A 112,520-nucleotide genomic window follows, 5' to 3' on the forward strand; every position below is an offset into this window, starting at 1 on the left:
GTCTTGTTTAGGTCTTCTGCAAAGAACGTAGCAAAATTATTTTTTAACAACTTTTTCGTTCCAAATAAGTGGCAGGGAATCTGTATGTTTTCGCAAATGAAGCACAAATGGAAAATTCCTGTGAGATTGACCAGTTAATAGAGGATACATACAGGGACTTGTATTTTCACCAACTTTATTGTAACCTTCAAAATCGTAAGCATGAAGTTCTTCCCGTAGAAACTTGCAAGACTTTGGGAGATTTCGTATAGCATGCGAACGTGAAACAGAATCCATTCCAACTATGATCACACTGAGCTTACTTTCGCTTTCATCTTCAACATCGTCTGCCATTTTAGCATCATTGTTCCAGACAGGATTAAAGTGTAAATAATCGTAAAATTCATTTTCATTCACATCGACGCAGCGCACGCGAAACACGTGACCTTTTATAAAAATCGGAGCAACAAATTTAACCTCATTTTCAAATATAACGTCTTTATCTCCACCATTTCTTTTTAAGTTACTGTAAAAACATTTCACAAATCTTGTGTCTATCTGATATTCTTTAACCACCGTCTCATTAAATTGTAGTAATCCATTGTGAACAAACATTAACTGCTTTCGTTTTGAACAAGCAATCGGTGGCTCATGTTTTAAATATATCCCAAGAGACTTATCAAATGGGTTCAGCGTCACTAATTTACACGGTTTAAGTTCGATTTCAGATACACTTTGTATAAATATGTATTCATTAAAATACACCAAAAAACTCACTACACAAACGACCAGAAAAAGTCCAAAACACGTTCTTTTTTTTGAAAGCGTTTGTAAACTTAAAATCATACTTATTTTCCTCTTCACAAATAACGTACACAGCCGAAATTATTCTATCTTTGATACATTGGACGGAAATTTGATATAGTTCATTTAACTCTACGCTTAAATCGTATACATTACACCCTGTACTGTATACAGCACGAGATCTATTTCCATTATGCTTTTGTAACATAACCAGCGATTGGCTGAAAAAGCTCTGGCTCGATCAAGCGCTGTTTTAATTGGTAAATTGGAAAATTAAACCAGAGCACCCGAACACTGTGATGGGCTCTGTGAGATATTCTTGTAGTATCCAGTATGTCGAGTTTTAACTGCAGTAACACTCGAAATATTATCACCACACATAATATAATGGCGGGTTTAAATGACAAATGAGCCAATCGGTGCCTAGGAGAATTGAAATCCAACTTGAACTTTCAGGTAAGGTCAACAAAGAAGGGCGGCATTCAATGCAGCCCACCAACACAGACCACAGGCAAGGAGCTAAGCAGGACACAAAACAGGATAAAACATGCCCAAACACAGGCTAATCACGGACAGGATGCCATTATAAGTTATTTTAAACAGGAATTCACAGAAACTGACAAGTTAATTAAAGAAGACAATTAGAAATTAGTTGAAATGCTACAAAAGATAAGGGTGTAGGGGAATGGGGGAGGGGTATAAATAATAAGGGAGACAGGCGTGATACTTACCCTAAAGAAAATTAAAGAAAAAAATATGAATCTGTTGAATATAATTATAATGAAAGTACATTATTTCTTAAAAAATTTCTTCTCTGCTCCTGGGTATTTAGTAAACAAAGCAAATGCATAGTTATGACGAGAGAGGATGTCTTTTCCAAAATTGAGAATTTCATGGCCCCAGGGTCATGGGTTCTGTTTTTTGTATTTTGGGGGTGGGGTTATAGGGGTGTTGCTCTAATGATAATGAAGTGTAAATGCATAACTAGAGTTTGAAATGAGATATTGTTATCAAACCTGGTATATAGCAACCGTATGTGAATCCCTGGATGGTATAGCTTTAGGGCTCCTGGGATCAAGGTCAAGGTCACTGTTACCTAAAAAAATGTTTCTGGACAATAACTAGAGTTAGGAATGAGATATTGTAATCAAACTTGCGATATAGCAAGCTAATATTAAGACTCGGGTTTGTATTGCATTTTGACCCCCTGAGGATAAGGTAAGGGTCAGTGTTACTTAAAGTAGAAACAATTGTCTCAGGACAATAACTAGAGTTAGGAATGAGACATTTTAATCGAACTTGCTTTATAGCAAGCATATATGAAGACTCAGGTTTTGTATTGCATTTCATTTAGACAACCTGGGGACAAGATAAAGGTCATCGTTACTAAAAATAGAAATATGGTTTTCCAGCAAATAACTTGAGTTAGGATTAGATATTGTTATCAAACTTGGCAGAAAGCAAGCTTGTTCAAGCTTGAATTCCGACCCCCTTGAATAAAGGTAAAGGTCACTGTTACTTAAAATAGAAAAATGGTTTTCGAACAATAACTAGAGTGAATTAATGTAATAAAACTTAGTAAAAAGCAAGCTTATATAAAGGTCCTGGTTGGGATTGCATTCGGACCCCCTTTGGTCCAGGTCCTAAAACAGTAAAATGGTTTTCAGACAATTAATAGAGTTAGAAATGAGAGATTATTATCAAAATTGGTACATGTATATAGTAAGTTTATAATATAATTATGATGAAAAGGTGTTGAATTGAATTTTTTAAATCTAGTGTACAAACATTTAATCAGCCTCGGCCAGTCGGGGAGAATTTCTTGACACTGTAGACTAGGTGGATTTTGGTAATTGTTTTAACCCCAAATGGATTATTTTGCGGCGTCTTTGATGTGCAGCATCAACAATTAAATTGTTTCTTACTTATATTTTCAACATTTATGAAGCTATGATTGTTTTCTACGTTGTTAGTTTTGTTTAAATATGATTTGCGCTTATTACAGTAAAGTCTATACTCCTATCAAAATACATGATTGAAGAATTAATATTTAAAATTCATTCGGATTAAAATCAATAAATGCCATTTTAATGCCGTAAAACACAATGCAAATCGAGACAAAACAGTGTTTCTTAGTTGCTTTATATTCGTGTAGACAATTATGTAAACAATAGGCAATTTCCATGAAAATATAATGCAAAAATACGCAAGAGAGCCATGATGGCCCTGAATCGCTCAAGTCCAGCTCAACTTCAGCTTGCCCCTCTGGTTATATAGTTTCCCGACACCAATTCGGTTTTTCTTTCTCCATAATCAAAAATGGAACCTTTCCCAGATGGCCCAGGTTCATCGTAAATGGCCATCTGGCAAGTAAAGCATGTCAACTCATGCTTTCTAATGTCTTTTTCATACTGGAGCCTTTTTAAATTCTTATTTGTGTGGTTTAATTAATATTTAATCAGAATAACAGTTTGGCTATTACAACACTCAAAAAGCAAAAAAAAACTACAGAAAAGAAGGAGAAGGGAATGGATATTTTCTTTCGTAAAAAATGAGCTTGCTTGGTGGAATAGTAAATTTTGTGACTAACTAGCAAAGCTAATTTTCAACTTTGCCGTGCTAGTGGGAAATGGTTTATTTTCAGACTTTTTTTTCTGTTAAGTACAATCATTTACTTTTATATTAGTAAGATGTATTTGCGTACTGTATGAAGTAAGCAATTACACTATTTTTTAAGGAGGGAAACATCCATGATAGGAAACAATTATTGTACGAGTATATGATGTTTGTTTAGGGCATTTCAACAACGAATTTGGTGATTGCTTGGTAAAGGCTTGTTTTTTTGTTTTTTTGTTTTTTTTTGTTTTTTTTTTTTTTTTTTTTTTTTTTGGGGGGGGGGGGTTAATTTGTTCATACTGACATCATTTTAATTGTTTTAATGCCATTTTCTTCATTAAGATTTATTCAGTTTGTATTTCCCTTTCTTGTTCGAGCTGGTAACATGCTTACGAATAGTACTGAAAAACAAATGGTATGGTTGCTATTCAATGACCTCGCCAACATTTACCAAGAAAACCAACAAACAAACTTTAGGTTCAGAAGATTTTGCTAGGTATGGTAGGGTTACCCCAACCACAACCTATTTCTAGGTCTAATAATATGTTCAGATAGAGTCGGCACGGCACCAGAGTAGGACCACTTACATTATGTATGCTAGTTAGATGGCTAGAATACAAAAGACCAAGAGTATTCGAAACTACAGTGGTGAGGGAAAAGTGGTTTGAAGTCAACGATTTTAACATGGTGCTCACGATAGCCTCTATAATAATATGTCTTATTTCATGCTTTTCAACACGGTCTTATAATATACACTCCAAATAACACGAAATAATTTTAATTTATGTATACCATTTTATTCCAAAATAAATTCCGCATTTAATGGTAGATCTATAACTTTTGCGCAAATGCTATGTTTGCCCAAAACGCGGGAATGTTTTAAAAAAGCTCATTTTACTGGAATTTTCATATGAGTCGTCATTTTCATATGAATACATATAATTGTGTTTTATTTTTTCTGGTATATAGTTTATAAATAAAAAAAGCCACCAGACGTTAAAAGTTATTTGATTTAGTGCAGTTTCATAAAGTGATCAAGATTACATGTACATGTATACAATGTATAGTACTTTTAACATTCACATAATAAATTATTGAAATATACGACTTTCCTTGTCTGTTCATCTGTTCTAAATTACATTGATCTCAACGCGTTCACTATGTGATTTTGTTACTGTTTATGTTTCAAAAGTTCACGAAAGATCATCATTCTTAATAAAACAACCGTGTGTGCTAGATAATTTATGCTACCTTTTAGTGATACCTGTTTCAAAACATTGAATGTTGCAACAATGCACTATTCCTAAAATATGATTCTCTGATACAGTAGTTTTCCACTTTTCTATGAATTCTGGCAGCCGACGAGCCTAACACACTTACTTAATATTGTTTAACATTTTCGCCTTTTGTTGAACTGACGGCTCGATCTGAACTGCTTGTTTAATAGTAAAATGGGTCTAACCATTCACGTCTGATTAATAACTTCATGTATTCTACACGGAACTGCCTAACAATTGTTAACGATTTAACGATTACGCGTTGCCAGGGACCTGTAAATTAAAAAAATGCAAATTAAAATTAGATAAATGAATAATTTATCAGGACCGACGTAGACAACTATGTAAATGATAGTTTGTGCAGATTTAGAATCAATAATGTTAAATCTGAGACTGGATGGCGCGGTTAAAGGGAGATTATTCATTAACACGTATGTTCCTAAGCAAAAATAATTTAGATGGTATTTTGCCCTTAAATAAGGTTTTTCTGGTGTGAATAAGGTATTAAATATCAACCAACACAATGCATTTTGAACAAGTTGGTTAAAGCATCGACAATGTTTAAGTGTTTGAAAGGTTTCAAAGTCATAATTGATACACTATTTGTATAATTATAATCAATGTAAATATTATTTGGATTTGTTCTTCCTTTTGGCATGGTTGCCAAGCAAACGATCAGGACTCAACCTTTATTTGTTTAATTATTTATTTTTTAAGAAACTGCACTGAATTCAAAAGGGCTAAAAAACATAAAATTTGATTTTCTTGCATTAATCAACTGGTTTACTTAAAACCGAACGATATCACAAGAAATATATTCAAAATGAAATGAAAATTTTTGTTTTATTGTTAGTCCTATTTGAGTGATAAACGTTGCAAAAGATTTTCAATTTGGGGTTATTTTTTAACAATCAGAATACATGTACCGTATTTATTCTGGAAAAGAAAAAAATCGGAGTAAGCGAATAATCTGAAAATTTGCACACACGTTAAATTAGATTAAACGGAACAGTAATCACGAAAATTACCGGCATCTCCGGCAATAAATCCGTTGCCGGCAACAAATCCTAGTCGAGTAAAAGGGTAAAGGAGTAATTTGCTTTAGCTGTTATGTTTTTTTATTTGCTTGGTAAGATCTTGATTAATGTTATCTTTTGGTACTGTGCTTCTACTAAATATTATGAAGAATGTAACGGAATATATCTGGCGGTTTTCTAGTTATTATGAGAACTTCATGTGAAGATTTCATGGTCCAATCTTTTTCTCATAATGATAGTAATTGTAAAATTGTAAAATATGTATTTGTAAATAGGCAATATGAAGCGATGTTGATATAGGCTAAGAATCTTGTTAACCATAAAAGGACATAATGTTTGACAGTTAAGATGCCTTTCATTTTCTTGGATGTCAATAATACCTGGGCATTCTTTTACACTTTAGCAATTAATGCGTGTTTCCAGTCACTTGGGACAAAACCTGTTAAATTTAAGGGAGATTTTAAAAGATGTTAATATTGGAGAGACTACGTGATTAGAGGCTACTTGATAGCTACTTGTCAGCTCGAAACTAGATGCTTCATATTGGTTTAAACCTATAGAGTTTATATACCATCTTCAAATATTACTAGTAAGACGTTTAGCCTGTTTGAGTTATCACTTTGGATGAGATTTGAACTGTTAAAAGGTCTGGCATAGGTTAAGGGAATCAGTGTGGTGTGTTTCACAGTTAACTTTAACCTTTCTATATTTGGTTTTCATAACTTTAACTTTAGATTTCCATCTTTTGTTTAGGCGAATGCCCCATGCTTATTTTAATTTTATGAAATCATGTCGTGATCTGTGGAGGCTAATGGAAGAAGGAAGGAAATACTATTTGTAAATGGGACGGGATGAAAGTGAGAAGCAAATCAAGGATACTAGTGTTGAGCCTGGTTGGGAAAAAAATCATTCGCTGAAAGTATGGATATGTAATTCGTAACTTGCAGTTTCCAGTCTAAGATTCAGTTGACCATTGATGCTTACTAAGTTAGTATAATGAAGTCAGCAAACATCCAGACATTGCTATTTTATGGATTTCCGTAATCGATGACCAGAGTTTGGCACTACTGTGTCACGTTGAAGGTTACATGATAACCGCCGTATGAACACATCTGCGGATGTTCTTATTTCAAAATTTTACCATTTTCGTGTATAAATGTTGAATTATGCTTAAGCCGGTGCTAGGGGGGGGGGGGCGTGGACGGTAACTTGTAATTTTTAGTACCTTAAAAGTGACATGTAAGTGCCAATCCATGAAAAGCGTCATACGGTCCCCAAGTAAAAAATGCGTGTGTCCCTTACAAGAAAACAATGAATTAAATAGAATTTTTAGATCAGAGGTTATGAAGCCCTTTACCCAAAGAACAATATTGGTTGAAAAGGACTTGTGGTTTCTAACGCCGCAGTAAAAGCACTACTTACCAGTTAAAACCGGTTAATGGCAACCCAACCATGCATACTTCACTCTTTGTCGTATCACCATACTCCAGTTAAAATAAAAAGAATACACATCGAGCGAAGAACATATAGAAATAATTTACATGCAATTCTAGAATTAGTTGTCCCAAAGGACATCACAGATGTTCGTTCCTGGGTTTGGTATTGCAAGCCAGGTCTTACTAGCTTTTGCCGTATTTCACTTCAGTGTTGTCATATTTTTCTGGTCCTTCGGGATCATTGATGCCAGCACTATTAAGTGTTGAGAATTGAGTACCGCTCAAGCCGGTGCTAGAGGGCGTGAGGGATGTTGCACTTATTCATTATCCCTCATGTACAGACTCATTCAAACCGAGTCTGCAATTTTCAAGAATAATGCTGCCGAGGGATCACTTTGTTTACAGATTTCAGTGTGGCAGATAGGATACAGCCCTTTCGACAGCTGCTGAAGTTAGACACATCATTCATATGGGATTCTTCCCTACAGGCAATGTTAGATGAGTCCATGCATGCTATTGCAAGTAAAACATGATGTTGGGATATGTGATGGCTCTCTTAAGGACCTTTCAAATACTATTCTTTGAAATAATCTAAAGATACAAGTTCGAGATTTTTCATGTTTCTAGCTATGATGATATCCTTACCTAATATGAAAGCTTACCATGACTCAATGTGTTATATTGAAGGTTCCATGATAACCGCCGTATGAACACATCTGCGGATGCTTTTTACAATTTCATGTTAAATGTTGAATACTGCTTAAGCCGGTGCTAGGGGCATGGACGGTAACTTGCACTTTCCATTACCGTCCATGAATAGGCTCAATCAATCCGACCCTGCGACATTTTCAATTTTGTCGTTTTGTGCGTTCTTTACGGATTCTTTATCATCTCTATTTTGCGACTCCCAACATTGTGTACAATGTATTAAAATCCATGCTGAGACTATTGAATTCCTTTACTTCAGTGCTTAACAGCATTGATACAGGGGCGTATGAGGTTCTTTCGCGCTCCCTTTCCTTTTGCTTAAATGCCCTATCTTTTAATATTTCCTTGGTGTCGTCTTTGGAATTCGACTCTTGAGCATGGCATTCAAAGGATTTTTTATGAACTTCCGTTACCAAACATTTTATTTATGTAGGACAAATTATACAATATGTATGTTTTATATCAGTGTACTATAAATTACATTGTATACATATGTATTACACTTTCTTGCAAATATAATACACATTAACTTCCATTACCCCGACTCTTCCTTTAGTGATTCCTATTTTCTCTATTCTATTGTATATTTGAGATTTACATGCATTTATGTTACAAAAATGCAATTAAAATTATAATCATTTATACTTATGTATGTAGTTATAAAAAAAGATATCGTGTTTAACACATATTTCTATATTTTTGAGATCTTACGTACAATATAATTTTTTTTTAAATAATCCGTTACAAAACTCTTACATCTCCAAAACGCATGTAGATCTAAGACAATACATCATTTTCATCTAAAAAAAAATAACACATTTTAAAGCAAAATCTTATTTTCAAGAAGGCCTTCAATAACATAAAAAAGACATATTACAAGCAAATTTTTATAAAAATAAAAACATTCCGTACATCTTAACAGACATAATATTATATATAGTAGAGGTATATTCCTATGATTCATCTATTGATATCAATAAATGTGTGATTTAAAAATTTAAACAATTTAGTAAGACTCGTAGATTTTCTTATTTCTATAGGATTATGTTCCACAGCTCCATGCAGGATCCCCCCAGTTCCTATCATTGTGTCACATTTAAAGTTCTATGATAACCGCCGTGTGAACTTATCTGTACGTGGGTCTTTCAAAATTCCAAATCTCACTGCTAGGGTGCGGTGACTTGCATTTCCTGTAACCGGCACTCAACGGTTGCAGACTAATGATACAACATTATACTTATTATTTGCATGTTGTAATCGGTACAAGTCAACCCGGCCCTAAGTCAATACGGCCTCAATTGAATCCGGTCCCAAATTAGTCAATCCGGCCCCAATTCAATTTGATATCTGATCAACCCTGCCTTATTTTTATTATTAAGTATTTGCCACTATTTTTTCTTCATTAACTTTTTCTGCTCAAGAAATAATGTGAATAGTTATTATTGCAAGATAATAAAAAAGAATTATGATATCTAGAATCACATTAGCCGTTGTCATCAAAACAAGTTAACTTATGTACGTCCTTTATTGTTTAATTAACAACTTATTTAAAGAAAAGGTGATGATTTCAAAACAAATCTTTGAATACATTCTCTTGTGCTGTTTATCTTGATAATTATACAGATTATGTCCTGAATAGAATAAAGATAGAAAGATAATAACAAAAAGTGAAAAAAGAAGTGCTATATTAATAATATTAAAACTGTAGACACAGTTTTGATAACGGCTGAGTGTTGCGGACAGCTCTTTGTAGAGGTACATGTGGGAAAAGAAAACACATAGAGTAAACACGGATGTAATATTTTCAAAGTTAGTTATTAAAAAGAATTGTTTCATTATTTTTTCTCTTGATTTACTAGTATAGTAACGGTATCAAATAAGACATCATGAGTTAAAGCATTTTCATATTTAGGAAAATATATTTTCGAATTTACATCAAAACTTTGTTACATTGTTCATAATCTTCATTTGATAAAGTTTTATTTATTTGTAAAAATGAAATTATTTATACATTTTTTTAAAATCTTTTTTAATGTGTGTAATAAATATATCTTAAATAGACAAAAGGGAAAATGAAAGAAGCAAAATAACGTCTAAAACTTGATAATTTAATTTAATAAAATATTCTCCAAAAATCAATTTTGGGGCCGGATTGACCGATTTCTGCGCCGCATTGACATAATAAAAATAATGTCGGCCGGATTGACCAATTTTGGGGCCGGGTTGACTTATTTTGGGGCCGGATTGACTTGAGGCCGGGTTAACTTGGGGCCGGATGGACTGTAATTCGTTGTAATTATTTCTTTACAAAATAAAGCTAGGCTTTTTTTAGATGTGACTTGTTTTATTACTATTTATAAGATCTTCAAATTTCAATGCATTAGGATATCTATAATAATACGGTTTACTACAGATAGCAGAATGTGCTTTTCAAGAAAACTTTGTCTTTGGGATACTTTATTTTCTACACCAGTCTATTTCGATTTGGTTCCAGGCGTTCATTGGTTTGACAGAAGCCAAATAGGAATCCAGTAGTGTCAAGGACGCATTGCTGCGGAAGGTCGTTGTGGATGCAGATTAAACAATTAATGTTTCTTCTTCCAATGAGATTTAGTGTTTAATTAGTGCAATTATCCAAACATGGCTAGTCCACAACAAATGCGGCGTGGAGATTTAGGCAGAAAGTATAGCGTAATGGCTACACCAGGACGAGAGGGGCAACAAATCCAAGCCGGCATCTATGCTGGTCGAGCTATAGGGGTATTTACCAGCGGAGGCGACTCTCAAGGTATATATTATATAGAATTTTACATATACTGGGTTTCTCTGAATATGTAGCATGCGAGAAAAGCAAAAATTGTTATATAGGTCAGTAGGTCAACTGGTCATTCATACTCAGCACGAAAAAGTGATTTTTTTCCCTGTATTTTACAGTTGAATAAAGGCTGTTTCCCCTAGTTCTGGCTTCCATAACTTTATATGTCCCTTTTATTTTGACGTGCGACAGTAAAGTTATGGGTCAACCCTATTTGCAAAGGTTACCAGAATTTTGGCAGTTCTTTGCCTTATATAAAAACCTATTAAAATCACTCTTATTCATTAAATTCGGGTCAAATAAAAATACCATTTGATAAACAAATCAATTTTGAATCAATTCATGTTTTGTTTTTAAATGAAACTTCAATGACATTGTGTACCCGCAATCCGGTCAACTCGTCCCCTAGTCAACTCGTCCTCTGGTCAACTCGTCACCTTTTTGGTCAACTCGTCCCCTACTTTTGGTCAACTCGTCCTCAAAGAGTCAACTTGTCCCTAATATGGTCAACTCGTCCCCTACGTTCGATCTATTCGTCACTATTATGTTGTAAATCAATGTCTTTAAATAGTACTTTTTATGTAAAATTTATAATGAATTTGATTGATATCGAAATATTAATAAAATAACGTCTTTTTTACGTTAAATTTTAATGATCTTTATCTAACCCACGTGCATAGCTTTGATGTAAAATTACAAAGACAGGTAAGTTTGCAAACATTCAATTAATGTTTAATTAATCGGAGTTTTAATGATAATTAAAACTAAAATTAGGTCCAACTCTTTGATTTTTACCTCCTCCCTGAATGGATTAAAGACTAACGACAGATTAACAGAAATTGGAAGTGCTAAAAACTTTATGTCGGTGCGTATTGATCTCATTATAGAAGGATCGTGTCAATTAAAAACATGATAATTGTTTGTTGTGAAATTGTCAATTGTTTCTGATTTTTTTAAAATTGAATTTCATTGTAATATTATGGTCCATTATCATAGGAGTTGAATAAACATACATGCCTTTTGAAAGAGTTAGTATTTTTTTTTTTTCATTATTTTTTTTTAAATAAAAAATCCGTACAATGATATTTGCCGTGGATATTAACTAATTGAAAACATAAAGTAATTACTAAATATTCAATTGCCATCTAATAATAAGTAAAGATTAATATTAAATTTCCATAAATAAATCTTTAAATTGATCTCAAAGAGGGGCTGTATAAAACTGAGTTCCAGAATTTCTTGTATAATACAAGTCAACATATTGAATGTATTAATTGTATTTAATTCAACATTTTCACATATTTGACCATACACCATCCATACATGTGAACTTTTTTTGATGAACAAGTGGGAGATTTTTCTTCAAAAAGAGGGAGATTTTAGAATTTGCAATAAACAAAGAAGGAAGTTCTGACATTAGAAATAGGGAGATTTCTTTAATTTGTGAAAATACCCCTTATTTTAAGAAAAATCTTAGAAAATATGTCTGCAGAAAGTGGGAGAGGTCACATGTATGACCATCAAAAACAAAGTCGACATTTGGAAAATAAAATTTTATAACAACCTTTGGCACGATTTTCACGCGATTTGTATAATTTCTAATTAAAGACACGCGTTCTTTTAATATGTATATACGTATCCAACCACAGAGGCAAATGTGTCTTTAATCCTGTTATCAAATTACTATGTGTTTACTTTAATAACCAAAGGCACGTGTCATGATATATTTAATTAACAACAAAAAAAACTCCAAATATTCGCATACAAAAAGCGTCAAAATATGTCAAATTCAGTAATTTTATAATGTATTATTTTAACAGTCTATGATAATTTATTGGGGGGGGGACGAGTTGGGGACGAGTTGACCAGGGGACGAGTTGTCCAAGGGACGAGTTGACCAAAAAGGGGACGAGTTGACCAGAGGACAAGTTGACCAGGGGACGAGTTGACTCTGAATCGTGTACCCAACTATTTGTTAGGGAAATATGTAGAAAATGTTTACCAATATGGAGTCTGCTTTCAAATGAAATCTCACGGGACTTCATGTTCTGGGAATACTAGCATCTATTGTAAGTAACGGACCATACACTATTTTTAGTATGTGTACGATTTTGAATAAAAACAAACAAATAATTCATGAATCAACACTCGAAACATTATAAATCTAACTTGTTTTGGTACAATGTCTGTTAATGAATAAATACACCGTTATTGATTAATTGCAAAGCAATGTTTTCAATTAAAAATAGCATTTGGGTCATGGGTCACCAAATGTCATGCAAAGGTATCCAAACCTAAATTCTCGCTAGTCACGTGATAATTAGGGCAGCTATGGTGGCGAATTTAATGAAATGTGAACCAACTGATAAACTTTGAGGCATTATTTCATCAATCTAACGTTCTGTGTTCAAAAATATAGACTGAAGTGTCCCAAATATATCTTACTACCTGTATTAAAATTAGGGATTAAACGATGATCGAGTATAATCGAAAATTGATCGTTTATAGAACCGATCGGCGATGATCGATTACAAAGTTTAATAATCGATTATCGGTAATTCATTTTCTTGCTGTTACTTAAGTGACTCACTGTATTATAACAACACTCTAATTTAAAGCCAGTTTTGGTTGAAACAATAATTTTCATTTAATTGAATACGAAAGCATACTGGTGACCATGGAGTTAATAGTTGACAGTGAGGCATGCTAGTTTAAAGATATACTAACTATGTTCAAATTTTGACATTAGAAAATATTTAAAATTGCTAGACAGTATATGTTTAAATATAAAATAAACATGTTTTGACTTCACACAAAGAAGATATGTTTAATATGTATAATATGTAATATTATATACATAATATGTATAAAACTATTCTACACACAAAAGGTGGTTGCAGATATAGTGTCATTATAAAAAACTGGCAGTTTTGTTAAGAAAGGACCAACTTAACTTGTTCCCAAACATAGTTTATTCATTCCTTTTTTGGAAGTGAGACATAATAATTTCATAGATTTTAATGAATTTACTTGATTAAAATATTTTACTCAAGGATGAGCATAGTATATTTTTAAACTAATTTATTTCAGTTGATAAAGTCGTGGTTACATGGAAATGGAATTCTTATAAATATTAAAGCATGATATGTACATTGTACATATTTACTATGTTATTGTAAATGTTTCGATTATATAATCGATGATTGATCGAAAAGGGTTGTTTGATTATTTTCGATGATCGATTATGATTTTTGTCCGATTGAGAAACCCTAATTAAAATAGCTTTTGTCCAGATCACCCAAATTTTTTGAATTACAGCATGACATTAATATGTCACGGTTCTGGTTGGCTTTCCATACGTGATTGGCTTCAGCGAACAGGTCTAGCAGTACTGTAAACCTGTTCGCTGAAGTCTCTTTAGCTAGTTTCCCCTAGCTCAAAATAGGTATATTTTCCCCTAAAAAAGCTAATATTTTGCCCTGCAATGCCCTGTGCACATCTTCACCAGAACCATTACTTAACAGCATCTGACTTAAAAATTATATCAGATAGAAGACAGAAAGCTGTCCCTATAGCCTCTGCTATGTACCATGCATGTTAAATTGAATTGAAATTGAAAATTTTATAAAATGTGTTGGTAAATTCAATTCTCAGTTGTTGGAATTTGATTTTCCCCTTTTCTGATTTATCATGCTGTATTTCCCCTTCAGAAAGCCACAGGTTGTTTTGAGAATTGGTCCTTATTGGAAAAATAAATCACTGCGAAAAAAACTTGTGTAGATTCTATATGGTCTTAAAATATCATGTAACCCAAACCAATTTTAACTTGCCTGTAAATTCAAACAAAAGTTGTTTAATTCATTTAAATCTGGAGAAATTGGTGGAAAGTGATATCATTCTATCAACATTTACATCTGGTATTCTCTTGGTTAGAGACCACCAAACCTGACAACCACAAAACCTGGAGGGCCATGAAAATGCCTGATTTACTTTTTTCTTTGTTCAGTGGTTGTTGATCTATTGTTGATTTATCAACAATAAATGCATGTTTCTCCTATAATTAAGTAATTAAATTTATTTCAATTATTGTAAACGATAATATTTTAATATCTATTTCAAGAACATTGACAATGAAAAACTTGGACGTCAACAGTGCAATACCTGACCTCTTATACTATCTAATATTTTTGTTGAGTAAATAATAGAATATCCAAAACTTCAGCATTTGCTGCTGAAATACCTTATATCATGTTAAAAATAAAAAAAATTAAATACCCAGCCTTTATTGAATTAAATCAGCATCATGGACACATCTGTCCAGACACATGGTAGGCCTACTGAAGTTTGGACAATTTAGGTAATTTTGATACCATCCTTCACATGCCTCAGATGTGTCAACATAATCAGAAATAAATAAACTTGTTTGTTAGTTAGGAGAAGAACTTAGCTGTACTGTGCCAAATCTTCAGATCTCTAGCTTTAAAATTATGAAATCTGTATGGAAAAATGTTCAAAAAGTGACCGGTTGATGGTCCCTCCTGACCAGTGCAGAGAAAAGAAACTTTTTGACCAGTTAGTTCCATATACGCTCATATTGTTTGTCAGTGTTTTGTTATTTAATTTATTTTCTGGGCTTTGTGCCAGGTATTCATTTTAACATGTAAAGATGTTTGCCATGTTGATGACAGCAGTTTAGCAACAGATTATTCTCACAAATACATACATGTACAGTATTACTTTTATTCTCTTTTAATGAGGGTGTTGCAGTATATATAGATAGACAGATAGATATATAATAACATATCTGAATAATTTCATTTAGCTCACCCAGTAGGTGTCATTTTGGAAAATCCTGTGTTCTTACCCATGTGATATCTAAAAGAATCAACAAGTGTCTAACAAGAAAAAAAACAACAGCTGCCTTAATCGTAGAGAAACAAAAAAAGAATGACCATTAGCTCAAACATATGTTCAGATTTAATAAGCACCTATGAAAGGCTTATAGTAAGACTTTACACAGGAAAATCTGTTCATACCCATCATTAACTCTTATTTACTTTCGTTAAAACATATAGCCAATTTTTTTTGATATGGGCAAGTAAAGTTAAGCTGCAGACAAGTTAAAACTTCTGCTCAACTTGTCCATAGGCAAATCACTTCTGCAAAAGTACTTGTCGGACTGGACAACAAAATGTTTAAGTTAATGTCAAGGCCTGGTTTGGCACTAGAAATACATAAAGTAGTTGAAAGAAATCAAAATATTCTCTTTAAAATGTATGTTTGTTGACATTTTTACTTCAAATCAGATCTCAAGCAAAATGAATCTTTGGATTTTCCAGACCACAATACTGTGTAGCACACTTAATTATGTTGAATGTTGGATTTATTATCTATATAGAGTACTTAAAGAAAAAACATATAATTTACAGACAATTTTGTTAACTTTCTTGCTTGAACAAGACATCAGTAATAATAAACTTACACATTAAAGTTAATTAAAGCAGTATTTACCGTTCACTTTAGCTTACTTAATGTTTTATTTTCATCTTTTAAATTTAATCATTTAAAGACATACAATGTATTACTTTGATGTTAAATTTTTATTTTGAATATTTTTAGGGATGAACTCTGCTGTGAGAGCTGTTGTCAGAATGGGTTCGTACTTGGGCTGTAAAACATACTATATCAAAGAGGTAAATCTTAATTAATTCAGCTTTTTTTCTCTACTTTGGGAATAGTGCCGGTACCAGACTGATTGGGAAAAAATATGTTATTTTGACATAAATTGGGAATTTTTATTATGAATTTTTTCAGCTACAAATAAGAATAGTCGTCAGGAATAAAGACTGCTAATATCTTCCACTGGCCAGTGGTGATTTATATGAATATGTTTCAGAGAAATCTCTTAGCCTTGTGGGAATTTTGAACAGCCATTTTGGGAATTTAAACATTAGATATTGGGAATTTTAATGTCTATTTTCTATTGGGAATACTACCTTTTTAGGGTAGTAGTTATATAAAGAAAACAAACCACTATCATAAATTCTGAGTGTAACAAATCTGTTATCCCATAGAAAACATTGCAGACTTTAAATCATCTCCTGCCATTCACTTATGAATATTTCACATGAAGAGGTTATCTAACTAAAATTTTTAGAAAAAAACAGCAGGCATCTTAGGCCATCTCCAACAGTTAAGCTGGAAAGTTGCCATTTGACTTCTGCTTTGAACCCTTTGCCTGCTGATGGCATCACAGTCTACTCATGCAACCAGGTCAGACCATGATCAGCCAGCACATCTGTACCATCTGATCATGGTCTGCTCTCTTTATTATTGAGGCAGTACTAATCATAAAATTTCCTCTAAAAAAAGTAATAATTTTGTCCAGATTGAAAGATGGACAAGTTTATTTAGGGTTGTTTAAGTATGGTTAAACCCAACCAGTAAAAGTTACAATTAGTTTTGATGTAACATTTGTTTAATATTTATTACGCTTTTTATTTAATTTAAAATTTTGCTTCTGAACTTACCATTGTTATCATGAGGATTTTAGCCTTTTACCTTGCTGCTGGGACCAAAAGTGACTGGCCTTTGCTACTACTTGTGTAGTATAAAGAAAGGGGACTAATCACCAAACAGAATAAAGCTAGATTAGACTGAATGTACAAGCTTGCCTGGGTCTATACTTGTAACATAATATGCATTATAAGCACTCAGGCAGCCAACTTGAAAAAACTAGAAAGACAAGTCTGTCCCTACAAGTTGTGAAGGTGTCTGCCTTTTAACCAAGACATCTTGGGTTCAAACTCTTCTTAGAGTCACAACCAATATGATTGTGTCCTAATACGACACCAGTACAACATGTTGTTGATTTATCCAGGAAGTTGCTGTCAAACTGATTAACATTAGTGGCATAAAACCTGTTACAATAGCTTAAATTTAGATATTTTTTGAAAATATAAATCTTTCTTTTTTCAGGGTTATCAAGGTATGGTAGATGGTGGAGACTATATTGTAGAAGCTACCTGGGCGAGCTCATCTGGCATTATGCAACTGGTATTGAAATAGCTTTTACTAGAAATTAAAATATTTTATAACATCCAATGGAAAATATAGTTTATTTCATTAATACTATAATTGAGAATCCAAATATTTCTGACAATCACAATCAATTAAAGAATGCCCATTGTCAATCAATTAAAATCAAGTCAACACAATCAATTAAAATCAAATCAACACAATCAATTAAAATCAAATCAACACAGGTACTCAGTTTCTTAAAACATAATAGTTAGTTTTTAAATAATGTACTTTTTACTGACATTATCTATAAATTTACTTTATATAAGTGGACTTGTACACAATATAATGAAATAAGCTAAGTATAAAAATTCCACCATTGACAGGCTATTATGTTTCTTCATTTCCTTCTTGAATGTCATGATTTTGCACTGTTTCGTGATATTTTTTTTCCAGATCATTTATAGAACTTTTTGCCTCATTTTCATCCAAAACCCTGAGTGATAAAGTACTGAAAGGAAATAAACCTGTGTTATAATACCTAGCAAACTCATGTTACACTTTAGGTTTTAATAATTACAAAGTTCAGTGCAAATTAAAATAAAATTTCAACCTACCTACCTTTGTGTTTGGTCAGTGACCATAAACAGAACTATTTATTCTTTGCCTAAATATATAGAGGATATTCAAGTTTTTTCTATAAATACATGATTTATTTTCATCGAGTGGTATGAAAATGAATATTTCATGAGTGGCGGTAGCCACGAGTGAAATATGGTAATTTTCATGCCACAAGATGAAATAAATCATGTATTTATAGAAAAAACTTGAATTTTCTGTTTATTATATACATTTTTCTCTTTTTTTGCGATAAAAATGAAAGACTTTCCCTTAAATTTTGTGTACTGGCAGAATTTAAAAGAAAGTAGTCCGGCAAGACATCAGTGAAAATACGGAAAATATGTTTCACTGCAGTGAAAAATAAATTTTTACAGTGAAAATACGGAAAATGAAAATACGCATTTTATTTCATCAATATTTCTCAATATTTCATTTATAAGTATATAATAAATAAAACAATACCTTGTTGTTAAAATGAACATTTTATTACAGATATGGCATTTGAACAAGAATTTTGAATGTTTATTATTTTTTGCATCTAAGGGAGGTACAGTTATTGGCAGTGCAAGGTGTAAAGATTTTCGGGAAATCGAGGGAAGACTGAAGGCTGCACAGAATCTAATTGAAAGAAAAATTTTGAGTCTCGTTGTAATAGGAGGAGATGGGAGCTTGACTGGTGCTAATATATTTAGACAAGAATGGCCCACTCTGCTCCAAAAACTTTTTGAAGCAGGTGAATAGAATAATTATTAATAATCATAAATTTTGATACTTTTCTAATAAATAGTTATTGTTACTTTTGTAATTTATTACTTGTCTATATACATATATATATGTTTAGTTTAGTTTATGCAAATTTGTTTTAGTTGGAAACTATTAGCTTATTGAAACATTCATGAATCTGTTCCTAGAACCAGCCAGTACTGAGCGATGAGTATAAAGATTCAAGGAAACAACAGCCTGCCCATTACATCAAATATAATATATATACATACATATATACATATATATAAACTCAATTAGCACAAAGAAAACACAATGGTCACTGTGGTATAGTGGTTAGCATACTGGACAGGCAATTCAGAGACCCATGGTTTGAGTCCTGGCTCTTATTTGTTATTTCTATGTACCTAAGGTGGATTGTCTGCTGAGATTTGACCAAAAATTGTGTTAAAATCGGTGTTAAAATCAGGAAAAACAAGTAAACATAGCATACAGATATAGTAGAAATTAGTACTAGAATGGTTGAATGATTTTAGAGCTCTCAGATTGTTAAAATGTTCAAGTAAATTTGCCCGAAAGCCATTTTTGGGACTGTTCTTGGTAAAAGTAGGAAAGAAACTTTCGTTAGAACAACCTCATCTGGTGAATATTTGGAAAAATTTTGTCTTGAGACTGTGGCAATGTTATAAATGCACTTTTGATAACTGGTACATTGTACTTTATTTGTTATGTTCATTTATATTTAAATAAACAAAGATTGATGAAATGGTTTCAGGGAGGATAACAAATGAGCAGTTTCAAGAATGTGGTCACCTGAACATTGTTGGTATGGTAGGTTCTATAGACAATGATTTCTGTGGTACAGATATGACTATAGGCACAGACACCGCCCTTCATAGAATCATGGAATCCGTGGATACAATCTCTACCACAGCTTCTAGGTATATATTAAACAGCAAAATTGATCAATTCTCTATGTAAAGGCTAAAGTGGCAATCAAAAATGATACAGTTATAAGCAGTAAAGTACTCTTTAGAGATTTCAATAAATAAAACAATGGTTTAAACAGGTGAGGAACACACATTCAACCATCATCGGAACCCACGGTACACATTCCGTATATACTACATTTAATATAATATAGGTATTATGGTAAATAGCCTGGGTTACCAAGGATGAGGTACGACACCAGGTCGAGTTTAATGATTTTAATCTAGTTTAATATACCTTGCAAAAGTAGGCTGGAGGAAATTTTGAAGTTGTTAGTGACTTTACCGACATCTGTTGCTTGCAGAGTGTGTCTAAGGCTATTCATTATTATAGATATCATAGTATTATTATTGTTACTGTGAAAAGACTGCTCAGTTATTTTAGTTGGCCAGTCTGAGAATCGAATCCACTATGTGGAGATCACATGCCTTGCATTCTAACCAAATGAGCTATGTGGGGGCTGCCCTATACAAGCGTCATAGGCAGGTTATAATCACCACAAGGATAAAAGATTAGAAAAGGTTAAATCTCATTCAAGCCACAAAATCACTTGTATTTGCTTGCTGTGGATTTGTTGCCCATTCTCAATTTGACTGTAGAAATTCTGTAAGAAATTTACTTTACGTAATTTATTCTATTTCAGTCATCAGAGAGCTTTTGTACTGGAAGTAATGGGAAGACATTGTGGGTAAGATCAACATAAAAAAATATATTTCATATTAAATGGACTTGTCCAGTTTCTAATTTTGGTACTGCCCATTATTATTTTTGGGATGTGAAGGTGAAAAATTAAATTTGTCATTTGACAGTATAGAAGTTTTTTTTCACATTCCAATTATTACCTTCCCTGGTTGCCATGTTGGGTTGGGGGGGGGGATTCCCAATATATCATATGCTAAAGAACTGGTAAAAATCTCTCATAATGCATCATCATCAAAACTGATGAAATTCTTTAACATATAGGCGCTATATATAATATTTTTCTGCACATGTGACAGTATTATACATTTAATAATATATAATCATAAAGGCACAAGTGTAATAAACATACAAGTGTAGGATTTTTGAAAAATGTGCTATGAGAATAACCATTTTGGGAAGGATATAAAGTAAAACAGATAGAAAGAGGAAGAAAAGGGGTGGGGATAGGAGGTGGGTTTTTGAGCTGTTCGACTTTACTGTAAAGTAATTTTAATGGTAAACACATGCATGTTTACATGTCATTCATTAACAATGAGCTTAATATAGATGTGCTACAGGTTCTACGCAAAAGATGGAATGAGATGTCTATTATATACCAGTTTAAAATAGATATATTTCACACCAATACACTTTTAGGGTTTTCACCATATGATGTTCCAACAGAAATCATTATTGGATCCAATCTTATTAATATAGCCTGTTTTTCATTTTCAGAATCCAAAACATTCATATCTAAGGCATATTGTACCCCCATATAGCCTTGTTTTTTGGGAGTTTTTTTGGATACCAAAAGATCAATATCAAATGCATATCATTCTTTCTGGACTCATTTTCATTTTTGATTCAAAATTACATATCAAATTTTTATTGAAGTAAACAAAAGTTCTTTCAAAATGTTAAAATATAGTGGTATATGAAACAAATAGGTTGTTATACATTGTTGAGAACAATAATGATTCTATTGGACTCATAGACATCTGCAAAACCTATATCAGACAGAGCTAGTACCCTGTCCAATATATAATCATTTTTGACAGATGTGCACTAATCCAATAGAAATCAGTATTGTATTCAATAATGTTTAATAACATTCTATGTATAATACAAATTAAATTATATATGAGCTGCGTCACGACAAAACCAACATAATGGGTTTGCGACCAGCATGGAGCTGTTAGACTTTACTGTAAAGTAATTTTAATGGTAAACACATGCATGTTTACATGTCATTCAATAACAATGAGCTTAATATATGTGCTACATGTTCTACGCAAAAGATGGAATGAGATGTCTAATAGATAACAGCATCCGCGCAGTCTGATCAGGATCCATGCTGTTGGCTTACAGACCCTATAACAAGTAGAGAAACTGATAGCGAACAGCATGGATCCTGATCAGACTGTGAGGATGCACAGGCTGGTCTGGATCCATGCTGGTCGCAAACCCATTATGTTGGTTTTGTCGTGACGCGGCTCATATAATATTTTTAATTCAGATACTTGGCTTTGGTTGGAGCCTTGGCAACAGAAGCAGATTGGGTGTTTATACCAGAGTGGCCACCAGAGGATGGTTGGGAGGATACACTTTGTAATAAGTTATCTGCGGTAAGTACTCTAAAATATATCAAATATTAGTATATCATATAAGCCTTGTGCTTCCAGTGCTGCCAGAACTTTACCTGCTCACTCACTTAGCAAAGTAAGTAGAGCATCAGATTTGTTATCCAGGCCCCGGTTTCACTAAGAAAAGATCAGGATCAAGTGATCCTGATTTTATTTTTATTCTTTTATTTAACTAAAATTGATCGTATTTTGCTAGAATTAAATGGTACTTATTCAAAATGTAAAAAATTGCAGATTAGCAAAGAAACAAAACTATTTTAGGATAAAATCAACGAATAACAAAACAAATTAAGAAATAATTGGATCAAAATAACTATCATTAGTAATTGCTCTGATGAGTTTGATTGGTCAGGTGAGCAATCTAGGGCCATCTTAGCCCTTTTGTTTACAGTTCTGTCATAAATTTTAAGATTTACATTCTCCCACTTCAGGAAAGGGCTACAGGACAAAGATTAAATGTTATTTTAGTGGCAGAGGGTTCGATTGACAGACATGGAAAACCTATTACAGCCAATCAAATCAAAGACGTAAGTAAACTGATTCACACACTTGTTTCTTACTTTATCTGACATTGGGTTTATAGTGTACTGTGTAAGTGGTCAATGTAAAAATTTATTTGTTTTGTTATATAGGTTCATTGTGATAGAAGTTATGCATTTTCAATATTTAATGATATATTTATTATATGACCCAAAAGTTGGATATCCCTGTCTTTGACAATAAACATTGTTAGATTCTTTTTCTTCCATGTTATTTCAAATTAATGATTTTTCGAAAATAAATAACAAAAACTAAAATTTTCATTTAGCAATTTTTCCTTATACTTTGTAGTAGCGTATGAATTCATAACTTTATTCATAACGGAACAGTGATGCTAAGACTGAAGGCAATTCATTGATTAAAGGCGTTTGGGAATAACATCATTTAAATCATGCGACTTGTCTAAATGGGGGATGTAAAACAGGGTTTTCTTGCCTGGTGTAATCAGTGGATCATCATGTCTGATATGCAAGAAATATATATACAGTCATACATGTATTAAGCGACCGCGCAAGGGAAACTCCCAAAATGGTCGCTTAATGAAACGGTCATGACAACAAAGTCAAAATTTATAACTGACATCTTTTTTTGCGTTTGGAATGTTTTTCAACTTCATTTAAATATTAATGTATAATAATTAGAACACTCCGATAATCTAAATGGATGCTAATGTAAAAATAACTTTCTGATATTTATTGACAAAACAGTTTTGATCCATTATGAACATGTTTGACATTTTTCCAGAATTTTTAAAATTCTCCCTTTTTTTGCCTTGTCTTCCACACGAAAACCCTTATAAGTGAAGATGTTTTCTGTTGTGCATTTTAATTTGAAACATACATCTAATTGTAATGATTAATTTAATTGGTGATCAAGTTCAAGGTCAATTCAATGCAGTCTAAATATCAACAGCGAAGCGATTACACCATCTGAGTAGGGGTGGAGGTTTGCAGTGTTTTATCGATATTGGGTAATACAATCGCACATATACTTAACTTCATTTGCATACGCTGAAACGGTTTTGGAAATAGTTTTTCACAAAATTAAAGTGGGCGTATTAGACAAAAGTCGCTTAATACTTGTGGTCGCATAGGCAAGTTAGACTGTATATATAATCTTAAAACTAGGTCAAGAATCAGATTATAATTTCAGTAATTTTAAGGGCAGTTCTTAGAAAGTCTGCATTTTTAATGGTTTTCACTTAAGGTTTAAACATTACAGTTTTTGTGCTGGCACTACATATAAGTTTTAAATGCTTTGGTCATGTGAATAATACAAGTTTTTGTGAAGATTCATGACAATAACAGAGATCTGCCAAGAATTTGAAAGTACTGGGCCCTGGGCCAACTTGGTCTGAAAATGATGGGCCATTTTTACCAAAGTATGGGCCTTGGGAAAATAAGTAAACATTGACCAAAATAACTGTTAAAAAGTTTGTACATAATTGAATTTCCCCGGTATTAAAACTTAAATCATATTTTATGACAAGTGGTTCACTTATAATTCTGTACTTTACCAATAATTAAAAATTATGCCTACATGGTAACTTTCTGACTAATATTAATTGCAGGCAAAAATGAAAATATTTTTTAAATGGCTGCTCAAAAATTTGATATGCAAATTTATTCACATAATTGCTGGTTCTTACTTGTAATGTCTTATATTGTGCATTATCCATTTAATTGTTCCTACTTTGCACCAAATGTCCCTTACCACTGTATATTGACGAATTTTATTGCCCCTTGTATGCCTCTGTGTAGACAGCATACATCAAAGACATTTGCCGACAGACCTTTTGATCATGAAAAAAGTCATGCACAATGTTTCTCTGATTGGTTAATCACCCTGTCAAACATTCTGATGACGAAATATACATCTTTTTTTTACACTTCATCAGCCAAAACTTACGTGAACTTGAGTGACCTTAGGGTTGATCAAGTTGACACCTGTCAGATTATACTGTAACTTACAGCATTTCTTAAAATAGCAACACTTTTTTTTCAGTTACCGATAATCATTTTAAATATGACGTAGTTGTATAATTTGTTTGTTTGTTTTATTGGATTAAATTTACGGTAGTAGAAATGAGTATCTGTGTGGAAAAGGGATTATGAGAAGTGCGGTAAGTAAGATAACATGGACAAAAGCTATAGGGGAATGGATAAACTCAAGAATATGCGTAATTACAGGGGAATGGGTAACATGTTGCTGTTGGTACCAGTTTTGTCTGGATGACTAAATAACCCAGCAGACAGTTTTGTTTTCTTATAAGTCTGGCACAGATTTTAGATGCGCCCATGGCCCTTTGCTGCCGATTTTCCTGCGCCATTCTCATTTTTTTAGCGCCAATGGCGCAAAATCGCGTCCTCGGCAGATCTCTGCAATAAATAGAGATCCTGTTTTTGTCTTTACATAAAATGACAAAATATTGATCTATCTTTTTTTTTTATAAAAAGCCCGCCAAAAACCAACTTTGTAAGCAATGCATCTACCAAACTTCTCATTGAACAAAAATGTATGTGTACTCATTGATGATCAATCTCATTCCTTTGTGCAATATTGGATTAATTTGTTTTGTATTACCTGCTTTACAGCTATTAACAGACAGATTGAAGTATGATACAAGAGTTACTGTTCTTGGTCATGTACAGAGAGGTGGCAGTCCAACAGCTTTTGACAGAATTTTGGTAGGCCTTGTATTTCTAGCATTGTAAATATAAACCTGTATCTTTATTCTCTTATAAAAATATAGCTTGGATGAAAGGGAGAAAAAATGTTTTTTCTCATCATATAAATTAGTCATTAAGAATGCAAGGAGTAGTACCTGAGATCTTAATCTGTCAGTTGTCATCTGATTTAAACATAAGATAAGATAAGTACCTTGTGAAAATTGAAAGCTTTATTTTTATCTTGTCTGTTTCAAAGAAAAGTTGAGCAATTGTGATCCCTGTGTCATCACCATTGTTGACATTCTGCAAGAACCTTAATGTAGCTCTTATCAATATAAAACTTTTATTACTTGCTTATCATGACAAAAGGCAGTTGTTAGATAAGGTACATTATGTGTGGGAACACCATGACCAATTGGTTGGTGTATCTAACTTTAAAACACCCCTTGGTGTATTATGTTTGAATCTGGCCTATGACTTTGAATTCTTTTATGTACCAAAGCTATGCTGCTAGCTTATGGAAAGTTGATGGTTCTACTTAAGTATCACTGTCTACTTATACCTGAAATAATGCAGAGTGGCTGGAAAATCTCCATTTTATCATAATAGTTTTAGTGTGCACCCTACCGCATGAATGAAAATTTCAATATACATTTTAATCTATACAACACAAAGAACAAGGCAAAAGTACTACATGTATTTAACAGGACTTCACTGAGGTCTTTTGGCTTGTTGGGAAATATTTTTCTGAGACTTGCATACCAAGATATATGTAAAATTTTTATGTTTTATGCTTTTTTATTTTTCACCTAAATGGAACTAATGTACGCTGAAATGATTTTTATTTATAATGTCATTTGTATATATTTTTGAAGGGAGCACGTATGGGTGCGGAATCAGTGCTTGCATTAATGGATGCCACGCCTGATACTCCGGCTTGTGTCATATCTCTTGATGGTAATGAAGCTGTCAGGGTACCTTTAATGCAGTGTGTAGAAAGGGTAAGTTGAATACAGCAGTAGCCAGGCTTTGTTCCATTCCTTAATTTGTTAAAAAAAATATTGTTGAAAAAAAAAAAATTGTTGAAAAAAAATCATGGGAGTTTATTGCTAGTATGTCATAACTGGTAAAATTTAAAGATCCATGAAAGACTTAGATGCCTTAGTTTAACATTGGAATATAAGAATTAACTAATTATACATTTTACAATTGACGGTTGTTAATTGTAACAGCAGAGCTAATCTGTGTAGTCACTTGGGAAGCAGATCAGTCTTCTGACTCCATAACGAGTACATACTAATTCAGTACCTTTACAATCTAATAAATTACATTTTTATAAATCCAAACCCCAAACACTATATATGCAAACCATGTTAAATTTATTTGAACAAGTTTGGATAAAAAATCTTATATAAGGCATGTTAGACATCCATGGCTATGCGGTTAACGTCGTTGAATCAGAACCACTGTTGGTTCAAACCCTATCCGAATCTTTCATGTGAGGAAGCTATCTAGTGTTACGGAATGTCTGTGATTCTTCACAGTGCCCCCTTGTGTTTTAAATAATTCACACAACTGCACCTGAGGTCTTCCTCCACCAATAAAGTAATAACATGGCAAAGTGTTATTTTGACTTAAAATCCAACAGAACAAACAAATATATAAAAGTGTTAATCATTTGTTTATAATAAGTTTTAGAAAAGGAATTGAAAGGACATTTAAGCATCTTTTTACTTTGTAGACTAAAAATGTACAGAATGCCATGAATGAGGGGAATTTTGAGGAGGCAGTCAGACTTAGGGGAAAGTAAGTTGTTGTTGTTGTTTATTTATGCTTATTATGTGAGGTCATGGATATGCAACAGGGGTTTACAGTAAGTGAAGCAACAATTTCATTATGTCTGATAGAAGCTGGGTCATCAAGAAAGGTACCAGTCTGCCCACTTAAGTGAATAAGGAGAGAGGTGGATTTTGTAATTGAGGGGTCACTTGTACAATCCTAAAGAAGAGGCAAAACTTCCCTGAAACAATTGATCTTTGGCATTAAATATGATAAACAAGATCAACAAGGAAAGGCGGCGTTCAATGAACGCAACCCCCACATGACCCAGCAACAAGAACCAATGGCAAGGAGCCCAGGGGGACCCCAAACAAAAACAGGACAGGGCAAAGACAGAGCACGGACAGGTTAATCATTAAATGATAATTAATTTGATTAACTGATTAGGAATTCAAAGAAAATAAAAATAGGCCCACAAAGGGGAAGGGGACAGGAGACCGGGGGGAGGGGGTGGGGAGTAATCAAAGAAATAAAAACTAGAGGCAATGGGGAAGATACTTACCGTAGACGAGAAAACAACAAGGGACACAAGCAAAAGTGTCACCAAAACATTAAGTCTTATTATGGTCATTAAGGCCCCCACGATTACACGTTTAAACGGATTTGTTTCGTTTTTCATTCATAAACGTTTACGATATTGTTTACCGTTTAATCGAAATGACTATATTGTCTTACAAAATTTCCTAATCATTGCCTGTAATCATGTATTTTATCAATTCTAGTGGTTTATTCCAAAGTAAACAAACGGAAAATGGGTGTTTACAATGCAAAAAATGTGTGCTGACTCAATCGTGATGAGCCCTTTCACATTCTTTATTTGTACATGTACACTTCAGCCTCATTAAAACGCTCATGTTGGGGTCCAATGTCTCAACACCGCGTTCTAACGAGGCTCTAATTAGAACGCTCATTGCGAAATTACCGCATTACCCCACCCACTGCATATATATTTAACGCTGATTTTTTTACTTACTGTTCAATGAATATCGACATTATCTTTTTCTAAAACCATTCAATGATGTAAACATATATAATATTCACAAATAATACTAATTATATTTAAAAGAAAGGAAAAACTTTCGAAAGAAAATTATAAATCATGAATGTAGTGTAAAACAGGTAGCCATTACTGTAATGACGTTTTATTAACTAGGGGACACAACTAAAGCTGGACTGTAAATGACACTGTAATTTACAGTCCAGCTTTAGTTGTGTCCCCTAGTAAATCAAACGCCAATTACCACCTGTCATGGCCGCTCTATTTACAGTGCAGGATTTTAAATTGATTTTGGGCTTGTGGGTTATTTAATTCAGCGAGGTTTACATGTCAAATATATGTGTGTGAATTTTAGTTTATTTATACTCACCACCGAATGCCAATGTAACAGTTATGATATGAATTTGAGATTTTGGAAACAATTTGATGCATGACTGATGGACAGGTAAAACAACAAAAGAGCGGATAAACGCTTACCTGGGCATGTTTTTCACACCTTTGGCGATCTTAAATGTCCTAATAACAATTGTTTATTGTACTTGGCTATCAAATTGAGCAAGCGTTATAGCGCGCTATAAATCAAAGTCTACTTAAAAAAAAAATTTTTTTTTTTTTTTTTGGGAAGTTTTTTTTTTTTGGGAGCCAAGGTCTATGAGCGCTCTACTGAGATTAGCGTTATAGTGAAGAGCGAGTTATCGAGGCTACAGTGTATTAAAAATAGAAAGAAAGTCATCATTTGGCGACTCAAATACATGGTGTGTATAGTACATAGAGGTACCACCGTTTAAACGGTATCGTTTCGGTTCTTAGCAATCGTGTAAACGTTTACAAAAAATTGTAAATGTGGGAGCCTTAATGGTCATTAGACTCTAACATCTGATTCAGAAACCATCAGTTGACAGTCACTTAAAGAAAAAATGGCTATAACTGGCTAGTTATCCAGAAAACTGTTAAAAATGGACTGACTGTCAAGATATGACCAAAAATGTGTTAAAATTACCTACCAGGAAAGAGTGTGAATAACTTAATTAACTAGGTGAATTTAAGTTAATTATTCACAAAAGCTAAAGAAAATTAAAAAATGCTAATGTTTATCATCTTAATTGATGTTGGTAGATAAATGTCTTTGTGTACAGCTGATTAATTGCCTGTTAAGTTTTAAATAACTAGAAACATTTTCCTAAAATATGAATACATTTCAGGAGTTTCCAGAACAACTTAGCAACATACAGACTTCTAAGTAAATTGCAACCTCCAAAGAAAACTGCTGATGAAAGTTCTGTAAGTATTTCTGCTTATTTTTTTAATATAAATTTTGAGGACAGAGTAAAAACTTTAAAAAAATTTTATAACAAATGTTGGTGATTAAAAGTGAATCTCTGAGGTTCAGAGTGGGCAGGATATAAGCTTACTTTAATGTTTGTTATTTGTTTTGGGCAAAAAAAGAGGACATTTATTTGGTACAACGAACAATGGGTATCAGCAAATTTTGTTCATTCCGACTATATTATTGTGAAATTTTTGGGTATATTTGACATGCATCTTAAATGTTCTGCATCTATTATTACAACATTATATTGCCTTTCAACAGAAAGAAAAATTTAATTTATGACTTGCCTTTAAGATTTTTATTTCCTACTTTTCCTGGTAGTTTGCCAGTATCCAAGTAGTATACATTGCTTAACCCTTTCACTGCCATAAGGACGGCATATGCCGTCCCTATCATTTTCGGCGTATTTGCCATATGGACGGCTTTTGCCGTTTCTATAATAATAAAGAAATAATAATAATAAATATATAGATAATTATACCATCGACAATAATTATTAGTATACTTGCAGATTTGGAAATGTATATAATTATTATAATACTAATAACAAATAATAATAATTATATTAATATTATAATATAGTAATTTCTTAGAAAACCCTCTGGCAAATAGGTGATTAATAAATCAATAACCCTCTGGAAGCGAAAGGGTTAACATTGTTAGTATTGACTTGCACATAAGGGAGTGGTGACCTAGTAATTAAGGTGTCTGCCTTTCAACCGTTCAAGTCCTGCTTTGGTCTTGATCATGTTTCCTCAAATGATTTTAGCACTGCATAGTTTAAGGAAACAGACTAAAAATTGATGTATATAAGTTGGAAGAGCTTTTACAATCAAGCTTAAATAAATCAGTTTTTAAAACTAAATCACCAGCTTAAAGGGGCTACACTGAGGTCTGACGGGTAATTTGGTGTCCAAAAAAAATGTATACAAATTTCCCCACAAATCACAATATTATGACTAAAATAACAATAACTTACACTTAAACCAACCCTCTAACAACAATTATGCTAGAAAATGCATATTCACATTAGCTTTTGATGCAAAAATGAAAGTTGGTTTACCCAGACATGTACGGAAGTTACCCACAATTCATCGGGTATAACTAAAATACGCAACGGACATTTTGGAACAACAGAGTAAACGGGGTAAAAAAGTCTATGATTTTTTCTCAACTCTCTAACCTATCATGTGTTTATATAACTTGAGTATAACGAAGAAAAACTGTATAAAAGATAATCAAGGTAGCAATTTCGTAGTCTTGAAAAATCAAACGCCAGCGAAGCGGTCATTTTCTAGACAAAACGGAAAAGATATTATATACATGTAACAATTATTTTCATTGACATTTCAGTTTCAATTTCAAATATTCTTAGGCAAACATAATGCATCGGTGATATTTATTGCTAAAACGAGCACAGTGTAATCACACTAATAAAAGTATTTAACGCTATCTATAACGTATTTAAATCAAATACAGTTAATGACATGTCTCATTTGATTTGATTGTTTGTATTTGGATGGAGTGGGGGTTACGTCACACAAAACTGTGTAGGTCATTTTTTGCGACTCTTCAGTTTTACTGGTGGAGAAAGAACTCAGGTGCCCCCTTTGCAAAATTTGTTTCTGGCACAAACGGGCATCTGTGTATGTAATGAGTGACGTTTCGTAGGCTATCTTGATAGGATCGTACATACACGTTCCACACACAATTACATCATATTCATACCATAAGAAAAATTAATGCACGTTTCCTATTGTAACAATATGAAACCCCAGAAAAAAACCTATGAACTAGCTTCTGAATGTGGCATTTCTATCGTTATTCCATAAAAGCACCCCCCCCCCCCCCCCACCCCCCCCCCCCCCCCGCCCCCCCCCCCCCCCCCCCCCCCCCCCCCCCCCCCCAAAAAAAAAAAAAGAATGAATACATCAATGGGCATGCTCTGGAGTGTTGGTATTTATTACATTTGTATTACCTGCACTCCAGTTACGCACTGTGCATGTATATGAATTCGATTTAACTCTGACACGTTTTCAACAAAAAGTCTTCAAACTATGATACAATAAATGTTTATGATTCTATTAGAAACTTGTTTAGAATTTAATGATTTTTTGGTGAAAACGATATAGTTTACTTGTACTACAGATAAGATCAAAGTGCTGAAGGCACTGAAGAAAAAACGGATAAACTATCACATTTTCACTCCAGTTTCACAGGTAAATTAATTTTATATGTCGCGGTTTACATCTAAATATCAGCTAACCTTTGCTTTTTGAGACTTTTGTTTTTTGAAAATAATCTAAACGAGTAAAATAAATCCTCTTTTATAGGCAAATAATTTAATAAGTAGCATCCCCCGATTTCTCTTTCATAAATTGGCTTTAGCAATTCTTTTCTATTCAAATATTAAGAACATTCTGTCAGTGACGTGTCCTCTACTTTGAAATCTTCCTGGTGTGTTTTTTTCGGTAACAGGAAGAAAATGACAGTCTGTTCGTATCATTCGGTAACAGGAAAGAAAATGACAGTCTGTTCATTTGATCTTGACTGTGAAAAATCATGTTTTGTGAACCAATTTATCCTGCCGATAAAGATTTTGCAAGCAATCTGGTGGTTTATGTTCTAGTGCTTACACTTAATTTTTAATTCCAAAGAACATTTCTTAGGAGACCTTTAACGTTCGATTACGGTATAATCACTATAATCGAAATACTTAGGAATTAATTTTAATTCCTGTTACTGTGAAAATTTTTCGTTTCACGTGTTTTAAAAAATACTTAAGTAGCTCTAAAATTTTTCAAAACGATATCCAGTATTTCCGAAACAATTTACAAAGGCTTTTAATACACAATTCTTTATGAATCTTAAAGTATTACGAGAACCACCCATTTAATCTCCAGAAATACATACGAAAAACAAGATAAATCAAAAAGGCTGCAAGCTCTGTGGTAATTTTCTGATCTTTGCAATATAAATCGCACTGTTACAACTGTATTATTTTCCTGTATAAGTTTATTTTTATGTACTATAATTCTTCTTGCTTGGTACCAGAGTTTGAAACATTTTGCATGACTAGAGTTGCATCAAAAATCATTTATGCTCATTTTTATGACAGCCACACTTTATCCTTGCATATCGTGGCTATTTCCTTTAACAAAGAAACTTTATAAAAATAATTGCTTGAATTGGGATTTGAACCCCAGACACACTAAACGAGGCGCGTTACCTTGCACCACGGAGAAGATATACGAACAATGCCTGAATAAAATCAAGTAATACTAAATTTAGATTTTTACTGCATTTCGGGTTAATTTCGAGGTTTTTTGTTTCAAAGATAAACCTGTTCTTTAACATTGATGTAAATAATTTAACAAAAATATTCTCGGCCCAAAACAGTCCGACATGTATATATTCCACTACTCGACAGTCAGATTTATTTGTGAAATAAGCTCTCGACATCGCTTAAAATAGCATTTTCATTGATTAAAATGATATTCATCCGCGTAATTTGTGAATGTGCATTCATTGACAATTCTATAAGCCAAAGCTACTTTTTAACTTTGAATGCGTTGTAATTTGTTGGATACTTATAACAAAATGAAAATATTTCTTTCTTTTAAATAGGTAGTTTTCAGGTGTTTTAAGAACTGTTTGATGTTAGATTTGTCGTGAAACCGCTGTGTCAGAGATTGAATGTTAGCTTTGTATTTCTGATCGAAGATGGTAACATTCAATGAATACAACACCCACACGACCAAGCAAAACAGGACCACAGCTAAATTATCAATGAAAACATTAATTTCAGGCTTTCAAGTGGTAAATAAAAAGAATAAACAACAAAAATGAAAAACAGGAAGAAAGAAGAGACAAAAGTAGAGAAAAGTAAAGGTTTTCGTGCTATAAAGAAAGAAAAGCAGCGTTCTCTCCGTAACTTATTTTATGCAATGAAATGCATCCGATCAATATTTAGCCATTGTAGTTTTTTGAAACCAGTCACTCGTGTTTTCAAAATAGTCGGGGGAAATGAAACCCGACTTTTTTTATCAAAACATTTACAAAACTATTAACAATGAGTATGCCATGATAAACAGGCTATAAGGAGTAAAAACAATGGTTTTATATATGCATTGCCCTTTACCGTCTAGGAGTTGGAAGTATTATAAAACATAGTTTAAGCAATGGTTTTGTATGAGGTGAGGTTAATAATATCTTACTGAAATCTTAAAGTTACTTTTACTTACCTGCCCTTCACATTTTGTCTTGCTGTATCATGATTTTGTTTGTTTCGTTTAATTTGAAAGAAAGTTAGGGTTTTAAAAAAACAACAACTATATAATCAGTTTTTAAGTTTATTTCACTAGTCACGGCAATAACCCTGCTGTGGAAGCTTGACTATGTCGGGGGCTGCGTCATGTGAACGTTGCCGTCGCCTTGATTGTCTTTATTCCAGTTTTCCTTTTTTACTCTTATAACGCTCTCAATTTCTTTTCCACGGGAAGCTTTTCAATATATTGGTAACATTAAAGCACAGCTCAATTGACCCATCACTAGTACGGAGGCCTTCCAATAAGAAAAAAATTTATCAGGATATCTGCTAAATCAATAATGATAATAATAATATTAATAGAGCCAGATTGTAACTCTTTTTCCGACCTTCTTGATAATGTTTACCATGTGCATGAAAAACAGGTATCAATTACCTATAGTTCTGAATGTCTAGATCAAAACATAGTAATCTTTTCATCAACAAAGTTTACATCCAATGCGGATAAATATGCAAGTATGTATGTAAAATGATAAATATTAAATTTCAGATCTATCTAGCAAAGGAGATCGATTTTTTTCTTAAAGAATTTTAATTATGTGCACTAGACATACATTAGAAATATTATCTAATAAAGTTGAAGCCTAAATGTCCTATAATGAGGCCGGATTCATTCTCTATTTAGCCAGTGCTTTCAGTGCTTTGATCAGAGTTAAAGAGAAAATTCTGGAATAACATTCTGTGTGTGCATGTTGATTTTTTATGCTTACAATACTCAAATTCATGTTCGTTGTATAAAAGGTATTACGAAGTTTTTTTTCCTGAAAGGGTGTCAGATAAACCAAAGTGACCTTTGAAATAGGACCCATTACACTGATTGACAAAGTAAATTTTCTTAGCCTAGATATCATGATATTTTAACCATTACAAAGTTAATACATAATATTTAATAATTACACGAAAGCTCTCAAATTAACATAGAATATTTGTAAAATTTGTGTTTGTCAGTTTCGAACTCCGTACGTTTAGCTAAATTCATCATTGTAATGGAGAAAAAAACATGATTACAACAATGTAATGCTTTAAATATATTGAAATTGCTTTTGAAAGATTTTTCTCACAAGAACATATGTGAACAACAAGAAATTTAACAAACAAACCCATTATTTGCTTTTAAATTTATGGATTGTTGGTATATTCCGGTTTCGCACTTTCGTTGCTGCCGATACACAAAAAATTCTCCGTTTCGCTTTTTAGTCATCCCGAGAATCATCACGTGACCGTTGTTTTTATTCAGATTTGCAAACTGAAAGGTGTTTAAACGCTTTTCCCACAAAATTGGAGAAAATATGTATTTCAAACGACTTGCCAATCCAAAGAACACATATCAATGTATCACTGATTCTGTTTGAATGTCCCTAACTCGCAGGTAACAAAAAAATATCGGTTCGTGAAATTTTACTTTTTTTTGTGACATTCGGCCGTACCTCAGTGGAGTACCTTTAAATGACTACAGATATTTCAAAGCATGCATTGAGATGTTTCCTATGATTGTATTATCATTATTTTTTTCAGAAAGGAAAACGTTTTGCAATTATGAACATTGGGGCACCTGCCTGCGGAATGAATGCTGTTGTGCGTTCATTTGTGAGACTTTCACTTGCCCAAGGATACACTGTTCTAGGTATACATGACAGCTTTGACGGACTACTTTATGGAAGGGTACGTTTAATTTCAGAAGTTATTTGATTTTGTAGACTTTATAGAAATGTTATGAGATGCATTGTAGTGTTGTCACTTTTAAAAAGATTCAAACAGGTGAAATTTAGTTTTCAGTTTTCAAGCTATTATGTTTTTAATAAAGTTATATCTGTTAATGAAAAATTAATCATTATACTTTCATACCATCAATTCAATTAAGAAAATAACTTCATTTTAAATCTTTTGAATGTTGATGGCGGTAGTGATTTGCCTATGCCACCAGTTTAGATATGGGCTAGCCTGCACATCTGTGGTGTTAGAACAGATTCTATACTGTTGTCTGCTCAGTTTGATACTGACATCCCTTAAACTAACAATGGACTGTTCCAAATTCAAAGCAGGATTATACCATTATGTGAAATCGGGGTAGAAAGGGTCAATATTACATACATGTTTAAATAGATCATAAAAAAACGGTCATCATCAAAATCTATGAAGTTGTTGCATTTCAGAAGAATCCCTGAAAGTTTTTAAAAGTGACATCACAAAAATATTTGACCATTTTCCAAATGAACTAGAGTAGGGTTTGTTTTTTTGTATGAAGAAATTTCAGAATTTGAAATGTTATGTTCAAGGATGGCTTTTCTGATCAAGGTTATTTATTGCAGCAATTAACTTACACAAGACACCAGTGTAGAGCCGTGCCTTTCTGCAGTTTGAACAGGTTTTATACTGTCGCTTGATAAACAAAGTTTATTTTGACACAGAAATTCCTTCAACGGCTAATGGACTGTTCCATAGTCAAGGCAGGGCAAGTCCATTGTAAAAATATAGCCTGGTTTAGGTTTCGAAAACATATTTATGACTTTCATCAGAATGGCCATCTTGTTTTAAACTTTAATGCATTTTAATTTTGTAAAGGACATGGTTAGTACTGTATACCCTCTAATTAAAAATCCTTATAAGGTCCTGTCTTTGCCTAGTTGGTATTGGCCTTTGCCTTAAAATTGTATTGACTATCGTTTTACCAAGGGACATTGAATAAAAAATGTGTGAAAAAAATATCTGTCTAGCTTTCAGAAGACCTTTGGCCATCTTCTGGGTGAAATAACACACAAAACGGAACCTGACAGGTCTTTCTCCACCAGTCTAACTTACAAAGTTGCCATTTGTGTCACTTGAATCTTAAACATTTAATTTTTATACGCCCGTTTGAAAAACGGGACGTATTATGGGAACGCCCCTGGCGGGCGGGCGGGCGGGCGGCGTCCAATTTTGTCCGGAGCATATCTCCTACATGTATGGAGGGATTTTAATGAAACTTCATAGAAATGTTCACCACTATGAGGAGCAGTGTCGCGCACATGAACCAGGTCTCTAGGTCAAAGGTCAAGGTCACACTTAGAGGTCATTGAAAAATGCTTGTCCGGAGCAAAACTTCCACATGTATAGAGGGATTTCAATATTACTTGGCACAAATGTTCACCATTGTAAGGCGGAGTGTCGCGTGCAAGATTCAGGTCCTTGCGGCCAAGGTCAAGGTCACACATAGAGGTCAAAGTTCAGATAAAAATATGAAGATGTGTATATGGACCATTAGTCATCATTTATTGAGGGATTGTAACACAAATGGTCATTATCAAGACTACGGCTGTGATACATATAATTTAGGTCAATATATACAAGGTCAAGGTCACTAAAGATGATGAAATATCCAGATTTTGTAAATAGAATTTAATCAAAGGGCGACAACAAAGTTATTACTTTGTTCATAAATGACTTACACAATTACTCCCCTTGATCTACTTTCACTTTCAATTCTAAAAATAGAATTTAATCAAAGGGCATGAAATAATCCTCTTTCTTGGACTTGAGTATGTTCTAAAGAATGTAACATTTATTTACACATGTTTCATTCATTGGTCAAGATTCTTAACTGTGATAACTATGGTGTTCTGTAGACTTGGTATTTGTTCATAAAGATCATACAGTAATTACCTTATCAAATGTAAATACTTTCTCATAGAAATTTAATTATATTTTAATTTTCAAGTAAATATCAGTTCAGCTCATTCAAAGATTAAGAATTGTAATGAAATGTATTTCCCTAGAATAAAATCTTAAATCAGAATTTTTTAGTTATTAAATTACAATTACATGTACTTTTTATCTTCCCTACTGATTTGTTTTAAGGTGCATTTAACAACACAGTGCCAAGGATAAAAACTTGCTTGCTAGATAACACTTATCCATAATACCCCCATCTCCATCTAAAGCTTTCGTAAACGGGCGTATTTTGTGACTATGGCACCCTTGTTTTGTTTATGCAAATGCGATTTTATTTAAAACATGAAATGTTACAGAATGGACATAATATTAATGTAGGGACTATTTGTTTCCTATAAGTGGAAACAAAATGTATACAGACAAGTTAGGCAACTTAAACCTGGAGTTAAAAAAAAAAAACAAAAAAAAAACTTGGTTGAAAAGGAATTTGTTAGGGGATATACAGTAACACTTAAAAGTAGAAATTGTTTTGAATGAATGAGCATGACAATTTGATAGTCATAGAATTTATTGGATTTGTATTTTTTCGTGACAATATATACACATGTACTTAATTATAGAGTTTTAATTTATTATTTTAATATTGACCTAGTCAAATTATTGCTGATATCATTTTAGCAATACATGTGGTATAAGTTTAATATAAAATATATACATTTATAACCTGAAATGGATTAAAGCTTTTTTCTATATCTATTGGCTGTTTGTTAATTAGACAAAGTGTGTTTTAAGATATTCAGCTGAATTCTTATTACCTTTTTTCTGGAAGTAAAATGAATTATTCATTAGAATAACATGCCAAGTACCTTAATGCTCTTTACAAAAGATCTTAGATTTATGCAGGTAATTAAAGAAAGTAAGCAGTCAGTTTGTTTGGCAATTGAGATCTCCCTCAAACTCAGTAAAGCTGAATAGTTGCCATTATGATCTTTACAGTGTTGGTGCAACTTAAAATCCAACCAAAATACCTTACTTTATACTTGAAAATGCTTTTGCATGATTTAATTTGAAGCTTCTGCTCAGAATCTATTTGTCAGGGTTATACAACAAATATTGTGGACCAGTCTATATACACAGGTCTTTCATTGGTTGCTTTCAAATTTGTTTTACAAAGCAACCAATCAGACTGTAGAGTTTGAAATAGACTAGTACCCGGTTTTAAAGTTTTATAACCTTGTGCTCAGCTGTGAATATTGAAGTTTCATTGCATTAATGAGTGTGTGTTTCTTTACTGTGAAGAATGCAGAGGCAAAGAGTGAAGGGCCGAAAAATTACGTAGAAATATTTCAGGAGGTGATTCTTGCTGTGTGCACAAATGTGTGATAACTCTTGTTAAAATCATGCAGAGTTACTGCCCCTTAATATCTTTTTAATTTTGGCTTTATAAAGAATTGTTTTTTTTTTTATAAAAACGACTTAGAATGTGAGAAAATGTTTATGCCCCCAAAAATTTCTTAATTTTGGCTTAATAAAGAACTGTTTAAGAAAAAAATAAACAAGAATCTCACAAAAAAGACTTGTTTTTTTTAAAAAAAAAAATCAGTGTTAAAGTGCTGAAGTCTGTGATAATTTAGTTGTTTCAAAAAATGACTGAATATTTTAAACAATGTACTTTTTTTGAGTTGTGACAACTGAAAGACATCTGAAATAAAAATTTATGCAAAGTTATGCAGTAATGTGGCAAGTCTATATTAAGTAACAAATAATTCTGTGTAAGGCCATGGCTTGACTTGATTGGTTTCTGTGTGAGTTTAAGTTTTGAATTTGATTTAGCTTTAAATTTAGTTTGGTGTTGTTTTTTTTCGTATGCATGTGTGTGAGTGTGTTTTGGCATAAGATTTGTTTCTGTTGTCTTATGAAACAATTATATTACTTTAACCAAATGTCTATGTGACTTTACTCCTGTCAACCTCTTCTGTTATTTAAACATTTTATTAAATCAATTCAATAAAAAATAATTAAGAAAAATAAATTTGAAAATTATAATAGAAGAAAAATAAAGGCTTCAGAAGGAATAAATTAATAAAAGTATGTATGTAACTTGATGAAAAAATGATTTGTTTATACCACCAGTTAGCAATTGCTATAGAGCAAACAACATACTTTTGATGTGAGAGGTCTGAAGTTTCATTCACAGGTACTGTAGGACTGAAAGATTATCAGTCTTTAACAATAAATGCCAGAGATTTTTTGAGCCGTGTCACGACAAAACCAACATAGTGCGTTTGCGACCAGCATGGATCCAGACCAGCCTGCGCATCCGCGCAGTCTGATCAGGATCCATGCTATTTGCTTGCAAACCCTATAACAAGTACAGAAACTGATAGCTAACAGCATGGATCCTGATCAGACTGTTGCGCAGGCTGGTCTGGATCTATGCTGGTCGCAAATGCACTATGTTGGTTTTATCGTGACGCGGCTCATTTTTTTTTATTTAACAGACATGTGAGGATTTCAATGGCTGTTTGTTGTTTCTGTTATAAGTATAACATTACAAAAACTAAACATATTCTATAGTTAGATGTATATCATTGTGGAATGATACATTTTGACCATTTATCTTATGTTTTTCACAGTCTACGGAGCTAATTAACCCGGTAAGATGTATTTATTAACCAAGTTACCTACACTATATGCTTTATATTTCATCTGCAGAATCCTGGTGTTGTCATAATTATATCAACATTGTATTTTTCATGTTCTATGAACTTTGGTTGATCATGACAGTTGATAATAGTTAATATTTTGTCTTTTAGTCTTTCCATATTACATACTGACATAGCACCTTAAATTTGTTGTCTGATATCCAAGGACTTCAGTATCAAATGGTTGTGTTGGAATGTTCCATGGAATCTCATGCATCATGTTTAATGAATTGGTATGTTCCATGGAACATCAACCGTCATATGTTTGGTGTGTTGGTATGTTCCATGGAACATCAACCGTCATATGTTTGGTGTGTTGGTATGTTCCATGGAACTTCAACTGTCATATGGGATTTCCTGGTTGACTTGATGAAGGTCATTAAGGTAAAAAATAGATTTTTCTACATGTAGTGATGAGACAAGATAAATTTTTAGTTTTGTCAAAGTCACATTAGAGAGCGTCAACCAGTGTTAAATAATATTCTTGATTTTTTTTTCTTCAAATAAAAGCAAGAATTTTTTACTTTGAAATTTTTTGTATCATTCCTCCATTTCTACAGTATAAAAATTTGGAATTTCACATTTTTAGTTTGTTTCAATCATTCAACCATCACAAAATGGTGGAATGATCACTTTTTCATAATTTTGTTTATGTATTTAACATCAATATTTTAATCTTAAATGTATTTTAAACTTTTGGTTGATGATAATTATTTGGTTAAGTAACCTTTTTCTAACAGTATAGGAGATTTTTTTTTCTATCATTTTTTGTTAATTTTGTTCACATGTGCATGTATGTATATATCTACAATTAACAAACAAGCAACACAAACAGGAATGTATAGTAATTATTTATTATAAACATTTCTGTACACATGCAATATTACTTCTCTGTATGCATGTTCACTTAAACACCTTTAAACACAATCATAAAATTTTGTGATTATAATTACTTTCCTGCTAATAAAGGATTAGATTTTTATGCTCCCCTAAGGGAAAGCATATAGTCGTCGCTTTGTCTGTCCGTCTGTCTGTATGTCTGCACTTACAGGACAGTAATTATGTGGCTAGAGGGACAATAGGTAACTGTTCTTTCTCTTTGATGTCATTCATTCCGTAATGCTTTTATGTGGCTATTTTCTTTTGTGTGTATAAGAGGGAACAATACAGTAGTCACATTATTACTCTCCTGTTAGAACGTCCGTCCGCTTTTCTTGTCCGGGACATAACTTTGAAACAACAAGAGATGTCAACGTGAAACTATGTAGGTACAATGTAGATAGATCTCATTGAGTAAGTGTGCAGTTCACAAGAACCATAACTGCCGTGCCGCACAAGAACCGAAAAACTCTGCCGTGCCTTATTTTTGAATTATTGCCTTTTGTTTATTTTTACACTTTGAACTTTGTCCGGGACATAACTCTAAAAGTATAAGAGATATAAACATGAAACTTTGTAGGTAGATAGATCTCATTGAGTAGAAGTGCATTGTTAAAGAACCATAACTCTGTCTTGCCTAATTTTGGAGTTATTGCCCTTTGTATATTTTGACACTTTGAACTTTGTCCGGAACATTACTCTAGAATTATAAGAGGTATCAACATGAAACTTTGTAGGTAGATAGTTCTCATTGGGTAGAAGTGCAGTGTAAAGAACCATAACTCTGCCTTGCCTTTTTTTGAAGTTATAGCCCTTTGTTTATTTTTACTTTTTGACTTTTGTCTGGGACTTAACTCTAAAACTATTAGAGATATCAACATGAAACTTTGTAAGTAGATAGATCTCATTGGATAGAACTGCAATGCTAAAGAACCTAAACACAGTCTTGTCTAAATTTTTTTGAGTTATTGCCCTTTGTTCATTTTTACACTTTGAATTTTACCCGTGACATAACTCTGAAACTATAAGAGATATCATCACATAACTTTATAGATAGATAGATCTCATTGAATAGAAGTGCGGTGCAAAAAAACCATTACTCTGTTTTGCCTAATTTTGGAGTTTATGCCCTTTGTTCATTTTTTTATACTTTCCTGTGTCCAAAACCTTCTCAGGGAGCATCACCCGGTTCAACTGGTTCTTGTTTTGTGAGATACTATTCTTTATGCAGTATAATACTGTTTATTATTTATTGTACAATAATATTTCAATAGTGCAATAGTTTCTATATTAGAGAAAATGTATTTTTTTTTTCCCAAAAGACATGTGAAAATTGTAAGAACTGCCTTTAAAAGAATACATGTTTAGGGTAATTGCAGACATCGAAAAATATTTTCTCAGTCACTCGTCTTGCATGGAGGACGAGAAACTTGTAAATGCAATGTGCATGCAATTTTTTTTTACTCATCCTGCATCGAGCTCTTAAAATCTACTTGTAATTACGAGTGGGTGAATGGAATTTTTCGATGTCTGAACTGACAAATCTCTTTGTGTACTTTGCTGATCTTGATTAGTTTTTGTACTGTATGTATAAATGCTATACTTGTGTATCATTTTTCAACTTTCTCAATGTATGTGAATATTCTGATTAATTTTATTTTGATAATTTGAAATAACAATTATCTTTGTTATGAAATGGTTTGAGTCTTTGACTGCATTGATGTAACATATTTAACAAATCTCTTAGAATGGTTAATTTGTAGGGATTCCAGTCTAGAATGGTTCCTGTCTTAACAATCAAGCATTTCTCTCAACCAAAGCCAAAGTACTTCCAATTCCAAGCTTATAAATCTGTCATGAGATACACCTTAGGATTAAGAATTGATTAAGCACTTTATTCATTGGATAATTTGAATCTGTGATAAACCAATCAAATACTCCTGAAGAAGACCAGTCTCTTTGTGATCTCATTCATTGGTCAATTTAAAATATGTGCTAAACCAATCAGATGATAGAGCATAATCTCTTTCATTGGCCATTGGATCAAACAACCATACAGTAGAGGAGAGAATTAACCTCCTTGTCTCAGATTTATAAACTTTGAACTGGCATTACTTTTTGTCAACAATAAATGACTACATTTTTGTATACACAGTGATAGTTAATAAATGTTTGGTGTATATAAATGCAGGCATCACATCATGAAGACTTTGCTTATGTAAGCTTTCTTTTTTTCATCTTCACCTAAATATAATCATCATTGTAATCAGAATAGACAAAATGATTCCTACAAGAACATCAAATATAATACATATTATATATTACACCTTTGTAAAAATCATTCAAGTATTGGCAACAACAATAGTAGACCCATTTCACAGGCTAGAAAGCAAGTTAAGGGAGTTCTTTAATGCACATTGCTCCGTTTTAGAGATTCAATATTTAAACTGCTTCAAATAACACAAGCTCAAAGTTCAAGACAGGCATGGTATGTAATTTTAGCACAAATAATATACATATGAATTATAGTTTTATCAACAAGGTGTAATAAATATGTTTATGATTGATGTTCTGGTTTGTATAGAGTTGTAACAATTATAATAGGATAGATGGTGGTGGTGGTCTCCCTTTATGGTGTTAACAGAAATCTAATTTCAGATTGTAACTTCATTAGATTTTTCAGGCATTGCTAAAGTTTTGTAAAGTTTTTAGTCCATTTGAAGAAATGGTCAGAAGACAAGATTTTTTATATGTTTTTTTTTTCAAAAGATTTTTTTCTCTATTTTTAAAAATTATCACTTTTTCAATATAAGTTATTGTATAACAAGAGTGATTGCCCCTGATTGTGTCAAAAGTTATCTGCAATAGTATTAGATTGGAGTAATCTGTCAGAATGTCAGTAGTAATTTTGACTTGAAAGTCTGAAACCAGTCTTCACTTAATTGAAGTCTGACCCCTTTTCAAAAGTTTTAGAATTTTGATACCATTGACAAATTCTTTCAGATTAGCAATGAATATTGCCTAATTCAAAGACAAAGATGTTCATAAAGAATATTGTAACACCTCATGTTGTGCTCTTGTTTTAATCAGAAATATTTATATGGATAATAGTATTCTAGAATATTTAACAAGAGCTTACTTGTATATAGAAATAGTGTATTATGGTAATGTGAAATGCCCTATTTGAAAAAGCTTGACAAGGAAAGAGTGATAAATCCACTATCCTTGACAGTGTAAGATCTTTCTCGAGTTTTAAGCTTGTTGCTAAGTGGTTCAGGTAAAAGCAATCATGCCTATTATTAGATTGAGTTTGAATTTAGCAAAAAAGAAGTTACCCTTAGTAAGTGATTGAGCTATCCTGTAATCCAGAAAAAGATAAAAAATTTATTATACTAAACTGATTTATGATTTATATGGTAAAGATTTGTCCCTAATCTATGTATTATGTAAATCCAGACATGACATTTATTTTTATTTATTTAATTCACCAGTTATGCACATTTTGTTATCCCCCGCCGAAAAATTTCGGCGGAGGATATAGAAATAGTCTCCGTCCGTCCGACCTTCCGTCCGTCCTTCCGTCCGACATTTTTGTCCGGAGCATATCTCTAAAAGTATTTGAGTTATCAACTTGAAACTTCATAGGTGGATAGACCTCATTGAGGAGGAGTGCAGTGCACAAGAATGATAACTCTACCTTGCATAATTTTTGAGTTATTGCCCTTTGTTATTTTTCAAAATTGATTTTTGTCCAGAGCATAACTCCAAAAGCCTATGAGATATTAACATGAAACTTCATAGGTGCATAGATCTCACTCAGGGGGTGTGCAGTGCACAAGAATGATAACTCTACCTTTCATAATTTTTGAGTTATTGCCCTTTGTTATTTTTCATACCTAATTTTTCACCTGAGTGGAGCATAACTCAAAAAGTGTTTGAGATATCAACATGAAATGTCATAGGTGGATAGATCTTATTGAGGAGGAATGTTGTACGCAAGAATGATAACTCTTCCCTATACAATTTTTGAGTTATTGCCCTTTGTTTTTTTTTATGCTATTTTGTCCAGAGCTAATCTCAAAAAGTATTTGAGGTATCATCTTCAAACTTCAAAGGTGGATGGATCTCATTGAGGAGGAGTGCAGTGCTTAAGAAAGATAACTCTACCCTGCATTATTTTTGAGTTATTGCCCTTTGTTATTTTTCAAAATTAATTTTTGTCCAGAGCATAACTCAAAAAGCCTTTGAGATATCAAAATGAAACTTCATAGGTGCATAGATCTCACTCAGGAGGTGTGCACTGCACAAGAATGATAACTCTACCTTTTATAATTTTTGAGTTATTGCCCTTTGTTCTTTTTCATACTTAATTTTTCAATTCAATTTTTTTCTCAAAAAGTATTTGAGGTATCAACTTGAAACTTCATAGGTGGATAGATTTTACTGAGGAGGGATGCAGCACACAAGAATGATAACCTACCCTGCATTATTTTTCAGTAATTGCCCTTTGTTATTTTCAGCCATCAGTATTCACATAGGTTTCAAATCTGTAATCACTATAGCCATCAGTTTTCATTACCAAAAGACCTCTTAAAATGGAATTATTCCGCTCTACTACATATACATTCTTCCAATGAGCAAACACATTCGGCGGGGGATGGCCATGTTGACATGGCTCTTGTTATATATAATTTTGCACAATGAATTATTTTAAACCTTGTTCATTGCATTTGAAATTTTAACAAGAGTATAAAAATCTTATTTTCAGATAACATTTAACAGTTCTTTTATCAGGCAATTTATAAATTTATATGTTAGTTACTATCACACCTGTGTACCCCTTTGAAACAATCAGTATGGGATAAAGCAGGGTGGGGGGGGGGGGGGGGCAAGGATGTCGGGACTATGCTTGCTTATCTGTGCCATCTTACAAAGCTTTGTGCTGTTATGACAACTTAGGTAGCACATTTTTGTTCAAATTTTAATACTAAATTCCTGTAAACCACAAGTGGATTGTTCCAAGTTTATTGCAGGGTAAGTCTATTAATACAAATCAAGGAGGGCAAGGGTTAACTTATAGTGCTTATACTAATAACATATTGTTGTTCTTATCATTGTTGTAAACTTGGAGGTTAAAGAATTAAACAAACTATATAATTATATAACATAACCATAGATTTTTATGTTGTCATTATTATAATGCTTGGTATAGGTAGAAATCTTGCTTGGTCTGTTTTGTATTGGTAGAAATATACTTATTCTGCTTGGTATTGGTAGAAATATACTTATTCTGCTTGGTATTGGTAGAAATATACTTATTCTGCTTGGTAATGGTAGAACTCTTCCTTGTTTCAAATATAGTAAAAAGTTTTTGTAATTAACATTCTAGTGGCATTTAATTATTCTAGCTTTCATTGTACCTCAATTTTTAAACATAATATTGCACAGTTTAAAGTTCCCTTGATTGATGTGTTTTCACAAGATTTTGCATATTCTGTTAATATTTAGACATTCAGTAATTTATCTTGTATATAAAATGGTATTTTAGGTAAAACCAATGAGCTGGACTGAAGTACAAGGATGGTCTGGTAGAGGTGGCTCTCTTCTAGGGACAAGAAAGTAAGATTGTTTTGCCTTTATATGATATATGTTTTGAGAATCATGACCACAGAGTCATGAATATTAGATGAAAAACAGAATAAAATGTTTTGAACAAGATATTCCCCTTCTGTTTCTGTGGGTTTTGCAATGATTTCACAGATTTCCAACTGCAGCTTTCATTAAAATGTACTGACAAACTACTTTCATGCTAGGTATTCTTTAATCATTTTATTCACAAAAATTTTACAATACACTGACAGCAAATACATGTATATAATTGAGCCGTGTCACGAGAAAACCAACATAATGGGTTTGCGACCAGCATGGATCCAGACCAGCCTGCGCATCCGCGCAGTCTGATCAGGATCCATGCTGTTCGCTTACAAACCCTATTACAAGCAGAGAAACTGATAGCGAACAGCATGGATCCTGATCAGACTGCGCTGATGCGCAGGCTGGTCTGGATCCATGCTGGTCGCAAACCCATTATGTTGGTTTTCTCGTGACACGGCTCATATAGCTTTAAACACTTTAAAATTATTTCAGGGTGTTGGCCAGCAAATATGGCATTGACAAGATTGCTGAGAAGATGAAGGAATATGACATTAGTGGACTGGTTATTGTTGGAGGATTTGAGGTAAGATCAGCTGAAGTTAATAAATTTGTGTATGCATACCAGTCTTAAATTCTTGAATCTGATTGGCCAAACTCAAATTTGAAAAGAGCCAATCAGTGAAAACCATTCAGAGACTGGTCTACAAACTTATGCTATTAATCCTCTGAACTATTTAATGTAATATTATAGGATTTTTATGACAGAACAGGTGGATCTTGCTAAACCTAAAATTAAAAAGACCTTTTGGCTTTAATCGTTTATCATGTGGATATCGAAAATCAGAATACAAATTGAGTTTGACAATTATATGATTTGCTTCTACATCATTCATGATATAAATGTAATTGATTTAGGAAACACATGTTCTGTTTGTTAGTATTTTAATAAACTGTTTTGAACATTAATATTTTAATTAAATGGTACAAGGGAGGTAACTGGGTTTGTTTATCAAACGTTGCTGTTTCTAGGTAATAAGCTTACATGTTTGTAAACATTGTACAGACTGTTCATATATAATGATTGTGTGATACAGGTAAGCTGGGAAATGAGGTAAAATACTAGAGTACATATACCTGAGTAACATGACATGAGTATTTGATCAATATATATATATATAGCAACTGGTGCACAATATATATATACATGTATATATCAGACATTAGTCTTTAGTATAATATGTAACTGTGATAGACAGGGCAGATTATATAATAGAAGATAAGAGAAATTCTGGCAATATGTCAAGCAGGAAGTGTTTTACCTGCAGGTTATTGATGTTTTAAAAAGTGTGTTAAAATATAACCTAGTTAAAGGTATGGGGTTAAGAAATTGTGTCATGGAGAAAAGTTCACTAGTATGAATTGATACAGAATTGTCCCAGTTTTCATTTCATTTATTTTGCCATCATGATGTAATAACAGTTTAGTGGAATATTAAGATATTGTGGGATTATTCATATTCAACTAAGCAGAGCAGTATGAAATTTGACTAAAAACAAATAGTTATGAAACTGACTAAGTTTTGAAAATTGAATTTAATTTAATGGAAGTGATGGCCTATTGCCTCAAAGCTAAGGATCTGTTGGGTTGGAGCCTATGTTAGTCTCTACAATGTTTCCTTATCATTTGACACCAATTGCTATGTTTCACAATTGGCCTGTCTTGCAAACACTTGTTTCACAATCTGTCTAAAGTAAAATTATACTAAATATTATTAAACTAAATGAGAATGTTAAGTCTCATGTTTGATGTGCCTGCATCTGAACTATCCAAACCTTATTTGAATCATGACTAAATACCAGAATACCAAATCAGATGAATAGATCTCCCCACCTACGGGAATCAGATTCTAAAATGATCAATATAAGTTGCAATGACTTGTTTTATAATCAAACTTCATGGAAAAGAAAATTAAGCAGTGGTTGTGTACTTTAAGTAATAAAAACAGAAATAGTAAAAGTGTGGCCTTTTGTTAATTTTAACCATTTTTTTGAAAAAAATTTTTTAAGAATTGCCTTATTTTGTCCCAATTGTGTAGTAACAGGTCTACTCCTTACATAATTTGATAGGAGTTAATCCATTACTTCACTAAGGAGACAATTTATCGTAATAAGTTCTCTGGCAAATGCTTTACAGGTGTGATTGTAATGATCAAACAAGAATAATTTTATTTTTCAGGCATATCACAGTGCACTACAGTTGACCGAGGCTAGGAAAGATCACGATGCTTTCTGTATACCTATATTGGTGATACCATGTACTATTAGTAATAACGTACCGGGCTCGGACTTTAGTCTCGGTGCTGACACAGCATTAAATGAAATAACAGATGTAAGTAGTTGAGAAAATTTTAAGAAATGTTAAGGTGATTGTAATATAAGGTTGTATATGTTATTTCTTAATCATATCTAACTTAACCCAGAAATGCTTTTATTTTCATTTCTCAGAAGCTTTTTATATGCCTGAAAAAAAAATTGGAGTAAAATGTTATGCACCTGGTTGTCTGTCCGTCTGTTAGCAGGTTTTGTGTCCAGTCCAGTGGAAGGATATTGAAACTACGTGGCAGAAATGTTAAGCAAAATGAGATGATGTGCAAAGTGGAAGGTTTGACCTTCCTCAGATCAAGGTCACACATAGTTACTATAGTTTTGTATAAGAAAACACTTTTAAGTCTTATTATGGTGAAAGCAGATACTACAATGCCTGGAGTGAAGAAATTTGACCTGTAGCATTGCCTTGTTGGCCTGTATAAAACTTGTTTTGAATCATGCCCCTAGGGTCAATATTTGTCCGCCTCTGGGGTCACTTAGCTTATATAGTCTTGTATGAGAAATCACAATTCAGTCATATTTTGTGAAACTTCACTGCCAACAGCTTAGAAAGTTGTATTAATCATGACCCTCGGGTCAAAAATTGCCCACAGCCCCAGGATTCACTTGCCTTATTTAGACTTAGGTAGAGGAAAACATATCTTATCTTTTTGTTAGTAAATACTATGCCTCTATATTTTGCATATATCATTGCCAAGTAGACCTCTATAAAAGTTTTATAATTATGCACCTAGGGTAAAAAATGCCTCCACCTTGGAGGTCATACAGTCCATAGTATCATAAGGATAATTAAGATAAAACATTTTTCAAACAAGTTTCTTGATTTGGTCTCTACCCTTATTGAAGGATTAGTTTTGATTACTCAAACAAATTTACATTCAGGCGTATCTTGCACCACGCGAGAATGACCATGTCATTTTAAGCATGCAACTTGTCTTGCACAAATATGTAAGACAGGTTATTATAGCATCGGTGTAATCCTGTCAGATATGCAAGAAATTTTTGTCTTTTTATATGATATGCCATATCACAAAGTGAGAATGAAGATTAACCGTACAGTCAAACAATTGTAATATTTCAGATATGTGATAGAATTAAACAGAGTGCTACAGGCACAAAACGTCGTGTATTTGTTGTCGAGACTATGGGCGGATACTGTGGTTACCTAGCAACAATGAGTGGATTAGCTGGAGGAGCAGACGCAGCTTACGTGTTTGAGGACAAGTTCTCAATTACTGATCTAAGAGTAAGTCATTCCTGTTAGAAACTGTTGATTCTTTAAAGAGTACTAAGCTATATCTTTTCAAAGATATTTTTATAAAAATTACACAACTGTATAAAATTGGTATATTCGTAATCTTGGGGTTGATTCTCGAAAGAGTTGTAACATACATGTAGAATGCCTCTGTTATTTAAGAGAAGAGAATAAAATTTTCCTGAATAAAATCTGCTGCTTTTTCAAGAAGGTTTTTATTAAATGTTAAAGTGACATTATGCTCATATTTTCATAGTCAAGTTGAGCTGAATTGACTTTATATTTCAAAAGATTGACTGTCAAAAATTAGATGGTGTTTGACCAACAGTTGATATTGGAAAATGTTCAGGATAAAATTATAATTCTGCCTAAAATATAAAAAGACTGTCCCACTCTTTAAATTATAAACTAAGCGTTATAGGTAAATTCTAATGGATCCTTATAGAAATTTCATTTGGATCTGTGTGTTATTTATTGTTTATGCGAACTTAATTATCAAATTGAAAGGAATTATGGCAAAATGAAAACTTATTTTGATCTTCACCCATTCACTCACTATATACCCTTGGATGGGCATAATGTCACTTTAAGCAATGACTTTGTGCATAAACCAAATGTTCATAAGGAAATGTACAAACATATTTCTACCATACAAAGTATTTGTCATTAATTCAAATATGACAAAAACAATTTTGCAAACTACAGGCAGCAGAAATATAGCTTTATACACTTAAATGTAAGGGAACTATCTAGCTAGCTTATAGAGGAAGGTTCTTCTCAAGTTCCAGCTTATATTATTAATGTGTTATGTGGTACATTAGGTTTTCCTTCATATGGATAGTTGGAAAAGTGTCATTTGACCTTTACAACATTAGTATGACTCTAAAGCTAACGTCTAAAGGAACATTAATTGTTTGTGGAGATAAATATTTTTGTACTTGTATGGTGCAAAGGAATGCTCATTGGAACTGTAGCAACTAGCTGTTACATTATACATGTAATTAATAAATAGTGGGGGAAAAATGAACAAAACAAACATAGATGATTGTCTTCAAAATCGTAATTTTTAACTCTTGCATGGATTTCCTTTACACCTAAAATTTCTACATTTTCCAGGCTTATGTTTAACTATCAAGCACTAAGAATTTTAGAGCACACTGTCCATTTTACAGGCAACTGTTTATGTTTTTGAAATCATTATGTTACTGTTTTATGGCTGTTGTTTTTTCTGCAGGATGATGTCTTTCATTTAAAGAATAAAATACTCAATGCTGGTGTGCAAAGAGGCTTAGTTTTGAGGTATGTAAGCATTTTACCTTTTACACATAATGCATCAGTGTAAGAAACCCTAGCTAACCCTCCGTTTCTGTATCGAAATAATGAATTTAAGCATCAAACAGTACATAGTGGTGGTGTTGGTAGTTTTCACTCCAGATCACGGCAGTTAGCCACATTGAATTTACCAGAGCAAAGGTCAGCCACCTTACATTTCTGGGCATGCTGTCAAGAAGAACTGATAACTTCTGTGCATGCCAGACAAGAGGTATTGTGTGAAAAACCATAGAAAAGATTTCATGATCAATCACAATGAAAGTGACCTGCTCTGTCACAGAATCGAACGCTGACCGGGCGATTCACAGTCCAACGCTCTACGTATTAACTAACCAAATGGTGCCTATGGTACACAGTAGGCCCATGTCAACAATTTATATGTATTGCAAGCTTGTGTCAACAGTAACAAATTGCTCCAAATTTGAAACAGGACAAAGCTATTATAAATAGTATGGGTTAAGGAATCAATCAAATTTCAGAAGACATTTATAGAGAACAGGGATGCCAATTTTCCGCGGATTTCGAGGTACTCGAACCACTTTTGAGAACGATGTAAATCCGAGGAGAAAATTTGGTGGGTGGGGGTCTCTTTCGCCGAGTTTGCTACCGTGTATTGTCCGCCGATTGTAAATGTTTAGACCATACCTTAAATATTTAGACCATACCGCTTTTGGGTATGTTCAGTTATTGTCGCTATTATAGTAAGCCAATGAACGATAGCGTTAAATATACCGACCAATCGTAGCGTCTTTCTGTAGTTGAAGAAATCAAGACAAAATGTCGGCCGATTAGCCAATTAACTCCAACAACGCCTCGAAGATCAAAGACTTGACAAAAATGTTAAAAAATAAGTTTAATTTGAAATGCTTAGAGAACACAGTAAATGTGAATATCGGATCAACGAGACAAGCGTCCGCATTGATGATGATTTCGTCAAAATAAATATCAGTAAATATCAATATCAGTTGATGAAAATATGTGATAAAGCACTAAAAGGAAATGAATTTTAGACCATCTGAAAAGGATGAAAACCCTGGAGCTTAGTATGATGATTGGTCATGACCAGCTGATGACCCTTATTGATTTTGGGGTCAATGGGTCAAAGGTCAAGGTCACATTGACCTTGTAAGTAAAAACAGTTTCTGATCAATAACTAAAGAATGCTTAGGCCTAGGAACTTCAAACTTGGTATGATGATTGTTCATGACCAGCAGATGACCCCTATTGAATTTGGGGTCAAGGTGACATTGACCTTGTAGTTAAAAGCGGTTTCCGATCAATAACTTAAGAACGCTTTGGCCTAAGAACTTCAAACTTGGTATGATGAGGTTCATGACCAGCAGATGAACCCTATTGATTTTGGGGTCAAGGGGTCAAAGGTCAAGGTCACATTTACCTTGTAGATAAAATCAGTTTCCGATCAAAACCTTAAGAACGCGATTTTGGGATAAAGGGGTCAAAGGTCAAGGTCATATTTATCTTGTGTTGGTAAAAACGGTTGATGATCAAAACTTAACATCCCATGAGCTGTTGGCCCTCAAACTTCGTAGGTGCATTTGACTTGACAGTTAGATGACCCCTATTGATTTTTGGGGGTCAAAGGTCAATGTCATATTAACCTTGTAGGTGAAAACGGTTTCCGATCAATAACTTGACAAGCCCATAGCTGCTGGCCTTCAATCTTTGTAGGTGCATTAGTCTTGGCCAGTAGATGACCCCTATTAAATTTTGGGGTCAGGGGGTCAATGTCATATTGACCTTGTACTTAAAGACAGCTTCTGACCAATAACTCAACAACTCATGTTGCCTTGGTTGATATTTTTATATTAAACTAAAAATGCTTTTCATATACACATTTGAAGGTCTTATGTAATATAACAACTTGGCTGACATTAATGAGGCCTATATGATTCATTAATTTATGCATATATTATTTGGTAAGATTTGTAATAACTTTGTGCACAACCTATGCAGTCACAATAATCATTACCTAGTGACTAGTCGTGACCAGTAGATTACCCGTATTGATTTTTTGTTCACTAGGTCAAAAGTTAGTCATAATAACCTGATCACATGACTAATTGGCTGCCGATAGGGGGCATACATGTTTTACAAACATATCTTGTTCTAGTTAAATGTTTTAATTGTAGAGTCTTACAATGTATATACATGTGTATTTTGTAAACTGGAATTATTTAGAGCTTTTCATCTCAAAAGGCAATATTTTGAACATTAATATAACACTGTACTAACAATGTATTTCAGAAATGAGCTTGCAAATGCCCATTACACAACAGACTTTATAGAACAGTTGTTTAGTGAAGAAGGTAAAGGAGTTTTTACATGCCGCAAGAATGTCCTTGGTCACATGCAACAGGGCGGAGTACCAAGTGTGTTTGATCGAAACTACGGTACGAAGCTAGCAGCTAAAGCAGTGCCATGGATGGCACAGCAAGTGAAAGAATACACACAAGAAAATGGTATGTGCTTATACAATGAATTATTCCCTTAATTCTGTTATACTTTATACTGGTGCATTTTTAACCCGTCCAGTTCAAAGAAAAGGTCAAACCTGAAGTCTTCCACCACTAGTAGCCAAATGACCTTTACAAAGTCTGTGTGACGTAAAATCCAACCAAGTGATGAAAGTAACAAGAGGAAATCTCCTTTAAAAATGGAAAGAATTGAAGGGGCTTCTGTAATCAAATGGTTAATAATTTGCGCTTCATTGTCTTTGGTTAGAAGCCCTACAGGGATTTTCTATAGGGAATTTTTTTCCCTGTGAGGAACATTAGCTAGCTTACAGATGGTTAGGGGTTCTACTTGTATGCCAATTTATGCCTTTTAAAAATACAGAGTTTGTTTGAAGGAACAGCTTTAAAGCTGCATGCCTCTAGATGAGCCAAAAAATATTTCAAGAAAATAAAACTAGAGAAAATGCCCTAAGATTTAAAGAAAAGTAAAAAGATCCAAGTAATAATTTTACATGTTTTTTGTGATGAATTATTTATTTGCCAGTATTAATCACCATATTTCTATGTAAACAGTAAGGTTGGGGATTTTTTTTTTGCATATTTTGACCTCTTTTCAGTGATTTTGTGGCTTGTAAGTGCTTTTTGCAATGTGTTAATTACTTTTTTTGTTCACTTCACAATGTTTTACTTTTAAATAAATTTTTCAACTATTTCATGAAAATTAGCACTTTTTTAGGAAATAAAAATCAGAAATTTTCATCTTTCCTTTGTTTTTATGAACATCTTTGAGATTGAGTCATTTGTATTAATTGAGACATCTTGTTTCGGGTTTTTTTGTAGGTAAAGTTTTCACAAACACACCAACAACTGCATCTTTACTTGGTATGAGAAAGCGACACATGGAGTTTTCACCACTTCAAGAGCTGGCAAAAGGAACTGATTTTGAGTATGACATTTAGACCTAACTCTTACAATATTAGTGTTTAATTTTAAACATTTTTTTGGGCCACTATTGAGTTTGTTTGCTGGAATGGACCTGTACTGGTGTCATATGGTTGTGACTGTAGCAGGTCTCAGTGTCTATTCTAGGATTTGAAAAACAGGGGGGACTTATATCGAAAAGTAATAATTTATTACATTTGTTGATTTTTTTTCCTTCTTTCTCTATGTAAAATTTTCCCCCTGCCTCTGAAAAAATAGGGGGGAATTCTCAAAAATATGGGTGAATCCCCCCATCCCCCCTCCTAGAATAGACACTGAGGTCTTAGACATATCTTAGCCCTAGCTTGAGATATAGACACTGTAACTACTTTGCATCTGCTTCCATTGTTCATGTTTGACCATTCCCATGCTAAATAGCTATATACTGTTATTTAAATGGACTAGTCCATCCTTTTATTGTAGGCAAAATTAAAGGGGGGAAATTTTTCAAATTAGTACTGACTGAATATAGTGAACTGTGCTTTATCGAGATCAAATGGCATTGATGTGCCTGCTGAACTTGGTCTGCACTGGTTGCATGAGAAGATTCAGTTGTGGCAATCAAGCTAAGAGTTAATCAAGCCATGTAACAAATGTCATAATTTATGTTTATTCAGCCTATTATTCTGATCTTTATCTACTGCAAGCAAAGACCATGTAATTTAACTTCCCACTTTGCAGGACAAAATTCCTAAATTTCCCAATCCATAGGATATTGACAAAATTAACAGTTTGGTAAAACCTGAAAAAATACATGTAGTTTCTTCAAAGATTTTTAATTAAAGTAAGTAAAGTTACCGTAAGTAGAATGTTAAATCTTGATTTAAACTCTTTGTAAATGAATCCTATCCTGATGATGTCAAGAAAATTTTATTTTATTTTTTTCCAGACATCGTCTGCCGGAGGATCAATGGTGGTTGAAGCTCCGCCCTCTTCTTAGAATTCTCGCAAAACATACAGAGACTGGCTATGTGTCTGAGACAATACCCGAAGGTGTAGTTGATCTGGAGGAATTAGATGAATACTAAATGCTGATTGGAGGATTTGAAAAAAATGGACTGATCTGATTGGTGGATTTGAAAAATTCAAAAAATAATCCATCAATCTGATTGGACAATGGACACTTTTCTCAATTATAGTGTTTTGAACTATTAGTTTTCCCTGACAACTTGACCGTCACAATTTTTTTAGTTAAATAAGTGAAACTTTATTGTTTAAAACATTTGCATTAATTAGAACTGTGTATTTTTTGTAAATGAACAGAAGTATATTCTTTGGAGTTGATAAATTAACCTTTAATGAAGGGTTAAACATTAAGGCTTTCAAGTGCTTTTTCATTGTTTTGTTTTTTACTCCTTATGCATTTGATTTATCTGTTTAAGGAAATAGTGCTCATGTGTACTGTAAGCTGTAGGAAACAGAAATTGTTTGAATCAGTGTATTGATTAACAATTGTGAAACATGCTTGTGTTGTTTCCAGCCAAGATTTAAAATAGTTACATGTATAGGATATTTTAAAGCTGAAAGTTTATTAAGGTTTTACATTATCCTGGTACTAAGATTGATTTGATTCAAAATGGGAAACAAGAGGTTTCTGTGTTGGTGCCCACTTGTGCCTGAAATAATGCCAGGAGGTGTACCCGTGTCTTCCTTCACTTTTAAATCTGGAAAGTTGCCATTTGACCTTAAGAGTGTTGCAATAATAATGATAAAAGTTTGCATGTGGAACAAGTGAAATATTATATTTTTAGCCAAATGATACTACCTGGTGCTGCAGGAAAGACATTTCATCATGGCGTTGATATGTATAAGCTTGGCAATTATTGTGAACACCTGTTGCCACAATCTTGTTACATATATTTAAGCTAGGGAATTAATATATGTGATAAATTTTTATTCATAAAACAAATTTATACTAGATCTGTATTAGAGTGACCTCCCAGTTTACAAAACCATTTATTAATTGACATATCTTGTCAAGAATATTTATATAGTATTATATATATATGTAAACTTATTTGTCCAGTGTATTTGTGTTTGATTTAATTGACCTTATGTCAGGTTAAAAAATAAGAATGAGCATATGCTTCTTTTTTTATTTTTTATTAAACTTGTTTTGAACCTTTTAGTTGGTTATATTACCAATTTGTTTATAGTTTGTCCTGTATACTGGATCTTTCTGTGTAAAGGTTTATGCTTGGATATTATTATTCAAGCCTTAAATCTAACTGGCTGTTATTCCTGTCTCAAATTTAAATTTTAGCCAATCACAATGCTTTTCTCATAACAGTGCTTAATTATTGGTCTATTTTAAAAACTGTGTCATAGAATAAGCCAATTACAGAGAATTCAGTATATGAATATTATTTGGTATGCTATATATATCATTTAAAGATTGTTTTATAAGTTTTAAACATTTGTAAAAAAAAATTTTGCACTTAGATACAAGAAAAGAAAATTGTTTATAAAGTGAAACATGAAGGTCACCTACATTGATGATAATGAGGTGCTACAAGCACTAAGGTAGCTTGTATTGTAAAACCTTCAGTGTGTTTAGTATTATTTTGTAATTTGTGCTGTTATGCTGTTGAACCTGTTGTTTGTACTTTATAGTTATGATGGTTATAAAAATCATTAACGAAATTGAGAAATTTTTTAATTCTTTTTATTACAGTTCATAAAAGAGAATTTTAACTGCATTATTTAAGTGTTTGACTCTAATCGTCTTTGGATTTTACATGTGAGAAAGCTATCCAGCTAGCATACGGAACGTCGGTGGTTCTACTGAAGTGCTGCTGAGGTCTTCCTTCACCAGTAGAGCTGGAAAGCCGCCATATGATAATCTACACTGTATTGGTGAGATGATAAACCCAACCAAAAAAAAATGAAAATAAAAAAACAACTTAAATCCTGCGATTGTACGATTATGGCATATTTGCAGGGGATTTTTTTTTTACCATGAAAACAGTAAGGGTGCTTAATATGGCACTTTCTTCATACAAAATCTGTTTTGTGCAGACATTTTACAATTTATAAAAATAACCCTATTTTAGTTTTATTATTTGGAATATCTTTAGATTGTTTATAAGTCTTCTAGTATTTGTGCCATTTTTTGTTTATTGTATATTTACAACATAATTATCTTGTAAAGAATGTTGAGATTGAGTTAGAATACAGTATTATATGTGGTTATAATGGTAAAAAAATGATCTTCCTCTAATGTTTAGTTTATGCAGAATTTATTTAAGTTTGAATGGAAAGGAAGCTATAAGCATATTGACAATTCTGTTGACAGCTTATGTTGAATATTTTAAATGTCCTTGGAACTAGTTAGATAAATACTTTTATTTCCTCCAGAATAAATATAGAAACTGGTTCAATAAACAGTGATTACACTTAACACCATATCAAAGGAGACTTTTTGCAGATTTTAAATTTAAATATATGTGAAGTTATACAAATACATAATGATTGTGTTTTTATTTCAAAAAAGAAGAAAAACCTATAAGATACTGCCAATTTATTTAAAACAGATTTTCAAAAAGTAGGAGAAAACATCAAAATTATTGTCTAAAACAATTTTATCCTTAGTGGGGGTAATTTACTGCTAATTGTAAGTCTTAATCAATAGTAAAGAGCCTAGACTTACTTACCAATTTAAATGTTTTCCCCTACTTAAGATTATATTTACTCACACTGACCAGTAAGGTTTGTTGGAGTTTTAAAGCAACCAATGAACTTATCTTGTTATAAAGGAGCATATCTTTTAAGCGAAATGCTCATTGCAAGCCCAAGCAGCTGGCATAATGACAGACTACTAAAAACATAAATTTTGAAAAAACATGATAATTTTAGAAACAAAAGTCTCCAAAGAGTGCTATTGGCTACTTTAAAATTAATTGATAGCACTTCAGTGAAAAATAAACACAAGTGTAAATATACATGTATATCCTCATAATGAAAAACAAAATTACATGTAATATCCTCTGTACATTAATGTTTGTGTTTTATATTCTTTTAGAATGATACCACTACCTTATTGTTTGTAAAAGACACAATGTCCTTTATCTTGCTTAGTAAGGGTATATTTATTTTTTGTTTTACTTTTTTGTCATTCAGTTTTTTTCCATTATTGTTTATTTTTAAAGCATTACTGAAATAAAACCTTGCAAAACATCACAAGTGTTGTAAAAATGATTTCAACAGTTCTTATCTCTAATTTCAGCTGTTTTAGCTGACCTTGTCAAATGCTTAGTGGCGCGTTTGTGTGACGTCATAATGTTAGTCCCCTGTTGTTATCCATAATTTCAGTAATATTATCATCTCTTGTACCACTTCTACATTTGGTAGAATTCTGCTAACTTGACAAGAATGAGCTAAGATATTTGATATGTAGAATGAACTTGTGGTTCTCTACATATCTTAAATCAGACATGCCTGTTGGCTCGATTTGACCCTGCCCTTGGAGTGACATAGTTAACATAGACTTGAACATGATAGCACATTTAGGATGGTCTGGAGCTTAAATATTTGGCATGTTGCATTGTCATGTGAATCTCTTCTTAAGCTACACAAATCATGGCCCTGTCCCAATGTAAACTGATGCCATATGTCTGCATTGAATAAATATAACATTTTCTAGCACCCAATCTGAATTAAATGATGTAGGACCATCGTTGCTTTAAAAAGTAAATTAAACCAGTGTATCTTGCATATTTATATGACATGCTATTAAAAACCCCGATGTACATATCCTGCTGATGAGACATTACGCGTGGACGTCCTGGCCGAGGCCATTCTTTGTTGGTTCCAAACTGTTGCTTTCATATTTGTGAAAGGCGTCTTCAGTTTTTGGGTGCACACCAAATTATTGTTCAGTGTCAATCATGCCTGCGGCAAGGAGTTTGTCGGTTTTGTTCAACCTAATTGGCATGGCATATCAAAAAAGTTGACTGGTTGAGTCTTACTAGTATCAACACTATGTTTTTTTTTTTCAAAATTATGTTATTTTCTATCTTATTATATCAATTCATTTCAATATATGGTTTAAACCGAGACTTTGGCCAAAGAGACATATTAAGTCATGACCAGTGTAAATGACTAAAAGGGATTCATGAAACATGTGTCTGTAATATTTCAAGATTGATAAAATTTGAGCGATACATGATAGTACATTATTCAAATGCCAGAGGAGATATTTACTTGCAGGATATTTTTAACGACGTGCAAGACGAATGATTTAAGATATACTAAAGTAAATTGATTTCTCTTTGTCTTAACAATGTTTTCTCCTGTTGGTGGAAAATCCTCCCGGGAAACGCAAGTATAGTGTCGTCCTAATTAATATAACATTTACTGTTGTCTTGCATTTGACCGTTTGATTCCTGTGATAGACCAAGCAATTCCTCTAAGAATTTCGATTTTGATCAGATTGAAATGTGTGTGCCATGCAATCGCTACAATTTAATTATCGACACAATGCTGGTTCATGGGTAAAGCTTAAATGGTTTGTTATCTAATGTTTTATTACACACAATATTTAAATACAAACACACTTATATATCTTACTTTAAGGCATTCTATGAAACAAATAATTGAATATAAAAATGATTTATTGCAAATAACAACGAACTGTTATATATAACAAATTAAAATAAATTATTGTTGGTATTATTGGCATTACCTACAAGATATAACTTTTAAATATCACTAAAATTCATTTTCATCGATTTACTTTTTATGACCCGAAAGTGCAGTCATTTGTCAGATGTCAGAAAATGCAAGGTTCAGACCCTAAAGATATTTTGCACAAGACATTGTCTGATAGACCTCTACCAAGATAGTTCAAATTATAGCCCTGGGTCAAAATTGGCCCCATCCTGGAAGTCTGTTAAAAATCTTCTTGCCTGAAGGTAGCTTTGATAGTTGGTATATGATTTCCAGGATATTTATATCGAAATAGTAGCCACTAGTGTTGGCCTTGCTACCAGAGAGGGGGGGGGGGGGGGGGGGGGGTAGTACCCGGGGGTCATAGACTTTCATTATGTACAGATAGTAAGAACAGAAACTAAAACAAATGTTTTCTGAATAGGAGAAAGCTACAGCTTAGATATTTTACATGAGACATTGTCTGGTGAACCTGTATCAAGATTGTTTGAATTAAACCCTTGGGTCAAAAGTTTTCCCTGCCCAAGGGGACAGTGACTTTCTTTCTTGTCCTTTGATGTACAGCCATGAAATTTGGACCATGTGCACAGTTTGAGATGTAAAATTGAATTTTAATATCAGCTGACCTAGATTTTGACATATCACCTACTTTCTTGTCCTTTGATGTACAGCTATGAAATTTGAACCATATGTTCACAAAGTAAGATGAAAATTGATATCAGCTAACCTAGATTTTGACAAAGTGACTTAGTTTCTTGTCCTTTGATGTACAATCATGAAATTTAGGCCATGTGAAATATGACCTTGACCACCAAATTCAACTAGACTTAACTGCATTATGGCAAAGTTCAATTGTATAGAAACAATCAAAGGGCTGCAAGCTCTGTGGTATTTTCTGATCTTTGCAATCTAAATCATACTGACTATCTGTATGTATTTTTCTATATAAGTTTATTTTTATATACTATTATTCATCTTACGCAGCGACTGCGTTAAGATTTATTTTCTATAACAGTTTGAGAGTGATACATATGGAATTTTGCATGACTAGAGTTGCATCAAAAATCATTTTTTATGACAGCCACACTTTATCCTTGCATATCGTGGCTACTTCCTTAAAAAAGACACTTAAAAAAAAAAGGTTGCCTTGACTAGGATTTGAACCTTAGGCCTCTCACACCCTAAACGAGCGCGATACGAGTGCGATACCACTGCACCACGGTGAAGTAATACGTAATATGTAGCCTGAATAAAAACAAATACATTGTAATTCTAAATTGAGAATTTCCATGTCGTGTTTGTAATCCTTATCAATTTCGAGGTATTTTGTTCACGATAAACCTGTTTAACACTGATAAAAATAATTTAGCGAAAATCTTCTCGCCAAAACAGTCCGACATGTATATATTCCACTACTCGGCAGTCGGATTTATTTGTGTACTACGCCCTGGAGTATTCAGTAATCGACATAGCTAAAATTAGCATTTTCATTGATTAAAATGATATTCATCCGCGAAATTTTTGATTGTAACCTCATATTTCTATTGACTAATCTGAACTTTCAATGCACTGTAATTCGTTAAATGCCTACATTAAAAATTATTCTGTCTTTTAAATTGCTGGTTTTTAAGCAGTTTTGAGTGAAACTACTATACGTTGTTAGGTCTGTTAGGAAATTTTGTGTTAGACCGTGGATGTTAGCTATGTATTTACTGATCTTGCGATCAGAAAATACAAAAAATAAATCTTCTGTTCTTATACTACTAGTAAGGGTTGTATTAATGCAATGGCATAGCATTTTTCACAAATGCAATCTTGTTCAACTTTGAGAACTCGAAATATTCCTTAGAAATATCGATGTAATTCATACCTGTAGAATGTTGCAGACAAAATATATTTCCGGCCAGGCTTTCCCTGATTCAATTAGAGGTACAATACTTTCCACAGTAACCATTACATATATATGGTATTTTTATATGCCCTAAAAGGGCATATTATGTTATACCCCCTGGCGTCCGTCTGTCTGTCCGTCCGTCCGTCCGTCTGTCCGAGCCAACATTTGATTATTATGAGCTTCATTCCGTAGTTAAATAAAGAACATAAACTCATAAAATTTAAAATTAAGAGTTTTTTTTTGTTTTTATGAGCTTATTTTGCTTATGGACGTTGGTCCAGGTGGTGTTTATGAGCTCATTTGCCTCATAAACATCAAATTTTGGTCCGTCCGTCCGTACGTCCGTCCGTCCGTTAGCAATTTGGTTTCCGGAGCATAACTTAAGTTCCATTTGGCCCACAATGTTCAAACTTCATAGGATGATTGTCCATATTGGGTAGAAGACCCCTATTGATTTTGGGGTCAAAAGGTCAAAGGTCAAGGTCACTATTACCTTAAAACTGAAAACGGTTTCCGGAGCATAACTTAAGTTCCATTCGACCCACAATGTTCAAACTTCATAGGATAATTGTCCATATTGGGAAGAAGACCCCTATTGATTTTGGGGTCATAAGGTCAAAGGTCAAGGTCACTATGACCTTGATACTGAAAACAGTTTCCGGAGCATAACTTAAGTTCCAATTGGCCCACAATGTTCAAACTTCATAGGATGATTGTCCATATTGGGTAGAAGACCCCTATTGATTTTGGGGTCAAAAGGTCAAAGGTCAAGGTCACTATTACCTTAAAACTGAAAACGGTTTCCGGAGCATAACTTAAGTTCCATTCGACCCACAATGTTCAAACTTCATAGGATGATTGTCCATATTGGGAAGAAGACCCCTATTGATTTTGGGGTCACAAGGTCAAGTCAAGGTCACTATGACCTTGATACTGAAAACAGTTTCCGGAGCATAACTTAAGTTCCAATTGGCCCACAATGTTCAAACTTCATAGGATGATTGTCCATATTGGGTAGAAGACCCATATTGATTTTGGGGTCAAAAGGTCAAAGGTCAAGGTCACTATTACCTTATAACTGAAAACAGTTTCCAGAGCATAACTTAAGTTCCATTCGACCCACAATGTTCAAACTTCATAGGATGATTGTCCATATTGGGAAGAAGACCCCTATTGATTTTGGGGTCACAAGGTCAAAGGTCAAGGTCACTATGACCTTGATACTGAAAACAGTTTCTGGAGCATAACTTAAGTTCCAATTGGCCCACAATGTTCAAACTACATAGGATGATTGTTCATATTGGGTAGAAGACCCCTATTGATTTTGGGGTCAAAGGTCAAGGTCACTATTACCTTATAACTGAAAACAGTTTCCAGAGCATAACTTAAGTTCTATTCGACCCACAATGTTCAAACTTCATAGGATGATTGTCCATATTGGGAAGAAGACCCCTATTGATTTTGGGGTCACAAGGTCAAAGGTGAAGGTCACTATTACATTGATACTGAAAAATATGTTTCCACGCATAACTTAAGTTCCATTTGACCCACAATGTTCAAACTTCATAGGATGATTGTCCATATTGGGTAGAAGACCCCTGTTGATTTTGGGGTCAAAAGGTCAAAGGTGAAGGTCACTATTACCTTCATACTGAAAACAGTTGCCGGAGCATATGTTAAGTTCCATTTGGCCCACAATGTTCAAACTTCATAGGATGATTGTCCATATTGGGTAGAAGAGCCCTATTGATTTTGGGGTCAAAAGGTCAACGGTTAAGGTCATCCTTACTAAAAAAAAAAAATACTTTCGGGCATATAATGCTCCGCCTAGCGGTGCTCTTGTTCACCCTTGAGATGTAATATACACCCTTGAGACGCTGATGAATTATATTTACATACACATATTTTTTATCTCTATATTTGAAACATCATATATGAACATAAACAATTGTGAAACATACATGTATCTTAAATTAACAAACATGACAATAATTGTCTCAAACATGTATCTTACTGATATGTACAATCATGTATTAAGAAATTTAAAGTTTTCATGAATTTTTTGTAAACTTAATTAGCTTCATTTTATCTAAAGAAACATATACACATGTATATGTATTGCTTATAAATTTGTCTTATTTACTTTTTCATGATTAAGTCTAAACAACAGAAGTCAAATGTAATACTTAAAGTCTTAATGCGCACAGAACTATTTTTGATACATCAAATACACATCACAGTAAAAAGTAACCTTGAACACTTTCACTAACAGACCATATTCCTCCACTTCTTTGTAGTTCCATATAATCTTATGTTTAAATAATCTTATAAAAGTTTTAATACTCTTATTCAAATTTGAATAATCTCAACATTCCTCCACTTTCGTCAAATGTAACAACCATTTTGACCATATCTTGGTTGAAACACATAGCCATTGGATAATTCATTTTATATTCCCCCAATATGTTTGCTTTAATCAATTGCCCATTTGAAGAAAGTTGTTGAATACAATGTGTTTCATAACTTCCAACATATATATTTCCTTGTGAGTCTGTAATAACTGACCACGGATGTGCAATTTCATGCTGGAATATCATATTTCCGGACATGTCTAAGCAAAGCAACTTGTGTATTCCGTGTGAAGAAATAAAGACATGGCCATACTGAGAATCAACATATAAGTTGTATGTATTTTGCAATGTATTTCTATCAATTCTGCTTAAATCGACAAATCCAGCATCTTTACCATCGAGCGTAATCTTTTTTACAACAGATTCTGACTGATTCATTATCAAAAGATTTTTGCTCTTTTTATCATAAGTTAAAAGATTGGGCTGTTGACAGGTTAAACTTCTTAAAACAGTCATTTTATTTTGTTCAATTTTCATTATATCTATTTTGTTTGATGATGGCAAGGCAACAGCAAACACGTCATTCTCAGTAGCTGTTACTGATGTAGGTGAATCACATTGATATGTTGATATTAATGATAAAGGTGAACCGTTATCTGCTTTGTAAGCTACTAACTTAGAAGACAATGGAAATGATACTACAATGTAATTTCCAATCCAAACACAATAACTTGGCTGGCCCTCATTCAAACTGACCTCACGTTCCAAAGTAAGTTTCCTATTCTTGAAATCTTTAGTTTGCGTAAATGCAGGCAAAACTGGCTCTTCTTTCATTTCTTTGATCTGATAAAGATTTTCAACATTTCTTACAACATCTTGAAGTGGACGTGCTTCTGACAGAGTGATCAATGACTTGCTTGATTGTTGTCGAAGAGTTGTGAATGTTTTCTCAAACTCTGTAACATGTTTACCCATTTCTCTTTCAAGAAGAAATAAATGTATCGCTGTTCCATTTGCTTTGGCCATTTTCATTTTCTCTCCACATTGTTTAATATTCTCTCTAAGTTGCTCTGCTGTATCTCTCTGTAATGAACTAGCTTTTAATAATACCTGTTTCCTTTCTGACATTTCCAACATGATCCTCTTTTCAAGTTTACAAAAAGCGGCATCAAGTTTTACCTTTAGATCTTTCAAGCATACTTTTACTTCATCTTCTTTCCCATCAATCTTTGTTAAAAATGTAGTTTCGTGCGAAATTAGCTTTTCAACGTAACTGTCAATGGTAGATCTATCAAGTCTCTTTTCAATACAAGATTCTTTGCTGGCTTCCTTATTTGATTTTATTTCGTCACTTAATGAAACCATGTCTTCACATTTTCTATGAGTAACGATCGCACATTCATTACAACACAGTTGGTCATGGTCCTTACAAAGATATTTAACTTCTTCTGTACCATGCAATGGACATTTTGACAGGTTTGCTAAATACTCGAAATCTGCAAGATCTAACTTTTCCGCCGATCCATCAATAATGTCTATCAATTTATGATTTGATGATACTTTATTTTTCTTATGATGTCGTTTACAATCTTCACACAGTTTTTCAGAACAATCAGAACAATAAACAATAGCTTCAACCTTGATATCCTCCCTTAAACATGCCTCACAATTGTTTCCCTTTGCATTCATCGCCAATTTTCTTTCTTTCAAAATCGAAAGTAGAGTAAAGTTAATCGGTGCATAGAAAAACCGGAAAGCACCGGATAGCACCGAAATACCGGAAAGCACTCAAATTTCTCATAAAAACATATGAAAACGTTAATTAATCGGTTTGAAAGTGTTACCAATCGATTTATTAGATCAAAATCTTTCAGACAAGTCATTTTTATAAATATATATTGATAATTATTACGAGTATTTAGGAAAATAGATATATCGAGTGCTTTCCGGTCCTGTTAAGATACATGTACATTACCGGATAGCAATATTGTTTATCAAAGTTATACATGAAAACTTTATTTTATTGGTTTGAAAGTGTTACCAATCGATTTATTATATCAAAATCTTTCAGACAACACGTTTTTGTAATTATATTATGATTATTTTTACGATTATTTAGGAAAATAAGATATATCGAGTGCTTTCCGGTCCTGCTAAGATACATGTACTTTACCGAATAGCAATATAGTTTATCAAAGTAATACATGAAAACTTTATTTTATTGGTTTGAAAGTGTTACCAATCGATTTATTAGATCAAAATCTTTCAGACAACATGTTTTTATAAATATATAATGATAATTACGAGTATTTAGGAAAACTGATATATCGAGTGCTTTCCGGTCCTGCTAAGATACATGTACATTACCGAATAGCAATATTGTTTATCCAATTAATACATGAAAACTTTATTTTATTGGTTTGAAAGTGTGTTACCAATCTATTTAGTAGTTGAAGATCTGTATATCATGACGTTTTTATAAATATTTTATGTTTCATTACGCGATTTTCAAAGTTGTTACAAAGTTGTATTGATTGCTTTCCGGTAATGCTAAAGTACATCTACTTTACCGAATAGCACTCGAATATTTTATAAAAATCACACTTATCCTTCATATTAATTATGTGAAAGTGTTATAAATTGATTAATTAAGTTGAACTTATTTCATTAAAAAATATTATGATTAGTTACACGATTTTTCAATCTTGCTCATACCATATACCAATGTATCATATTTCTAATATTTTATAGGTTGTGTGAAGGACAGAAAGAGGATGTGTAAAAAGTACCAATAAGTTATTCGAAGCATTGAACCATATTTTTTATTATTATATTTTTATATTATGTAAAATAAAGAAAAACTTATAAATTTTCGTTCAGTTTATGTCTTTATTTTTACCATACTATGTGTACCGAAAAAGCAATGTGGTCATCAGTGGAGGACAGTAGTTGTTGTATTGTTTATCACACGTGCTAATCCATGCTGATTAAAGACCTTGTATATTGTAGCACAAAAAAAAGGTGATGATTTAATCAATTTGTACACCATTATGATAATTGAGAGTACCGACCTGCACATCAAAGTTGCATTAATTTAGACACTGTCCTTTACATGCACATTAAATTAGATAATTAGAAATTGCAGTTAACTACACACTCTTTTGATATAAAAATCAATTTTGTTTAATGAAGATTATTACGGCACTCATGAAAAGAAATGTTTGTAACGGATATATACGGAATCGAAAATTTGAACAAGCGCTCCCGTAGCAAAAAAAAAGCAGTTTTTCAGAAAAAAAAAATCTAGGGGTCTGCCTATGTATATATATTTTGTAGTTTTATATGTATATAATAATGAGATAGTTATTTGTTGATTTTGTTTTGAACACATCACTGTTTGTAAATATAATTAAATTTTAAGTTTAAATGACATTTCAATATCATAAATAATACTTCAAATAATCAATCAGTTAAATCCATCCAGCTATTGTGTATTATTAACACCTCTTTAAATGTGATAATTAAATCAGCGTGTGTCCGTTCAATTTTATCAGCGTGTGACCGTGTAATAAACGAGGCGTGAAGTGTGCCTTGATTGATTTCAATATCATACTTATTTTTTCAATTATGTTTGCTAAGTTCTGTTTTATATCTGTTTATTTTTGTTCTTAGTAATTAGTTTCGTTTTTTTTATTTATTGCACTGTTTATTGTCAAAAATTAAAAAAAACATCACTGAAACAATTATTGTTCTTCTCTTCCTGCTATTTTGAATCCTCTTGTCTTCCATATAGCCTACAACAAAATAAATATATTAATATATTAGACAAGGTACATACATTTTAAAATATTTATATACCATCGGTATGTCTGAGGTAAGAGGACCAGTGCTTTTCGGTGATGTATTACTATTATTTTCTTCACAGGACCGGAAAGCAATAATGGAATGTGCAGGACCGGAAAGCACTCTATATATCTATTTTAATACCTATTTTAAACTTTTTTATTCGTAATAATAATTATAAAAAAATAATGTCTGGGAGATTTTTTCCTAATAAATCTATTGGTAAACGTTTTCAAATTCAATACACTGAAGGTTGTACGTTATTTTTATGGAAAATTCGAGTGCTATTCGGTAATGTACATATACTTAATAAAACCGGAAAGCATTCTCAATTTATTTAACATTCATAAATCTTTTAAATAATCATAGAATTGAGAATAAAACATGAAATAATACTGTATCATACCTAATAAATCGATTGGTAACATTTACAATACAATTAAACAAAGATCTTATGTGATTGTTTGAGAAATTAAATTGCTATTCGGTAAAGTATATGTAACTTCACAGGACCGAAAAGCACTCGATATATCAGTTTTCCTAAATAATCGTATAATAATCATATTATAATTATAAAAACATGTTGTCTGGAAGATTTTGATATAATAAATCGATTGGTAACACTTTCAAACCAATAAAATAAAGTTTTCATGTATTACTTTGATAAACTATATTGCTATTCGGTAAAGTACATGTACCTTAGCAGGACCGGAAAGCACTCGATATATCTTATTTTCCTAATCAAACGTAATAATAATCATATTATAATGATAAAAACATGTTGTCTGAAAAATTTTGATATAATATATCGATTGGTAACACTTTCAAACCAATAAAATAAAGTTTTCATGTATAACTTTGATAAACAATATTGCTATCCGGTAATGTACATGTATCTTAACAGGACCGGAAAGCACTCGATATATCTATTTTCCTAAATACTCGTAATAATTATCAATATATAAATATAAAAATGACTTGTCTGGAAGATTTTAATCTAATAAATCGATTGGTAACACTTTCAAACCGATTAATTAACGTTTTCATATGTTTTTATGAGAAATTTGAGTGCTTTCCGGTTTTTCGGTGCTATCCGGTGCTTTCCGGTTTTTCTATGCACCCTAAAGTTAATTGGAAAATTCTCCACCCACTTTTCAACCTGTTTAAACCTGACTTTGTCTGTTTTCGTGTCCGCTCTACAAATTGGACATAACAATGTTTGTGAATCCTGTGTTAGAGTCTTTAGAGAATATAACCCTTTAAACATTTCCTGACAGAATGAATGTAAACACGGTAAGTGTTCTAGGTGTGTCGTATATCTCCAAACATATACTGCAGTAAAAAATGCTCATCACGTACCAAAACTTGATCTGATGTCGCGCATTTGTATCAGATTAAAGGGGAAGAACTGCGTTAATCAGGCCGAGTAGACTCGTCTAGTCTACACGAAAACACAACCAGTGTCATTTTATCTACCTAGTAAAACAGGACAAGCAACTGCCTTCTATAAACTTCTATAATACATTAAAAAAAATTCTTTCAGACGTGATTTTCAAATTGCTAAAACCCAAATTCTAGCCAAAGATTGATGTTATAAAGTAAAAACGTGCAGACAATAATATGGTAATAGTGGCGAGAAACTTTTCATTAAAAAATTCGCAGCCAATCGGGGGATTTGGGAATCAACAACCCCCGAATAACATAATAATAAATTTTTTCAGATTGTCTATTGAGTAACTAATTTTTAGGTAGATGCTTGGTGGTTTTTCATTGCCGATCTCTTGTAACAAAAAATAGATTGTTTGATTAGAAATATTTCTTTATATTTCAATAACCTCTGACCCCTTTCAAATATTTCCATTTTGCTTAGTTCCACCCATTGTTTTTCCATCGTTTAGGGCAATACGCCGCTTTTCATGGGAATGGGCACTACTCGTGTTCACATTGAAGGTTCATGATAACCGTTCGTATGAACACATCTGTGGATGTTTCTAAAAAATTCAAAATTTACCATTTCCCTTTTTAAATGGGTTTTAAGCCGGTCCTGGGGGGTTGCACTTGACAGTACCGTCCATGCACAGGCTCAATCAAACCGAGCCTGCAACATTTTCAATTTTGCTGTGTTGGGTTTTCTTTAGGGATTCTTATTTTCTCTATATTTTTTTTAATTTTTGATAATTCCACACTAATATATAAAACGCTTTGCTTAATTGTTTTAGAAATTATCATTAGACGCTGCGTGCACGTATTTTTTTAACAAAATTACACTGTTTTCAAATTCTCAAATAGAAATAGATTTTCCTGAAGTACAACATGTCACCGAGCTTTAAGGATTTTTTTTTTACTTAAGTGATAGTGCCATGTTGGAATACCATATCCTTATTCAGCTCACCAGAACCGAAGGTTCAGGGTGAGCTATTAGTATCAAAGGGGGGTGATCCGGCGTCCATCGCCATGCGTCAACAATCATTTTTTTTCTTTAAAACTGATGGGAAGATTTACCACAAATTTAATCTGTAGCATCCTTGTGACAGTCACAATTAAATTTGTTCATGTCATTTCAATTCACCCCATTAGTGGTCAACAGAGCTTAAAATAGAAAAAACTTTTAAACATCTTCTACTACTAAATTAAATGATGGATTACCAAAATTTGTTTGTAGCATTCTTTGGTAGTCTGTATCAAATTTGCTCATTTTAATTTGATTGTCCCTTTTAGGGGTCTCTAGAGCTAAAACAGAAAAAAAACATTTACTCATCTTCTTTTACAGAACTTATTGAATGATGATCACCAAATATTGTCTGTAGCATTCTTAGGAAGTTTCTTATCAAGTTTGCTCATATTAAGTTGATTAGCCCCTTTAAGTGGCCTTTAAATCTAAAAAAAGAAATTCTTTAAATGTCCCCTTCTACAGAACTAATTGATGGATGATCTCCAAATTTTGTCTGTAACATTTCTTAGGTAGTATTTTATCAAGTTTGCTCATATTAATTTGATAGGGCCCTTTTACGGCCCCTAAATCTAGAAAAAGAAAAACCTTTGTACTAAAATAATGGATGGGTGATCACCAAATTTTGTCTGTAGCACTCTTATAGGTAGTGTTTTATCAAGTTTGCTCATGTTAATTTGATTGGCCCCTTTTTAGGGGCCGCTTAAGCTAAAAATAGAAAAACCTCTGAACATCATCTCCTACTGAAACAATCGATGGATGATCACCAAACTTTGTCTGTAGCATTCTTAGGTAGTGTTTTATCAATTTTGCTCATATTAATTTGATTGGCTCCTTTTAGGGGCCGCTAAAGCTAAAAATAGAAAAACCTTTAAACGTCTGCTTCTACAAAACTTATTGATGGATAATCACCAAACTTTGTATGTAGCATTACTTAGGTCTCTTACCAAGTTTGCTCATATAATTATTTGGTTGGCCCTTTTCAAGGGCCGCTAAAGCTTAAAATAGAAATACCTTAAAACGTCTGCTTCTACAGAACAAATTGATGGATGATCACCAAATTTTGTATGAAGCAGTCTTAGGTAGTGTTTTATCAAGTTTGCTCATATTAATTTGATTGGCTCCTTTTAGGGACCGTTAAAGCTATAAATAGAAATACCTTTAAGTAATTGATGGATGATCACCAAACTTAGTATGTAGCATTCTTAGGTAATATTTTATCTTTTATTGAAAGCAGTTGTTTTCTATTGAGCGACTCAGGGCCATTATGGCCCTCTTGTATGTTTTATATTTTTTCTTTTACCTATTTAATGACGTGTCAATGAACCAGTCTATTATAGTCTAATGACGGGAACCAAATTTGGACAGGGAACCAGGGGTATGACCAAAATATACAACAGAGTGCAACGGGCGCAAAGACCGTTTTTGCAAAACAGGTACGGTGGCACAAAGGTGACATGATTGTGTGTGTATTTATTTATATCGTGCGCTCGAGATTCTATGGCGTGGCAATGAGTTACTAAGTCGTAGCAACGACAATATTAAGTCGTAGTCCTGAACGAGATTCTATGTCGTGGCCACGAGTTACTAAGTCGTGGCCACGAGATAACTTAATTAGTCGCGGGCACGGGATACTATGTTGTGGCACGAGATTCTATGTCGTGGCCACGAGTTACTTAGTCGTGGGCACGATATAATTAAGTCGTGGGAACGAGATACTATGTCGTGGCCACGAGATGCTGGGTAACTTGTGGCCACGGCATAATAGTATCTCGTACGCACGAGATAAATAAACACACACACACACATGTCACCCTTGTGCCACCGTAAACGGGCAATACGTATGCTTATTTGTAAAATAATTAACATCTAAAGAGTAAAGCAGATTAACTGAGTGCAAAAGTAAGTTTCTTTTAAAGTGTATCTAAATTGTTCCGACGGATTATATTCTGGCAAATGGCCGCGAAATGGACATATTCTTGGCGCAACTGAGATATTTTTCTATAAAGGGAACAATGTAAGATTATAAATAACAATTATCAAACTAAGATAATGATGTAAAATTAAATAAAATACAACATAAAATTGGTTGGGAAAATTTTAAAGGGGTTTTTTTTACATTTTTTGCCTGGGGAAATAGGGCATTAGGGAGCTTAGCGCAAAAGGAAAATAATTTTTTTATAAAAAAAAACAACAAATTTTTTAAAACATTAAAATTTTCAAAATAAAATATTTTTTACAAATTTAAAAAATAAATATAATAAGGAATTTGGGCACCCGTGAAGTTCACATATTTGGCAGAGTCTTTGATGTGCAACATCAACATTTAATTTGTTTATTTATTGATACTAGCATATGTATCTATCTACACTGACGATGTGTGCCACCTTTTCAAACTTTTAGTTTTAAAAAGAAAACACAGTGCATAGTGAATCTTAACGTACACGCCCAACAGGTGACTCGAACCCCCGACCCTCAGATATCTGGAGTTCAAGAAGCTTTAAAAGTATACCGACTGTGCGTTTGCTAGCTGTTAATTGTTGTTTATATTTTTGAACTATTGATTGTAATTTAAAAACAGTAATAAATACTTTCAGGCCAAGCGCGGGAACTCGAATCCAGGAACCTCAAATATCAGTGGTTTAATTTAAATATGGATGACCTGGAAGCCATATTTTTTCCAAAACTTCTGTGACGGCTGCCGTGATGGAAAGCTACCACCAAGTGGTTATTTAGTCAATACAAACTCCAATTAATGTAATATATAAGCTTATTTTCCATTGTTTATACGGACAACCCCTAATAAAAGCAAGGAGTCTCTAATTTGATTCCATGACAAGCAATTGGTTCTTTCCATCATCAGTTAAGACAAGATTAGTTTTACCTATATTGAGAGTAAGACTGATGGTCATTTACATTTCAGAGTGGCGGGATAAATTGATCGATAGCCCAAGTTTAATATTATTCAGGGAATGTTTTAGGGAAATAAAAGAAAACTATGAAATGTCAAAGTATCTATTAATAATTGAATATAAGAAACATAGACAATATTTAGCAAAGCTTAGAAAGCTTTCTCATTGTCAAAATGTAGAATGCGATCGACATAGAAATATAGACAGACAGATTTATGCGTTGTACAATAGAAGATGAATATCATTTTGTCATGAAATGTAGTTTTTATAAAACATTACGTATTAGGTATATTTCACAAGATATTTCCGGGTTAGACTAAGCATGGTAAAATTTGTTGAACTGATGAAAACTAAGGTTAAACCATTAATTGCTTTATAAAATTTCAGTGTATATAAAACATGCTTTCAATAAACGACAAGAATTTTTTAAATCTTTTAAATGCCACGTAGAGGAAGAACTACACATGTATTGCATTTACTAGTATTCGTGAAACAACAGTAACACTTTTGTTAATCGATTCATAAAAAAAGTGATATCTAAACTTTTGAAACACTCTCTTAGATTGTGCAACTTGTATATAATGCTATTTAACTATTTAACTTAGTATTTATGTGACAAGAGCATAGCTCTTTGGCCTGTATCAGTATATAGATCTTAAAATGGACAAATGTTATAAATCCTATAAATCCTCTCTGTTTAAAAATAATTTTTGATAACTTTAAAAATTATTTACTTAAAACAAATTTGCATTCGGGCGTGTATTGCCACGCATATACGGTGCTCTTGTTTTATTGTATTTTCTGATCGCAAGATCAGTAAATACAAAGCTAACATCCACGGTCAAACACAAAATTTCCTAACAGACCTAACAACGCAAAGTAGTTCTCACTCAGAACTGCTTAAAAACCAGCAATTTAAAAGAAAGAATAATTTTTAATGTAGGCATTTAACGAATTACAGTGCATTAAAAGTTTAGAGTAGTCAATAGAAATATGAGGTTACAATCACAAATTTCGCGGATGAATATCTTTTTTACCCAATGTAAAATGTTCGGCTATTTCCGTAAAGCTTAATCAATGAAAATGCTTTTTTAGCTATGTCGATTACCGAATACTCCAGAGCGTAGTACACAAATAAATCTGACTGTCGAGTAGTGGAATATATACATGTCGTACTGTTTTGTCGAGAAGATTTTCGCTAAATTATTTTCATCAGTGTTAAATAACAGGTTTATCGTGAACAAAATACCTCGAAATTAGTAAGGAATGGAAATTCTCAAATTAGAATTACAATGTATTTGTTTTTATTCAAGCTACATATGTATTACTTCACCGTGGTGCAGAGGTAGCGCGCTCGTGTAGGGTGTGAGAGGCCTAAGGTTCAAATTCTAGTCGAGGCAACTTTTTTTTTTGAAGTGTCTTTTTTAAGGAAGTAGCCACGATATGCAAGGATAAAGTGTGGCTGTCATAAAAAATGATTTTTTGATGCAACTCTAGTCATGCAAAATTCCATATGTATCAATCTCAAACTGTTATAGACGCAGTCGCTGCGTAAGATTAATAATAGTATATAAACTTATACAGGAAAATACATACAGATAGTCAGTATGATTTAGATTGCAAAGATCAGAAAATACCACAGAGGTTGCAGCCCTTTGATTATATATCTTTTTCATATACTAACGTTAAATAGGTAAATATTCAACTATCAACACATTTCCAGTTGAAGGTTCATGGACAAGTCGATGTTATCCGGACTCGGCATGTTTGGGCTTTTCAAAGCTATTACCCTGATGCAAACAAAATTTTACTGTTATACAGTTGTAGCTTCACAGTGCACTTGTGGTCACAAAATATAAGTCAACCTTTTGTGCTTATTTCCGAAGCTGTGACTGTTGTTGTACTCCTGCATTAGCTACGGAAACCCTAAAATAGTCGTAATTCCGGAGTAAGTCTATCATACAAAACCGAATTACAATAAATAAGTGTAATTATTCCAAAATGGAGAAAATTCTCTTTTTTTTTGTTCCGCTATTTGGGTCATCGTGACGATACTCGTGACTTGAAACAACGGAAACACGAAGTTGCTTTGGCGAAAAGCAGAAAAAAGAAACCACGATTGCCAAAAGTCGAATATACGATGATGGAAACACGAAATTATGCTGGACCTTTACGATCATGGTTCCGTTCTTTCGACTATTCACCACAGTAATTTCGTGCTTTTCGTTATTTCGAGTAATGTGTGTATTGCGATGGCCATAAGAGCCATCGTATTTCTTTGGAAATAACAAACGTCTCCGATCTCTTCGTTCCCGAAAACATTTCTTATTCTATTGAACAGTCACTCGAGTGAGGATTAACACTAATATATACAAAGAAAAATTACAACTCGACAATGAGGAATAAGCCTCGAAAAGATACTTTAAAAGTATTTCTTCAAGAACCGGAGAAAGTAAAAATCCGAATTTGAAAATACGAAAATAAAGATCATTCAAATGCATATAAAAAAGATATCATTTTATTAATTATCCGATTTAAACAAATTGATTTAGATTTAATTACAGCTGTAAGATTGATATGATTCGTTGTCTTACAAAATAGATTTATTTTAAGACATTGATTTATAATTCAATAGTGACAAGTCGACCAAAAGAAGGCGACGAGTGCGAGGTGACCAAAGAGGTGATGAGTCGACCACGGAACGAGTGGACCTGATTGCCGCCCAGTGGAGGACCCTCATATACATGTATCAGACCGGGAACAAACTTGTTTATGAAATCGCTTGATTTTAGCAACACTTAATATTCCTCTTAGGACACTTTAAAATCGTGTACATGTTCTTGCAAACCCAGGAATGCTAAAATACCGGGGAATGATAAAAACGCGGACACGTGAAAATCTTTGTTAAAACATACACAGAACGGACACTGGTACAAGCGACCCTCACATATCAGAGGTTCTTCAGTCTCAAAAGTCTCAAAAGATAGGCACTGGATACCACTTACAACTTCCACTCTTTAATTTATTCAACAGTTTAGTTTAGTAAAGAAAGAATATTCTTTTCAACTTTGAGAACTCGAAGTAATTAATACCTGGAGAATGTTGCAGAAAGCAAAATAAAAATATGTCCGGCTAGGCTTCTCCTGAATAAATTAGAGGAGGTACATTAGCAAAATTACCGCAGTAACCATTTCATATGTAAGGTGTTTTTTCACCCTTTAGATTAGTTGATAAATAATATTTACATACACATATTTTTTATCTCTATATGTGTAATGATCATAAATGAACATAAACTATTGTGAAACATACATGTATCTTAAATTAACAAACATGACAATAATTGTCTCAAACATGTATCTTACTGATATGTACAAACATGTTCTCAGAAAATGTTTCATGAATTTTGTGTAATTTATCTTCATTTAATTTAAAGAAACATAAAGTTATTATGCATGTATTGCCAACTTGTTGTAGAATCAAATTAATTTTACTTTTTTCATGATCTAGTACAAATGAGAGAGATCACCAAATGTAATACATAAAGCACACAGAAAAATTTCTAACATTTCAAATATATATTCCGTCACGGAACTTAAATTGACAATTAAGGTCCGTGATTCCGTACAAAAAAAATCACAGTAAAAAGTAACCTTGAAGCCAACATTTTCACTAACAAAGCATATTACTCCACTACTTTGAGGTTCCATATGATCTCATATTACAAGTGTTTACTAATCATATAATACTCTTATTCAAATTTGAATAATCTCAAAAATCCTCCACTTCCGTCAAACGTAACAACCATTTTATCCATATCTTGGTTGAAACACATAGCCATTGGACAATTCACTTTAAATTCCCCTAATATGTTTGCTTTAATCAATTGCCCGTTTGAACTAAGTTGTTGAATATAATTTGTGCTATAACTTGCAACATAAGCATTTCCTTGTGAGTCTGTAATAATGGACCACGGATATTTAATTTCATGCTGGAATATCATATTTCCAGACATGTCTAAGCAAAGCAATTTGTGTATTCTGTGTGAAGAAATTAAGACATGACCATACTGAGAATCAACACATAAGTTGTATGTACTTTGCAATGTATTTCTATCAATACCGCTTAAATCGACAAATCCAGCATCTTTACCATCAAGCGTTATCTTTCTTATAACCGTTTCAGACAGAGACAATATCAAAAGATTTTTGCTCTTTTTATCATAAGCTAAAACGTTGGGTTGTCGACAGTTTAAACTTCTTAAAACTGTCATTTTATTTTGTTCAATTTTCATAATATTTATTTTGTTTAATGATGTCAAGGCAACAGCAAACTCGTTATTCTCAGTAGCTGTTACTGATGTAGGTGAATCACATTGATATGATGTAACAGATGAACCGTTATCTGCTTTGTAAGCTACTAACTTTGAAGAAGATACAAATGATACTACAATGTAATTTCCAACCCAAACACAATATGTTGGCTGGCTCTCATTCAAACTGACCTCACGTTCCAAAGTAAGTTTCCTATTCTTGAAATCTTTAGTTTGTGTAAATGCAGGCAAAACTGGCATATCGTTCATTTCTTTGATCTGGTAAAGATTTTCAACATGTCTTACTACATCTTCAAGTGGATGTGCTTCTGACAGTGTGACCAATGACTTGCTTGATTGTTCTCGAAGAGTTGTGAATGTTTTCTCAAACTCTGAAACTTGTTTACCAATTTCTCTTTCAAGAAGAAATATATGTACCGATGTTCCATTTGCTTTGGCCTTTTTAATTTTCTCTCCACACTGTTTAATGTTCTCTTTAAGTTGTTCTGCTGTATCTCTCTGTAATGAACTAGCTTTTAATAATACCTGTTTCCTTTCTGACATTTCCAACATGATCCTCTTTTCAAGTTTCCAAAAGGCGGCATCAAGTTTTACCTTAAGATCTTTTAAACATGTTTTCACTTCATCTTCTTTCCCACCAATCTTTGCTAAATACGTAGCTTCATGCGAAATGAGCTTTTCAACGTCACCGTCAATGGTATCAAGTCTCTTTTCAATACCGGATTCTTTGCTGGCTTCCTTGTTTGATTTTATTTCTTCACTTAAAGATACCATATCTTCACATTTTCTATGAGTAACGATCGCACATTCATTACAACACAGTTGGTCATGGTCCTTACACAGATATTTCACTTCTTCAGTATCATGCAATGGACATTTTGACAGGTTTGCTAAATATTCGAATTCTGCAAGATCTAACTTTTCCGCCGATCCATCAATTATGTCTATCAATTTATGATTTGATAATACTTTATTTTTCTTGTGATGCCTTTTACAATCTTCACACAGTTTTTCAGAACAATCATAACAATAAACAATAGCCTCAACCTTGATATCCTCCCTTAAACACGCCTCACAATTGTTTACCTTTGCGTTCATCGCCAGTTTTCTATCTTTCAAAATCGAAAGTAGAGTAAAGTTAATTGGAAAATTCTCCACCCACTTTTCAACCTGTTTAAACCTGACTTTATCTGTTTTCGTGTCCGCTCTACAAACTGGACATAACAATGTTTGTGAATCCTGTGTAATCTTCAGAATATAACCTTTTAAACATTCCTGACAGAATGAATGTAAACACGGTAATGTTCTAGGTGTGTCATATATCTCCAAACAAATACTGCAGTAAAAATGCTCATCACGTACCAAAACTTGATCTGATGTCGCCATTTATATCAGATTAAAGGGGAAGAACTGCGTTAATCAGGCTGATTATACTACCTGTTATTTGGAACGTAGTAAAACAAGACAAGCTAGCTGCTGTCTGCTATACGGAGAATTACATTTTAAAAGTTTTCTTTCATACGTGGTTTTCAATTTTCTAAAAAGCATACTGTCAGTAGCCAAAGATTGATGTAATAAAAGTAAAAACGTGCAGGCAATTACTTATATTACAAAATCAAAGCCAATCGGGGACTCTTTAATGTGATAGTGCCATGTTGGAATACCATATATTCTTTTTATTTATTTTTTTTAATATCTTTATTCTATTACCTATTGAATAACATGTCAACGAGCCAGTCTATTATATTCTAATGACGGGAACCAAATTTGGACAGGGAACCAGAGCTATGACTAAAATATACAACGGAGTGCAACGGGCGCAAAAGACTTTTTTGCAAAACAGGTACGGTGGCACAAAGGCAGCATGAGTGTGCATTTATTTATCTCGTGCGCTCGAGATTCTATGTCGTGGCCATGAGTTACTAAGTCGTGGCCACGACAAAATTAAGTCGTAGGAACGAGATACTATGTCGTGGGCACGAGTTACTAAGTCGTAGCCACGACATAATTAAGCCGTAGAAACGAGATGCTATGTCGTGGCCACGAGTTACTAAGTCGTGGCCACGAATAAATAAAGTCGTGGCAACGAGATACTTTGTTGTGGCCACGAGTTACTTAGTCGTGGGCACGATATAATTAAGCCGTGGGAACGAGATACTATGTCGTGGCCACAAGATACTAAGTAACTCGTGGCCACTACATATAGTATCTCGTGCACACGAGATAAATAAAAAACACACATGTCACCTTTGTGCCACCGTAAACAGGCGAAACGAATGCTTATTCATGAAAATAATTAACATTTAAGTAAAAAGAAAAAGATTAACTGAGTGAAAAAGTAAGTTTGTTTTGAAATGTATCTCAAATATTTGCAATAGGTTGTTTTAAAGGATTCTTTGCTGGCAAAATGGCCGCGAAATGGACATATTCTTGGAGCAACGGAGATAATTTTGTATAAATAGCACAATAAATGTTTATAAATTTAAATAATCAAACTAAAATTTATTCTACACACTAGTATTGAATATAATAAACTCTAAATCGGTGTTAAGTAGCCGATAAACATAGCTAAGGCCGATATTTTTTCTTAATTTTATTTACTTAAAACAAATTTGCATTCGGGCGTGTTTTGCCACGCATATACTGTGCTCTTGTTTTATTATATATCTTTTCATATACTACATGTAAATACAATGTAGGCAATTATTCAACTATCAACACATTTCCAGTTGAAGGCACATGGACAAATCGATGTTATCCGGAACTCGTCATGTGTGGGCCTTTCCAAGCTAATATCCCGATGCAAACAAAATTTTACCGTTTATGCATAAATGGAACCAGATTGTCTCCCTTTCGTTTTAGCCTTAGATATATAATTATGTCATTAAGTATAACGTTCTTATTTTTATTTTATTTTATTTTTTTGAAACTAAACAGTACGTAACTTTGTTGAAGTAGCATAGCTTTAACTAAAAATATAAACCAGTATTTGAATACACCGGCTTATGTAGGTGGCTGAAATGATAATTTTAAAGAATAAGTTTAAATGAATATCCAAATTAAATGTGTATGCATATTTCACATTACTGGCCTATGTACAAATATTGGTATACATACTTAATTTTACATAGTGTAATGTGAATTGATTATGTATGTTTATATATTACCATGCTCTTCAACCGCCGTCACCATGATAAATGGCGACGAACATATAATGTTCATATGCTGAATAAAGAATTGAATTGAAATTGTTGTCACAAACGATTAGCAAACCTGCTGCGCTTATTTCCGAAGCTGTGACTGTTGTTTGTATCCCTGCATTAGCTACGGAAACTCCAAAATAGTCTTAATTCCGGAGTAAGTCTATCATACAAAACCGAATTATGATAAATAAGAGTAATTATTCCAAAATCGAGAAAATTCTCTTCATTTTTTTGTTACGTTATTTGGGCCATCGTGACAATACTCGTGAATTGAAACAACGGAAACTCGAAGTTGCGTTGGCAAAAAGAAACCACGATTGCCAAAAGTCGAATATACGATGATGGAAACACGAAATTATGCTGGGTCTTTACGATCATGGTTCCGTTCTTTCAACTATTCTCCATAGTAATTTCGTGCTTTTCGTTATTTCGAGTAATGTGTGTATTGCGATGGCCCTAACGAGCCATCATATTTATATGGAAATTACAAACGTCTCCGATCTCTTCGTTCCCGACAACATTTCTTATTCTATTGAACAGTCACTCGAGTAAGGATAAACACTAATATATACAAAGAAAAATTACAACTCGACAATGAGGACTAAGCCTCGAAAACATGCTTTAAAAAATATTTACTCAAGAACCGGAGAAAGTAAAAATCCGAATTTGAAAATCCGAAAATAAAGATCATTAAAATGCATGTAAAAACATATCATTTTGCAATTCTCTTATTAATCCGATTTAAACAAATTGATTTAGATTTTATTAGAGCTGTAAGATTGATATAAATCGTTGCCTTACATAATAGATTTATTTTAAGACATTGATTTATAATTCAAAAGTGACAAGTCGACCAAAAGAAGGGGACGAGTCGACCATATTAGGGACGAGTTAACCAAAGAGGTGAGGAGTCGACCAAGGGACGAGTTGACCTGATTGCCGCCCAGTGGAGGACCCTCATATATTAGAACGGGAACAAACGTGTTTATGAAATCGCTTGATTTTAGCAACACTAAATGTTCCTCTTAGGACACTTTCAAATCGTGTACATGTTTTTGCTAACCCAGGAATACTAAAAAACCGGAGAATGCTAAAATACCGGGGAATGCTTAAAAAAACCAGACACGTGAAAATCTTTAAGCATACACAGAACGGACACTGGAACCAGCGACCCTCAGATATCAGAGGTACTTCAGCCTCAAAAGTCTGCTGCTCTTCCAAATGAGCTTGATAGGCACTTGATACCCCCTTTAATTTATTCAACAGTTTAGTTTAGTAAAGAAAGAATATTCTTTTCAACTTTGAGAACTCAAAGTAATTAATACCTGGAGAATGTTGCAGAAAGCAGGGAAAATATATGTCCTGCTAGGCTTCTCCTGAATAAATTAGAGGAGGTACATTTGCAAATTTACCACAGTAACCATTTCATATGTAAGGTATTTTTTCACCCTTGAGAAGTTGATAAATAATATTTACATACACATATTTTTTTATTTCTTTATTTGTAATGATCATAAATAAAAAAACTATTGTGAAACATACAGGAATCTTAAATTAACAAACATGACAATAATTGTCTCAAACATGTATATTACTAATATGTCAAAAAATGTTCTAAAATATTTTTCATGAATTTTGTGTAAATGTTAATAATATCTTCATTTTACTTAAGAAACGTAAAATTATTATACATGTGTACATGTATTGCTACTTACAAAAGTCTTTGTTGTAAAATCAAATTGATTTTACTTTTTTCAAGATTAGGTCTAAATGAGAGTGGCCAAATGTAATGCATATTTCTGACATTTCAAATATTTATTCCGTCATGGACCGTAACTGACAATTAAGGTCCGCAAATCCGTACAAAGAAAAACACAGTAAAAAGTAACCTTAAAGCCAAACATTTATACTAACAAATCATATTTCCCCACTTCTTTGAGGTTCTATATAATCTTATCTTACAGGTGTTTTCTAATCATATTATTACTCTTATTCAAATTTGAATAATTTCAACTTTCCGCCACTTTCGTTAAACGTAACAACCATTTTGTCCATATCTTGGTTGAAACACATAGCCATCGGAGTTTTCACTTTATACTCCCCTAATATGTTTGCTTTAATCAATTGCCCGTTTGAAGAAAGTTGTTGAATACAATTATTGCCAGAACTGACAACATAAGTATTTCCTTGTGAGTCTGTAATAACTGACCACGGATGTGTAATTTCATGCTGGAATATCATATTTCCAGACATGTCTAAGCAAAGCAACTTGTGTGAGTGATATGAAGAAAGAAAGACCTGGCCATACCGAGCATCAACATATAAGTTGAATGTATTTTGCAATGTACTTCTATCAATACCGCTTAAATCAACAAATCCAGCATCTTTACCATCAAGCGTAATCTTTCTTACAACCGTTTCAGACCAAGAAAATATCAAAAGATTTCTGCTCTTTTTATCGTAAGTTAAAAGATCCGGCCGTTGACAGGTTAAACTTCTTAAAACAGTCATTTTATTGTGTTCAATTTTCATTATTATTATCAATTATTTATATTATTTATTTTGTTTGATGATGGCAAGGCAACAGCAAATTCGTCATTCTCAGTAGCTGTTACTGATGTAGGTGAATCACATTGATATGATGTAACAGATGAACCGTTATCTGCTTTGTAAGCTACTAACTTTGAAGAAGATACAAATGATACTACAATGTAATTTCCAACCCAAACACAATATTTTGGCTGGCTCTCATTCAAACTGACCTCCCGTTCCAAAGTAAGTTTCCTATTCTTGAAATCTTTAGTTTGTGTAATTGCAGGCAAAACTGGCTCTTCTTTGATTTCTTTGAACTGGTAAAGATTTTCAACATTTTTTACAACATCTTCAAGTGGATGTGCTTCTGACAGAGTGATCAATGACTTGCTTGATTGTTGTCGAAGAGTTATGAATGTTTTCTCAAACTCTGTAACATGTTTACGCATTTCTCTTTCAAGGAGAAATAAATGTATCGCTGTTCCATTTGCTTTGGCCATTTTCATTTTCTCTCCACATTTTTTAATATTCTCTCTTAGTTGCTCTGCTGTATCTCTCTGTAATGAACTAGCTTTTAATAATACCTGTTTCCTTTCTGACATTTCCAACATGATCCTCTTTTCAAGTTTACAAAAGGCGGCATCAAGTTTTACCTTAAGATCTTTTAAACATGTTTTCACTTCATCTTCTTTCCCACCAATCTTTGCTGAATACGTAGCTTCATGCGAAATGAGCTTTTCAACGTCACCGTCAATGGTAACAAGTCTTGTTTCAATACGGGATTCTTTGCTGGCTTCCTTGTTTGATTTTATTTCTTCACTTAAAGATACCATATCTTCACATTTTCTATGAGTAACGATCGCGCATTCATTGCAACAAAGTTGATCATGGTCCTTACAAAGATATTTCACTTCTTCAGTACCATGCAATGGACATTTTGACAGGTTTGCTAAATATTCGAATTCTGCAAGATCTAACTTTTCCACCGATCCATCACTAATGTCTATCAATTTATGGTGCGATGATGATTTACTCTTTTTATGATGTCTTTTACAATCTTCACACAGTTTTTCAGAACAATCATAACAATAGACAATAGCTTCAACCTTGATATCCTCCCTTAAACACGCCTCACAATCGTTTCCCTTTGCGCTCATCGCCAATTTTCTTTCTTGCAAAATCGAAAGTAGAGTAAAGTTAATTGGAAAATTCTCCACCCACTTTTCAACCTGTTTAAACCTGACTTTATCTGTTTTCGTGTCCGCTCTACAAACTGGACATAACAATGTTTGTGAATCCTGTGTTATCTTTAGAATATAACCTTTTAAACATTCCTGACATAATGAATGTAAACATGGTAATGTTCTAGGTGTGTCATATATCTCCAAACAAATACTGCAGTAAAAATGCTCATCACGTACCAAAACTTGATCTGATGTCGCCATTTATATCAGATTAAAGGGGAAGAACTGCGTTAATCAGGCTGATTATACTACCTGTTATTTGGAACGTAGTAAAACAGGACAAGCTGCTGTCTGCTATACGGAGAATTACATTTTAAAAGTTTTCTGTCATACGTGGTTTTCAATTTTCTAAAAAGCATACTGTCAGTAGCCAAAGATTGATGTAATAAAAGTAAAAACGTGCAGGCAATTACTTATGCAAGAAACTTAAATTAATTACAAAATCAAAGCCAATTGGGGAACTCTTTAATGTGATAGTGCCATGTTGGAATACGATATATTCTCTTTTTTATATATATATTTATCTTTATTCTATTACCTATTGAATAACATGTCAACGAGCCAGTCTATTATATTCTAATGACGGGAACCAAATTTGGACAGGGAACCAGGGCTATGACTAAAATATACAACGGAGTGCAACGGGCGCAAAATACTTTTTTGCAAAACAGGTACGGTGGCACAAAGGCAGCATGAGTGTGCATTTATTTATCTCGTGCGTTCGAGATTCTATGTCGTGGCCATGAGTTACTAAGTCGTGGCCACGACAAAATTAAGTCGTAGGAACGAGATACTATGTCGTGGGCACGAGTTACTAAGTCGTAGCCACGACATAATTAAGCCGTAGGAACGAGATGCTATGTCGTGGCCACGAATAAATAAAGTCGTGGCAACGAGATACTTTGTTGTGGCCACAAGTTACTTAGTCGTGGGCACGATATAATTAAGCCGTGGGAACGAGATACTATGTCGTGGCCACAAGATACTAAGTAACTCGTGGCCACTACATAGTATCTCGTGCACACGAGATAAATAAAAACACACATATCACCTTTGTGCCACCGTAAACAGGCGAAACGAATGCTTATTCATGAAAATAATTAACATTTAAGTAAAAAAAAAAAGATTAACTGAGTGAAAAAGTAAGTTTGTTTTGAAATGTATCTCAAATATTTGCAATAGGTTGTTTTAAAGGATTCTTTGCTGGCAAAATGGCCGCGAAATGGACAATCATATTCTTGGAGCAACGGAGATAATTTTCTATATACGGAACAATGTATGATTGTAAATAATAATTATAAAATTGAGATAAATGATATAAATTAAATGAAGTATCAACATAAAAGGTTGTTGTAAATTTCAATCGGATTTTTTTTATTTTAGGAAGGTAATACATGCCGGCAAAATGGACTTATTCGGGAGTTCAGCGCAACGGAGATAATTTTGTATAAATAGCACAATAAATGTTTATAAATTTAAATAATCAAACTAAAATTTATTCTACACACTAGTATTGAATATAATATCGTAAAGGAAGTTGTCAAGGCTGATTTTGTACATTACCTGTGACTGTCCACATCAGTTGGCGGTGTCTTTGATGTGCAACATCACCATCTAACTTGTTTATTTATTGATACTAGTATACGTATCTATCTAGACTGACGATGTGTACCACCTTTTCAAACTTTAAGTGTTAAAAAAAACGCAGTGCCCAATGAATAAAAACGTATACGCTCAACAGGTAACTGGAACCAACGATCCTCAGATATCTGAAGTTCAAGAAGCTTTAAAAGTCTACCGACTGTGCGCTTGCTACCTGTTAATTGTTGTTTATAAGATTATTGAACTATTGAATGTAATTTAAAAACAGCAATGAATACTTTCACGCCAAGCGGGAACTCGAATATATCAGTGGTTTGAAATATGGATGACCTGGAAGCGCTTCTGTGATGTAAAGCTACCACCAGTATGGTTATCTAGTCAGTAAAAACTACAAGCAATGTAAAATATAAGTTTATTTATCATTGCCCATAAGGACAAACCCTAAAAACAAGGAGGCTCTCATGACAAACAATTGGTTCATCAAAAAGCTAGATGCAAACACCATAACATGGGACGTTGTTTTGTAAAGTCTCATCGAAAAGACTTGAAAATTATCATAGTTCTATGATCAATTATAGTACATAACCACTTATCATGTAAATTTATTAATGAGTGAAGACCCTTTATAGGAAAATATCGACAGTTAGGAAAATATGCTGCATTGAACTCGATTGAATCTGCAGACATGACAAACAATTTAAGTGGACATACGTTCTTGACTCATCTATGATATTTGTTCGAAGCGTATAGATAAAAAAGTCTTAAGATGTTCCCATGATCGTGCACCTGTATATATAAACGTGATTTTCATTAATATCACTGCGGAAAATACAAGTAATTTGCCATAACGGAAACAAACATGCAAACATATAGTTACTTTCGATTAAAAATAAATAACTACTAATAAAAATACAGTTTTTTTTATTGATTATTTTTCTTCACGTAGTACACCGCTTTTAGTTCACTTCGCTCGTAGAGTAGTATTCAGTGAGGCGAAGAGCATGTATACCGACTTTAGCGCAATATCTCAAGACAAGATGAAAAGATTATTTTCTACAAATTATTAACACTAACTCTACATCAAACGACATATAGATAAATTAACTAGTTAGTTAAGTGGTTAACTGGTTACATAACTAGTTAACCACTAAATTAATATTAAGGTGGTAAAGTAATAAAAGAATGGCAGTTGTAGGCACTAACATGCATTTATTTCCCGTTATGATCTTTTATTTATTGAAAAAATTAACTAGTCACGTAACTAGTTAACCACATAACTAACTAGTTAATTAAGAGGTTAACTAGTTACGTAACTAGTTAACCTCTAAATTAACTCGTTAGTTATATGGATATCTGGTGGCAGAAATATGCCACCATATAAACCATTCTCTCTCTCTCTCTCTGTTTAAAAATTATTTTTGATTACTTTAAATTCTAACACTCCTTGTGATTTTGTCACTATAGACAAAGAAGGAAAAACTGGTGTTGAACTAAACACTGGTTAGGGACTTCTTGAATATGCGGCTGTTATGTTTTTTCCCCCGATTACATAGTTTACAAAGCCTTTTAAAGCATCAATAATTAGGCATTTTAATTTATTTATATTTTCAGATCTTATAATGTTTTCTTTTCATACAATACCGAAATTAATGTCTCACCGATACTCTCGCAAACAGATTTGAACCCATATCAGTATAATAAATATATTGAAACAAAACGCGCCATCCGGTCGCAGCGTAATGACGTCATCTTCAGGTATTAAAGGCCCGCATTCATAAACCAGCTGAGCATTATCAACAATTATAATACATTAACTTTTAGGCGCTCGTATAAATGTTAACACAATCAATACATTCTAAGATCGTTAAGTTTTTGTTGTCGAAACGTTTGAAAAAATAACTTATATATTCTTCCATATATATATTTTTTTTCATAATTATCTTATGCTTGGCAACAGCTCAGGAGTTACGAAACCGTAACCAGCGTTGATAACCGAAAATTACGGCACCGAAGTAATAATTTCCGCATTGAAAAAATAAACATATAGTGATCTTCCCTATATTTAAATCTTTTAAAACTCGAAATACATAATTCGGCTCTGAAGTGGTGTTTGTCAGATTTGAGCAAGATACAAAAACCACTTAGGACTACGGCCTTCGTAGGCGTCAATTCCCTACAGCATGCAACAACTACCAAATCGATAGATTAGAATTAAGATAGCCGATAAACACGATGCTAAGGCCGATAATTAATTTCTTTGCCACGCATATAGCAAGGTTGCTCTTGTTTTCAGTTATTCATCTTTTTCAAATTATACATTATAATAGGTGAAAGTCATTTCAACTATCAACCACATTGCTCAGTCTGAAGACATGGACAACTCGATGTTATTCCGGAACTCCCGGAACATGTGTGGGACTTTCCAAGCATATATCCCCGATCGCCAAAAACAAAATATTACTGGATACACATGTACTTTGTGCGTCACAAAAATTAGCCACCTGTTGCACTTAATTTTGAAAGATGTGACTGTTGAATTGTATCGGAAACACCCAAGGAATTGTCTTAAATTCGAGAGTAAGTTTACTGCATACAGAAATCAATTCACTCGCTGACTTGAAACCAACTAGGAACCATCGAAGTTAGCGTCTGAAAGCGCAAAAGCCCAGAATAAAAGACATCCACGATTTGCAACAAAATCCGATAATGTGAGATTGAGGAAAACACTCGATAAATTATGACATAGACTTTACGATTCAAATGGTTCCGTCTTTCGACTATCATCACACATAGTAATTTCGATATTTCGAATAATGGATGTATTGCATGGCGCTAAAAATCGAGCCCTCACTCATATTACTATGGAAATTACCAATACCGTCTCCGATCTCTTTCAGTTCCCGACAAACATTACTATATTCTATTTAGAACATCACTGCGAAGTAGACGATAAACACTAAATATATACAAAGCAAAAAGCTACAAGCTCGAACAATGAGGCACTAAGCCTCCTGAAAACATAGCTTTAAAAAATATTTACTCAAGAAAGAGAGAAAAGTAAAAATCCGAATTTTGAAAAATCGAAAAGTAAAGACAATAACATTTAAAATGCATGTAAAAAACATATCATTTGCCAATTCCTGGCTTAATAATAACACGATTTAAACAAATTGATTTAGATAATAGAGCTGTAAAGAATTCGATATCAAACTCGGTCTGCCTTTACATAATACAGACATTTTATCTATAAAGACATTGATTTATAATTCAAAAGTGACAAGTGACGACACAAATAAGGGACGAGTCGACCATATTAGGGACGAGTTACCAAAGAGTGAGGTAGCTCAGAACCAAGGCAGCGAAGTATGACCTGAATTGCCGTCCCAGTGGAGGACCCTCATATATTAGACGGGAACAAACGTTGTTTACTGACAATGTCTGATAATTAGCAAACACTAAATGTTCCTCTTAGGACACTTTCATCGTGATACATGAGTTCTTGCATAACCAGGAATTACTAAAAACCGGAGACATGCTATACAAAAAACACCGACACATTGAAAATTATGTTGAAATTACCATCGAACACTAGTACAACGACGCTGGAACAGCGACCTGACCTTTGTGGTAACTCTCAGAATTCAAAAGTCTGCCTGCTCAGACTTCCAACTGAGCGTTTTATATGCCTTTTATAGACACTAGACAACTCTCAGCCTCCTAATTTTATCATATTCAAAGTGAGTTTGAAGTAGTGAAATAAAGTAAGTGAATAAGGTTTCTTTCACTTTGAGAAACTCGAAGTAAATATAATGAACCTATCTCTCTCACTCACCACTTCTCACCAAGATTGTGCGACGAAGTGTATGTCATGAACAAGCAAATAAAAATATAGTCGGGCTAGGGCTTCTCTGAATAAATTAGCAGGAGGTTACTAGATTACCCAACAACTTACCGCTAATTATACCGTTCATATATGATTAACGGTCGTTTTTCACCCTGTAGATTAGGTTGAATAAATAAATTATCGTATAGCGGAATGAACATCATTATTCATCTTTCATTCATATTACTATTAGTTTGTAGAAGAACAATATCATGTCACGACTTGGAATAACAATAAGGATACAACTTCGCTAGAAAACATAGCGATGTATCTTTAAATATATAACTAAAAACGACCTACAATTACATTTGTTCATACACCACAATGTATACTTACTCTAGAATCCATGTACAAGCATGAACTCAGAAATCGAATCATATAAATTCTATGATAGTAATTTATCTTGCAATTATAATTATATATAAGAATCATCAATCGATATTATGCAAGATAATATCTCAGCTAAATCAGTTCCTAATGCAATTGAAAATTTAACTGTTTCTAATGATTGATGGTAACACGTAAATATGAGAGCGTCAATTGGGAGTGTATCAAATACAAGTTACGGCGATTGCTGACATATCAGGTGTACCTAAGTAGGACATTATTTCACGACATTCACAATATATACATCTCTCAAAGGACACTTAATTTGATCAATCATAGGTCACTCGTGCAATTCCAGTACAAAACAAATTCCACATGTAATCAAAGACAGTAACTTTGACAAAGCCTCACACAACATTTTCCAAGTCCTATTGAAGTAACAAAATGATATTCTCCATCCATACTGACTTATGAAGGTTAACATGGTCATACTATCTTCTCAATCTATTTACTCCACACAACTTTGAGATATGTTCCAATTAGTTAAATCTCATTTCGGACTATATCAATGTTTCTAATCTTTATTATTACTCTGTATTATTCATAAATGTTGACATGAGCATCTCGTTCAATTCCCGTCTTCTGATCTAAAATGTGTATAGCAACTCATTTTTGTCCCAGTATACTTCATGCGCTTCTGAAGAAAACACATAGTATAGTTTGGTAGATCTCAAATTACCTATCATCATATATGTCGGTAAGATAAGAAAGAGCCAGTCTTTGCCTGGCATTTTTAATACTCGTGGCGCATATGCTAAAATACGAATATGCCCTGTTGACGAAAGTTAGAGATTGAAATTACAATATCTTAGGTGACATAAAATATGCATTACACTCTAATTTTCACTGTGAGGTAACCTGATTGAGGTACTCACAGTGATTCCACAGTATATGGTAAATGTATCAATGCTAGGTGAAGTCATCCATATTCTCACGACATAGTTAATATATGTGTGCAAATCATACTGTGGTGAACTGTTATGAAGAATAAACAATCTAGTGTTACGCATTACTGATAGAGATCAACATATAAGTCATTGCGTGGTAATGCTATTGACTTATATCTATCCTATATTACCGCCTTTATAAAGACAAGAATATCGGCGCACTATCAATATGTGCAACCATCAAGCGTATATACTTTCTTGAGAACCTTCTGAGCACTAGATCAGTGAATCTCAATTATCTCAAAAAGCCATCTTTTATCCTCATATGTTATCGACTAGAGCCAAATATAGTCTGTGGCTGATTTAACAGGTCTATCTTCTTCATAAGCGCTAGTCATTGTATTACTCTGTTCGGGATCTGTCTGCTACACTATTTTCCACTTATGTTTGCAAATGATAGTGCAAAAGTAAGGTATATGAAAAAATAGTCTTAGTTATCTACAAGATGCTAGCGATTATCATGATTGTTACGGCGTACGCACATTGATTATTTGACTATATAATGAACAAGTATTAAAGAAAGAGACGGACACCCGTGTTCTGCTTAATAAGTATACAAGCTACTAACTTAGAAGAAAGTTCAAATTGATACTACAATGTAATTCCAATTCCCAAACACAATTTAATTGGCACATCTTCATTCAAAACTGACCTATGTTCTAAAGTAACGTTTCCTTATTCTTTGAAATCTTTGTGCGTAAATGCAGGCAAAACTGGCTGCTTCGTTTCATTTCTTTGATCTGATAAAGATTTTCAACATTTCTTACAACATCTTGAAGTGGATGTGCTTCTGACAGAGTGATCAATGACTTGCTTGATTGTTGTTCGAAGAGTTGTGATTGTTTTCTCAAACTCTGAAACCCATTCTGTTTACCCATTTCTCTTTAAGAAGAAATACATGTTACCGATGTTCCATTTCTTTCGCCATTTTCATTTTCTCATACCACATTGTTTAATATTCTCTTTATTTGCTCAGCTGTATCTCTCTGTAATGAACTAGCTTTTAATAATACCGGTTTCCTTTCTCGACATTTCCAACATGATCCTCTTTTCAAGTTTCTCAAAAGGCGGCATCAAGTTTTACCTTAAGATCTTTTAAGAATACTTTAACTTCATCTTCTTTCCCACCAATCTTTGCTGAATATGTAGTTTCATGTTAAAATGAGCTTTTTCAACGTAACTGTCAATGATATTCAAGTCTTCTATTTTTCAATACGGGATTCCTTTGCTGGCTTCCTTTGTTTGATTTTATTTTCTTCACTTACAATGAAACCATGTCTTCACATTTATTCTATGAGTAACGATCGCGCATTCATTGCAACACAGTTGATCAATGCGTCCTTGCAAAGATATTTCACCTCTTCAGTACCATGCAATGGACATTTTGACAGGTTTGCTAAATATTCGAATTCTGCAAGATCTAACTTTTCCGCTGATCCTTCGCTTATGTCACTAATTTATGGTGTCGATTTGATGATTTTTATCTTTCTTATGATTTGTCTTTTACAATCCTCACACAGTTTTTCAGAAACATTCATAAAACAATACGCCAAGATCAGCTTCAACATTTAATTATCCTCCTTAAACACGGCCTCACAATTTGTTTTCCCTTTGCGCTCATCGCCAATTTTCTTTCTCTTCAAAATCTGAAAGTAGAGTTAAAGTAATTGGAAAATTCCTCCACCCACTTTTCAACCTGTTTTAGAACCCTGACTTTTGTTCAGTTTTCGTGGTGTCCGCTCTACAAATTGGACATAACAATTTGTGAATCCTGTTGTTAGAAAGTCTTTAGAATTATAACCCTTTAAACATTCCTGACAGAATGAATGTAAACACCGGTAATGTTCTAGGTGTGTCGTATATCGTCCAAACACTACTACCTGCAGTAAAAATGCGTCATCACAACCAATAACTTGACTCTTCGTGATGTCCGGTCCATTTGTTATCAGATTTAAAGGGGAAGAACTACGTTATCAGGTCGAGTATACTCGTCTAGTTTACACAACTATCTAGAGTACCTGTTATGTGAGACGTAGTAAAACATGACAAGCTGCTGCCTGCTATATTACGGAGAAATACATTTATTTATTTTTATTTTTTGTAAAATTGCTAAAAAGCAAAGAGCCAAAGATTGATGTAAAAATGTTAAAACATGCAGACAATAATAATGCGATACAATATCCAAGCCAATCAGGGGACTTAAATCAACAATCCCGAATAACATAATAAATTAAAGATTTTTTCAGCATTGCAAATCATATAGTCTATTGAGTAACTGATTAATTAGGCGGATGCCTGTTGTTTTTCGTTTCCGATCTCTTGTAACTAAGAATAGATTGGTTTGATAAAAATATTGCTTTTGGAATTAGTTTTGATATTTCCACACAAATGTAAAAAAAAGCCTTGCTCATTTTTTACAGAAATTATCATAAGGCAACGCGTGCACGTGGTGGCTAGGAGATATGCATTCGTTCATTCAGCAATGGGGAAAATTTAAGTCTTGTTTTTTGTTTTTTTTTGTTTATTTTTTTTAAACAAATTTACACTGTTTTCAGATTCTCTAATAAAAATAGCTTTTCTGAAGTATAGCATGTCACCGAGCTGTCACCGAGCAGCATGCATTTTGAAAATGTTTTTTATATTGTGGACAGTAACCATAAAGGAAAGACGACGTATATGCTCTCTACAAATACCACACCTCAAAGCGGCATTGTTGAGTTAGCCAATACCATGATCGGTCAAACCATATATCGGAAATAACCTTTACGCGTTATCTAACGCTCAGTTAGAAATATTCGTTTATTCATACTGAAAAATCCATCATTAATTGCATAAAACATGTAAATTATTACTAAAATCTTGAATCTTTTTACTTTTCATTAATTCTCGGTACATTTTTCTCAGGTTTGATTTTAATGAAATATTTTTGTTCATCTTTGTTCATATTTTTGGAGGCATGCAGCTTTAAGGATTTTTTTTGTAACTTAAGTGATAATGTCATGTTGGAATATCACATTCTATTTTTAATTTACCTTTTTGAATAACGTGTCAATGAGCCAATCTATCAAATTTTTTGACGGGAACTAACTTTGGACAGGGAACCAGCGGTATGACTAAAATATACGACGGAGTGCAACGGGCGCAAAATACTTTTTTTTTGCAAAACAGGTACGGTGGCACAAAGGTGACATGTGTGTGTGTTTTTATTTATCTCGTGCGCACGAGATTCTGTGTAGTGGCCACGAGTTACTTAGTCGTGGCCACGACATAGTTAAGTCGTGGGAACGAGATATACTATGTCGTGGCCACGAGATTACTAAGTCGTAGAGGCCACGAGATAACTAGGTCACGTGGCCACGAGTTAACTACATCACGTCATTGGACACGAGATAATTAAGTCGTGGTGGGAACGAGCATTACTATGTTCACGATGTTGGCCACGAGATACTAAGTAACTCGTTGGCCACGATCATAGTATCTCGTTGCGCACGAGATAAATAAACAAACACACACATGTCACCTTTTTTATTTTACTTTTTCACAGTTACACCGCTTTTTACTTTCCTACCGCATCGGTCGAATGTTTCACTATCGTTCAACAGTTCCTAACAAACTTTTGTGTGTCTTTGTACTTACGAAAATGTGAAATGATTGCCGTGAATGTCAGTGAATAACTGTCTGCACTGTCCTGTGAAAGCTCCTAGAGTATTCATGAAAACCAGGACCATGGCTACACGATTCGTGTACTAGTACCTCTACTACCCACACGCCAAGTGTTTCTATATACTACGCACCATCGCACTCTGGTCAAAGTCTCAGTGATGCTCAATGTTCAAGCATATATGTGATCCTTCGCCGGAACTTACCCTAATATATATATTCTCTTGGATGCTTTCGGGCATTCGCTTTATGCCTAAAGCCTACATTAAACTCATTCTCTCGTCTTAGTGCAATCTTTCCAATCCCAAGATCCTGAATCATCAGTCACTGGGTGGATTTATTCATAATATCTCGTAATACAAAGAAAAAAACATAAACTAAAGAAGCAGATACCTTGACAGAAGACTGTTCACGATGCTCAAGTCAATGCTAAGATGCTAAGTCACAACTGCGAATGTCATGATCCTCTGAAATTGATGTTTCCAAAAGCTAAATTTCGGCTTGTTATTCAATCGGAAGTTCATAAACCATTCATCTTATAAGCAAAATCAGACGATGAACTTGAAATGTTCTACATAAGGACTACTCTCATCAAATCAAAACTATATCCTGTAACATCTCCCTTGTCTAGGTAACTCTCCATTAGATAACTTTCTGATTCTAATCATTTAAGGAACAGTAGTTCTACATTAAAATGAATCATATACTATACATATGCCACAGCATGTCACATTGTTTCTCATATTAGATACCAAGGTGTATTTACGTTTTGTAATTTTGCTCACTACAACACTCAAATTGATTCTGAAATGATGCCATAACCAGAAGTTGAAGTTATTATTAATCCGGAAGACTGGTTGACCATTTATTTGTTGCACTGCATGGTCCATTCCTTTTAGCCAAGATAAAACATTGCTGTTTCTTATTTGTGATTCACTAAGCTGTCGTTTTGTTTTCGTTGATTCCATTATCATCCTTGTTAATAGTCAAGTCCTTTAATCTACTGATTTTGAAGGCCATCTTGAGATCACGTTTGAAGTCAAATCTAAAGTTAACAAATAGCATTATATTAATGCAATGTTGATGACTAATTAATTAAATCATGTACAGTTGTACTATTAACGGTTTTATATATTAAGCACTTTCTTCAACAATAAAAACTCTTCTGCATATCTTATTGAGTATTTTTATAAAAAAAATACATACAAATTTACTTAATATAAAAAGTAACTGCTCTGCTTTTAGGTTTATCTTTTTTAACTCTAAATTTAAGATAAAACATTTTATTCCTTGTTTTGTAATAAACCTTTTTTTGCAAATGTCTGGTAAAGGGCAATAAGAATGCTGTCATAATAGTAATCTATATATTTACTTTCAAAACTAATTTTTTGGGGGCGCATGCGCAATGCGCCCCCAATGGAATAACGACAAATTCAGATTTACTATGATATGACCACAAATAGTCAGCTACCTACGGCTAAGCAAAATAGTTCCAAAACTTCGCCAGTAACTCCAAAATCATAGTTCCCTATCTATTTTTTAAAATTGACTGGCCAATTTTTGTACTAAATTTAGCAATCGTCTTTTTAAAATTGTTATGTATATTTTTGCTTTACGCGATTTAATATTACTACGCCAGCGGTCGATCATAGCCAAAGGACTTGCATAAATATAGTACAAAATACATGTAGTCACAAGTTAATTAAGTGTCATAGAACTCAAAAAATTTAGCAAGTAATGGAATACGGATTTCAGATCAGCTAACAAAGCTTATAGGGCCTAATGCTTCATTAAGTGTAAATTTAAGAAAAAACAATGCATGCGTATGAATACGAACTATTTTCGCCTTAACGTCATTTTACCGCAATCGCCATTGTTTACAAGTTCATCCGTGAAAGATTGAAGAAGTTTATATAGAAGTTCCACGTGTTTAAACGAGTTGTAAGTTTTATATTACAAAAACCTTATCTCCCATTTACCTAACTGTTGAATAACTTGCTTGTTTTGCATTTTATCCATTTATCAGTGGCGAAAATCGTTGCGATTTCTGGTTGCTTACAAAAAATACAAGAGTTTGACTTAATACCGGATATGAGTCATATCCGCGGATATTGACTTTCAATACAACGTTTTTCAAGATGACTGATGTTCATTGTTTATATTTCAGAACGTTGATATTTAAGTTGCAATTAAAAGCTCTATTTTTTACAAATTTTTTTTTCTTCACAATCGGCATTATCGGGTAAAGCTTTTTTGTACTGAATTGACCTTTATCAAATTTTAAGTTTAGCAGTTCCTTCCCTGAAAGTCCTCCCTCAAACCATTCCTACCCAGACATTTTTGACCCATTTTTTTTTATATTTTTTTTGGAGGTGAGTTATTTACATCTAGCGTATACATATTGTTGATGCTTACCTTACAGCTTTTTTTTAAATAAAAAATATACAAGTACTGAAGTAGTGCCAGTCTTCTCATTGTACTGCAACTTCATAATAAGCTTACAAAAAAATTGACATGTCTTGCCTTGTCCATCACCTCGGCTTACAGACACTTCACCCCCCAGACACTTCACCCTAGGCCCTTTTTTGCAGACACTTCACCCCTCATTTTAAGAAATTTGAGTAAGGTTATAATTATATTTACACTGGGGATTAGCATCGAAAAACCCTGACATTTCAGTGTTTTTTTTGGTCGAAATATTCGGCGATATTCGGCCCCTTTCCCCACCTCTCGGAATATATATTTTTCCCCATGAAATTGCGAAAATTCCCCACCGTCAAAAAATATACCCAAACAAGAAAACAGAAAGAAGACACACAAACCATAAGTAAAATATGCCAATTTTTTTGATTCGCAAAGCAAATTCATGAACTCTTCATTAATTATCAGGGATGTTTACTTTACGTTTGCTTTGCGACATAGGTCGTTCATTTTACCGCGGGCTGCCTAAGAACAATACCGCGTTGCGCGACAGTCGGTTATGAGTTTGTTAATTTACCGTTGGCTTTAATGAAATTTACATGGCGAATATTTATAATTAAACACTCGCCTACTTGGTAGTAGTGTAAAATAAACTAGAATATTTATAAAATGAAATAAAAATTACGCTATCAAAAAGAGATTACAGTAAAACAGATGAAAATTCCTCAAGTTACCGAACTGCCGATGTGTCGAATTTGTCGCTGTATCTTTACGGCTTTTACGTACTATCGCATTTACTGCCCCAAAAATGTCACACAACAGTCGATCTTGATGTTATCAAAAGATAATAAATAAAAAATGCCTCCTCGAAGAACAAACGTATTGATGTTCTTTTTAAACAGCAGGCACTTTCTGTGCTAGGTTCAAAGGAAAAAATATCAAAAACCAGACCAATGCAAGCTCGATTATGCGATATTTTTTTCTCAGCGTAGACTATTTATTAAGTAATAATAGATCTTTACATGATATAAATATTTCCAATCAATTCACTAAATAACTTGTTTCTGCCAGTGCAAAGAAATGATAAAATATGATTATAGAAACTGCGATTATGTATGCAAAAATTTCATAACAAAATAAATCTGTGTGAATAATGGCTAATGATATGCTGGTGGAGTTAACATTTGTTGTTATTGAAAAAAATAATCTGAAAAAATATAAGAAACAAAAAATATCAATAGCATTACTTCAATTTTGAAAACACAGTAAGCCGAAGAAAGTGTTCAACTAATTTATTTTATAGGATTGTTAAAAAATCACGTATTTTTAGTCTTTTTATTGAATATTAATAACACTGAAAATTCCCCTATTTTTGGCATTTACGCGCTATTTTTTCCCCACCCAATGGGCACTGACCCCCTTCCCCAAAAACTGAAAAAAAAATCACTGCATTTGCTTAGTTCTGGATAACTATTATCTATACGCTACCAGTTACAATTTTTTTTTTTTTTGGAAAAATGCGTTTTGACTCAAATTGATACTACATAACTGACAGGTATTCATGCCCACATGGGTTAATTTTTTATCCAGGGAGACATGAGAATTATGCATAAATATTTATACACATTTAAATTTTAAACCATGCATAATAATATGATCCCTTTCCTATTGGAGTGAAAAAAAAATGAGTACATGTACATAAATAATGTTCGGAAAGTATAAAATGAACTAGGTACAAATATTGCTCTGTCAGATGTAGTTGTACTTGGTTTTTATCACATATCACTTATCAATATGAAATCATCCATTTTATATATGCCAATTTTGGATGGGAATTTTGACAGTAATTTTGGGACTTTAAAAAATAAAACATTTGAAAAAATTTGCTGTCTTTTTTTATTGGGAACGTAAATAGTTTTATAAGGAAAAATGCTGTCTATTACAAATAGAATAGATAATAGTTACAAATACTACAAATAATATATCAGGGATTGAAAAACGAAAAACAACAACAACAACAATGCTTAAAAAAATATAAATTTCCTACATGTTCTGACTCATTTTTCTTTTTTGAAGACAATTTTTCTTTTTTGAAAACACTGTTTAACTAACTTCTTTCTGGCTAAACATTTGCCGAATATTTGCATTTTGTTACATTTTTAAAAAAAAAATTGTGGAACATACTGGAATCGCCGCACGGGCTTTTAGTAAGTTTTTACAAATAGAATCGGACAGAATTAAGCATTGCATTCAACAAATCAACATCAGTTTTGCCCATCAAACACACGGGAATTATTTTGTGCTCTGTCTTACTAGTAAAACTTGAAAAATGGTTTCAAAAGAATTGAATTGAAATTTGATTAATTTATGCTAGAAATTTCACATGTCCTGCAGGACGGGCATTTTTGGTAGATTAACTTGTCCAGAGTCATTTTTACTCGTATTTATCATTTATGAGCGGACAAGTGGATTTGTCGAGCCTTTGATTAACTGCAAGTGATTAACCACATTATTTCCATAAAACTTATACTACATGTAATTACATTGTTTGAGATAATAAATCATTTGACTTACTAGTGAAATAAGTTTAAGACTGCATAATATTGATATAAAAGTGAATTCAGTTAGTGGGTTCCAAACTACAGGTGGAAACTGTTCTATTTTCTATTAAAGTTTTTTTGTTGATGAAACAAAACTTAATCCTGACAACAGTTATATATTGCTTAACAGTGTTTGTATTTTGATTATTTTTAAAATCTGTTGAAAAATTTATATTAAATTCATGAAAAGAAGTCTTAAAAAAAAGAGAAAGAAATGAGATTTGGGCATAATTTTTAAGAAGGTAAAAGATACTTCAATGAAAAAGTAAGATAGGTAACAAAAATCAATCAAACGAAAAACACATTTAAATTTCAAGTTGTTCCTGACATGTCTAAGTTGTTCCTGACATGTCAGAACAAAATTAAATAAATTTTTTTTTTTGAAATCTGGTAACCTTGAGCTATGTTCTCTACCGATTGAGCTATGATTCCGACAATTATTACTCACTTTTACCAATTGTTAGTCAATCATATCTGGACATGCAACATTCAACTTACCCATTATATATGCCTTTAAAAAGGACTGTTTCGACTATAAATACTTGAAATTATAAAGAAATTGCCCTATTATTCTTTACAGTCTATTGTGTATAGGCTAAATTTAGGAGACACTTGGAAAATACGCAATTGAAAAATGAATAATTACATTGAAAAATACAGGAAATGAAAATGAGCATTTTACTTTATCAATATTTCTTAATGTTTCAATGAAGTATGTAATAAATTAAAAGAACTATTGTATTGATTAGGAAAAAGTTTTTATTTCAGGTTTGTGAATAAAGGCTTGTTTGTTAGATTTCAATTGTGGCTCAGTTGGTTGTTTTGCTTAGAAGCTGTGAAACATAATTATACAGGCTATTAAGGTAAAAACATGTTAGCTTTTTTCTGACTTTGATATATATATCCATCTTTACTGTAGCATAACAAAAGAGAACAATAGAATTCATTCCATAACAATAGAATATGGGGCCATGCCCTTTAATAAACAAAAGGAAAAAAACAATAGTAATGGTCCTTAATCCTTTTCGGTCACACAGGCAAACATTTTCTTCAAGTAAGACCATACATTATATATGTTAGAAAGTTAAAAAGGAAATGTTCATTGTTATATATATATTTGGTTTGAAAATCTTTGTACATTTACAATTTTGACCAAATAGTTTCTCAAAGTATTTATTTGACATTAACTGACATAATTTAGTGGCATATGTTTCTAACTTCTTTTCCAGGAGGTTTTTGTCAGATTGATGAATGTTGAAATTAAGAGGACCCATTTTGAGAATGCTTTTTATGAATGGAATCAAGAAAGATAAAGTCTAAAATGTGATACTGTCAATGTGACTAACCTTGAAGTAAACAGATGGACCACAATGTTTTTTCATTGTCATGGGCATATAATGAAGAGGGTACATGATTATTTGTACACACTTTTCCTTAATAAATTACTTTCTAAATGTTTGGACATGTTTAAAGGCCAACACAGGGCTCAAGGTTTATTTAAAATCTGTAAGCTTGGCACTAAGAGCCAATTGTATATTAATTATTTCAATATCTTTTCATTATGCATTCTGTTGTTAATTTAGGAACAAAGTCGATAGCAAAAACGTTTTAGCCGTGTCATGACAAAACCACATAATGGGCATCCGCCCAGTCTGAATCAGGATCCATACTGTTCGCTTATCAGTTTCTCTACTTGTAATAAGGTTTGTAAAGCGAACAGCATGGATCCTGATCAGACTAACCTGGTCTGGATCCATGCTGGTCGCAAACCCATTATGTTGGTTTTGTCATGACACGGCTCATTTGTGACATGTAATTCACTTAAATTGTATTTTGAAATTCAAGTTTTCCATTCCCTTTCACCTCAAGGCATTTGACATTGAAATAGTGACTTTCATTTAGTAAGCAGTCAGTAAAAACCTAATCATCTCATTCTTGACTTAGCTGTATATAGATTATCAGAATCACTTTCACATTTACAAAATTTATATGACTTTTAAAAGTTGTGTTACTAAGCAAATAAAAAGAGTTAATTGGGGGTGACCATAGTCAAAGAAATGCCCACCTAAACCACTTACCTTTAAAGATATACTATGCTCATCAGTTTAAAATAATTTTAATCATGAAAAATGTATTGAATTCTATGCAATTCTTTTTGAATATGTCTAATTTGAATGAATTAACTATGCATTGGAAGCCATGTTCCTTCTTACGAGACAAAAAAAAAATTTGGTCCTTCTTAAAAAAACTGTCAGTTTCCTAACAACACTATATATTTATATTGTGACCAACTATAGCATGTGGTGTTTTAACATTACATAGCTACTTTATGTACAGGGCTCAAGCTAGGTTCAAAATTTAGGGAGAAGTCACTTCTCCCTCCAGCTGCTTTAGGGAGAAGTGGGGAGACTTTAGGGAGAAGTGAGGAGATTCATTTATCGATGTTTGTGTTATAGGGTATATATATATTTGTTTATAACATTGTACTGGCCTATACTTAACCTATACTTCCAATAAACTATTATAAATTATATCATTTTTAAATATACACACATACAAACACAGAGCAAATTATATTAGTTTTAAATAGTACTTTTATAAATTGTTATATGCAGTTGTTGGTATTAAAAACTCCTTTTTGTTAAATTTAATTTACTTTTGCACGGGTATGTATGTTATCGCAATTATGTTGACTCACTGTACATATCTTATTAAAAGAATTGGATTTGTATTACAACAGAGTATTCAATTTTAATTTAAAAGTAGTTTGAAACAAGTAATAAGAATGAGTATCATGTAATGCAACCATTGCATTAAATGAAGATAAAAAAGCCATAGTTTGATTCCTATCATGGATTCATATCATGGGAGGTATTAACAGTTATTCCCTTCTGATTTACTATTAAAAAAAGCTTGCGCCGGACATTATATTCATATTCACTTATGTTGTAAAGAAAATGAAAGTAGATAACGAAAGAAACGATCTTTAATTTAACTTCATTTGTAATAAATACAGTGTAATACGCCGTCAATTTTATCAAATTAAAACTCGTCGACAAAAAAGGTTATCATAAACTTTTCATTTAAAAATTACCGTTTAAGTTATATGTCGAGCGGTCCTCTAAATTCAGACAATCATTCGATAGTGAAAATTCAATTGACGTATGATCCGTCCATCATAAATAATTGTTACGCGTAGTAGTATGTTAGCGATTTAATGATTGGTTTAATAATGTAAACACAAAACATGCTTATTTTATGTTTACAAAGAGACTGTGTAGCAGTTATCAATGTTCTATTATATTTAATATGGATTCTTTAATGTGTGAAAGCAATCCAGCTAGCTTTAAAAAAAAGGCGGTGGTTCTACTCAGATGCTCGTTTGTGAAATCTGATCAGAGGGGTTGAGCTCTGACATTGGTCGCGCATTTTTTTGTTTTTTTTTACCTTTATAAATCAGGGTAATTCTAACAGAAAGATGCTGAAAAAAGTTAACATACAAGTATGGAATATCTCGGTCAGCAATAAACTTTTTCAAACTCTTTTTCAGAAAACAGAGATGCTTGTTTGACAGATACAGTAATAGTAGGAGTTATGAGGGAAGATAGATTGCAGTGATAACTATATTGAGGCACCACTTCATCACCAAGAACATGAGATGACTTATCAATGTTTTCAATGTGTTTGAACACCCATTTTAAATAATACAGCTCAGAGTGAATTTTTCAAAATAATTAATTCTGTTTTCAAAGTTTTTTATTTAGATGTTAGTTGATCTTGTCAAGTACTTTATTAGTCCCCTACCGGTTTACCGGAGGGGACTTTAGGTTTACCCTCCGTCCGTCTGTCCGTCCGTCCGTCTGTCTGTCAGTCCGTCCGTCCACAAAACTGGATCCCGCGATAACTTGAAAAGTACTGAAAATATTTTTATGAAACTTGGTATATGGATAGATGGCAGTATGGAGATTGTGCACGTCTTTTTCTTTTCTTCCTATGTTCCTACTATCCAATGATCTTTAAATTTTTATCACACAATATCAACACCGTCTGCATGCTACCTTCATTTTCTATTTTAATTCATAGAATTTGTAGCTATAAATAGGATTGCAAGAAATACATATAATAAATATAAGCATAAGAAATGTCAATGACAGCATTTATTATATACCAATAAATTTTCTTCCTAAAACACAGGATTATCTTGAAGCGCAAATAGTTTTCAACGGTTAGAAAATTCTGTATTATGTTAGAGACAAAACAGTACCATATATGAAAGGCCTGGACTATTTTTATGCTCCCCGAAAAATTTCGGGTGAGCATATAGTCGCCGCCTTGTCCGTCCGTCCATCCCCTTTTCTTGTCCGGGACTTAACTTTGAAACAACAAGAGGTATCAACATGAAACTTTGTAGGTACAGTCTATGCGAAAGACTTCTGAGTTTTACTGGACAGTAGGTCCTGTAAACTGAAAATTTTTACTGGACCAAACATGATTTTACTGGACCGAAAAAAACCTGATTGGTATAGCATTTTGAGTCATTTGAGTGTCAGCAGTCAAAAAATTTGTGTACAAAAAGAAAATTGTATTATCAACGAAGTGAAGTTATCTTTTTTCACCACAATCAAAATGTAAACATAAATATTGTTATACATGTATTCAATGGATTTTGCTATTTAAACTTTAATTTCATACAGCAAAATGAGAGGGTAAATTTCAGCAAAAGTCTGGCATATGTAAACAGAATTATATATATCGGTAATTTAGTGAAGTTGACAGATTAATTGTTCAATGATTTTGGTACCTTCACAGTATAGTTTAATTTTTGTCAACATCTTGGACGATCTTTCATAGCTAAACACCAGTTGTGCACACATGTAATTTAACATTTCTCTAAGTCTGTGGATTAAAGACGTAAATTGTTCCAATTAATTCACTGACGCTTTCATCTGTGTAAACAAACTAATAGCGGTTGACCTTTTACATCTGGGCCGCTTATGTAATTTACATGGCCGCTTATTGACTTTTACTTGTACGGCTTACAGACAACTCACCCCCCAGACGATTCACCCTAAGCCATTTTTTCCAGACAACTCACCCCCCAGACAGTTCACCCCACATTATTGGATTTTTGACACAGACAATTCACCCCCCATTTTCTTAACTTTAATTTTGATGAAATGTATCTTAAAATTAGAAGATGCAATAAACATATTTTATGTGTTTCTTTACTAAATTGATATTTATAAATTAGTCATATTTAAATTAATTATAATAATTTTTTACTTAAAAAATAATATTTGTTACTATGTGATTATATTTTTACATATTATTTACATACAAGCTATAAAAATTACAAATTCACCATAAATTTGTCTTAATTTGTTTAAGTGCTAGTGATGCTATTATAAGATGACATATCAAAGATATTAACATGTGATAATCATTTGCTCTTTAATCCCTTTCATTTTGAAAGGAATTAATTAATGATTATCAATAGGCCTTAATCCCTTTCACACTTCCTTTGATCGTAATTATCTCTAATTAGGTGTTAAGTGACTATTATCTAGATAGATGGATAGATATGGTAATTATCTTAAATCTTTGAAGTTCTGATTAATTTCTAATTATGTAAAGCTAAATTATGTAGAATTGATAATTAAAGTAACCCATTCAATATTCAAACAACTCATTGGATGCTTATGACACATCCATATACAAATAAATTTTGTGCACGTGCGGCCAATTAAATTTTTTTAGAAGCTATTCAATAATATAATAATAATAATAGTTTATTCAACATTAAACATTTTACAATGTTTTTAGCATACAGAGTATAATATACAAAGAGAACATGGTTTACAGAATCAATTAATGTATTATTGTTGGATTTGAATTGGATTATCAAGACATGAAAGACAATCATGCAATATTTCCCAAATGTCCCTTCTTCTCCATAATTAAACATTTGTACATGTTTGCATAAAAATATCATAATATTTTTTGTTGTATACATCATGGTATATGTGCTGTTATGTTTTGTAAATATGACATAATAAATAAATAAATAAATATACCGACTTTTTTAATCTTTTCTACCCATAAACATGATTATCATTTATGAGGGGTGAATTGTCTTATCTATTTTGAGGGGTGAACTGTCTTGAGGGGTGAGTTGTCTTGCTTTTTTGAGGGGTGAATCGTCTGGGGGGTGAGTTGTCTGGTTACCACTTGTACTAGTTGTCGGATATTTTTATCTTACGTTGTTACATTAAAGTTTGCATTATGAGAATGCATAACAGTTGACAAGCATTGCACGAGCTTATATTGTTTAATGACAACATTTTGATTTGTTTTGAATGTAGGTAAATGATCGGCCTTTGCAAAATGTTGAATGTAAGGTTTTTATAAATCCTTAATTTTTACCGGACCATTTTTGACCCAATCATCATCACACTTTGTCAGGATGCTTATCTAGTTGATAGCTCGGATGAGTTCGAACATGGGTCATTTCGGATGTAAAACTAGGTCACCGGAGCTATAAATAGAAAAACCTTGTTAACACTCTAGCAGTCACATTTTTGCATCAATCATCATCAAACTTGGTCAGGATGCTTATCTAGTTGATATCTTGGATGAGTTCGAACATGGGTCATCTCAGATGAAAAAGTAGGACACCGGAGCTAAAAATAGAAAAACATTGTTAACACTCTAGCGGTCACATTTTTGCATCAATCATCATCAAACTTGGTCAAGATGCTTGTCTATGTGATAGCTCGGATGAGTACAAACATGGGTCATCTCGGATGAAAAAAAGGTCACCGGAGCTAAAAATAGAAAAACCTTGTTAACACTCTAGCAGTCACATTTTTGCATCAGTCATCATCAAACTTATGTCAAGATGTCTGTCTAGTGATAGCTCGGATGAGTTTGAACATGGGGACTCATCTCGGATGAAAAAGTAGGTCACCTGGGGGTAGAAATAGAAAAAACCTTGTTAACACTCTAGTTGTCACATTTTTGCATCAATCATCATCAAACTTTGATTAAGATGCTTTGTCTAGGTGATAGCTCGGATGAGTTGGACATGGGTCATCTCGGATAAAAAAACTAGGTCACAGGAGCTAAAAATAGAAAAAACCTTTGTTAAACACTCTAGTGGTCACAATTTTTGACTCAATTGTTTAGCAAACTTGGTCAGGACACTTGCTTTAGGTCATTGCTGGGAATAAATCGAACATGGGACATCTCGGATGAAAAACTAGGTCACAGGAGAAAAAAAATAGTAAAATCTTGTTAACACTCTAGTGGCTACTGTTGTGATCCAAATATTCTGTTAATTGGTCTAAAAGTTTGTTTTGATGATTTCTAAGTCAAGATTCAACATGGGTCATCTTGGATGAAAAACTAGGTCACACGCAACCAAATTATGGAAAAGCCTTGTTAACATTCTAGTGTCACATTTTCGACTCAATTATCATCAAACTTGGTCAGGATGCTTGTCTAGGTAATTGCTTGGATGAGTTCGAAATCGCATGTGAAACTAGGTCACCGGAGCTAAAAATAGAAACTCTTGTTAACACTCTAGTTGCTACTGTTTTTATCCAAGTATCCTGGAAATTGGGTCTGACCTGTTTTGATGATTTTCTAGGTCAAGTTTGAATATGTTGTCACCTGGGTAAAAAACTAGGTCCGCACTGCTCAAAATATTGGAGTAATCCTTGTTAACACTGTAGTGGTCACATTTTTGACTCACCTGTCATGAGATTGGTCAGAATGCTTGTCTAGGTAATTGTTTGGATGAGTTTGATAAGTCAGGTGAGCGATCTAGGGCTATCATGGCCCTCTTGTTTTGTATGGTTTTTATTTAAGAAATATTTTGTTCCAGTTATTTACAGATGTTTGTATGATTATGGATTAAAGTTAAAGTACACTGATTTTCTTGTTATACACTACAATCCATTGTAACATCTTGAAATGTTTTCCATGATATATACATATATATTTATATATGGAATAACTATATATGGTGTCAACCATGACTTGGTAGTTTTTAGCTCGACTATTTTTGAAAAATATGAAAGCTATTGTAGTAACCCAGCGTCCGCATCTGCGTTGGTTTAAGTTTATTTTAAAGTCAAATATCTCAATTATTGCTTGAGATATTCAATTGAAACTTACAATAGTTATTTATCGTAACAATGTACATCAGATTGACAAGTTGGATAACTCTGCCTACAATATTAAAACTTCACATGCATTTAAGGTCATAATTGTACATGTAGGTTACTGACCAAGATCCATAATTTTTATCGAGCATTTAGGCTGATTTTTCTCCCCTTTTTCAACTTAGAATTTAATGGTAAAGTTTTGCTTGTAAGCATTTATCTCCATAGCTACTGAAGGGGTTGTGCCTTTTTTGGACAATTTTATGCATTCATGATAATAAAGCAGTGATTTAGTTGATAAAACATCTTAATCCAAGCCTTTGTACCTTTTCGGTCAGTTTTATGTATTCATTGGTAAGCATTTTTATACTCGATAAAACACCCTTGTGACAACTTTTTCGAATAGTCGAGCCTTACTGTCCTAAGACAGTTCTTGTGTGTTTGCATAATAATAACTGAACAAAAGTTTGAAGGAGTTATATTTCACAAGGTATGCAAACAATAGCTGTTGGTAGGACAGCACACTCAACTATATGCTTAGTGCTTGACAATAGAAGAACCTTGGTTATTTAAAATATTTTAAGTTCACAAAAGGACCAAAAATTTAGGATTAGACTAGGATAATTCTACTTATTCTTATCGAATAATCGAGTAAAAATGTGACATCTGCTTTGAAAGTAGGAATGGCATCTGCTTGTAACAATAGACCACTATACAATCAACATAATGCGCCCCCAGCAGTGCTTTCAGCGCTTTGATTGTTCATGAAATGATTTACTAACGCTTAAAGAGAATACAATTATTTTGCTGTTTCTTATTCTTTTGAGCGTTAGGTACATATTCAATACTATTCCAACTAATTGTACTGCGCAACTAGATATTGTTTGGCAATATCTCGCCTCTGACGAAAATATCTCAGAATCAAGTTTTGGCAGGTCAATATATTTTTACTAGGTATACACAACAACTTAATTGAAAACCAGCCCATTCTGAAACATTATAATTAAACAAAATTGTTTAATGTCAAAACTGTCAATGTGCACTAGCGCAGCTTTAACAACCTATACTTTAATTTTCTATGTTGGCATGATACATGATAATTGACTTCTACCAGAGATAGTCATGCATTATCCAGTTTTAAATGGGTATCTATACCAAGTTTTTTTCAATCCCATCATTTTTTTTTTCGTTCGTTTCGTTTTTTTCGTTTTTTTGTTTTTGTATAATGTGAAACAATCTCTTTACAAATTTAATGATTTAAAATCAATAAAAACGTAAGTAAATTCCACTCCCTATTATTACAAACATTAAAAACTCAAAATATAGAAATAAAAAGTTGCCTTTCAGATAAGTCAAAAATAAAGAAATTAAAGAATGCAGCATACTACATAACATTTTATTATTAAAAAATAATTCAATATTTGAAAAGAAAATGCCTCAATATTTCATTCAATTTTGTTCAGTCTTACTATGTTCAATGCCACAGGCATACAAATAATACCTTTTACTCTCTATTAAGAAATTTTTCAATAATAAATAGTTAATAACAAAAATTAGTACTTTCCAATTTATTTCTTTTTGAGAACTGCACATTACAATTAGCGAGTGTATTATATGAAAAATCCAATCTACAGAAAACTTTCGGGCCACCGACTAAGATCACAGAATGCCTGTTTACTCTTTCAGCTCAGTGCAGTGAAGGCGTTTAATGGGACATGAACAGTTATAAATGATTTACTAGCTGATAAGCCCTTAATGAGATTCAGCAGGCTGGAAGCGTTATAATACGTAGGACTGTTTTATGTCACGTGAGTGTATTCAGCAGCGTAACAGCATTTTAGAGCAATATCTTATGACAAAACGAAAAGAAATGAAAAAGATTATTTTCTACAAATTATTAACTAAAAGCTATATTTTATAGATATTTACTAGATATACAAGAAATTAATAATCTTATACTCAGTAACAGCAACAAAATGGCGGTCATAACATAGTAAATTTTCGATAAAACCTTATAATCTGATTCGTCAATTTTCGGTAACATTTGTATATTTAATTGGTCAATTTTCGATACCATTTGTATACCACTCGCTGTACTATTGGTTGGAATCTATCGAAATGTATGTAAATGTTGTGAGGCGGGTGAGTTAGTTTTACAGGCCACAATTTTGTGGTATAAAAAATAACGGGTTGCCAGAGTCTCTTTTTTCAACATGTACATATTTTGAAAGAGAAAAAGTCAATTTTACGATTTCAATATATCAAGCTTCAGTATTTTCCCAAATGAATTTGTCACTTCAGAAACAACTGGTTCTAGCGTAATCATGCTAGATGCAAATCACCGTAACACGTGCGTGACTTCAATTTTTCATCTCCAAAAGGCATTATTTTAGTTAGAATTTTGAATGGCGGGAATCAAACTTGGGAACCCTGAATTTGTGGACCACTGCAACCGTCTCAGGGAATAAATATGTATTATCTATACACGTAGAAACTACCCTTTTTAAAGAAATCGTCGAAAAAGTATGTCGGTCAAATATTATCTGACATCCGGGGCTATTTGACAGACCAGACTTGGCCAACAGGAGCCATTCAGGAATTTCCGTTAAAACGATGATGTTATACTAGGGGCATGCAAAGGGTCTCTCACGGACGAACCGTGAGCAAATCCGGGAATTTGAAAGAAGGACGTAATGCATAATATATTTTCATGCAAGCAACTTATATCAATTCGAACAAATTAATCGTTCAATCTTATCATACTGCATGTAGTCAATAGTGTCATTGGCAAAAGACCACCGTAAATTAATCCAGTCTTGTTAACAGTGTTGTTTTATATATATAAATTTGCCTTAAAATAATTTTCTCTGCATATTCTATGTCATCACGGACTTTTGACATTGATAATTAATGTTCGTGATGGTATAAAAGAAAAAAAATGTACGCCCAACGGGGGACTCGAACCCACGACCCTCAGATATCTGAAGTTCAATCTAGCCATAAAAGTCTGATGCTCTACCGACTGAGCTAGCCGGGCGCTTACTTACATTGGTAAAAAT

General features: G+C 33.0%; 4 protein-coding genes and 1 non-coding gene across 9 annotated transcripts; 1 reads left to right on the forward strand and 4 right to left on the reverse strand.

Annotated features, from left to right (window-relative positions):
- The first annotated feature begins 10,367 nt into the window (after window positions 1–10,367).
- Window positions 10,368–59,550, forward strand: LOC132732296 (ATP-dependent 6-phosphofructokinase, muscle type-like). 5 transcript variants are annotated; one of them, XM_060718687.1, is made up of 23 exons: window positions 10,369–10,645; window positions 16,292–16,365; window positions 17,651–17,728; window positions 18,857–19,046; window positions 19,812–19,977; window positions 20,670–20,714; window positions 22,224–22,332; window positions 22,782–22,877; window positions 25,485–25,577; window positions 26,435–26,560; window positions 27,301–27,365; window positions 29,598–29,676; window positions 35,568–35,714; window positions 40,337–40,357; window positions 43,476–43,502; window positions 46,833–46,903; window positions 47,432–47,522; window positions 49,175–49,327; window positions 50,408–50,572; window positions 51,816–51,880; window positions 54,179–54,393; window positions 55,228–55,333; window positions 56,258–59,550. In XM_060718687.1, exons 1-23 carry the CDS (start codon window positions 10,498–10,500, stop codon window positions 56,394–56,396), a joined length of 2,469 nt encoding a protein of 822 aa, XP_060574670.1. In that variant the 5' UTR covers window positions 10,369–10,497; the 3' UTR covers window positions 56,397–59,550. The 5 variants fall into 5 exon arrangements, with proteins under 5 accessions (XP_060574669.1, XP_060574670.1, XP_060574672.1 ...); XM_060718686.1 differs by lacking the exons at window positions 40,337–40,357; window positions 43,476–43,502 and adding an exon at window positions 39,000–39,053 and having other exon boundaries at window positions 10,368–10,645; XM_060718689.1 differs by lacking the exon at window positions 43,476–43,502.
- Window positions 59,551–64,845: 5,295 nt separating this feature from the next.
- LOC132732299 (E3 ubiquitin-protein ligase TRIM45-like) lies at window positions 64,846–67,011 on the reverse strand. Its single transcript, XM_060718692.1, has one exon. It carries the CDS (start codon window positions 66,967–66,969, stop codon window positions 65,275–65,277), a length of 1,695 nt encoding a protein of 564 aa, XP_060574675.1. The 5' UTR covers window positions 66,970–67,011; the 3' UTR covers window positions 64,846–65,274.
- Window positions 67,012–77,756: 10,745 nt separating this feature from the next.
- On the reverse strand, window positions 77,757–80,216 carry LOC132732300 (E3 ubiquitin-protein ligase TRIM56-like). The gene has a single exon (XM_060718693.1). It carries the CDS (start codon window positions 80,201–80,203, stop codon window positions 78,236–78,238), a length of 1,968 nt encoding a protein of 655 aa, XP_060574676.1. The 5' UTR covers window positions 80,204–80,216; the 3' UTR covers window positions 77,757–78,235.
- A 4,356-nt stretch (window positions 80,217–84,572) lies between these two features.
- On the reverse strand, window positions 84,573–85,997 carry LOC132732297 (E3 ubiquitin-protein ligase TRIM56-like; the record flags this gene model as incomplete). The annotated part of the gene is made up of 1 exon (XM_060718691.1): window positions 84,573–85,997. A coding segment is annotated over exon 1 (1,425 nt), but the record flags the coding sequence as incomplete, so codon positions are not given.
- A 26,407-nt stretch (window positions 85,998–112,404) lies between these two features.
- On the reverse strand, window positions 112,405–112,498 carry Trnak-uuu (transfer RNA lysine (anticodon UUU)). Its single transcript has 2 exons — window positions 112,462–112,498; window positions 112,405–112,440 (listed from the first exon to the last, which is right to left on the reverse strand). It is a non-coding gene; the product is annotated as a tRNA-Lys (tRNA).
- Between the last annotated feature and the right edge of the window lie 22 nt (window positions 112,499–112,520).

The sequence above is a fragment of the Ruditapes philippinarum genome, unplaced genomic scaffold (genome assembly GCF_026571515.1).
Source record: "Ruditapes philippinarum isolate M1 unplaced genomic scaffold, ASM2657151v2 ctg7393_1_1_1_1, whole genome shotgun sequence".
Lineage (NCBI taxonomy): Eukaryota > Metazoa > Mollusca > Bivalvia > Venerida > Veneridae > Ruditapes > Ruditapes philippinarum.

Bases quoted from the DNA above. Each gene is read 5' to 3' on its own strand.
- LOC132732296 (XM_060718686.1), top strand. From the start codon at position 10,498: ATGGCTAGTCCACAACAAATGCGGCGTGGAGATTTAGGCAGAAAGTAT. The intron at 27,366-29,597 runs GTAAGTTGTTGT...AATACATTTCAG, and splicing joins GCAGTCAGACTTAGGGGAAA to GAGTTTCCAGAACAACTTAG. The intron at 49,328-50,407 runs GTAAGTAGTTGA...GTAATATTTCAG, and splicing joins CATTAAATGAAATAACAGAT to ATATGTGATAGAATTAAACA.
- LOC132732299 (XM_060718692.1), bottom strand. From the start codon at position 66,969: ATGAATGCAAAGGGAAACAATTGTGAGGCATGTTTAAGGGAGGATATC.
- LOC132732300 (XM_060718693.1), bottom strand. From the start codon at position 80,203: ATGGCGACATCAGATCAAGTTTTGGTACGTGATGAGCATTTTTACTGC.